General features: G+C 39.6%; 14 protein-coding genes and 1 pseudogene across 15 annotated transcripts; 7 read left to right on the top strand and 8 right to left on the bottom strand.

The window, feature by feature from the left end:
• Positions 1-1,395: 1,395 nt before the first annotated feature.
• LOC144651135 (synaptojanin-1-like) lies at positions 1,396-28,189 on the bottom strand. The gene is made up of 23 exons (XM_078511029.1): positions 27,997-28,189; positions 25,764-25,850; positions 23,586-23,856; positions 22,324-22,549; positions 21,917-22,000; positions 21,123-21,184; positions 20,573-20,669; positions 20,198-20,367; positions 19,693-19,774; positions 19,186-19,338; positions 17,957-18,125; positions 16,745-17,033; positions 16,068-16,208; positions 15,764-15,956; positions 13,766-13,924; positions 12,574-12,916; positions 11,282-11,387; positions 10,706-10,912; positions 10,119-10,197; positions 9,473-9,842; positions 7,629-8,011; positions 6,598-6,784; positions 1,396-2,983 (listed from the first exon to the last, which is right to left on the bottom strand). Exons 1-23 carry the CDS (start codon positions 28,118-28,120, stop codon positions 2,373-2,375), a joined length of 4,593 nt encoding a protein of 1,530 aa, XP_078367155.1. The 5' UTR covers positions 28,121-28,189; the 3' UTR covers positions 1,396-2,372.
• Positions 28,190-29,210: 1,021 nt separating this feature from the next.
• On the bottom strand, positions 29,211-33,418 carry LOC144651134 (neuromedin-K receptor-like). 2 transcript variants are annotated; one of them, XM_078511026.1, is made up of 3 exons: positions 33,264-33,418; positions 33,033-33,126; positions 29,211-31,023 (listed from the first exon to the last, which is right to left on the bottom strand). In XM_078511026.1, the coding sequence occupies exon 3, from the start codon at positions 31,005-31,007 to the stop codon at positions 30,030-30,032; it is 978 nt and encodes a 325-aa protein (XP_078367152.1). In that variant the 5' UTR covers positions 31,008-31,023; positions 33,033-33,126; positions 33,264-33,418; the 3' UTR covers positions 29,211-30,029. The 2 variants fall into 2 exon arrangements, with proteins under 2 accessions (XP_078367152.1, XP_078367154.1); XM_078511028.1 differs by having other exon boundaries at positions 29,211-31,020.
• Positions 33,419-35,871: 2,453 nt separating this feature from the next.
• On the top strand, positions 35,872-35,990 carry LOC144652760 (5S ribosomal RNA; annotated as a pseudogene).
• A 7,310-nt stretch (positions 35,991-43,300) lies between these two features.
• Positions 43,301-44,227, bottom strand: LOC144651133 (uncharacterized). The gene has a single exon (XM_078511025.1). The coding sequence runs from the start codon at positions 44,220-44,222 to the stop codon at positions 43,557-43,559; it is 666 nt and encodes a 221-aa protein (XP_078367151.1). The 5' UTR covers positions 44,223-44,227; the 3' UTR covers positions 43,301-43,556.
• Positions 44,228-44,927: 700 nt separating this feature from the next.
• On the bottom strand, positions 44,928-46,331 carry LOC144648661 (uncharacterized protein F54H12.2-like). The gene has a single exon (XM_078508165.1). The coding sequence runs from the start codon at positions 46,329-46,331 to the stop codon at positions 44,928-44,930; it is 1,404 nt and encodes a 467-aa protein (XP_078364291.1).
• A 7,196-nt stretch (positions 46,332-53,527) lies between these two features.
• Positions 53,528-57,245, top strand: LOC144648659 (uncharacterized). Its single transcript, XM_078508164.1, has 4 exons — positions 53,528-53,734; positions 53,811-53,876; positions 54,260-57,153; positions 57,242-57,245. Exons 1-4 carry the CDS (start codon positions 53,639-53,641, stop codon positions 57,243-57,245), a joined length of 3,060 nt encoding a protein of 1,019 aa, XP_078364290.1. The 5' UTR covers positions 53,528-53,638.
• Positions 57,246-57,281: 36 nt separating this feature from the next.
• Positions 57,282-58,126, top strand: LOC144648658 (uncharacterized). The gene has a single exon (XM_078508163.1). It carries the CDS (start codon positions 57,395-57,397, stop codon positions 58,124-58,126), a length of 732 nt encoding a protein of 243 aa, XP_078364289.1. The 5' UTR covers positions 57,282-57,394.
• Positions 58,127-59,614: 1,488 nt separating this feature from the next.
• LOC144651130 (bile acid-CoA:amino acid N-acyltransferase-like) lies at positions 59,615-65,571 on the top strand. The gene is made up of 2 exons (XM_078511023.1): positions 59,615-60,424; positions 63,436-65,571. The coding sequence occupies exons 1-2, from the start codon at positions 59,944-59,946 to the stop codon at positions 64,245-64,247; spliced, it is 1,293 nt and encodes a 430-aa protein (XP_078367149.1). The 5' UTR covers positions 59,615-59,943; the 3' UTR covers positions 64,248-65,571.
• Positions 65,572-69,584: 4,013 nt separating this feature from the next.
• LOC144651132 (histamine H2 receptor-like) lies at positions 69,585-75,117 on the top strand. The gene is made up of 2 exons (XM_078511024.1): positions 69,585-69,815; positions 72,903-75,117. Exon 2 carries the CDS (start codon positions 72,941-72,943, stop codon positions 73,916-73,918), a length of 978 nt encoding a protein of 325 aa, XP_078367150.1. The 5' UTR covers positions 69,585-69,815; positions 72,903-72,940; the 3' UTR covers positions 73,919-75,117.
• Positions 75,118-77,216: 2,099 nt separating this feature from the next.
• On the top strand, positions 77,217-84,830 carry LOC144651128 (adenosine receptor A3-like). The gene is made up of 4 exons (XM_078511021.1): positions 77,217-77,406; positions 79,163-79,200; positions 81,681-81,727; positions 83,098-84,830. The coding sequence occupies exon 4, from the start codon at positions 83,123-83,125 to the stop codon at positions 84,170-84,172; it is 1,050 nt and encodes a 349-aa protein (XP_078367147.1). The 5' UTR covers positions 77,217-77,406; positions 79,163-79,200; positions 81,681-81,727; positions 83,098-83,122; the 3' UTR covers positions 84,173-84,830.
• A 1,679-nt stretch (positions 84,831-86,509) lies between these two features.
• LOC144651129 (uncharacterized) lies at positions 86,510-90,460 on the bottom strand. The gene is made up of 3 exons (XM_078511022.1): positions 90,008-90,460; positions 89,253-89,318; positions 86,510-87,890 (listed from the first exon to the last, which is right to left on the bottom strand). Exons 1-3 carry the CDS (start codon positions 90,278-90,280, stop codon positions 87,270-87,272), a joined length of 960 nt encoding a protein of 319 aa, XP_078367148.1. The 5' UTR covers positions 90,281-90,460; the 3' UTR covers positions 86,510-87,269.
• Positions 90,461-91,689: 1,229 nt separating this feature from the next.
• LOC144648993 (somatostatin receptor type 1-like) lies at positions 91,690-94,460 on the bottom strand. Its single transcript, XM_078508446.1, has 2 exons — positions 94,443-94,460; positions 91,690-93,602 (listed from the first exon to the last, which is right to left on the bottom strand). The coding sequence occupies exon 2, from the start codon at positions 93,595-93,597 to the stop codon at positions 92,632-92,634; it is 966 nt and encodes a 321-aa protein (XP_078364572.1). The 5' UTR covers positions 93,598-93,602; positions 94,443-94,460; the 3' UTR covers positions 91,690-92,631.
• Positions 94,461-96,135: 1,675 nt separating this feature from the next.
• LOC144651127 (calcium uniporter protein, mitochondrial-like) lies at positions 96,136-105,413 on the bottom strand. The gene is made up of 6 exons (XM_078511020.1): positions 105,308-105,413; positions 105,021-105,096; positions 99,003-99,281; positions 98,598-98,689; positions 97,625-97,897; positions 96,136-96,807 (listed from the first exon to the last, which is right to left on the bottom strand). Exons 1-6 carry the CDS (start codon positions 105,389-105,391, stop codon positions 96,574-96,576), a joined length of 1,038 nt encoding a protein of 345 aa, XP_078367146.1. The 5' UTR covers positions 105,392-105,413; the 3' UTR covers positions 96,136-96,573.
• Positions 105,414-105,794: 381 nt separating this feature from the next.
• On the top strand, positions 105,795-116,080 carry LOC144651125 (calcium uptake protein 1, mitochondrial-like). The gene is made up of 11 exons (XM_078511018.1): positions 105,795-106,353; positions 108,022-108,184; positions 109,305-109,342; positions 109,770-109,890; positions 110,204-110,286; positions 110,700-110,897; positions 111,054-111,194; positions 111,679-111,787; positions 112,682-112,771; positions 113,038-113,108; positions 115,462-116,080. The coding sequence occupies exons 1-11, from the start codon at positions 105,937-105,939 to the stop codon at positions 115,564-115,566; spliced, it is 1,536 nt and encodes a 511-aa protein (XP_078367144.1). The 5' UTR covers positions 105,795-105,936; the 3' UTR covers positions 115,567-116,080.
• Positions 116,081-116,913: 833 nt separating this feature from the next.
• On the bottom strand, positions 116,914-128,219 carry LOC144651126 (pre-mRNA-splicing factor RBM22-like). Its single transcript, XM_078511019.1, has 9 exons — positions 128,147-128,219; positions 126,251-126,304; positions 125,542-125,571; positions 124,537-124,669; positions 122,144-122,244; positions 121,225-121,397; positions 119,873-120,073; positions 117,589-117,827; positions 116,914-117,465 (listed from the first exon to the last, which is right to left on the bottom strand). The coding sequence occupies exons 1-9, from the start codon at positions 128,198-128,200 to the stop codon at positions 117,053-117,055; spliced, it is 1,398 nt and encodes a 465-aa protein (XP_078367145.1). The 5' UTR covers positions 128,201-128,219; the 3' UTR covers positions 116,914-117,052.
• Positions 128,220-128,910: the final 691 nt, after the last annotated feature.

Here is a 128,910-nt window from a genome sequence, read left to right as displayed (position 1 = left end):
CGCCTTTTTTACAACCAAAAGCGGTCCAATATTTTCCTTACATCTTAGAAGATAACGAAGGAGCATTATTAGAATTGAAACTTTTGCTCATTTTCCCAAAAAACGTGAAAAAAGACAAGCACATTGCCGAATCCTCACTGTAATGAATCAGTCAATTCCAAAACCGCCCATACCCCCCCCCCCCGGGTATACCCCGCGTATTTGACTTTAGGTTAACCCGGTATAGTGGGGCATTTGACGCAAAACTTCGCCCACCAGGTCGGGCATTTGGCCATCGAAAAATGTTATTCAGTGGTCACATGCTAAAGAGTTTCGTCTTGGTTTCATAATCCATTCACTCACTACAACAGGAATGTTCACAGAACACCTGTCATTTCACGATTCCACCTCTGTTTTGCTTTGATAGCCTTTTGCCTTCATTGTTGTGTTGATTCATTGTCAGAAGAAATTTTTTATTCTCATGTTTGTTTAATATAGCTAAGCTAGAAAACATGTTTTCAAGCTGCATGGAGCAAAAGTAACATCACCATTTTCTTTCTTTCCTCTTTAAAATCTGGAAAGTGTAAGGGGATTTGACCCTCTTTGAAGCGCTAACCGGTGGGGCATTTGACCATGTAAGCTGTCAGCATAGTGGGGAATTTGACCAAAATTATTCAAATAGGGTGTTTGCCCGGAGGGGCCATGGGCAGTTTTGGAATTGACTGATACATAACCTCACTTTACGCTCAAACACGGGTCAACTTTAGCCTAACTCTCATGTCTGCGCGGTTTCTATTCCAATATGACGTCGAGAACTGTAATCAAAAGCCCTCTTGGCTTAGTTTCTCGTGTCACTTTTCAGAGTTTAATTTATTTGAAAATAGCCTGCTTTTCACGTTAATATATTGCTTGCAAAGATATCGAAAATTAAAAAGCGTGCATCTAACATAAAGAAATATTTAGACTTCTCACCCCTTTAAATTTGAACTAAAACTAAAGCTACTTTTGTTGCTCGATAAAAGTTGTGACATTCACAACACGAAACTCTTGATTCAGGTCAATTCAGAAACCCTATCAAAAGCGATTTTCCTAAGCAGTCGAAAAAATTCAAAGTGCACTGCAGCATGTAGCCGTTGAATAGTTATAGGACTCCGGTAACAGCAGAAAAAAATGCAGACAGATACTTGGCTGTGGGAAAACGATGTATTGCACTTTGATTCACTAAGCATTCATCTGTCACACATAGTTCTTAAATATCTAAAAAAGGTCAACCAAGTTAATCTCGTTCGTCTAACCCGCGAGATGTGGGAACGAGATTACAACCAAGTCACAGATTCTCCTTTGTTGTTTTGTGGTTGAGACTGATAAGAACGATTTCAGCCTCACGTTTCGATAAACTCACGCACACTACCAAGCAAAGTTTCCACATTTTTTATTTCACTTTCATGTATTTTTGCAAGCAATGGCCTAATTGCTCTGCACTTTGACTCAATCTCGTTGAATGTAGGTCTCAAAGTGCTTCAAATTCGTCCGATAATTCATAAAATACGTGTATAGTGTTCTCTCTTTCCAGCGAGGGTCGTGACATTCACTTTGGGTGGCATAACTCTTTCTTACGGCGACGAGTTGACCTTTGGCGTGTCTTCGTGACTGGGGAAATTTTGAACTGTTTTCCAACATGGTTTCGTGTAATACTCGAATTGAAGACACGCAAGGGAAATGATGTCCACGGGATCTACCAGTTGTTTTGAACTAGTTAAATCCGCGCAAATTCCAATTTGCTCAAGCTAGCTAGTCAACCAAAAGTAACGGCACACATGTGGTTCGACTATGACAGTCTATTACATCTTTGAAATCGGATCTAATTACAAATTAAAATGACAAAAAAATCTTTTCACGAAATTTGAATTTTCTGGATTTTTAACCTTGTATGGAAAGCATTATTGATAGCATATATTGGCTGCGGTCAGTTAGGGCGAACAGAGAAGCGGTCACATTACCGAAATAGCTAACTATAGTTAACGCCGTCTAAACTATAGTAAGCAGTCCTGATGTGACCGCAACCATTGTATTTGAGGTTGTTAATTTCACATAAATGAACAGGGTTCGCATTTAAAAAGCAAAATTTCCGGATCGTTTCTGTTCATGACAGCTACTCTGTCAAGACTTTTTAAAATGAAAGCCAAAAAGTGCTAGACGGGGCCTTTTTATAGGCTCGCTCAATGTAAACTAAACTATGACGCTGACTCAATGAATCCGTGAAATGCGTAAGGAGAGTCTTTAATACACGCCGTCCTGATGACAATACATAGCGACAACTGTTAACCCTTAGATAAAAAGGAAACAATACGATTTTATCCACAAATGGCGTTGTAATGGGGCGTGAAAACTAATTAATCCAGGTCAACTCTCCGGGGTATGGGCGGTGGCCTGGGCTTTTTGTTTTCTCCTTTTGAAGGCTCTACTTCGGAAGAGCCTTTGATTTCTTCTTGGCCAGTTTCAATGTCCTGCACCTTTGAAGTGGTATCTTCAACAGACGCATTAATCGTTGTCACCGTAATTGATTCATTATCACACACCGAGGAGGAAGGTCGTCGATCTGTTGGAGGTTCATTACGAACTGATCCAGGCTTCGGTTTGACGGGCGGAGGAGGATTTAAGTCTTGTCTATGAGGGGGTTCTGGATTAGGGCCTTTATTGGAAAGGTTTTTATGAGACCCTGCCTCACTGTCCTCTTTCGACAGTTTAGATTTTGACCGTGGTGGTGCTATTGGTTTTTCTGCTGTCTCTTCAACCTTAGCGTGTTTGATGGGGTCCTTTTCGACCACTAATGACCGAGGTCTAGGTTTAGGAGTTGGTTTGGAGGTAGATTCAGCTCTTGGAATCGGTTTCGCCTGGAAATCGGAATTGGTAGCGTCCTTGTTAGAGTCACACACTGGAGCCGAACTTTCATCTGAATCACGTGACGTCTCCTTTAACTCTTTAAACGACATTACTTTGTCGCCTTTTTAATCAAAAGAAAGAAAATGAAGTACAATTAGCACTTTTGAACATAAAAATAAAAACAAACTACAGTTGAATCCCGATAACTCGAACCTTGAAGGGAAATGAAAATGGATCGAGTTATCAGCGGGGTTCGAGATATTGAGGGTAAAATGTGTAACAAAATGACTTAGAGGGGAATGAAAAAAGGTTGAGTTAGCGGGAGGTTCGAGATATTGAGGGTAAAATGTGTAACAAAATGACTTAGAGGGGAATGAAAAAAGGTTTGAGTTAGCGGGAGGTTCGAGATATTGAGGGTAAAATGTGTAACAAAATGACTTAGAGGGGAATGAAAAAAGGTTTGAGTTAGCGGGAGGTTCGAGATATTGAGGGTAAAATGTGTAACAAAATGACTTAGAGGGGAATGAAAAAAGGTTGAGTTAGCGGGAGGTTCGAGATATTGAGGGTAAAATGTGTAACAAAATGACTTAGAGGGGAATGAAAAAAGGTTTGAGTTAGCGGGAGGTTCGAGATATTGAGGGTAAAATGTGTAACAAAATGACTTAGAGGGGAATGAAAAAAAGGTTTGAGTTAGCGGGAGGTTCGAGATATTGAGGGTAAAATGTGTAACAAAATGACTTAGAGGGGAATGAAAAAAGGTTTGAGTTAGCGGGAGGTTCGAGATATTGAGGGTAAAATGTGTAACAAAATGACTTAGAGGGGAATGAAAAAAGGTTGAGTTAGCGGGAGGTTCGAGATATTGAGGGTTGGAGTTAGCAGGATTCAACTGTACCACTGTTATAGCTACAAAGGTTATAGAGCCTAGCTGGCGTTTCTTCCACAATATTCAGTACTGTACGTGAAAACATAGGAGCTCAAAAAAGTATACTTGTCATAGCAGAGTCAAGACTTAATTATCTTGAATATGCCTCATATATCCAAGTCAAGGTTAATTAGTCCGACCGTATATGGCAAGCTCAACCTTCATATGCCACTGGTTTGTGTGGCGACAGGTCCAAAGGTCTTATGAGTTCAGACAAGAATCACCCAGAATGCCTTGCATAAAATTTCAACAAAAGTGTTCAATCCAGCATTTCTTAGCCTGCGAATACAGCCGTCTCTCATTCGCGTCCCGCAACGAAGAGCGAAACGCGAAGAAAGACGTCTGCGATTCACGGCCAGAAATTCCATACTGATGACGTAAATCTGTCCAGAATCCGGACAGGAGCGCTGATTGGTCAGCTAGTCAATTTACATAATATATGCGAAATATAACACTTCATTACACGAACGGTAAAAAACCGGATGTTATTGCGGACTAAAAGTTGACCGGGGGAAGGATCGTGAAACTGCACCGAAGCTATACCTTAGAATTTCTATAATATCTATAATTCATATGTAATTGGGAAACAAAAATAAACTGCTTTATAACAAGATGAACGACCTCAAAGATGTACAGAAAGGACGCTCCACAGCGGCCGTTAAAAATAGATCAATTTTGTCACCTAACTTTTATTGTTGACATAAAGGCATTCGGCAAAACAAACAAGCAACTTAAATGTGAAATACAGATAACCTGAACGACCTGAACCATCCACAACCAAAGAATAAATGCTACAGAAAAACAGAATTTTAATTTGACAAACAGCGGGGAAAGAAGAAACTAACTCAGAAGAATTGTTATGATCGTTGCGGTATCGGTATTTACGGCCCAACACCTCCGAGAGTTGCGCTCAAGTTCCAAAACAATGTCATCTAGTGATTTCGTAGCCTGAGTATCAGGCTTTTCTAAGGGGTAGGGGGAAAAGGAAGGAGCGCGGACGGAAAGAAAAGCCTGACACAGACGCTTTAATTCCAGTCTTCCACCCCTCACGGCGTGATAAGCGTCAACCAATCAAATTCATTTCCGGTTGTCACTTGCGAAGCCGGACCAAGATATAACTGATAAGACACAATACATCTTGCAACAATATTTATAATGCCGATCCCGGCATCCATGAAATGCAAGTAATCAACGTTTTCACGGAACATATATCTTGTCCTTACACGGCGAAAATTTCGAGAGTTTAAAGTATATCTTACAAATAGAATTGAGCAAAAACAAGCTAGCAAAACATGTGGCAAAGAAGTGTGAAACAAACAGGAAACCACGCAGCGCAGACAATTATGCAATGACCTCTAGACATTTCCTTGGCCACAATCTTACGGCTCTATTTAATACATAATGCCTCTAAATAAAACAGTGCCCCTCAGAAGGAAGTGAGAAGCAAATTACGTCGAAAAACCGAATTTAACACAGAACGGCAAGGGTACAAATGTCACAAACGTAGGCCCGTCACCTTTATTTTGCTAAAACTCCGAGGACGTCGACTTTCCGTTTCACAAGCAGCTTTCGAGGCATAATTTCTGTCCTCTATTACGTCTAATTCCAGGAAAAACTGTAGAGCGCCTTTACGAGCCGTTTTGAAGTCGTCGCCTTCCATAAATACACTGAAATAACGCTGAATAACGTCGAGCGAAGTTTTCGCTCACTGTTCGTTCGCGTGGACATCAGTTCATTGAAGACGCCGTTATGAAATTTTTATTTCCGGTGGTGTGACGTCAGGGCCCATTGTGAATTACCCAATCAGCGCCACATCCAGAATCTGGATGTTTGACATGACCCAATCCTGGACCCAATCAAAGCGTTTGTGTCAGGCCTTCCTCTCCTGTTTCCTTCCCTACCCTCCCCCCTCCCCTTAGGAAGGCCTGATACTCAGGTTAGTGATTTCGCAGCTCATTTTTCCAAATTTTACTAATGTGCAACTCGTTTAGGGATTTCTAATTTTCGCGATGAAGTTGTCCGGTGTAAATGACCCCTAAATGTGTCCTTGACTGCCTTGAAAGTGTTTGTGATCAAGCAAGTAATGTGCGGCTGAAAACAAAAAATATAATTATGCAAGACCAACTGCGTGTGGTGTGGGAAATCTAATTAGTGGTTAACGTCATCAGTATGGAATTTCTGGCCGTGAATCGCAGACGTCTCTCTTCGTGTTTCGCTCTTCGTTGCGGGACGCGAATGAGAGGCGGCTGTATTCGCAGGCTAAGCATTTCTCCTTAAGAAGGTTATCGTCTCCCCCATTTACTTCGAAATAGTCTATAAATAGCATCATATTTGAAACAGATATTGCACAGTCAGTGACACAATTCTGAGTTCTCCCAACAGGAGTCAAATCAATCATTATTTTTATTAATGACCTTCCACACAACGGTGGGACATTTTACCACGGTCGGACAGTTCGTACTGAAATACGAGTGACTAGCAAGAGTGAAGCTAACTACGAAAAACCTCCCGCATGAACTGCCAGGTCAGCGAGAATGGAAAATGAAACGAAAATCTGCTCGTTGATATTTTTCCTTATTATCGTGGACTGCATCTTTCACAATGCTTTAATATAGCGGAAAGACTTTTTAAAAGGTTTAAATTCACTTGATTATATCGTAAATTTTACTTATTACTTTTAATGTACATTTTTAATTTTTAAGATTTATTCAGCTAATTTTAACGAATTTTTATAGATTTGTAAAGCGCCTAGAGCAGGCCTGGATAGGCGCTATAAAAATGTTTATTATTATTATTATTTTTTATCAACACACCTTCTTTCCTATCGTCTTTTTCCACTGGCTTTTTACCGCTCTCTTTTTCATTGACAAGGCCCTCGGGAAGCAAAAACGATGGTAACAATTTAGGATCATCCTTTGCGGCGAGCAGTAGAGCCTCGACGTTATCAGCTCCAATGTGGGCTACATGTTGCACATTAAATGGAATACCAATTCCAGGACCCTGCAAGAAAGAAATTACTGCATTTAGTTTTTACTTAAACAGAGTTGTGGCAGGAATTTGTTTTGTGCAATATAAATGTGTCGCATTAGAATCTGTCAGAAACCCATAAGGGTTGAAACGTGTAACTCCTTATGATTCGTCTTGTACAAAGCGTTTGCATATTCGTTTCCATTAAGTACCATATTTGAAAAATCAAGAGAAAAAAAAACAACCAATCAAAATTGCAATATTTGGATTAAATTCACAGCGCGCGCTAGCTCGCGCTCGATGGAGTAATCTTGCCTTTGAACAAGCTTGGTTGAATAAAGTTAAATTTGGGCAAGGCCGAATATTCGAACGCTGTGAACGTGCGTTACACGTTTCAACATGAGTTTTTGATTATGTTCAATGGCAGAATAACTCGTACCTTCCGTTAGTTAATCACTGATTGTACAGTAGACATGTGCACAAGGTGCTTATCTCAGGAAATAACTTTTCGTTCGCCTGTGCTTTGTTAACACACCAAAACTGGTTGGTTTTTTAATCCTTCAATTTATTATAGTTTCCTTCAGAGACCTATGATTCTCACTTGTGCCATACATGGTTGTGTTAAGAGTTTTACCAAAAACATGTCACGCAAAGTCTTTTCCAAATAAAAACAGAACCGTTTCTGAAATGCAAAATTCATCTAAATTCGAAGCTCCCTTCCCAACAGGCCTTATTTGCGGAGTTTAACGGTTTACTCTACAAAATGCGCTCTGGTTTTCAAAAAATCTAATACTAGCACTGAGGATGGAGGAGGACAACGTGGAAAAGGATAAACATATTAGCAGCAGCAAAATAGAAAACACGTGTTTAGCCATACCTGCTTTCCTTTCTTGGTTGGAACATGAATTACCTCTACTTTAGGTTTGGCTTTAAGACCTTCCTGAGGGGGAACCACAGAGGAACGTGCCTCAGGTCCATCGACAGGCCTCTTTGGAGGGGCTGGTCGTTTAGGTGGAGTGGGTCTACGGGGTTTTGGAGAATGCTTCGAAGTTTCCTTAACCAATGGGTCAAAATCTTTAAGCGCGCCGGGAACAATGGATGGGCCATCCTCTACCGGCGCGGAAGCAATAAGAATCTCTTCGACTTTTTTGACTTGTGGAGGAGCCTTATTGGCATCTTTAGGCCTCGCAGGCGCTGGTCTAGGCGGTGGTGGCCGTTTAGGTAGAGGCTTTTTGTTGTTATCGTTTTTAGGACCTCCATCTGATTATGAAGAAAAGGGAGATAGAAGACTTAAGCAGTTGTGAAAATACGGCAAACAACATGAGTGGTTTAACAAGAAGCAGTAGCAAAATTGGACGAGAAAACTGTTCTGTTTCTGTTCTCACAGTCTAGAATGTTACTTTTTTATTTAAGGATTATCAATCAAATGTGATCCTCGAAAGTTATTAGTGTTCCAAGAAACTGTTATGTTGCGTCGGCGGGCAGGTGGGAAACTTAGTTGATTATCAACTTTGAGTTGAATGGTCAAACTGAACTTGGTGGCCAAGGAGTTGAATGGGAAAGAAGCAAGCCGGCATGTTCCTTTGTCCGCATAGCGGTGACTGTATACAGTGACGAAATGCTGCCAATCAACTTGTTGCTAAGATTGAAATCATCGCCATATAATTTGGCGCACTTATGTTGAAGCCCGAAAAACGCCTAGGACAAAAACTTTTTCTTTTTAGAATTCTCAAAATATGTTTGCTTCTTTCAGCTAAATATCTGGAAAGGCAGCATCAAAGGTCTTCAAAGAATTGTGGAAAAAATTTTTGTTCTACATGAAACCTAAATATTATTTTTGTCTCAAGTTGTTGTAAATATAAACAAACAACAAATAAAAATGTCAATCAGATTTGTCATATTTGACAATGAGTCCATGAATCGCGGACTTCCGGTGTTGGAGCCGGCCAGAGGTCTCGACCCCTGGCGCAGATCAGAGGGATCGTGGGCCATGGGCGCGAGAATGTTTCACGGGGTGTTTCAAAAAATCGTACCCTTTCTCTGCACGGTATATCCCACTTTATACCATGCCATAGAAAATACAGCCAATCAGAATACAGGAAAGCCGTTGTATTCTCGACGAAATTTAGTAAGCGTATTTTCTATGGCATGGTATAAAATAGTTACACAACACTTTCTCGTGGTATGCTATGGAATATCCCACTTGTCACTTGTATTTTCTTGGCATACACACTCGCCTAAAGGCTCGTGTGTATACCGAGAAAATACAAGTGACTCGTGGGATATTCCACAGTATACCACTCGAAAGCGTTGCATAACTAGTATTTCTTTTCCGGATTTTTTTTTTTTGCCAATTTTAACTAACTTTAAGTTTCAGAGCTATTCAAAAGTTAAAAACAGCAACAACAAAACTATTATTACAAAGAGTTGGCATGGGTTTTTGAAGACAAATCGAGATTGGGAATATTGAACAACTGCCCCAAAGAAGTAACTCCCCTTCATGAAAGACTGCCAAATTGCTATTCAGCAAAGGCCCAGCAGCAGGGACACAGTCCCCATGGCGATATATGCGGGGAAATGGAATATTCAGCTGAAAGGGCAGGAGGGACACAGTCCCCATGGCGATATATGCGGGGAAATGGAATATTCAGCTGAAAGGGCAGGAGGGACACGAAATTTTCAAACATCCTGTATAGTTACATTTTTATATTACTCACTTACCATCACCTTCGCCCTCCATTTTGTTTATCTGGCGGTCTGCCTCGGGTTCGCTATCATCATCGCTATCATAAGCTGCCTCATATTTCACTTCGTCTTCTGGTTCGCTCTCTGAACTTTCACCTTCTGCAATTTCAGTTGACTGAATCTTGATTGGTTCCAGGACGGGCAAATTGGAGGAATGACTGTCCGTCGAAGAAGACAACAAATCTGAAAGCGCCCGACCCCTTACGGGGGTTAACGACCTGTTTTTACATTCTTCAGAATCTCCAATGAATGAAGACTCGTGCGAGACAAGACTTTGAACTGTGAGGTCAGTTTTGGACAGAAGAGATTCAGATTTCAAGCGAACTTGAACGGTTTTACCCGATACCTATAAAAAGTAAAAAAAAAAAACGCGTAGTTGTTTCTATACAATTTTCTGATTGGCTACAAGACGTCGCAAGAGATTTATGCACTGAGCGCATCAACCAATAACTTGTAACCGCTGGTCTGGTATTAAGGTATTAAATTGGAGTTTTGACGTGAGCTATTTGCATTTGCGTCCCATCAAATCAGAGCTATTGTTTCCATAATGTTTATTGGGTTGGGTGTGAAGCATGTAACGGTCGGGCTAAGGAATTAACTGTGGCGGTTCTACATTAATTACCTCTTTTCCGTCCAGCTCCAGGACTTTTAAAGCGCTACGACCATCATCCATGGTCAAAAGAACTTCATCATCAACCACCCTACAAGAAAACAATTCAGTACGTTGCACAATTATTTAAATTTAACAAGATAAATTTACCCTGCATAAGAATTTATACAGTCGAATTCATATAGTCTCTTGACTAATTTTCTATTTATTTTAAGTTATATATATGTATATTGTATTTATTCATTTAGTTATGTAATCTAAGTATAGCAGATCAACCTTGATAGCCTTGATTTGAAGCGAGCCGCATTAACTAGCCATGCTGCATATTTTGGTAATTTAATGCATAAACTAATATACATGTTTTGATTCCGCAACGAAAGTTTCCAGGAATCATGTGAGTGGATTCTCTGTCCACAAACATACTCCTTAAAAAGTAGATTTACAAGGGCGCGTCCGTGATAATTAATGTTACAGTATTTTTTTTATGATTAAAGGAACAGACATCAGACAAGACATCCAAAAGATACTTTTAGAAACGAATGTTTAAAGAAGTTGCAATGCACGTCTGTACTTTGTTTAAATCAGACTATTTGACTTACCTCACTAACACAACAGTCCCATAAGGCTCCACTACATCAAGGAGCTCTGACACATCAATCCCAGCATCCCCACTGCTCCCTTCATCACTTTTGACTACAACGGTAGGGTCAGCGGGTCCCATGGCTTTCATAACAGTGTCGTGTACGCTACTCTGTTTTGTCCAGTCTACCTTTTGTATTTCTATTTCTATCAGCGCTACAACTGGCCTATGAAGAAGTAAGAATCAAGATAGCACATGGAATGGATTTGAAGAATTTAAATTGAAAACCAACACCAAACTGCATTTGTTAGACATCCATCATTGCCATAGAATGAATAGTCGATTTTGGAACTAAAATCAGTGAAATGGTTAAACACAATTGTACTGTGTCTTTTGTGGCTGGCGATGCGTGATGACCTAACTCTCTCGATGGTTGAGAAAAGACCATTGCGACAAAGAATCATTTGTTATTCTGTCAAGTGTTTGGCTAAGTTTACTACCCAAACTCCTCTCACAATCCATCCCCCAGCAGAGATTGCTGAATGTTTGGTGCAGCACTTTGTAAGTAATCATGGTTCAGTTCCTGTAGCAATACCTGTGATCTGATGTCTTCAGTTCTGCTCGGCCATAATACAAAACTTTTCCAGGAGTGAAATGGATTCCTCCAGCTTGTGAATTTGAAGCCTTACTGCTTTTGTCACCTAAATTAACAAACCATTAGTACAGTATTAATTATCTTAACTACTTTTCAAATTATAAGCATGCTATTGCAGCTTGGCCGAAGGTTTAGCTGATAACGAAACGATTACGATAAACCAGCAAAATTTTTATCAGGAACAGTCCGATCAAAATGACGCCAAAATATTTTGCCATGATAACTTCAAAAAGTATCAAAATACCGTATTTTTTATCGTTTAGGCTAATAACTTAAAAATTACTCGGTGGAAGTTTTTATTTTTGATATAGTTTTTTGTTTAATCGAAAAAAGAAACATTTAAAAAAATCATTTACATTTATGTAAAAACATTGAATTTATGAAAAAATAACAAAACTCTAAACCCTACCCTCAGTTTTTTTCTCCACTTGGTTAATGTTTTTAATGCTGATTGGACAAAAATATATCAATACAAAACCTTTTTACGAGTAGTTTTTAGTTAATAGCCTCAAAAGGTTAAAAATAGGGTACCTTCTACGTTGTCATGGCTACAAAACAACCTCTATTTGTTTATAGGTAAAACCTTGAAACATTTGTACTAAAAGTTATTTCTCAACATTATCGCTGTAGCTTCAACAATATGACGTGACGGAAATGTTTAAACCATTACCATCGAGCGAGCCAACATTATTTGGGTAAAACTTAAACCATTTGTGTACATACTCCTTAGGAACTAAAAAAGCGGTCGTACTGTACTCACTTATACATGAGCGTGTTCATCCCGGGATAAGTCGTCCCGCCCGAGTTAAATTCATCTCGCCCGTGCTTACATAACATTACATTTCATCCCGGGAAGGACTGTTTACATGAGATTTTTCGTCACATTTCATCCCGGGATGACATTTCATCCCGGTGTTTCATCCCGGGATGAAATCGTCCCGGGATGAACTCATCCTGGGACGAAATCATGTATCATCATGTAAACAGCAACAAGAAAATGACCAGACACCGAGATTAATTCATCCCGGGACGAAAACTCTCATGTAAAGAGGCCCTTAAAAGTGAATGGTTAACTCCATAGCCGCACAGCTAAACATATTAAATATTGTATTAACTAGTGCTTTCAAATTATTTCAGCTCCTTTAGGAAGCCCAATATTATAATTTCATTCAGCTTGCCTTGCTGATTAGGAAACTGACTTTAACTAATAAGCGTTTTCCTTTTATACCTACCTTCGTTTTCAACTTGATCGTTCATTTCGTCTTCTTCATCATCATCGTCATCATTAGCATCATCATCATCATCATCATCGTCCTCGTCGTCATCATCATCATTTTCCTCTGCCGCTTCCATTAGTAAAGGCTTGTCTCCTTGTTGCGCTTGGTTATGCTGTACAGTTACATGCTTGCGAACGAGGGTGGTTGACTTGTAGCGAGGCTTCCTCCGTCTCCAGAGGATGCGGTCAGTCCAGGCTGGGTTACGCATCTTCTCACTTGTATCATAATCGTCAGAGAATAAGTCGTATTTGTAGGTTGGGGCAAAGGCGACTTTACCCTCAATAAAGCCGCGGAAAACCTTGGTGAAAGTAACAAACGCCTTTCTTACTAACAAAAAAAGGTATACTCGTTCTGGGGAATATTCGACCTACAACAAGGATGTTTACTATTCTACAAACTGTCCAGGGAGAAGGACGGAACCCTCTTCTACAGAATTCAATACAATTTATGGTGTAATGGTTGTAGGTACATGTAACAATCAACTCATGTTTCCTATTGATGTAAGTGTCGCAAAGGGTTTTATCAAGAATTTTAGGGAAACACAGACAGAGCTTGGCAAGTTTAAGAGAGTCTGTTGGGCTGCGTAATTTAAAATGCTTATCGAAGTGGCGCTGGCGGCGACATTGTCAAAAGTAGCTGTGGATTCACAAGCCGACGCCAAGTGGATCCACCGACTACTTTGACAATGTTGACGCAATTTATCATCAGTATGAAAATAGACGCATAAAAAGACGGCGTCAGTTCCAAAGTGATTAAGCATTGACTTTATAACAAAAAAACCTTGCCGCGAAGGTGCGAGGGAACCTGGATATCTTTTAGATAAATCAATCCGATATTCACGGCCTCACTTATTGTTTTTGCTAATAATTGAATGAATAGGTGCAAATAAAATGTTGTTGTTGTTGTTGTTGTTGTTGTTGTCACAAACTTCACATTGCGTTCTATAACCCAAAAACCCTTTCAAAGCCGACAACAGTCAACTCTCTCTAAGACGGACACCGTTGGGACCGACTTCATTTGCCTATCTTAGAGAGGTGTCGGTCTAATAAAGAGTTTAATTACAGTAAAATGACTGAAAAACAGCAAGGATGGGACCAACACCAGGAGATATACAAGGACCATGCTACAAATGACGTGATCACTGTACCTTGTGTTCGTTTCTCTGTTTCACCAACTGATCTTCTTTCAGGAGTTCGTCCCATTGATTGTTCTTTATCAGTTCTTTTACTTCTTCTATGGGAAGATCAATACGGTAATTGAAATCTCCACACCAGAACACATAGTCGTGTGAAGTTAATCTGCGACCCTACAAAAAAGAGTAATAAGAAATTAAATCAAAAATACTTTAGAAACGCTGTTAAATGATAATCTACAAAGTTGCAGCCACAAGAACAGACGCGGTTAGGATAACCAACCAGACAATTATTATTATTAATTATTATTAACGAATGAACGGACTATGGTCTAAGCCGCATAAGGCAGAAAAACGGAGGAATACAGATCAGTTAGTTGACAATTATTAACGAATGAACGGACTATGGTCTAAGCCGCATAAGGCAGAAAAACGGAGGAATACAGATCAGTTAGTTGACAATTATTAACGAATGAACGGACTATGGTCTAAGCCGCATAAGGCAGAAAAACGGAGGAATACAGATCAGTTAGTTGACAATTATTAATGAATGAACGGACTATGGTCTAAGCCGCATAAGGCAGAAAAACGGAGGAATACAGATCAGTTAGTTGACAATTATTAACGAATGAACGGACTATGGTCTAAGCCGCATAAGGCAGAAAAACGGAGGAATACAGATCAGTTAGTTGACAATTATTAACGAATGAACGGACTATGGTCTAAGCCGCATAAGGCAGAAAAACGGAGGAATACAGATCAGTTAGTTGACAATTATTAATGAATGAACGGACTATGGTCTAAGCCGCATAAGGCAGAAAAACGGAGGAATACAGATCAGTTAGTTGACAATTATTAACGAATGAACGGACTATGGTCTAAGCCGCATAAGGCAGAAAAACGGAGGAATACAGATCAGTTAGTTGACAATTATTAATGAATGAACGGACTATGGTCTAAGCCGCATAAGGCAGAAAAACGGAGGAATACAGATCAGTTAGTTGACAATTATTAACGAATGAACGGACTATGGTCTAAGCCGCATAAGGCAGAAAAACGGAGGAATACAGATCAGTTAGTTGACAATTATTAACGAATGAACGGACTATGGTCTAAGCCGCATAAGGCAGAAAAACGGAGGAATACAGATCAGTTAGTTGACAATTATTAACGAATGAACGGACTATGGTCTAAGCCGCATAAGGCAGAAAAACGGAGGAATACAGATCAGTTAGTTGACAATTATTAACGAATGAACGGACTATGGTCTAAGCCGCATAAGGCAGAAAAACGGAGGAATACAGATCAGTTAGTTGACAATTATTAACGAATGAACGGACTATGGTCTAAGCCGCATAAGGCAGAAAAACGGAGGAATACAGATCAGTTAGTTGACAATTGCAACCAGGGGAGATTGTTACGATACTAGTAGTTTTGTCCTGCGCCTGCGAGTTTAGCTTATTACTAACTATTTCATAAACCGACTTGCATAATGAAGGTACATATTGACAGCAGGCCATACTGTGAGTTCATACTCTTCCCAGACATGACGTGTTCTTGCCTGAAATTAGTCTCGCCACAAGAAAACTTTTGCGGAAAGTTTTGTTTTAGAACAAATAGGAGATGGAAAGCATTACCAAGCATTGCTTCTGACCATGTGAGATTTCTTGTTTTTTCATACATGAAGTAAACATCACACTTAACCTTTTTTTTTAAGTTAAAAAAAAGTTGACACCAAGAAGAATCGAACCCGGGTCGTCGGTTTACCAAGCGGGATTCATCCCCACTATGCCACCGACGACCAGCTGCCAGGACCGTGATTTTTTTGGATAGAAATCCCAACCCAATTATAAGAGCTAACCGCAAGCAATCTAACGTGGTGTAATATGTCATCAGCTGTCTCCACATGGTCTGAAGCAATGCTTCGAAGTGATTTCCATAGGAGATACTTACTAGGCTTAACCTACTAACAATAAATTCCCACAACCATGCATAAAATACTTGACACTTTACCATAGGAAAGGCTATCCTTGACGCGATATCATGATAATCACTGTTTCTGTCCGCTACACCGGACTGGCCAGCAGCTAGATGCGAGCAAACAAAGCAGATGGACGTGGCGTGCAGAAGCAAACGAATGGCCACGCCTCCCTTGTTCCCAGCACTGCCACCAAGACCTGTCTTCACAGACTGGACAGCCACGTCCCTGAAACAAAACAGTTAACAAGTGTCTTTATTCTCGACAACTGTCTGCTTGAGAAGGTGTTTACATTGTTAGGAGAATTCCAATGTTGACCATTGCAGGGAGTTTAGTTACCTTAGGAATGGTACAAGATGCGGACGAATAAACACAAACAGGCATACACCAACAAGCTGCTCACACGTCACCAGGACATATGCATGGTCACGTGATATGATGCGTCGCAGCTCCTCGCCCCATTCCTTCCGTTGATTTGAACTGGAAATGTTAAAATAAAATAAAAATATAAGCGGATATAATTGACCGTCAGAGTTGTGGAATCTGTTGTGAAGTGAAGTGAATACTTTATTTACCCTCGGATTGTAGAGTAGCTTTTAACATAGCTGTTAACTAGCAAAGATCTCAGTACAGGGGTTGGTGTGGTGTTTTGGGATGCTCAAGTTATTTTCCCAAAAAAAATATGAGGGCCTCATTTGAACCCCTGGATGAGGTGAGAGTGGACTGCCTTACTTAAAAGCTGAACATGACCGGAATAGCTAACCTCCAAACGCATTAGGTCAGTATAACCAAGGGTTATCATGTAAGTCTACAGAACAACGTTTTGTTATTGTACTATCCTTGGATAAAAACAGGCTATAATTAAAAACGACTACGAATTTAAATGCATTTTTCTAAGTACAAAGTATAAAAGGCGTCTTAGTTGTCATAGTACCATGTTATGAACGTTTGAAAGGTCAACGCATTTAAAAATTCAAGGATTCACACATAAGGGTAGTAAACAGATCAGTACTAACCTTGTTGACATAATGTTTGATGCATTCAAATCTACTAACTCCTCAAAGCCAATAGCAAAAACGTCTGTTGGTAACCGGAAGTCCACGTCATTAGTTTCTGAATAACCGCTGTCCGGAAGTGTCTTGTGGAAATCTAGAAGCCAGTCGTGCATTGTTTGATGTTTGTGAGCGATACTGCGAAAGTGTTTGCCGCCATTTACATTCCACGTGCCAACACAGATGCGTATGTTGGACCACGTGGTGTATTCAAGATGGCGGTCACACAGCTCCCTTAGAATCACGGGGGAGGCTAAGGAAAATGAAAACATATTAAAACAAGTTTACAATGGCAAAAGACTCCAGCTATGTGTTAAATTTTATATGTTTTAGAACTTAATACCCTCCCCCATTAAGTTTAAAAAGTTTCAAAACATCAGATCACTTGCTGTCAATACATTGTCAAGCAGTGAGAGGATGAGAGAAAAGAAAATCAAAGTTGCTGTGAACCACTGACCTCGGAAAATGAATTATAAAACAAGAACATAAAACTGCAAACTTTGACAAACAAAGTTTTGCCCAGAAAAAATCATGTCTTTAACCGAGAAGTTCTATCCCCTGTCCGTCAAATTATCTTCATTGTACAAATGCAAATGTAGCACCTTTGCCTTAGGGTTAGGGTTACCATTATACCACCGGATACTCCAGCTAAACTTTCCACACTTTGTCATTTGTGGTAACTTCGTCTCACTATTTTCCAGTCTTTTTTGGCGCTCAAGTAAGGTGTAACTCAAAAAAGGTGTATTTTTTTTATTGAAGGAGGAAATAAATAATGAAATGAATAAACCCCTTTCTGGCTTCCTGGTATACCGTATTGCACGATAATTCCCATGAGTAAAAGATTGTCCTTAATATTTGACAGATGCCCTTGAAGTTTCGCTTCTTTGCAAGTTGTTCAGTTTTAGGACAACCTAAAGTTCAGCCTCGGGCATACCCTCCCATAATATACCAGCGCCTAGCACACGTCCCTTGCTTAAAAATTTGCGGCAGGAAAAATGGGTTTAGGGTTATTCAGGACAGAAAAAGCTGCAATCTATCGACTGGTGTTTAAAATGTACAATGGCTTCGGTTTTATGTGTGATAACAAAATTATCAAAGTTCGTTTTGTGTCATCACCAAATGGTAATCTACAAGGAACTGTTTTATCACTTGATACAGAGTTACAGCACGACTTACAGTGTAGAAACGAAGCATACAGCAACGCACGTGCTCTTTCGCCAAGCTCACCAACAAATGTGTTGCCTAGCAACAGCATATCAATGGCTTCTTGTTTACTTCCATCCAGAAAATTATTGACGATGGTTCTGTGTACTGAGCGTGCGCCATCACGAAGCTTGTTCATCACCTGAGAAAATCAATAACAGGAGAGTGGAAAATCATTTGCTAACAATGTAAGTTACATAACATTTGCGATAGCCGCTACCCAAAGTCAGAATAATGAAAGTTGAAATCTAATCTAATTTCATTGTTAAGGCTAACTAGTTCTGGCACTGAGGATAAAAGCGTGTGGTACTCCCCCCCCCCCCCCCCCTTTTTGATATATACCTATGTATAGCGCTAATGAGTTTTCGAGTTATACATTTTGGTATATTATTTGGTATTTTGGTAAAGATTTTGACCATTCAAGTCTAAAATAGGGTATGGTTTGTACACTCTGGTCAGCAAAGACGTCTCATTTTTGAAAAAAAAAAACGTTTTCTTTCGTTGTAAAACCTCTTTGGAAGAGCAGCTTAATAACATCGAAAAATTGAAGCCCTTCTCAAATTCTTATGCAAACTGAAACAACCCCTAGGTAGAGTCCGGTAGGGTGAAATAGGTTATCAACTTTGAGGTCAGTTCTAAAAAAGGGTAGGTAAAGGGTTTCAGGAAGCGCGCCATACACACCGAGATGTTCGAGGGGTACCTCCCTACTCTCCCTCTTACCTTCCGACAAATACATTACTTTTCAGTACAATTAGTCAATACATTGTATTCCATTGCAGCTAACTTACATTCTGCGTATGGTTTACCAGAAATGCCACAAAATTTAATTTAAATTGAAAAAAACATATCACTTTGCCCAAACCAACAATCTGGAGAGATCCGAGTCACGCGAAAGTGAAATTGCCTAATCATGACATTAATGACATTTTAATGACTTTGAACAGTAAAGTAACAATTTTGTTAGCATGCACCACTGTCCCTTGACCTTAAAAAAATAATACCGAGCTGTACTCCAGCTGTACAACAAATGTTTATTACTTCTACAATCAGCAGAGAAATTTTCAAATCTTATTGTTCAATCAGATATAACACTCCAGACGTCTGCTTGTCAGCCAAACTCATTTATTTTCTCAACAGAAACAGATGTGCTTTTCTCTAAGACAAATATCAATTGTTGAAAAAAAAATAGGCTGAAACTGTACCTTGGCTTTTCCATCTAAGGCCCCTGTACCAAGGTACATACGGCTTATGTGGTCGCCATTTTGTGTCCACATGGTCCGAAAAGCTTCCTGAAATCTAGAAAGTAATCCTTGTTTGCCAGATAAACCAAGACACTCCACTTGCTGTGACAACATCTGTAGAGATACATATTAACGTTAACACTTCCATGCAGGTAATTAGCTCAAATTAACATGAAATAAGCTGCAGCCTGTAAGTGAGGGAAACATACAACACCAACTAGAAGAGAGTACAGTAAAGATTGTTGTTGTTGTTGTTGTTGTAAGGATTGATTGCTTGCTGCTGTCACCACAACGTAAGTAGTCCCCTCAACTAACTATGCTGTCACCCAGCTGTTACACATGCTGATGAATAACTCTCCGTTTTGAAAAAACATCAGTCGAACGTATCTGGTAATTTCCATTTTCAGAGAATCGGTTTCACTACTCTTATGACGTAAATTTGTCTGGCTAGAGTGCAAGTCAACATACCTCAAGTCCTAAGTAACTTTGCACGCTGTTGGTACGATCTATACAATCAATGCAATTTGTACGAACTGCTCCTTTTTGCTTCCTGTAAATATTGATCATCAACAGGCACATGTTAAAAGGTGGCTTTCGCATTAGATCATTCACTTTTCCACAACACACTACTTACAATGAACTTCATACAGTACATTTCTTACAATAGAATTTCATTGCATCGATAATAGTAAATTAACCCGGGGGGGACTCGCATATGATGACGGGGATGCTCGTCGTCTCCTGGGTGTTCCTTTTGGTCTCGCTTGGGTGTTCCGGGGCCCAACGCCAATATTTTGCCATATGTCTCTGGGTCCACGGTCATTCTCCATTCTTGTTTTGGTTCTTTTGGGGTCGGGCGGCCCCCAGATTGGTCTCTTTTGGGGTTCTCTCCCGCTCCCCGTCCGTTTCTTGTCCCCCCCCCCCCGGGTAAATAACTGTATAAATTTTTCACAGAAGAATGATGACAACTTACTTGATAATCTGATCACCTCTGGCAAAGAAAAATTCAAATTTCCTGAGAGACGGCCTAGCCTTTTCCTTCAGCACTGATAGCTTGTCTAACTTCCCTCCTCGGCAGTTTTGGTGATAATCAAAGCAAATCATGCGGGTCTCACTGCCATGAATTGAGTCTTTCAACTGATCCTAAGAACATAAAAAAATTCTTAACTTACCATGGTTGTGTGAAATAGGGCAAAAAATTGTAACTGATAAATATGACCAAAGTTAAGGTTCACATTTATACCCACAACCACCACTTACTTTGCACAATGCCGATTTTACAGTTACGTCATAAACCATTAATTGAGCCAGCACGTATCAATAAGGTAACATATTAATTAGATCTTACCTGAAATGCAATACTAAGAGTGTTCTCGCCTTCCTTTGTGCCAAGTAAGTTAATAAGTAACTGTTGGCCGTATAGATTTCTAAGGCTGGTCAAATGTCTGAAAACATAAAAAGCAAAGGAACAACAACCTGTTATCTCAAAGCAAGAAGTAGATACCAATCGACTGGTATTGCATTTGGAGCTTTCTGATAAGTTTTTTAACTCACATATCAGCTCCAAACACCGTCCCATAACAACATTTTCAGTCAACAGCATAACATAGGGATGTCATCTGTTTACAACTTATGTTTATTAGAACTAATTCTTCACAATCCTCACTAGTAATGGTTAATTAACGTACATGAATAATTATCTTATTATCCAATGAAAAGAAATGCTTGTAACTTTGCAAAAGTTGCACTCTTTCTTACCATATGAGACAAAGAAATTACATAAAATTGAAACTTAAGAATGCCACGATTCAAGTGACTAGCTACGCTCAGCATATGAAGATGCCTGTAAAGAACACATCCATTTGAGGTAACAGCTCTTGAGTGATGACATTCTGTACCTGTCAAATGCTGGCGATGATGCTTCAAACCCTCTGGAGAGTTTAACCTTGTGAGATCCAACCTGTTAAATATAATCACACATACATGTAATTTATATTAAATAGATTTAGCCAAGCCTAAAAGTGGAGCTCCCAATTTACTGACCAATAATAGCACTTGAGCCCGCGATCAAATGTAAACCATTATTTGGTCAGCGGTAGACTTCAAAAACATTCGACCTCTATATGAGTTCTATAAGTGAGCCCGCGATATGGTCATGTGATACTGGTCAGCGGATACCTTGTTTTGACAGCTGTCAATTTACCATGACATGGATGTTCAATATCAAAGACGTAAGCTGGCGTTAACCATAATCTTAAAACGATTTCTGGAGTATGGCCGCCATGTCAAGGGGCAACTTCGTTGTCATCGTGGTTGTCGCACACGCCCGCGAGCCATGCCGCTAGCCATGATGACCATGAAAAACCAAAAGCATGGGTCTGTTAATTTTCTATGGGTATGGGGCTCTGCTCTGCGGCCCTTTGGGCCGCTGGGAGCTCCGCTAAAAATGCTCCCTTTACAGCATGTTCAGTCATTTTAAGTCAATAAGATTCTCAACAAAGATAAATCTTTAAAAAAAAGTGCCAGTAACACACTTAACTAAAAAATTTTAAAAGAACCATTGTTAATATTATTGAGCTTGGCATTTAATTAAAATGGATCGCACCATTGTGGAATCAGTAAGGAAGCCTTGCTTATAGCCCAGATTATACAAAAACTTATTAGCCAGGCTTTCATGGACATTTTAATGTACCTGTACTCCTGGCTGCTCCCAAAATACTGGCACTGATCCACGAGTTTGGACGTAGGATGTTGTCATATCATCAAGCACAATGAACTGAAAACAGTAAAGAAAACTTTAAGATTAACATGAGTTTGAATACACAGTCTGTGTTAATTAACTAAAACCTTCCTGTCTTTCAAGCTTTCTAAGCCACCTGATTGACAACATTACTGAAAATTGTCAAGTAGTGTTAAAATCCTCTGAAGATGACCAGTTAGGATTGTCCAACCCTTGACTCCACTCTGTTTCCAGTGTGCTTTACAAAGAGAGAAATCTTGGCATTTATTTTATACAGGAAAAAATCAGGAACTGAAACTTAAATAAATATCAATAAAAGCGAGTTTAACAGTGACAAGTTAACAGTAAATATATTGCACCTGTTCTGTTTCCACAAAATTTGCAACATGCCCATCATCATTCGTGCCTCGGACATAAAACCTTGTTCCTGCCCTCTCAGAACTCAATCTTGAAACAAGACAGGCTTTGGCTTGAGTTTTTCCAGCATATACAGTTCTAATTTCCACTGCTCCACACATCATTCTCAGCAGCCATTGTGAACAGTCAATACCAAACCTCTGCAGATGAATATGCAAGCTGCGATTCCTGTTCATTAACAGTTAAAGTACTGTTAGTAATACAATGACTTAAACTTACAAGGAAGTTTTCACTGCAACATATGAAAAAATGCTGTTTTAAAAAAAATACACCTATTTCATTACTAGTGACAATTGAGAAAGATTCCTTAGAAACAATAATAGTCCCTTGTGATGTGGATTGCACTGTTTTGACTGAATACTGCTAGTCTTCATCAGGCGATTAGGTCAACTGGTTATGCGTAACCTTATAAAGCACAATGCTCTGCTGTAATTGGTTGTTTTTCAACAGCTGTGATTGGTGCATTTTGATCCTTGCTGTTCTGGAGGGTTGTTCCCTCAGTGGTTTGCTGTCTCACAGTTCTCCAGTTGTTGTGTTTCTTGATGATGTGGGCATCCACACTTCTGCGGTTTCAATTCCATTCCCCTGTTGATGTTGTTAGGGTGATCAAATTCTTACATGAATTGCCTCTTTGACCCTACATGTGTACCACTGAGGTACCATTCATGGCCAATAAACTTTTTCAAAGTGGGTGGTGACTGGTGTTGTGGGCATGCTCAGAAACAGCAGAGTCTGGGTATGAGTAAGTTGGATGTCTTGAGACAAGGAGACAGGGAACTGCTTAAGTAACAACCCAACGGAACAGTGAGGATCAAAATGTACCAATCAGTAACAGCACCCAAAAGATGTAGAGGTCCTGGGTTTAGGGTTACCATTGTTAGTAACAATGATTATTTTAAAACTGTGACTATTAGCACTTTTACCAAAAAGTCAACAAATTTTAACTTTCCATATTCCGAGTTACCAGTGCTATTTGCCTTTAAGTTCAGTTGGTAATCATTGCAAAATTTACCAACTTAGGTCTAAAAAAGTTACTTTTAAAAACAGAAAATAGTGGGTTATTTGAAGGCTCTTAACTTGCTAATTAAATCACATGACTGAACCTTCTCCTTTCCTGCCGAGTGCTCCTCCTGCAGGCTGGTAATACCCTCGCTTTAAAACTTTTGAATTTATTTGGAAATATATATATAAATTATTTGCTTACCAGAAAAACCTGTTATCAGGTTCACAGCCCTCATATCTACGCTGTGAACACAGGGTCAAGTCTAATGGCTGTTGATCTCCAGGACAAACAGAAAAATAAAATGTTCCAGAGTTTAATAGTTTGCGAACTTCAGCAATAATTTCTTCATCCTGGCCATCTTGTAAAGGGACTAACTGAGTAGCATTGATACGAAATATTTCACTGTCATTGATTTTTCCAACTGACGAGCAACCAGTGACAAGAACAAGAAAGAAACTAATCTCTGTTTCACCTGCAAAAACAAGAAAATCATTGAAATTAATTTTTTAATTACACTGTATGATCAAAATGCCGTTTTCCGTTTTCAAATATATTTTTTTTTAGTTCCGGAGATATTAAAGATAAAAAAAAATTGAAAAATATGCAAATTAGGGGACTGATGACATCATCTACTCAACCCAATTTTATGTCAGGTACAAAAATTGAGTTATCTCGGTCATTTTTGTGCAGAGACCAATGAAACTTGGCAGAATAATAGTTCTACAGGTGACACACGTGCAGTTATAATTAAATTATGTTACCATGGTAACTCACTCTTTTCCAGTCCCCACCAATTAATTTTTAATGTTCTAGAATTTTCAAACTGTCCCATGGGGACTGAATCAAGTGCTCATAAATCTGTGATGGTGACAATTTGTAATATGGAGGGAGTTATTTTCATCAAACAGTTTGTTACTTTTGCCGTTCTAGAATTTTTCAGTTCGGAAAAATGAAATCCGGGCAAGACGTCTGCCAGAATTGGCCAAAAAAGCCTTTAATAGCATCCGGGGGACCTGAAACCTAGTGTGTTGCCATGGTAACCAAATTGTTGAGTTCACATAGTAAAACACAACTAGCAGAGTTTTACTGTAAAAAATAGAGACTTCCGATGCAAATTGGCTGAGATATCACTTTCTTCATAAATTATTTGATCAAAATTTGGTTGAGTCTATGACATCATTGCTTTGCCATCTTGCATATTTTAAAAACTTGAATATCTCTGGAAAGAAAAGAGATATTGGAAAACAGTTTTCCGGATTTTTTTTTCTCGTAAAAAGAACTTCAGTTGTTAATTTTAATATTTTTAAATGGCTACGAAAGGAAAGATGCGAATTTAATCATAGTAGCACTTTAAAAGTTAATTGTCTTTACAATGATGCTTTTTAAAATATTATCGCAGATCATTAAATTATGGCCAACTGAAATAAATGCCCGGCATACTTTAAATTAAAGATCAAATGGCTAATGTGGATGTTTCAGTTAAATTGTTAAACTAAGCAACTGACTTACTGTAAGAAAATGTGTCAAAATTAGCATTAGTAAGAGTGTTCACTGTGTACAGCCAACCCTTGCCTTACAGGTTCCTTGTTATTAAAAACACTCTGCTTAATTAAGACTGTGATAGAACTTTAGGACCAGCAAAAGTAACAAACACTTTAATGAAAATAACTCCCTCCAAATTACAAATTGTCACCATCACAGATTTATGAGCACTTGATTCAGTCCCCATGGGACAGTTTGATTGTTTCATTATAGCAGACACTGAGAGGCTATTTAAGACATTTTATGCCTTTCAGATGTTTATTTTCAGAAATTTCTTTCAATGCCTTTGTCTTACTGAGCCGAGGTATGAGATGTGAGCTCGCAGTTGGAGTAATTTTATTGATCAACTTCGTAATTCATTTTGGCATTAGTAGTGGAAACTGCTATTGCCAGAGTGGTATGTTATTATTTTAATTGTCAAGACCTTTTGGAAACATTATTTGATAAGAATCAAGGGTTATTGCTATTTATAATTAATTACCCTTTTTACCCTAGGGTTTCATCTTTTTTTCGGCGAAAATACTCAGCTATAAACCTAACCCCCAGTTTCGTTGAGTTTTTAACAATAATAATTTTATTACACTGCACTGATATATGTAATGAAAACTTAGTGCTATGCTCAAAATTATAACAGTTAAATATACATGTTGTGGTTGAATTTAATCCTTTGTTCAAATTTTATTTTCTTTTGTTTTTGGAAATGGTAAATCCGTATTGTATGATTAAGTTTAAAACAAAGGAAATATAATTTGAAGCAAGGATAAAATTGAACCAAAACATACACAGTTACACTGTACTCGTGAATACAATTCTTTTTAAATTTTGAAATTACTTTACCAAGATTGATTTTGAGAACTCCAAGGCAACCATAAGCATCTGCAACTTTAGAATATCCTTTCTTGATACTTTCTGTTTCCCATTGTGCTGTGAACCAATCAAAATTTCATAAATTAATCAAACTATAACTATATAAACTATAAACACACTGATTCAAACACAATTAAAATGCCATCTCCATCTAGAGGATTTTTTCAATACAAAAAGTGAAATTACAGCGAATTCCCGATTGTATTTGCAATTGGAAGAAAATGGCCGACAGAAATTTGTCATTGACTTTAGTCGTTGGATTGCTCAAAGGTATTAAGGTTCCTCAGAGGAAAGAAAAGAAAGAAAGAAAGTTTAAAAAGCTTCAAAACAGACCAAAATCAATAAAAATTCTCATCTTTTAATTAATCTTCACTTATTGTCACGCGCCTCTTTGTCCCGCCAGTTCGTCAAGGCTCACCGTCACTAATATTTTTTTTTTCGACATTTTAAATCAAACTGGTTTAACTACTTCAATCATTAGTACTTTTAGTTTATTTCATCAATACACTCTATAACTTGCGTTCCCACCACAGCATAATTTGTAAGAATCTCAAAGCATCGACTTTCTCCCAGTAAGACTTGAACTGCGTGAGAAGTGAGTTCTCGCCGGGAACACTACCGAGATTTATTCACGCTGTGAAAAATTTGCCTGGAATTTTTTGGACTTGGCAGGATCTTGGCGAGAATATAATTCCCGGCAAATATCTTGCTGTGATCCATGGCGGGAAATTCTACCCAGGCAGGCTACCAACGGAAAGTTTGCTATCTTGCCGGGACCGGGGATCCTGGCAAGATTCTTGGCGGGATCCCAACGTGCCAGGAATTTTTTCCTGGTCGGAATCCCAGCAGGATATTGCCATCTTGGTGGAATCTTGGTGGGATCTTGATGGGATCCCAGTCTGTGGCAGGATCCCCGGTTATTTTTTTTTACATGGGTACAACCTGAACTAAAGTCATCTTCAGAGTCAAGTGAAAAGATGCTGTCTGTAGTCGATCTGGTCTGTTAAAGCTGATTGGTCAGTCTAGCAATGATGCTAGTTTTGTTTATGTCACAAATAAGTCTTTCATAACGTGCCAGTAGTTGTTGATATCTGTTGAGAGGCATTTTTTTTAGTTTGTGTACCAGCTTCTTAGAGTCTGCAGTTATTGAAAATAGTTTGTACTGTAGGTTAAGCATTCAACAGAGTCCTAGTTGATTCTATTTGCAAAAAAGACCTATTCGCTCCATCATTGTCCATTTTAAGCGTGAGATAGCAGTTGTGTTCATTTCATGAAAAATATATGAGGTTGTGCTGACTCAGGGCTCAAACTCATAATTTTCGGACAGTTGCCGGTCATGTTGTCCGGCCAAACAGATTTTAGCTCGGTCACGTGTCGTTTCTAACCGGTCAAAATATTGAAAATAGCAGTTTTAAACTGGTCTTTCTGCTGTTCGTTAGATAGTCTTTGTTTGTGGCATAAAAACCTCGGCTATTTCTTCACTGTTTTAGCTGCAATTTTTATGAATAGTTCTGGTCATCAGTTATCATTTTAAAAGCCATGTACGTGACCGGTCAAAATGACCGGCAAACTGAAACTTTGTCCGGACAAATTGTCATCTTGACCGGACATTGTCCGTTGACCGGCCGTTATTTTGAGCCCTGGCTGAGTTGTGGTGCAAGTTCTAAAAAATATGCATAATTTGTCTTTGTTTTGCAGAGAATTAGCGAAGTTAATAAAATAATGTATCGGAATATCACAAGAAACAAAGGATGATAAACCTGTTATGTCTGCAGAAAAGTTGTCTCTTAGATAAATCTCATAAAAAGATCAATCTATATTTTTACGCATCAACGCGTACCTAAACTAATTGACTTTCGTTTCCTCTCAAAGAGCAATAAGCTTAAATGATATTACCTTGCTACTCGTTCAGTGCTATATCATTAACAATTTTAGCCAAAGTTCTTTAAGATCCCTTGTTGGTTATATGTGGCTGAACAGTTGTTAGTTATGGGAGCTATGTAAATATTGTCATTCGAAACAATAAAGTTTTAAAAATTAATTATGAGAACGGGCGCAAGGATTCCCAAAGCAATCCTGCTTTAAAAAGGAAATATTTTAAGCAGATCCTGTTGGAAACAAAATACTGATAAAATTAAATCGCATGGTAAAAGAAAACACGGTATAAATAAGCTTTCATCACGTAACTTATTTTTATACTTACACAACTCAGCGATCGCTCCACTCTCGAAAAGCAGGGTATCAGGTCTTCCTTTGATTTCCAGTAATACGGAGACAGGATCTCTGTCTATTTTACTATAGCAAACAAAAGACTTTCCAATAAGCATGGCTGTTCAGCGTCTGGGATCAGTGTTAGAAGCCGGAAAACCGTTCAATTCAACACCCCCGCCTGTTTGTCCGCCATCTTGTTTACAAATACCGCAAGCCATCATGATTGCTGTAAAAGACATTCTCGTCCCAGGGATACTCATTCAAAATCATTGTCCGTCAGTGTGATCTCAATCAGCTGCAGTCAATCCTCTCCTTTGACTGTCCAGTTAGCGTAAATTGCTTTCCCACCAGGTTTACCAGCATTTATAATCCATCAAATATTTTTTTCGCGTGCGTGATTGGTTTAACGGCAATTGTTTGCCCGCAGTGGGGACTTTTGCCTGTTGTAATGGACTTTCTTACACGGAGGGTCGTGGGTTCAAATCCCATCTGGAACTCGGATTTTTTTCCGAGTTCGATGCAATTTAAATCTTATTTACAATATTTAATTAAAGTTTAGTGACTCTTTTGAACATCCACAAATGCCCTGGGGTTGGGCATTTGATCAGAAAGTCTCAGCTAAGTTCAAATGCCCGGCCTCCCCCCCCCCCCCCCCCTCCCAGCAGCTTAACATTGATACGTGCATTAAACACCGACAAAATTACCTCGACGTGTAAGAACTTTTGAAAAAGAACATTCCCAACATGAGCGGCCTTGTGTGTAAAAAATATTTGAAGAATAATAAACATAATCTTCATTTGGCATCAAAAATGATATGATATTTGTCCTTGAATATTATTTGTTCCTCGAAGTTCAATTTTTTCCTCCAACTGTTCGCTTTTCGGAACAGATAATGTCCGTGGACCGTGATTTATCAGTGCATATTTTCGCGCCAAGTGGAGGTTATTGTTTATATAGTGGTTTATCCAGTGGAAAGGGTTAACCATCCATTGGACATCTGGGACCTGGATTCGAAGTTTAAAACTTGTACTGTTTTTCAAGTTTATTCCTTTTATTAGTCAGAGAGCATAAAGCAAATGCCATCATTATTTCACCACCATTCTTTCCATATAAAAATTGATTAAGAAGGTTTATTGGGCAACTTTATTCATCAGCATAGTTGTTGAAAAAATAAACTGAATAATCAGTGAAGTCAAGAAAACAGAATTAAAACGAATTGTACACGTGTTTTATTCATGACAAGTCATCAAAATATCTACAATTAAAAAAAGTAACTAGTTTACATTACAAGTGAGTTTTAACGATTAAAATCTATTTACAGCCCATGGTTACAATTGCTCATACAGAGAGTTGATAAAATATTTAAAAAATGCTTTTATATTGTTTTACGTTCGCTACAATTACAACAGCAAGAAAGCAATATCATGCAAAAAGGAGTATTTGACGCAATTTCTTCATGTTTATAAAAACCAACTACTATATGAATATTTTTCGCCCACACTCTACTAAATAAGTAAATGTGAATAGCATTTGCCCTGAGATATATTCTTGCGCATTTGGGCCTAAAGCACGTTTGAATTGTTGTTTAATAGTATTTCAATGAAAAACAAAAAATCCATAAGATTCTAAGTTACTACTAACTGATAAAAATTATTTACTTCCAGCGTACATTCTGACTAATGTTACTCGGTCGATTATTTCAATTTCCCTAAAATGGCATTTCAAATTTCTATGCAGCTTGAATGACAATGATAACTATGGTAGAACGATTTTCAAATGACTTTCCAACAAGTGCAATCATTGTTCTTTGTATTTTACAATTTGTTATGAAGCCCAATGTTATCTAACAGATCAGATGAAAGATTTACTTTTTTACATTTGACTCGCATGGTTTTCACAACATTCATCGGAAAACCGCTCCATTCTTTACAAAAACTCATCTTGATTGTTGTTACCTTCAGTGTTCTCTCCCATCCCTACAATCTTCCTTGCCTCCCCTTCCCTGCTCCATTTAAAGGTGACTATTTACAAAAACATGGAGGGAACAACAGTATCAATGGACTGCATGGACACCATGTTATCGATTCCTTTTTCTTGCCCCAGGGGAGGGTTGTGAGGAGGTTCCGCCTCGAGACACCCACAAAAAATGCGTCGCACTCCCTTTCTAAAATCTTTCACACGCAGAGCGTACACGATGGGATTTACTACCGAGTTGAAGTAATGAAGGAACTTCGTAGCGTATACTGCATGGTAGAGGCAGGCAAAATCATTTTCTGTACACGAGAGGGTTGTAGTCTTATCAAAATGGAAAATGTAATTGATTACTTTGAATGGCAGCCAAGTAACCCAGAAAATTACGGTCAAGATCAAAAGAGTGACTGCCATTCTTTTCTCAAAATCATCGCTCTTATCACGAGAACGAAGCAAAATGACTGCGATTATAGTATACGAGACCACTACAATAAGCATGGAAAGAGCAAGCATAACCATAATAAAGATAAATACATCCTCGTTTTCGGCGGCGCCAACATGTGCTTCACGCAAAAAGGACAAAATACCAAGAAGAAGAGCGAGGACCCAAACTGATGCGATAACGATGTAATAAACCCATGGTTTCAGATTATCATGAGTAAATGGTGACAACGTAGCAAAAAGCCTCTCTAAAGCGATTGCCACTAAAAAGAAAATGGAGGCGTACGAGGTGAAGATCTCTATCGCCGTCTGCGTGTGTGTCACGTGATCATCCAAAGTCCACCACTGGGTAACCTGGCCACCGATCACATGAATATACATCGGAAGAGACACGGCACCCACCAGGAGATCAGCTACAGCTAAGCTGATAAGAAGCAGGTAGGTTTTCTTGTGGAGGGACTTGGTAATGGCAAATGCAGCTATGATGATGATGTTGCCGATGATGATTGCCGCTGACTCTAAGCCATAGACGGCGCACCATGCTTGGTTCTCTCTCTCTGATATGAGTTTTACTGGCGGCGGCTGGGACATCGTCTTAATTTTTCTGCTATGAAGTGTTTGTAAAATAAAAAATGAATTAATAACTTGTAACCTAAAAAGAGATATGAAAATTATTTGACTGACTGACTGACTGACTGACTGACTGACTGACTGACTGACTGACTGACTGTCTGACTGACTGGTCGGCTGGCTGGCTTACTGATAGAGTTGAATTACATCTAGAGAAGATCTCATACATCTAGAGAAGATCTTAGGAAACCCGATCCAACAATGATGCTTTAATGTTACATGTAGTTGAAAAAATGACAAATAAGTGAACAGAACAGTTACGCCGTTTTACGAGTTTTTTCACCTAAAATGACATAATATGATATCGGTTCATACTGGGACTGAAAAAAAAAAACAATTTAATAGCTCCACTACGAATGGTCCGTTACCCAAATTGATTAGCATCATAGTTTTTAATTAAATCACATAAAGGTTTGGTTAATGACGTGCTAAGATGTCGTTTTGGAAAATGTTCCAATCTGTTCACAGGAATGCTTTACAAAAATGTTTATTATAATGTTTGGAAAAACGCTGGTCATAACGTGTTTATATTTCTTTCTTTTTTGACAAGACCAGTGAATTTTGAGTAGACATCAACTTTTAGATTAGTGAAAATAACAGCTTGGCCTGAGGGCTTGGATTCAAACTGTTTCTATTTCAGTACTCCTATCACACAAAATGTCTATTTAACGGTTTAAATTTAAAGTGGAAGGCAAAAACACCAGAATTATTCAAAATGCTCTTGCCTGCTAACATGATAAAGCCATAACGTACAGAAGCTTATTTGGCAATAATACCTCACGGTTCATGCGCTAGCTCATCGCCTATTTTTCGCAATTTGCATATACAATATTAAACAATCTAATAAATACTCAGTAAGTTACTCGTCTCTAGTCATGATAATTCTGCGAACCCAAATTTTTAAGCTACTCCATCTTTCAAGCGCAATCTAAACAGATTTTTTTTTATTTCTCATTACAGCTGCTATGTAGATGATGGTAAATAGTTATTAGTGAATCTGACGCTGTTTTATTCAAATAGCGATAAAGAGAGAATTGTCTCGCTAATACGTACGATGTACGTGTTTGGGAACAGTATTGTTTTTTTCTTATTCAATGTTAAACAGTGGGTTTCGTACTGAGCTAGTTCGTCAAGTAATGACAGCCAACAGTTTCTATTGAAAGAATACTTTACATTCCTCTGTAATTATGCAAATGGTTGATATCTTCTTGGACAGGGCTAAAAACGCCCGAATGCTAACAGCGTCTTTTCTAAGATTTGTGCTGATCAAGTTTTCGAGGTTGTCGCCTTAGCAATTTCAAACTGTGTCATTTCTCAAGCAAATTCATCACAACTGGCATTGTTTTGGGTCATGTGAACTCAGTTGTTTACACAGGACAGAAGGGCCTGCAATACTCTGCATTAGGTTACTGAGAGACTTTCCTCGCACGCCTGCAAATGAGCCAGTTGCTCGTTACCTTTAAACAACATGAAGTCCATATAAAAGGAATGCGACTGAAGCTTACGTCAAAAATAACTTCTTAATGTTTTAATAGGGTAATGAAGCAGTAGTTTTGCACCGAGAAATTTTCATTCCATGTTGAAAAACTGAAACTATATTATTCCTATTATTAAGTATAACTATATTAAGTGCGTTGGAATTTCGGTTCGTAAATAAAGAGAAAAGTTTGATTTGTACAGTTTAAACATGCCTTGATGCTTTAATCTGTCGGCTTTCGCTTAATCGACATCTTTCATGAATATATTGGTCACGGTAGGCAAGAAAAAGAAAAGTTGACGATCAAGTCGGCAAGCTATTTATTCTTTTCAACACCAAGATGCTAAATATCTATGTTGTCAACATTACTGAGTACTAGATTGTACAACAGACTGCACCGCACATCGCTTTTGTTAGGAAACGTTCGGCAAACTCCCTGTCAATTACTGTATTTTGCAACATGAATCAGTTCAATGCTCCACAGTTATGTTAGCGAAAAGTAAACTTACAAAGTCTTGAAGGTTTTCCTTGATAGTTAACAACGTACGGCTGTTCACAGCGTAGAACCTGTTAATTTCCCTTTGTTGGACCCTCTAATAGATGCTGTAAAGGATAAAATAAAAGGTTTGTGATTACAAGCGTTTGCGTGTAAATTACGAAGAAACTGCGTAGGCCCGGTAGACTCTAATTTGTGCAAGGACAACAGCAATCGTAAGCCTAGTTACACCAAAAGCATTTACCTATGTCTCAAATCTTCCAACTTTCTTTTCCACCAAGCTTTTCGGGAAAACTTCAGCGAAACTCTTGTCACGATAAAGAGTTATGCTGAGACAGTTCATATAGCGCTAATTTAACTTGCAGATTTTTCTCTCACAAATATTTGACTCTCAGTTCACGACTCACTGCACAAGCGACGCTCATCGCATCATAGGAATAATAAACCATTTACTTTAATAATAAACATGTTAATAACGCGCGGCAGACAACTTGCTTTTTATATCACTGCATCTTGCTTTTGTTGGGGACACTGGGGTGGGGCTTCTTATCGGATTCGAAAGAAGTCTACGTTTTAAAAATTGGAAAGATTGATATTGGAAAAGAATAAGGGGCGAATTAGACGGTAAAAAATATAAATTAGACGGTAAAATTCCTCCGCATGCGAGGAAAATGGGAACAAGCCGGGTTGTGGCTTGAGTTTGTAAAGGCTTAGGTGACCCAGTTTCTCAGTATTTGTTTACGAACGATTACGGATCTATATAGTAAAGTACAAAACAATACAGGGCTTATATCTAGCTTGTTCCAGGCTCCGCATTTATTTCGGAAGAAAATACATTTTCTTCAAGATTCAGTATGTCTATGGCTTATTTTCGGCTGGGAGAGGTGGGAACTTTTTAACGGCATAATTTTTGTGTCTAAGATTGGGCGACTTGTTTTCAGGGGGAAGTTCGTAATTTTTCTGTATTCATAGTTTGAAAACTGGTGACACTCCTGACCAAATAACTACTTGATTAAAACTGACGAATGAACAAACTGTCGGAAAGCACGCAGACGAATTTTCCGGTTTCCAGACATTTTCTTTAATGGAACCCATTCTTCGTAATAGAAGACTTACATAACGACGTCTAATAATCGTTACAACGTAGCTTTATATAATATGGGTCTCTGTAAAAAGAGGACCGGATGGCGGATGGCGGATGATAAAAGGCGTATAAGGAAAGGCGGATGACAAAATGCGGATACCAAAAAAAAATTAAAAAATAAAGATAGAACGTTTTTAATAATTATAAATAATTTAATCAATTAAATAATTTAATTGATAAATTTATAAATAAATTGAGAAGTAAATACTAGCACATTCAGTCCAGGAGATGTCTGACAAGACGAAAGAAACAGCCGATAAAAACATTTTTCGAAAAAAAACCTCGACTTTCCTTTATCATCGGACTCCGGGGTGTTACAGTATTGTTTGGTGGTTGCTCGACGTTATCACATAAAACTGGACAGACAAACAAACAAACAAACAAACAGTAAATATATCCCAGACAATAAAGGGTTCCTATATATCTCTTCTTAAGGAGGCTCCATGTAGTTTTTTTTAGCCAAAGGGTGGTTGTTTTGAAAATTTAAATTATCGAGGAAGCCAATGTTCGATTTTTGCCAAAATACACCATAATGATCAAATATGACCAAATGTTAATTTTTTACCCGTCACTTTGTCACAAAGGTTACCATAGCAACGATTGACGTTTTCTTTTGTTCTCAAACAAGCTTGATTTTCTCGAAATCTAGATTGACTCTTGGTATTCATTTTTTTATATGTTCAAGTATAGTAGATTGACTACCTGTACACAAAATTTTAGGAAAATTTGTAAGAGCGTTTTAGAGTAAATCAAGAATGAAGTTTTTGGTATTTTCTTATAATTTCCTACAATCGGCAGTCGATATATTTTAACAAATTAGAGCAAAAAGTCTTTCGCTTTTAGTTATTGGTCTTTTGTGGTGTAAGTATTTATATTTCAGTGAAAGTAACTGTGTTCAAATAATACGAAACAATTTTAAAGCGCCTATTTTATATTAAAATGGTGTTTTTCTGAAAATTTCATTCTTGATTTACTTGAAAACGCTCTTACAGATTTTTCTAAAATTTCGTCAACGGTTAGTCGATCTACTAAACTTTAACATATCAAGAAATAAACACCAAGAGTCAATCTAGATTTCGAGAAAATCAAGCTTGTTTGAGAACAAAAGAAAACGTCAATCGTTGCTATGGTAACCCTTGTGACAAAGTGACGGGTAAAAAATTAAAATTTGGTCATTTTAGATCATTATGATGTATTTTGGCAAAAATCGAATACTGGCTTCCTAGATAATTTTAATTTTCAAAACAACCACCCTTTGGCTAAAAAAAACTACATCGAGCCTCCTTAATCCTTTGAGGTCGATCTCGAGCCGGGATTTCAAGATAGGATATCGAGTGAAGACTTTCTCGCCCCGCTCGAGACAATGAAACGTACAAAGCCGAAGTCAACGAAGCCGTAAGAATGAATATGGAAGACCTGAAAGTTACTAAGTTCGTACTGGAATTTTTTTTTGAAAAAAGGAAACCCACAACAAAGGGTTTTCCAGTTGGTCACCCATCCAAGTACTAACCCCGCCCAACAGGGCTTAACTTCATCGATCGGACGAGAACCTGTGCCTTCTATGTGGTATCAGAAAGGGCGGGTAAATCAGACAAATCAGCTTATCTACAGTTAACTCGCAGTTATAGCACGAGAAATGCCCAAACATCACTTTAAAGATCGGGTATTTCTTTTATTTATTTGCAAGACTTTTGTAACGCTTTGTCTCGTCTGGGACTGATACCACAAGAAAAGTACCGGTTCTCGTCCGATCGCCGAAGTTAAGCCCTGTTGGGCGGGGCTAGTACTTGGATGGGTGACCAACTGGAAAACCCTTTGTTGTGGGTTTCCTTTTTTTTTTTAATTTCCCAGTACGAACTTAGTAACTTTCAGGTCTTCCATATTCATTCTTGCGGCTTCGTTGACTTCGGCTTTGTACGTTTCATTGTCTCGATCGGGGCGAGAAAGTCTTCTGTAAATTAACGAAATCCTCACTCGATATCCTATCTTGAAATTCCGGCTCGAGATAAATAGATAGATAGAAACTTTATTAAAATGTCATAAACCACCTAGCTGGGGAAAACTCCCCCACTAATACGGGGACATAACAAAAAAAAGGGTTGAAATGAAAGAAAATGCTAAAAAACTATGGCTATTTACAATAATAAAATTTAAATCTAAGTTAAAATATGTTATATAATACAATAATACATAATTAAAAATTCTTTAGGAGGAGCAGAGCGGACAGCCTCTGCACCCATCATCTAATAATGCATCAAGATTGTTAAGATTTCTGATGTTCGTCTTAAAAATACTGAGAGATGTGGCCTCTCTTATGCTCTTTGGTAATTTTGACCACAATTTGGGTCCTAGATATCTGATCGATTGCTTGCCGTATTTCACCGAGTTAAACCTAGGCATTGTAAAGTCAGATTGTCTTAAGTTATACGTACTGGAGTTATTTCTGAAAAAGATAGAGATAATAGGAGCATAACTTATGTTTAACTTTATACATTAGAATAGAGAGGTCTTGAAGTCGTCTATTAAGTAATGTGGGCAGTCCGGCCCTCTCGAGCAGTTGATTATAACTTGAGTTGTTATCCTTAAAGACTGCTCTGAGGCCTCTTTCTTGTATTCTCTCCAGTTTTCTTGTATCACTAGCTTTGCAAAAGTGCCACACTAAGTGACAATAGGTAACATAAGGTAAGATGGCGCATTTGAACAATGTTAATTTTGACTGTGTTGGAATTAGGTTTCTTAATCTCATTAAAACGCAAATTCTTTGACTAGCTTTTTTACAGATAAGATTTATGTGGTCAGAGAAATTAAGATCGGAGTCTAGTGTCACGCCTAAAAGCTGAAGATTATCCGTGGGCTTGATTTCCTCTCCGTTTACATGGATGTTACCATTGCTCTGACTAAAGCCGATGCTCATGGCTTGGTACTTCTTGATATTCCCGGCTAAGAGATTTGAGCCGTACCAGTTCGTAGCAAAAGGAACCCTTTATTGTCTGGGATATATTTACTGTTTGTTTGTTTGTTTTTTTTTTTTGTCCAGTTTTATGTGATAACGTCGAGCAACCATCCACAAACAATACTGCGATGATCCTCAGTTTAGTAACACCCCGGAGTCCGATGATCAAGGAAAGTCGAGGTTTTTTTTCGAAAAAAGTTTTTATCGGCTGTTTCTTTCGTCTTGTCAGACATCTCCTGGACTGAGTGTGCTAATATTTACTTCTCAATTTTTTTATTAATTTATCAATTAAATTATTTAATTGATTAAGTTATTGATATATTAAAAAAGTTCTTTCTTTATTTTTTAATTTTTTTTTGGTATCCGCATTTTGTCATCCGCCTTTTCTTATCCGCCTTTTATCATCCGCCATCCGCCGCCATCCGGTCCGCTTCTTACAGAGACCCATATAATATTTACAATAAACGGTTCTATGATACGGTCGTTAAAATGAAAAGCAAAATATGTTGTATAGAAAATGAATAAAAGCTGAGAAGCGTTTAAAATTGGAATGAGCGATTTAAAATGCAAAGGAAACATAATGGTTACATTGTGCGTTTGATGTGATCTGGCGTACGCGAGTAGCAATCAAAAACAAAAGAAAAACTATTTAAACTATTTACAATACACACTTTCTGCAATTTCAACGTCAATGTCAGTGTTCTTACTGACTCGTTGAGATCTTCGTGTTCGTGCCCTAGAGCCTCTTAGATAAATGAGTGCAGATCTTAATAAGGCAAATAAAATTCGGTTTCTAATCAATGACATGGTTTTTGCAATAATAATAATAATAATAATAATAATAATAATAATAATAATAAGATTACATTTGAAAATACAATTAATAACAAAAATAAGCGAAAAAATCGACCGACGTTTCGGTGTCATCTTGGCACCATTATGGAGTAAATAAATGTGCGAAAAGAAACTAATTTATACTAAAATGCAGGTGCGAAAATGAATAAATTAATTAAGATTAAAATAATAACTGTTCAGTTTTCACGTTCATTCCACTGCACTCATAACTAGTGGAATGAACATGAACACTGAACAGTTATTATTTTAATCTTAATTAATTTATGCCAAGATGACACCGAAACGTCGAGCGATTTTTTCGCTTATTTTTTTTATTAATGATAATAATAATAATAATAATAATAATAATAATAATAATGTAAATAGTTTTGCGTCACAGAGAATTATCTTAGATGTTGTTAATTAAGGTTTTTTAAATAATAATAATAATAATTATAATAATAATAATAATAATAATAATAATAATTTTTTAAAAAAAAAATAAAAACTTTATTAACCAATTTCTAAAAGAATTACAATGATTTGACTATTCGAATAAGAACTTTATATATAAACATATTATTTACATAATAATAAAAACAGTGTCTTTAAAAATGTAGAAAAATAGTAAAAGCGACTTCGAGAGCAATAATAAAAGAAGAACTATATATTAAAAAAAAAATATTCGATCTAAATTGCAGTACGAGAATTCTCTACTTGAAAGTCCATATCATAAATGTCAAAGTTCCTGTTTCTCTTTACAGTTCTTGATCCCCTTAGGCAGATTAAGGCGGATCGGAGGATCGCAAATGAGACTTTTGATCTGATCCAAGACACCGTTGTTGCGTAATCCTCCCCTTTCTTTGCGGCGATTAATTCTGCAAGCCTACTGTGATACCTCTTGCACTCCTCGCCCATTCCTCCGGTGGATGTAAACACCAATGGAGTGAAAGTTCCCTGTTCTACTTGAAGAACCCTGTCTGCATAAGCCCTCTTCTTCTCATTCTCATGGTTACGGTATATCTGCTTGGGGGTTTGGTCAGTAGTAAAGGGCGCTTAAATTCGGAAGCAGCCAATCACAGAGCAGCATTTCTGCGCATGCGTAGAAGAGAAAATCACGTGACTAGGATGTGGATGACGTCATAAGAGTTGGGTAGTAGTAAAGGGCGCTTAAATTCGGAAGCAGCCAATCACAGAGCAGCATTTCTGCGCATGCGTAAAGGGAAAACCACGTGACTTAGAGGGGTGATGACGTCATAGGAGTCGGTCCCAGGGTCCTCGGAGTGTCGGTCCCAGTCCCCGGACGGTAGAAAAAAGCTCGGCCCAGTCCCCGCGCGGAAAAAAATCCGAAAATAGGTGTAAAAATGCGTAAAAGGGAAAACCACGTGACTTAGGGGTGTGATGACGTCATAGGAGTCGGCCCCAGGGTGTTTGGAGTGTCGGTCCCAGGCCCCGGACGGTGGAAATGAACTCGGTCCCAGTCCTTGCGCGAAAAAAACGACAAGACAAGAAAATAGGCGTAAAAGGGAAAACCACGTGACTTAGGGGTGTGATGACGTCATAGGAGTCGGCCCCAGGGTGTTTGGAGTGTCGGTCCCAGGCCCCGGACGGTTAGAATGAACTCGGTTCCAGTCCTCGCGCGGAAAAAAACGACAAGACAAGAAAATAGGTGTAAAAACAGGTTTTTTTTAATAACAGGTTTTTTATGTTAAGGTACAAGACACTAAAAAACGGTAACAAGTGGTCCTAAAGCCCCGGTAGTGTAACGGGTATCACTCCTGCCGCTGAGGTAGGCAATCGAGGTTCGAGTCCTCGCTGGGGATATTTTTTTTTCCTTGTGTCAATGTTCCCTAAGCCCTAGTGGCCGCGCACCCTGGGAATGAACGTGTACAAAGTTAGCAAGACCACCATCCTATAGATATGGTTCACAAAGTGCCATACTGTCCTTGTTGTATCTGGAACTTAATACTTTGCACTAAACGCATGCGCAGATGAGTCTACATTGCTTTTTCTAGGTCGGCGATTCTGAGAAAACACACGCTTGTGAAGCTATTTTTTAAAAAATCACGTGAGAGAGGGGGGATGGGGGTATCCCCCTTTCTCGGGTGTACTGGGAACGAGTACGAGAGTTTTGTTTGTTTGCTCAAGTCGGTGATCGAATGCACATACGACAACATGTAAACGTTTAACCACGTCTTTATTGTGTTCAACAACATTAAAGTTTCAACTTTTTCTTGGCTTGCATGATTCGTTTGACAATGCGTTCCGTCATGGTTTTACTTCCAGGTAATTTGTTGATGGCTTTAATCATTTTCTCGTCGGCTTTCCACTTGTCCCTTAGATTCTTGGCGTGACTGTAATCGATGTCGTGCTGTTTGGCGATCTTGTCTAATCGATTGATGCCCGGGTCCCCGCGTTTCAATCGCTTGGCCAATTTGGTTCCGGGACCCATGTACTGATAACCGGGCCAGTGAAATTCGATTCCAGTCTTCCCGAGCCACTTCTGAATGTCGATCCCACGTCCGCGTTGTCGTCGCCGTGTCGTCTTTTTTTCAGTCCTCTTCTTCTTGGTCTTCGTCATACTCCAATTTTCGTCTCAACTTTTTGCCTTTGGCCCAATCTTCCCAACCGGGTAATGGTTTCAGTTTCTCGGCTTCCGTTTTTCGCACAGCTGGCTTTTTCCTCGTCTTTAGTTTCTCTTCTAAACTCTTGAATCTCTCTGCCAATGTCGGTTTGCCCGCAGGTGCCGTTTTTGCTTTCTTTGTCGCCTTCGGAGTGACTGTGGGAGGTGATTTCTTGGCACTCCCTTTTATGAGTTGTTTCAACATGGTCTCCACGGGTCCCGTCACCAAACCCACATTCTCCAACTCCTCCTCCTCCTCCTCCCCGCTTCTTCGCCCGGCCGTCTGGCTGTTACTCCTCCCATGGGAAATTGACGTATCCGTTTGGTCAAACGAGCCCGTTCGCGAGCGAGAGGTTTCACTCGTGCCACGGCGATACCATCGGGAACGGATTTATCTTTTAACAGCAAGTGACTTTCGGCTGCTATGCGAGCCGCTTTGTTCAACAATGCATTGTCCGTGATTTCGCCTTTGTAATATTGCACCAAACGATTCAAGTCTTTAGCGGGAACCATCACGACTTCCTCGGTCATCTTTGAAGTATTCTTCCAACAAGCTTTCGTAACACCCTTGCCAGTAACGAACTTCCTCTTCTAACTTGTCTATGCGCCTTTTCAAGTCGCTTCTCGATGTACACTTGTCGCTACACTCCTTGCACAGTACTAGGGTCTTTCCTTCCGGAGTCTCTTGCCTCTCTCGAATGCAATCTTCGCACTCTGCGTCGTATTTTAAAGCCAAATAGTCATGATTGACGCGGGCGTAGGCTTTGTGCCAATGGTCTGCTCTTTTTTCCCACTCTGCTTCTCTGTCCGCCGATTCGCGTAACATTTTCATCATTGTCTGGAGGGTGTTTTGCAGAGACATGCTTGGTAGATCTGTTGCAGTCCTTTCCAAAACCCGCTACCCTTCTGTGACAGGAGACCTTCTCGCCTTCTCTTCAACGAGTTTCTGCGCTTACCCAGTTCGCGTAAGACCTTCTTATATCGTCGCAGCTTGGCGGTGATCGGTGGACTGAGCGGAATGCGGTTCTTGAGCAAATTCAATACCATCTCACTCACGGCGTTGATCTGATCGGCGTTGGCGTGCTGTAACATCTCTTCTCGCTTGAACCGATTGGCTTCTCTCAGAATGCTCTCCAAGAACGGACGCTGTCGACGTAATCGATTCATACTTCCCACGGGGCTGGACGTCGGTTGTAACTACCGGTGACGCCCTTTGCCCCCATCCTCTTATAGCGTTTGTCCTTTCCCAATTTATAACCCAACTTGCCGGCAAACTTGAGTATGTCCAATAAACCGTCTCCTCGCCACACGGGTCCTCTTTTAGGTTGTTTTCGTCTTCTCCTTACTATCTTTCTTCCTCGCACCATCTTGTCACAGAATGCAGTCTGTTGTAACTACCGGTGACGCCCAATGCCCCCATCCTCTTATAGTGTTTTTATCTCTTTTTCTTTCGAGTGGCTGCATCCAAGGCTTTCTTTGCACCCCAACCTGCAGCACCCGATGCAGCACCCAAAGCGATTGCTTTTCCACCCGCGATCAAAGCTGGTATCAAGGCTGCTAAGGGTAAAATACCACCCTTCTGTTCTATTCTTCTCCTGCCAGCACGTCTCCGCCTTTGCGTCACACGTTTCTTTCTCCTCATGGTCCTATCGTCGTCGCGGTCTACGTCTATAATGATTTACATTATCCATTATCCCTTTAAATCCTTGACTGGCCAATTTACCACCCAACGTGAAGAATGTGGGTGAAGGACCCGAGAGAAACATGCTGGCCCCCTCGGCTATCTTGTCCACCAAACGATGTTTACGTCTCGCGAGAGCCCCACCTCGCTGCCTCTTTCTTCTGGCCTTACGTTTCGTTCTTCCCATCCTACCATAACTGTCACTTCAGACGGGGGTACCTTCGGATTTATCGTGTTGTCGTTCGTACGCTTGCACGTACTTGTCGGCCACGGGCGGCGTGAAATCGGTGATCGTGTCATCTAGAGTTTGCATCTTGATCAAGAATCCTTCTAGTTCGTCCATCGGAAGACCGCGCGCGTACGTTCTCAATTCGATCAACGTCTTGTCGTAGCTGGTGTAGGCAAAACGACATACGTCCACTTTGAACGAATATTTCTTGAAATCGTTCCAGCCCTTGACGACAGTCCCAGCTGAAGTTAGGCATGCCACAATAACACTATTTTCTGTAAGGGAACCCGCAATGATACCCGCTGCCACGATGAACAAAGCCAAAGCGTTCAATGAAGCATGACACCACTTAAAATGGTAAAACATTTGACGATGACACCACCACTTTTTGTGGTAAAAGGTATACAATCCGTCCAATCTGTGTAACAGGTCTGGATCCAAGTTCGTCTTCGACCCGTTTAGTAGGGACATCTTTAATGGCTCACTCTCGTCGAGGTACGACGAACGGTTGGTCGTCCCCCGTCTTTATAGGTCGTAGTGATGGTGTTTGTCGTGGTGATGCCTGCGATGCGACGTCCAGCCGCCACTTGACGTTGATCGTTGAACAGCATTTGCAATTGACGTTGCATGTCGTCTTGATTCAATTGGTGTGGACCACCCGTTAGCGTTCCTTGACCTGCAGGTACGTTGGGTCTCGAGGAAGAAGGTCTCAAAGTCCCCGTACCCACTGCAGGAGACGGTAATTGATCCAAGTACCGTCTTAGGACTATAGGGTCGATTCGATCCAATGTCTGTTCTAATCCCCCTCGGTTGACGTTGACGATCGGAATGGCACTAGGACTGGTTCCTACTCCTGCTGGCGAATGTCTTGACATGTTTTTCTAGCTCTCTCTTCTAATGTCTGGATCAATTCGCTGAAGTAAGTCTCGTTATATTCTCTCACGAATTTCCACATCTGTCGCTTTTCGGCCAAATGTAGCACGGTTTGCATGGCGTCGTAGTCCATGTCCTCTTCTCTCATACGCTCGAAATGACGACTGCACAGGTCCAAGAACGCGAGCCACACGTGATCGTTACGTACGAACATCTCGAACGAATCTGTAACATCTCATGCATCCCTCGCCTTTTAAGAGGTGGCTAAAAATCCGTCTGTCGTCGCCACTGGCAGGGTGTAGATCCAATACCATGTAACCAAAGGGTCTTTCCGTCGTCTTGGTGTAGACGTCCATCACATCTTGCCATCGGGAGGGAAACGCTTGTAACAGTAAATTCCTCATGCCCAATTGATCGCGAGGGTTCTTGAAAGCCACGATGTAATGCGCATTTCGAGAAATGCTCTTGGCGTATTTTCCCGGCGGAAACATGTCTTGACACAAGTACAGGACGGTGATGTTCCTGTGGTGGGAAAGTTTGGTAAACAGATCCAATACTCTCTTGTCGTTTCCTCCTTCTTCCATCAGATCGTCCAATACCATCACCCCTCCACGGGGAAACCATTTGGTCAAATCTACTTCTTCGGGAATCCCTTCGTGAAATTTCACGCCTCGCTTTTTCATGTTCGCGAAACCGTCTTGCCAAGCCCCAAAACAGTAATGAATGGTCTCAGGGGGTGTACTAAACAACTCTTTTGAGTGATTCAAAAGTACCGACTCGGTAAAACAAGTCTTTCCGCAGCTAGAGGGGCCCACGATCAAAATGCTAGAGGGCATCCGAAAGCTAAAGGCTTCACCGCGCTCCATGGCGAAATGACATTCGTCAAAAAAACGAGCAATGATATAAGCATGTTGCAGAAAAAAAGTCTGCAACGAATCCCGATCTCCCGAGCGACAGACGACACACACCTTATTCATTTCAACGTTTTTATTTGTCATCTCACAACAACAAGTGTCTTACACCGCAGAGAGACGGTTCACAATCCTGATGGTATTCCATCTGACAAATTTTGTGCCACGACCTTTCCTTCGAGATCAATTGCTTCAACATTTGCCCAACTTTATGATCATTGTACACGTAATCGTGTTTCTTGAATCTCGCTTCGAATTGACTCATGCTACGTCCTTCGGCCCTATCGATGAGATACATCAACGCGTAATCGCCGCAGCTCTGACTGTACAACGATTGTAGACTCTGTCCGTTGCGCTCCACGTACGTCCAATGATCGTCCAACCAATTTTGCAACGGTTGCGCCGTCTGGTACACTTCTAGGGGTAAGGCGTAACTGTCCAATACTTCGCACACGTTTCCATTCGTCCACAGCGCGATCCAATGCCGACCGCGCATGTAGTGGGGATCGGTGTTGACGATGTACCCGCGGGCTTCCGTCTTGAATGGTTTTCGAGGTAATCGATCGCAGGCCACTGTCCCGTAAAAATAAGGCTTCAACGACGGGTGATGTCTGGCCAACTGATCCAATTGCACGTTATTCAAAGTCACTTTCTCCATCACTAACGCTGGTACACGTCGTACAACACGGCTTTGTTCTTGTCTATCTCCAAGAGATTCTCAAACTCTCCGTACACGATGATGGTCAAGTTCACAGCTGGGTTGGCTCCAAAGTTCAGCTCTATTAGTAGATTTCCGGCTTGCTTGGGGTTCATCCTGTAACTGTCCACGCATCCGTTGGCCACGTTGTCGAACACGAACAACGTGCAATTCTTTCCTTGTCCCCAATCGTCCCCTCTCACCATGTTTCCTTGCTGCTTGCACAGACATCCGGTGGCTTGCAAGAAACGGTGGTACCCTCTGAGATCTTTGGTGGCATCGTTGTGAACCAGTTCTAGCGTTTCGTAAGGATACTCTTCTCCTCCCACGAGTTGTTTTATGCTGCTCATTCCAAACTTCTGAAAACAGAAGGGATCGTTGACCACGTTCCCGGTGAAGGCTGTGGACAGTACCATACCCACGATCACGCGGTTGGGAATTCTTCCTTGGAACAAGTTGGTGCATTCGTACCGTCGTTGATCTCCCTGCATGTTGAAGGTCCGAATCTCGCTTCTCACGGTCGGGTAACTCACCACTTGACTCTTGGTGGTCATCTCATCCATCAGTCTCCTGTACGTCGTGGGATTGAGACGCACTTGACACAGGTACATTCGAATTTTGACTTCCTCGGCCGTCAACTTTCCTGCCAGACCCACTCCGTTCAAGAACACGTCGGGAGAATTGAAGTACATCTGTATTCCTATCTGCACTCTGGGTACCAACAACTTGCTCAGATGAAACACTTCGATGAGGGGTTTGAAACGCAACACGTGTCGCTTGCCTTCCGTGTAATTGGCTTGTTCTGCTTTAGAGTTCTTGAGAGCCTCCTTGTGATTGGCGGTCAGGGCTACATAGTCTGCGTGTCCAGCTCCAGCGTTGGCTGCAGTGTTTGTGTTATTGTCCGTCCACGTGGCTGGGAAATCGATATGATTGTACCATCCTTGAGGTTTCAAGATGGTTTCTCCATCACGTCTGTCGTAATTCAGCAACGTTTCCAAGAAGGCTCTGTAATGGTACGTGTCCGTCTGGGGACTGATGAGAGTACCGTTGAGACGCACGCTGATTTGCTTGAACAGAGAATGGGCTAGATTGTTGACAGGCCACAGCTTGTCGGCAGCTGCCACGTTTTCATCGTTGTCTTTCTTCAGTTGCAATTCTACCTCGAAGAAGCTACGGCTGAGATCGATGTAATCTTCTTGGGGGTCGATCTGAAACTCCACCGGATTGATGCCTGTGGTGTAGGTCTGAATGGGGACCATCCGATACGACGAGACGCTGACGTCTGTCGGTGGTACGGCGAATAGATCCAATCGAGGATTGGCCTCGCGTCTCGACTGCGGGTAGGCGCTCGAGATGGTTTCGGTCATCGTCTTCTCTTCCTTCTTCCACGGCGCTTCCGTAAGGTCTGTATCCAATCGTAGCCAGGAGGCTTTCTGACCTCGGGACCTATCCACCCGCCCTTTTGTACTTTTCGTCGTCGCCTCTTTTGTCCCAACAAGGCCTGGTTCAAAAGTGCCAGTGAGAATCCTTCTCCCCGCTGTCTGACGGGGGCGCGTTTGGATCGGACCAGTCTGGACGATCGCGAGTAAACGGGATTCATTTTTCGCCAAAGATGTCGTTCAGTTTTCTCTTGACGTTTCGTTCTATGACGTTTTTCAGTTTGCGTTTCACGACTCGTTTAGGACCACTCTTGGCTCCTTGACCCGCTTTACGAATGCGGTCCGCGACGTCGCGCCCACTCTTAAATCCTCTCACGGCTCCACCCAGAGACTCTCTCACGATGTCGGCCAAAAATCCGTTCCCCTCTTGAGGTGGAGGATCCGGTGTGAAACGCGTCAGGGCACCGCCTCTCATGTTCGCTTGATATGTAAGGTCACGATCGTGTTGCCTTCGCCAAAATCCACCAGTTTACCTGTAGTCTCGCTCACTTGCGTTTCAATAATGTCCACGATCTGGTTGCGGAGTGGAATATATTGTATGTGGAGAGGTTCAAAGTACTTGATACCTTTTCCTTCACGTTGAAAGTGAATTTCCCGCAACAGATCCGTGACTTGATTTCCCACAACGGAACTACCACCCACATCTGAGTAAACGAAAAGCGTACGCGATGCGTCTCCAATCACTTTTTGGAAGGCTCTGTTGAGTTTCACAAAGCGCCAGTTACAATAGCAACTCAAGAAAAGCTGTCCATTCTCAACAACCCAGAAATTTTTCTTGCCCTCTCCAAAATCATCCACGTCTATGGGATCGGGTATCGTAGCGTGGTGGCATTCCGGCTTCAGGTTCGGCCCGAGAAACACGTTTTCTTTCTCGTCCTTTTTTACCCATCCCATGTCAAAGGCCAAATCCTCGTTGAAAGACATGTAGTATGGGACGCCTTCAGTTTTCACTTCCGAGACGTCCAAGTTCAAGTTGTCGAGGACTAGTTCTTCACCTTCCCACTTGAACGTATATTCCCACTGCTTTCCATTATCGGGCGACTTGGTCAAGTCTCCCACGATACGCTTGTATTCTTTGACTTGATCGAACTTGAAGACCAGGGCTTTCATGAAACTGAGGCCATCCACGATGTTGTCGTCATATAGAATGTCTTGGAACGTCAGATCGGTGGTCACCGACTTGCTTTGCACGCGACCCTCATTGTCTTTGCGCTTGAGCATCCACTGAGCACTCAAGAGAGGAAACTTGAACGACTTAAAGCGAGTTAAGTCGATGCTGGCATCTGGCACGGAAATGCTACTCAATCCCACTTTCCAACCGGTTCCTTCCAATCGTAGCGGGTGAGGTAATCGCACCTTGAAAGAGTTTGCTCTATTCTCTGGAAACTCGGTTCCGCTGCTGTGACTGGGTAACGTGACGTAAAATCCTTCCTCGTGGCTCATGATTTTTTTAGAGCCGTCTTCTCGATCCAGCTGTCGTACTTGTCTGGCCAGCCTTTCCAGTGCACCAAGACTTTATTTCCTTTTCGTTTGACGATCTTGTCCACCCTGAAGACATCGTCGTCGGACACTGCCACTTTTTGTAGATCTTCCTTGTAAAACGTACCGCGAAGGGGGGTATCGTCCAACTCTTGGATCTTGTAAGTCGTGACGGGTGGTCCCCGACGCACCTCTCGTATCACAAACACTTCTTCGGTCCAGCCGGGTAAATACCCTTTCTCGAACGTGCGAAATTTCTTGTTCAATCTCACGCGTTCTCCTACTTTTAGCGGGGTTTTTCGTTCTCTTTTACCCGACGACAATCTCTTCGCGTACAGACGTTCCCACACTTTTCCTTCGTTGCTCGCATTCACTGTCTCGGGGCTGGTGCCGATGCTACGATGGTGGGATCCGTTGTAACCTTTCACCAAGGCCTGGAGTACGGGTAGGTAGCTCAGCGTGTTCTTGGCGGTAAAGTATCGGTACATGCGTTCCTTGAGAGTGCGGTTGAAGCGTTCCACGATGCTGGCTTTGGTATCTCCGGCCGTGGAAAAGTGGTGGATACCTTCCCGTTTCATCAACGCGGCAAACGTGTTGTTGTAAAATTCTTTCCCGTCGTCGGTCTGTAGGTTCTGAGGTTTGCGTCCATCGGCTCGTTTCAAAATCTTGGCAAAGGCGTCCGACACCGTTTTTCCCGTCTTGTCTTTTAGGGGTTCCACCCAGGCATATTTAGACAAGACGTCGATCACGTTGAGTAGATATCTGTGACCCTTGTTGTATTTGGACAACGGTTGCGTTTCCACTAAATCGGCTACCCACTGTTGGTCGACGTTAAACACCAGGACCGGTAACGTGGCGAAACGACGTCTGCGCGGTTTGTGAAGGGTATAACCCAAATCGCGCTCCAATACTTTTTTGGCTGTGTCGACGGATATCTTGTGCGATTTGGCGAATCTTGCTATCCCACCCAAGCTACCCGGTTGACTGGGATCGTGGTAGTCCGAAAGTATCTTCTCATCCTTTTTCTTTTTCTTCAGCTTCTTTGGCATGTCGACGATGCTCTGACCACCCTCATGTAAGTGTCGTGTAATTTATGAGCTGCCTCTTTGATCGCGGTCGGATGAAGTTTGTAAATGGAGGCAAACAGCTCGTCGGGATCTTTGAAATGTCTCAACCATAATATAAACGGTATCAATCTGAAATAGTTTTGTTCTATGTGGGTGGCTTCGAACACTCTCAAGGGGGAGTCATTCGTATCTTCCGGTATATCTATACCCCTCCCAAATTCAGCATACGCTTTCTCGCACAATCTTTTCAACCACTCCCACTTTCCATACAGATCCATGACAAATGAACTTTTATTTATACAACGTCAATTTAAATAGCCTGCATCAATAAATATGTTATCAAAAGATTTTGTACATGTTTCGCAACTTCTAGGTCTCCACAGTTTGGCTTTTTGGTAGTCGTCGCCCAGGTAAGCTTCGTCTTTATCCATGGCGCAACGGTTGCAGAGATCTCTGTCTAACAGTCTATCCGCTATTTCTTGCCAGCGATTGCTTTCTAGGCGTTGCAATTTTACTTGAGTTGCCAGTTGGTTGCACAGTTCTTCGTACGTGTTTGCGTCGACCGTGATGGGTTGTTTCAAGTAAGCAGACAATGTCTGGCTTAGGGCTACACTCGCTCTCAACGGGGCGATGAGATCTTCTAAACCACTCCGTTCGTCAAAGTCGCAGACGTTCGCGTTCAGCCAGAACGAGACGCCGTTGCCAATGGGCGGCGGTTTGCGAGACGTCACGAAGAAAAAGGCTCGCTGCAAGGGCACGTAGACAAATTCATTCCAATGTCTATCCCAGAGATAACCGTGCCCAATGTCTTTGAGGGTCGTTAGGACGGCTCCCTTCCAGTGAGGGTTCTCTTTGAGCCATTCACTTTCGGTGACGCGGTTTTTGGCACACCCTCGCTCTTTCACCATGTCCTCGAAGACATAGACTCTCCTTGGAATGTTTTCGGGTATGGTGGTGGGATAGTCTAACGACAACGTACTCATTCCCGTGTCGGTCTGGATCTTTTTTTCTAGCTTTGTACAATTGGTGTAGAAGAGTCGTTGTTCCAGGTCCATCCAGTTTTTTCTCGTACCCATGTCACTGCTCTTGGCTTGCTTCGGCCGAACCTTTGTGTAATGCACTCTCCAGATCACAAAACCAATGCTCTTGACACTGCATAAACGTGTAGCCGGCTTCCATGCCACGTTTCGCGCGCTCCAATAGGTAATCTTCGTCCGATTGATAATCGCCCCTTTTTAGATCCCTATAGTAAGGCAATGGTTCCCAGTCCTTGGGATCTCCTTGTACAAAGATACCGTTGACTTGTGGGGTTTGAGGTTGAGTTTGGCTGAAATCGCTCTCTGTGCTTTCCATCGCTACAACTGAGTCGACAAATGGACGCGCAGCTCTTTTTATACGTTGGATGACGTCACCTGGGTCATTGCCGGTTGGTCGGAAGAGGTCACGTGTTACCTCTCTGGTTGGTTCGTGCGTATTGACGTCATCCGAGAGTAAAGTATAAAAGCACCGTGTTGTCTCCTGTTAGTCCTCAGTTGGAGCATCGAGAGCACCATGGACGTAGCAGAACCCCAAAGAAAGCGACAGAGGAGAGGGACTGGAAACCCCAAGAAACCCAAAGTCCCCCGTAAAAAGAGACATCCTACAAAGAAGAAGATGGAGTTGAAAGAGGAAGTGTTGGAGGAGGGTGAAATTTTCGATCCCGACCAGTTCCTACAACAGACCTTTGACGACACGGAGCGCGACCCGGTTTGCCCCGTCCACAAAGAACCGCTGACCAAGAGAATGACGGACGGGGGATGGGAGTTCTACTTTTGCCCCCACACGAGCGAAGGCACCATCTGTTTCATTTGCACCGGTAGCGCCCACATTGACGAGTACGTGGTGGCGGTCAATCAACAGTTACCGGCTTACTATTATTGGAACATGGATAAGATGAAATGTTACTGCAACGAGAGTCTCATTCTGAGCATGTCGAAATCAGAGAGCAACCCGAACAGGATCTACCTCAAGTGCAGAAAAGGGAAATGTCGGTTCTTCCAATGGGCAGACAGTGTTCCGTTTGGCAAGATCAAAGCCTGGCTGGAAGGAAAGGAATATGTGGGAAACGAGGATCCCCTCTACTCGAGAAGGTCTGGACTGGACTCTAGGGACGAATTTGGATACCCCAGAAGAGGACAAGACGTGGTGGATAGACCGCAACGAATTCTGGATGGGAGACCCGCCTTCAAAGTACAACACTACCCACCCCCGGTCAAGGATTGGATTGGTGATCTTCCCTTGGACGAGTCATTGGTCAAACAGTGTCAAGAGCAAAAGTTTTGGGTGGATGGAGAAGGGAAAATTATTCTTCCCCCGGAATTGGCTGGCGTGAAGTACGACTCGGATGAAGAGAAAATGCTGAGAAATCAACTGTATCTGAGATGCATTTCCCAGAAACAATATCCTAATTTGGATCATTGAGATTTACAGGTTAAACATTTTCATATATTTTCTACGTCAAGCATCAGAGTGCAGTTGGCTCTGGCATGACTCCGGAAAACGTGTGCATGATCTTGGACTTGGAAGGTTACTTTGTGGAGAAGACGTTTCGAGTACGCGAGTTGGGTTATTACACTTGGCAAGAAAAGTTCGGACGCCATGCTTTCTACATGAGAATGTCGTGGTGCAACTTATCTTCCAGAGACAGAAAAACCGTGTCTTACGTCAAATACAACGTGCACGGACTGACGTATCAACCCAGAAAGGAAGAAAAGGCCTACGAGTATGACAGGGTGGAGGAGGTGATGTGGGATTTGTACGAGGAGACCAAAACCCCCGAGAGAACCGTGGTGGCTTACAAGGGAGGACACGTCGAAAGAGACTTGTTGAACAAACTGAACATTCCTAGCGTGAATTTAGAACTGTACGGATGTCCGAAATACGACGTGTTGAAAGAGACAATTGTAGAACCTTTACCTAGTTGCGGTTTTCATCTATACGAAGGACATTGTCCAATGACCGAATGTCATGCTTTCTGGTTATGGTACCAGACTTTTGTTGTTAAATAAATGTAAGAATTGCTCCATGCCGAAACTGAATTACGAGAGGATGGGATTCAATCGCTTAAACAACAACAACAACAAATACCGCACGCTAAATTATATTTTTTTTCGCGAACGGTGAAAATCACAACAAAGTCGATGACACTTGTGTTTAGAGTCCAAAAATATGAAATTTTCGGCTCAATAACATTCATCGAAATAATATCTTTCATGGTTGGACGTCCTTTTTGATATAAGGGCCGCAAAAACATTTTTTCTTCGAGAAAAAACATTTGAACACGGCCGAATGAAAAATTATATTTTTTAGCGACCGAAGAAAAATCACAACAAACTCGATGACACACTTGTTTAGAGTCTAAAAATGCGAAAGAGTCGGCTCAATGACTTGCTTTGCGTTTTACTAAATTAATACCATTCATGGTTGGACATCTCTTTGATTTAAGGGCCGCAAAAACATTTTTTCCTCGAGAAAAATGCATTTGAACAACGGCCAAATGAACTGCACGCTAAAATTATATTTTTTTGCGACCGGTGAAAAATCACAACAAAGTCGTTGACACACTTGTTAGAGTCTAAAAATGTGAAAGATTCGGCTCAATGGCTTGCTTTGAGTTTCACTGAACTGATATCGTTCATGGTTGGACGTCCCTTTTGATTTAAGGGCTGCGAAAAAATTCTTCTTCGAGACAAATGCATTTGAACAACGGCCAAATGAACCGCTCGCTAAAATTACATTTTTCTCCAAACGGTAAAATCACAACGGAGGCGGTGACACATTTGTTTAGGTTTTTTAAAAAAAGTTAACGTTAAAGCTTCACTTCTAGGTGGCTAGATTTTTAATTTTATTCTGAATCATAGTGGGGTGTTCCTTCGATTTTGGGACCGCGAAAAGATGAAGGCGTTTGCATGAAGTTGTTGTTTACGAAAGACATGCAACGACAACTGCGCGAGCAATTTTGCTTAAAAGAATAATTCAGTCCACCAAAAACGACTTGTTTATTCGTAAAGTTCGGTTTCTTTTTTTTTTTTGACCATAAACACAACTAGACCAAGTAACCTTGAACGAAATGAACGGGTCTAAAACCTTTTTCTTCTTTACTATGCACGGTTCATGATGGCCGCACGAACAAAAACAAACCACTCGTCAAAATTTACAACGTAACCAAATTTATTTTTCGCAGTAAATACATTTTATCAAACGCTCTTCGTCTTGTACAGTAGAGTATGGAGACATTAGCTCACCTTAAAGCTTATATCCTTCTTGAAAAGAGCTGTAATCCGACAAGAAAACTTTGTCCGTTTTACTGTACTTTTCCGAGAATGAACACACGCGGGTTCCTAGAATTCCGAGAATTCCGAGAAAGATTCTCCACGCGCGTGCGTCGGGATTTTTCCCTTGGGGGGAAATCCCGGGATTTTACCCTTGTGGGGAAAATCCCGTCAGCTTGGGATTTTACCCTTGTGGGGAAAATCCCGTCACCTTGGGTGACATTGATCATGAGATCTCATTGGTTCATTCTGTATCAGGTCACCTCGATTGACCAATGGGAATACTAGAGCCCAGTTCTTCTGGGATGGAAAAGTTGTATAAAAGGAGCTACTTTACTCATTTATTCACTCGCAAACTTTGTTTGGTCTGAGCGCTACAATGGAAGAAGAAGATGAGACTACTATGGTTGGAGATGAGACTACTACTGGAGAAGATATAGAGGCTGAGAGCCCGGAGAGAACTAGATTGGAAGAGGTACGTTGATGAGATGCGTTGGGTTATATTTGATTCGCCAATGTTTTTTATTTATACGATGTTCTTTTCATCGTAGAGTGCAAGTACAAGTGGTGGTGGCGAACCGAGTGCAAGCACAAGTGAAGGAGAGTCCAATGAAGAGGTAACTAGTTATTAGAGTAGAGTGAATTCGTGTAACCCGTTTTTCATGTGCTTTTATGCTGTGTAATATTCTAATGAGCTGTACAGGAAAACAGAAAATTACGGACAAATGTTCTTGTAGTCACTTTAAAGGCCACTGTACTTTCCACGAGTACTGATGACTCCGATCATTGCCATCATATAGATAAAAAAACGTACATTCATTGCCTTATTGCCTTTGACTTTCAATTGAGAGGCCACGTTGACCGGAGAGTACGCAGATTTGTTCGAGACCACTGTACTTTGGAAGAGTGCTGATGACTCCGAACATGGCAGTCATATAGATAAAAAAACGTACATTTGTTTTTTTCCATCCATTCATTGCCTTATTTCCTTTGTTTCAAGATGGAAGCTCCTTTTGAATTTGAACTGAGAGGTCACGTGGACCGCAGAGTGCGCAGATTTGGGCTCCACATCAGAAACTTTACCGGACGCTTAATACAGACAGGTGGTGGCGCCGCAGTAGAATCCGCACCCCTAGGACCGCGCCCCGTACTCGTACAACAGATTGCCAGAGCCCTGCAGAGAGCCGTGCAGCGCCATATCTTGGATGATGGAGCCGTTGGAGATGACGACCACTTGTTGATCAACATCAACAGTAACAGGATTCAAAATGCTTTTCATTCCAGACGTCTGAGAGTGGGAGAGTGGCGAGAAAACACCGTCGCTGCCCAACAGCTGTTAAAACAAATCAGTGACATGCTGAACAGTAATCAGACTTTTCAAGTGGACGACACGTTCAACCTAAACGTGTCTCACGTGCAAGATCCAGGCCGAGGGGGAGACAACCAGAAACACAAACCCGGTTTGGACCCCATTGAGCAGATCCTGGACCGCAAAAAATGTGTCTTCAAGATAAAAAACACCGACCAGTTATGCTGTGCCCGCGCCTTGGTGATGATGAAGGCCCGTGCCGATTTCGGGACCGACCATTGGTACTACTCCAACTTAAGGAAGTGCGATACAGTACAGGAAAGGGCTGCCAGGGAACTACACCGTTTGTCCGACGTGCCAGAAGGTCCTTGCGGGTTGGACGAATTGGCCAAATTTCAAACCCACTTGAACGCTTACCAGATTGTGGTAGTGTCTGTCCAACATGGTTACCAGATCATCTTCAAAGGAGCACAACGCCCCGAGGACAAACGTTTGATCTTGATCAAACACCATGACCATTACCACGGCTGTACCACCCTAGGGGGATTTTTTGGAAAGAGTTACTATTGTACCCAATGCGAAAAGGGCTTCAGCCACAATGACCGGAGGCAACACCGCTGCCCGGGTGCCAGGTGCGCCGCCTGCCATCAGACCGATTGCCACGAATGGAAGAGAGCCCACGCTGTACCCAGGGTGAACTGTACAGACTGTCAACGGGACTTTTTTGGAACCCGCTGTCTTCAATTGCACAAGAGTCGCACCGACACCGGTAAAGACATGACCCGAGACAAGAAGAACAGTGTGTGTGACAAGCACAAACGGTGTGCGGGGTGTTTCAAGACCTACGGTGACTATGAACTGAGAAACAGTCACAAGTGCGGCCATGCTTCCTGTCCGTCCTGCAAGGAATACCAAGATCTTCGTTACCACCAGTGCTACATACAAAATCCTCTCAAGGTGGAACAAAAACAGAACCGCAAGAGAACCAGCGCCGGTCAACGCAAAGAAGACCAACCACCCGTGTTCGTCAGTTGGGACGCCGAAGCCAGGCAGGAAGAAGGCGAGCACGTGGCCAACTTGATTTGCGCCCTGAGAGGAGACACCGACGAGAGGAGAACCTTTGAGGGAGAGACTTGCGTGAAAGACTTTCTCGCTTGGCTGAGGGAGATCGCCGAACAACACCGCGTCATAGCTGTCGCTCATAACTTCCAAGGCTACGACTCGTATTTCATACTAAACGAGTTGTACGACCAAGCCATCTGCCCTGAACAAGTCGTCAATGGTGCCAAAATAATCAGCATGAACATCCCAAACATCACCTTTAAGGACTCCATGTGTTTTCTACAGATGAGCCTTGCTACCTTTCCCAAAGCCTTTGGCCTCACCGAACAAAAGAAGGGGTTTTTCCCCCACTTTTTCAACACGAAGGAACACCAAAACTATGTGGGCAGCATGCCTGCCAGAGACTATTACGATCCAGAGGGAATGTCCACTGCCAGGAAAGCCGAATTCGACAAGTGGTACGAGGAACGCGTGGCGGAGAATTACGAGTTCCACTTTCGGAACGAACTTGTCGACTACTGTCGCTCAGACGTGGAACTGTTGCACGAAGGTTGCAAGGTCTTCCGGGCAGAGTTTCAAGCCATTGCCGGCTTCGATCCCATGGAGCAATGCCTCACCATTGCCTCCGCCTGTAATCGCTTCTACCGCACCAAGTGCATGCAAGAAGAGACCTTGGCTTCTGAACCGGTACGAGGCTGGGAAGGCAAGGGCAAACCTCACTCCCTGGTGTCGCTGGAATGGTTGCTGTATCAAGACAGCCAGACGCAGGGCACCATCCGCCACGCTAGGAACGGTGGAGAACGAGCCTTGTGGATTGGAGGCCGTCTGATGAACGTCGACGGGTACGAGGATCACACGGTTTACGAGTTCCACGGCTGTTACTTTCACGGCTGTCCTGACTGTTTTCCCAATCGCGATCAGAAGCACCGGAAGATGGGCGACAGAAGTCTGAGGGACGTGTACGCGGAAACGCAACAAAAGACGCAGCGGATCCGGGATGCGGGGTACCGCGTGGTAGAAATGTGGGAATGCCAGTGGAAAGCGCTCAAGGACAACGATCCCGAGGTGAAATCGTTCGTGGACTCGTTGTCGATCAACTCCCGCTTGGAGCCCCGAGACGCGTTCTTTGGCGGTAGAACCAACGCCGTCCGCCTCTATGACCTTGCCGAGCCAGAAGAGGAGATCCGGTACGTGGACTTTACTTCATTGTACCCCTGGGTCAACAAAAATGCTGACTACCCTCAAGGGCATCCCGAAGTGATCCTAGAACCGGGACACACGAACATTTCACAATTCTTTGGTCTGGCAAAGTGTACGGTGACGCCACCTTACGGGTTGTACAGCCCCGTGTTGCCCTATCGCCAAGGGGGTAAACTGACATTCCCCCTCTGCCGTACCTGCGTGGAAGTGGAGCAGCCCAAGCCATTGACCCAACGATCCTCCAAATGCGCTCACACCCCCCAAGAACGCCAACTGACCGGTACGTGGTGCACGCCCGAGTTGGAAGAGGCCGTCAAGCAAGGGTACGTGGTGGAACACATTCACGAGGTGTGGCACTTTGACCGCAAATCCAACACCATGTTTAAAGAGTATGTCAACACCTTCCTAAAGATGAAGCAGGAAGCGAGCGGGTGGCCCTCGTGGGTGGGTGACGATCCAGACAAGCGTCAGGAATACCTGAGACAGTTCTTTCTCAAAGAAGGCATCCAGTTGGATCCGGACAAGATTGAAAAGAATCCCGGACGCAGATCCCTGGCCAAGATCATGCTCAATAGTTTTTGGGGGAAATATGGACAGAGAGGTAACAAGACCCAAGTCGAAGCCTTCACCTCTGCAGCTGAGTTTCACGACTTGTTAAGAGACGAGACCCGAGACATCCACGACATCCGGGTCGTCAATCCAGAGATGTTGGAGGTGGTCCATAAGTGCAAGGAGGACTGTGCCAACGTTCAACCGGACATCAACATCTTTGTGGCCTGTTTTACGACCACCTGGGCCCGTTTGAAGCTGTACCAGGAAGGTCTTTCCATCCTACAACCCGAACAGATCTTGTATTTTGACACAGATTCCCTCATCTACAAGCATCGAGAAGGGCAACCCTCCTTACCGTTGGGTGATTACCTGGGAGACTTTACTAACGAGCTAGATGATGATGACTTCATTGTGGAATTTGCCGCCGCCGGACCTAAAAACTATGCCTACAAGACGAAACTGGGAAAAACCTGTTGTAAAGTAAGGGGTTTTTCCTTGAACGTGAGAGGATCCACCCATCTCAACTTTGAGACATTGAAAGACAACGTCCAATCCGAAGTGAAAGAACCCTTGGCCGAAACGAGGAGCATTGCCGTGTTCAACCCTCACAAGATCACCCGAGACAAAACGACCAAAACCCTGAACACTGTGACGGAGATCAAGCGCTATCAAGTGGTTTTCGACAAGAGAGTGGTAGATGCCAACACGTTTATGTCATACCCCTATGGTTACTTCGGTACGTAATACCGCCACTGGCTCGTATGGGGCATGCTGTTGTGTCCAACAGCATGCCCCAGATGGGAAACCTACCGCAACACGTTGATATAGTTTCAATCGTACCCACGTTGATCGTTCTCCATAAATGAATATTTAATAACTTAATGGTCGACATCTTTTGAGATATAAACACTCTCACCGCTCGATTCGTACTCGTTCCCAGTACACCCGAGAAAGGGGGATACCCCCTCATCCCCCCTCTCTGACGTGTTTTTTTTTTTAATACTTCACAAGCGTGCGTTTTTTCAGAATCGCCGAAGCAATGTAGACTCATCTGCGCATGCGTTTAGTGCCAGGAAGAACCATACCATAAGGAAGGCATGGCGCTTTCTGAGACAACCTTTGTGGTCTTCACAAGAGAGGTAACTAATTATCAATCGTGAGTGTATCGCGTAGACTAATCTGCGCATGCGTTTAGTGCAAAGTATTAAGTTCCAGATACAACAAGGACAGTATGGCACTTTGTGAACCATATCTATAGGATGGTGGTCTTGCTAACTTTGTACACGTTCATTCCCAGGGTGCGCGGCCACTAGGGCTTAGGGAACATTGACACAAGGAAAAAAAAATATCCCCAGCGAGGACTCGAACCTCGATTGCCTACCTCAGCGGCAGGAGTGATACCCGTTACACTACCGGGGCTTTAGGACCACTTGTTACCGTTTTTTAGTGTCTTGTACCTTAACATAAAAAACCTGTTATTAAAAAAAACCTGTTTTTACACCTATTTTCTTGTCTTGTCGTTTTTTTCCGCGCGAGGACTGGAACCGAGTTCATTCTAACCGTCCGGGGCCTGGGACCGACACTCCAAACACCCTGGGGCCGACTCCTATGACGTCATCACACCCCTAAGTCACGTGGTTTTCCCTTTTACGCCTATTTTCTTGTCTTGTCGTTTTTTTCGCGCAAGGACTGGGACCGAGTTCATTTCCACCGTCCGGGGCCTGGGACCGACACTCCAAACACCCTGGGGCCGACTCCTATGACGTCATCACACCCCTAAGTCACGTGGTTTTCCCTTTTACGCATTTTTACACCTATTTTCGGATTTTTCCGCGCGGGGACTGGGCCGAGCTTTTTTCTACCGTCCGGGGACTGGGACCGACACTCCGAGGACCCTGGGACCGACTCCTATGACGTCATCACCCCTCTAAGTCACGTGGTTTTCCCTTTACGCATGCGCAGAAATGCTGCTCTGTGATTGGCTGCTTCCGAATTTAAGCGCCCTTTACTACTTTGGTCCTTGTAGGAATCCGCGTTGGGGTGACACACCCTCACATCAAAGAACGCGGATCTCTGCTTCTCCCAAAACCCCCGGGCATGTATATCTAGGCGAGCATCTGGCGTTGTGTTAGCGCCGCTTGGTAGCCTCTCTCCAGTCAGTTCTTGAAGGATGGGCTCTATTTCGACATAATAATAATAATAATAATCAGTTATTATAGTTGGTACATCACGTCAAGTGTGTTGATCTGGGTTGTCCATCTGCTGTTTATTCATCCGGTCCCAGACTCTTTGCATTTCAGTGAGGAATGTTTCATTCGCATATTTATGTATTTTATAGTTATCATATGTATGAACGACATGGATTTCGTGTGGTATGTATTCTTTAGTGTCGGTTGTTTCTTATGATAAGTACTACCTTTTTAGTACAATAAAAAAGGGTCTGGGTTACCTGTGGTAATCTTGTGGTTTTCTGTCGCTTCACGCATGTCTTTAAAACATTTAAAGTTCCCTGTGCGCTATCAATTTGGTGCTGAAAGTTTTCTCCAAAGAAAACATTTACCATGTTAACTTTGCAGCCTAAGTCTTCTCTTATAGACAAAATAACTAAAATTCATGTCGCACGACTTAAACCACTGCAGAGAATCACGCTTAGGGCAAAGATTGTTGGCGATCAAAATGAAGTGTATGCGTCACACGCTCACTACATCGCTGATAAAGATGGCGAAGTTGATGTTTGCCGTGACTCGTCTTTGGGAGGATCTTACAGCGGAGTTTCACCCATGGGATTGTTATGGAGTATGAAACCAGCACCGGGACAGAGAAAAGGAATTCGACTGATGAAATCAGATGTCACTAAACCTTATAATGTCGAGTTAAAATGTTTTGATGATCACATATCTCCGAACGAAACACCATCGCAGCTTTTGTCAAACGTGACATTTCAGAAGTGGTACATGGCGGATGGAGTGAAGAGAATTCCTGTGAGAGAAGGAAGAATCCGAGGGACACTTTTCATTCCTGCAGGAGACGGACCATTCCCTGGTACGTAGTGATATGATATCTCGATAGCAAACAGGAAAACCATTTCAGTTGATCTAAATATATTAGCGAATCGTCTTGTATGCAAATTTGGACTGCATTGTCTCCACAGGCTGCTGTCTATATATACCAAGTCCAATCAAGACACATTTATTCCTCATTCAAAAGACGTTTTCTTTTTGTACTTACACCTCAAACTTTTTTATTTAACTCTGAAACATCCCAAGCCATCTGGTTAATCGTAGGAGTGTTCTTAAGTCTGTCGTATAGCATTATCGGTTCGCTCACATTGTCTGTGACCTCTAGCGTGACGTAACCTGGGCGGCCTCGGGCGAACCCGCTTCTAAAAGGCTCTTTTGAAGTGTCATAAGAGTCCAGTATTTGCCAGTATTTCACTTACCCACTGACTCACCTACCAACTAACTAACTAGCTAATAAACTGACTAGATAACTAACCACCTAGCTAATTAATTAATTAATTAACTAACTAACTAAAAAACTAACTAGCTAACTAACTGACTAACTAACTAGCTAACTAACTAACTAACTAACTAACTATGTGCTTACTTTATAATTCATAGAACCAACCTCCCTATCTACCTACCAACTCACCCACCCACCTACCTACCTATCTTCCCACCTACCTACCTACCTTCCTACCTAGCTACCTACCTACCAACCTACCTACCTACCTGCCCACCTACCTACTACCTACCTACCTACCTGCCTATCTACCTCCTACCTTTCCATCCACTCACCAACTTACTTACCTACCTGCCTGCCTCCCTACCTACCTACCTACCTACCTATCTAACTACTTACCTACCTATCTACCTACCCACCTACCTACCTTTCCACCTACCTACCTACCTACCTACCTACCTACCTACTCACCTACCTACTTATCTACCGGCCTACCTACCCACCTTCCTACCTTTCCACCTACCTACCTATCTACCTACCTACTCACCTACCTACTTATCTGCCTGCCTACCTACTTGCCTACCTACCCACCTACCTACCTTTCCACCTACCTACCTACCTACCTACCTACCTACTCACCTACCTACTTATCTGCCTGCCTACCTACCTGCCTACCTACCTTTCCACCTACCTACCTACCTACCTACCTACCTGCCTGCCTGCCTACCTACCTACCTACCTACCTACCTACTCACCTACCTACTTACCTGCCTGCCTACCTACCTACCTACCTTCCTACCTAGTTACCTAGTTATCACACATTCGTTACATATTTTAACAGGACGCCGTTGGACATTTGCATTTTTATCTTGCTGAAGAAGGCAACAGTAGTGGCCAAAACGTCCAAAAACAATATTTTTAGCCAGTGTCAACTTATTAATTCGAATTTTCAATTTACACGAGTTTGGATAGATCTTTCTACAGGAGTGTCCATCTTGAATATTGACTGCATTCCGACAGAGCTAATGGAAAAAAACGTGATCAGTAAAATTGGTGCTAAAACCATTAAATTTTGGCTTATGCGCATGCGCCAAAGTATAATGTTGTACAGTTTTACATGGAAATTTCATCAAAAACTTAATGCAGAGTCAGAAAGTGCATTTCTAGCAAATTTTAGAGAAATTTAGGACCGTAGAGCCAAGAAAATCGATTAACGGTTAAAAAACGTGTTTTTTGGCGTAATTTCAGCATATTAAGGGTTAAGGTTACTATTATTAGTGACTACTTATTTTAGCGATTTTTTCTGAGCAAGATTTAGCGACTATTTAATTTAGCGATTTTCCGAAAATTTTTACAAAATCAGTGATATCGTGTAAACCAGTTTTTGTTAAGCCTGCGAATGCACACGTATTTCCGGCTGTCGCTTATCGTTCAGAGGATAGTTTTCTATCCGCCATTTTCTCTGTCATCTAAATTTGGACATTGTGCATGCTGAAAAATAATCCTCGTCCATCCTTGTGCATTTGCTTTACTGAGGTCTTAAACTGCCACGAATGCTTTTTAAAATTATCCGTGCTTATTTTTGACTAGTTATTCTATCATTCTTTTGTTTGTTTGGAGTGAAAATTTATCAGTTGAACTTAGAGTATCCTAGTCAGCCTCCGCCATTTTCGATGCCGTCGAAGTTATGAAAACTGTATGGCGAAGCGAAATCTTATTGCACTTGAAGTCTGTTTAATTACTTTTAGCAGTTTCAAATTGATCTTTTTCCTTTAGACTCGCTTCGCGAAAAATGTAATACCGAAATTCTCGTGTGTAAACAAAAACAAAGGTGTGGCTGACTAGCACTTTATAAACTTGTTGCAAAGATGGGAATAAATGTTCAGTAAAGCCTGGTTCTCAAATGATCGCCCCGATCGTTTCTATCGCATCGATCGCTCGCAAAAATTGAGACGATCGTAGGCGATCGAAGCGATTGGAAGCGAACGGGGGTTCTCATATGATCGTCCCAATCGCCTGGTATGTGCGAAGACCTAAGAAAAACAATCATTTTAGTCCAAGATCCAACACAATGGCAGCCTTCAATGAAAGAGAAAAACCCGTGGCCTCCTATCTTCTCAGTTATTGCTGTTTTACGGCGAATAAGTGAAAGAGAAGCTAGTAGTATAGAACACGGGCGATCCAAGCGATCGCCGCAGACGTTAGCGATCATCTGTGTAATGTTCTCATATAATCGCCCCGATCGCAAGAAAACTTTTTGAAGTGACAGAGGCGATAGAAACGATCGGAGCGATTATATGAGAACCAGCCTTAAAAGAACAAACTCACTTAAAATTGAACGAACATTTGCATTTTTTCATTGCCAGAAATAACAAAGTTACCGACATCCATTTCTTGAGGGTTTTTCAAGTCGACTTTGTTTATTGTTGTTTTTTCTTTGCGGTGGAGGGGGGAGTATATAAATTTAACAAGTATTAAATTTGACCAAGACAAATTTTAGCGAGAACTAAATTTAGCAATTTTCACCCAACTCGCTAAAATAAGTAGCTGCAAGCAATAGTAACCTTAAGTACTACTAAATTCATTGACAGGTGTAATTGATTTGTTTGGTGGAACTGGTGGACTTTATGAATACAGAGCTTCGCTTCTGGCATCTCACGGATTTGCTACTCTTGCATTGGCTTACATGGGCTATGACGATCTACCAGAGTTTCCACCAACCATCGACATGGAGTACTTTGAGGAGGCAGCTAACTGGCTCAGCAATCATCCTAAAGTCTTGCCACATGGTATTGGTGTTCATGCTGCATGCTATGGTGCATGGATTGCTTTGTTAATGGCAAGCCTAAAAATGGATCCAGTCAAAGCCATTGTGGCCATTTCGCCTTACATAGTTGCTTTTCCTGCGCCTTTTACATACAAGGGGAAGGTATCAGAGATAATTCATCTCGAAAATAGCAAGAAACTATCGACAGAGGAGGGTCAAATCTGGCGTCACGCTATTCCAACAGACACCAGTTACAGTCCTAAGGTTTCCGATAAGTACTCAGCTGTAACCCCAGTTGAGAACATTTCTTGTCCTGTTCTGTTAATTTATGGAACTGGCGACCTTGTTTGCAATGCCGACTTCCAAGTGAAACAAACAGCTGATCGTTTGAAGAACCATGGTAAAGAACATTTGTGTTCTACTTTATGTTACCCTGAAGCGGGACATTTTATTGAACCCCCGTACACACCTCACTGTTACGCCTCTTCCAGCGGCCCAATTGGCAAATGGTCCGGTGATCCTTTCTTGGTGTGGGGAGGGGAGAAGAGATCTCACGCTAAAGCTCAGGAAGATTCCTGGCCAAGAATCTTAAGTTTTCTGCAAAGAAATATTCCACGTGTTAAGTGTAACCTGTAAAATAGCAATCATTTTGAGTGGAGCTTCCTGCTTAAATGGCCTTCATAACCGTGGAACGCTGGGGAAAACTTTTCGGAAATTGTCGAAAACACCGACCTCTTTCCCTGCAAGGTCGCGGAAACACCAATTATGACGTCACAGTTGTTTTGCTCTAAGATCTTAAATTACGATGGAAGAAAGGGTTTTGTACCTTTTAAAAACGGTCTTGAACTAGCTCAAATATTTGTTATGATCATTCATTAGCACTTTTTAGTTTGTTGAAATAGCTTGTCAAGCATAATGAGAATTTTAATTCGTTGGTTCAATATCCTCGCCAATATTAAAAAGCCTTCACGCGTGCACGAGGTTTTTTTTATGAAATTAAGCCTCTGAGCATAGTTAGTAAGGAAGTCCCCTCCACTAACTATGCTCTGAGGTGGTATTTATGTTGAGTTGACAACCGTAAATTTCCAACACTAAATGATATGCACAGGCTAAATATCACTTACGTGTTTGTGGCCAAGATATGAACCGAAAACGGGTAATAAAAGTCACAACTCTCTCTGTCCGTGGGAAAGGTTGATAAACACCTTGTATTTATGCAGATTTTTTCATCGGCTGAAAACGACAATTTATTCATCATGATTTTTACACTTCGTGATACCTTGTGCTTTCGAGTTTGAATTGAGAAATATCCTTCTTCTTTAAGCCAAACTATCTTTTTACAAATAGCTTTTGTGTTTTTATTGCATACTCCCGAGTACGAACAAATCAATGAACAAAAGCTTAGCTCTTAGCCCAAGCACTTCGTGTTCTTTCCTAGATTTCAATGTAGTAGCGATATTACTACTATTTTATAAAATTTCCAGACGTCTCAATTATGACCAATTATGACGTCACAAAACTCAGAGCTCGTTCTATTCCTTCCATTCCGGCGCGCGGTCATTTTGGAAACTATTTCGTGGAGCCTTCGAAAATCTTCGTCGTTTTTGCTGTAGTCCGCGGTTTAAGGCTCAGAAGGTAAAATTTTTCCTTAAGTTAACTTAATAATGGATTGTTTTAGTGTTTGGTTACTTAAAATGGTAAAACAAAGAAAGTCGAGTGGTTCATTTGACCTTTAAGGTCGCGGGGACAGGTTCCGCTCATCGGTATACATTTATGAAAAGTGTATGCACGAAGTGTGACGACTGTTACCGAAAATGCGCGAAATATTTATGAACAGGCTTAGCAATGTTCCTGCATCGATAATTACACGAGCAAAGCGCTGTCTGCATTGTCTGCAATTCGATCGGGAATCCGAGGGCCACAGGTTTGTCAGTCGAAAGACTGTTATGTGCAACCCTCGTAAAACTAGTAATACGTGACTCGCAGGGCCTCGCGAAGCTCTGGGTTGGGGGGGGGGGTGTTATAAATAAGGAGTGGATTATTTGAAGTTGAACATTTATTTAATTGTACATATTCAATTTTCCACAGTAGGCAGAAAGATATATTTGTTAGAAATTTCAACGGGCATGACCGCGACACCCTCGTTCCCAGGGTCTTCTCCGCTTTGAAGATGGTGGATTTTCCTGGTTCGTAAAGAGGTATAAAGCGTTGGGAAGCGCAGGCTATTTTCAAAATCATCGACAAATTATTGGATAGTCGCATTTTGGACATTTATTTGATGGCATTAAAAAAAAGAAGAAGAACGAACGGCAGGAGGATTCGAAGCCTCCGCCCGCGCGCCCCTGATGGCGATGAAAGATTTATAGCCTGAATAGGCGTTGAGGGAGTATTATGTGGAGATCAATGTTATTTTAATCCGAAAAGAAAAACGATAAAAGTGAAAGGCTCAGAATTCGAACCCACAAAAAAAAAAGAAAAAAAAAAGAAAAAAAAAAAAAAAACCCTAGCCGGATTCGAACCCCCGACCTCAGTTCCGAAGATCTGATTTCAAGTTCGACGCCTTACCATTAGGCCACCAGCGCGCGGCGGCCGTGTGACGTCATCTCCGCCACACACCAAGCTCACAAATATATATATATAAATATATATGACCGTAAACTCCACACGAGATTTCATCCCGCCTGATCCCTTTGAGGGACAAAATTATACACCCCGCCACGCTCTGCCTTCGGCCTCGCTTCGCGAGGAACAAAGTTGATTTATTTATTTTATTTATTTATTTTATTGTTCTTTCTACAGAAGCCCGTGGAATAAAATTAGCAAAATTTCCAGAATCTATCTTTGCATTTGTGATTGCTCGGGAAGGCTTTGGAAGCGTAAAAAGAAGCAATTTTGTGTCCAAGAATTCAGCGCGGATAGAAAATTCATGCATACGTGACACCAAATTTTTAAATAAACTTTAGTGGAAAAGAATGAAGGCTTCGAATTCTAAAATAAATTTTTCGCCTTTAACTATCAATGAAACTTGAAATTAAAAAATCCGAGTCAGATATGACACAAAAAACTGTTGTTGACTTATCACTGAGTGGAAAATAGCTTTTTTTTTGTTCTTCTCCAGCAGAAAACTCGGACACAAAGCTACGTTTTTAAAAAGTTAACTTCAATGGCTTAAAGCATTGCCACAGAGCGCGATTCATTCAATAAAAAAACGATCCTTTTGCGCTTCCATCATTTCCCAATATCTCTGTAAATTTTTAACGGAATTGGCTTTCAAACGTTTATGATATAACGCTTTTTTTCTGCTGGAGAAGAAGAAGGAGAGACTACGAGTGACATGTCGGGCTTGGGCCAAACAGGATACAGTTGTGGGGGAGGTATTATAGGGGTCTGAAAAATGCGAAAGGACAACTAAAAAAATTGGCAATTAGCAAATGGAAAATCGTGTCTGTTATAATAATCATGCATCATTGTTACAGTATAAAAATTGCCGGTTACTGACTTGGTGATGACCGAATAAAAGCTTCACCGTATGTGAAGCAATCGAAGATGCAGACAATTAAATAAATTATTTTTCTTTGTCCCATGCTCGTGTCATGTAGAACATCTTATCTTTATTATTTATTACCGAGCTTAAAATTTACCATCTTTATTATTTACTACAAAAACTTGATGAATCCGACATTGCTGATCCTAGCAGTATGCAGGACGCGTGTCACATATCAACCTAGTAAAATGGCCCAGCTCACAACGAGTCTCTCGTAGCTCAGTTGGTTAGAGCGCCAAACCGGTATCTGGGAGGCCATGGGTTCGATTCCCGTCGTGGACTCAGAATTTTTTCTTTGTCCCATGCTCGTGTCATGTAGAACATCTTATCTTTATTATTTATTACCGAGCTTAAAATTTACCATCTTTATTATTTACCCCAATTAAATAAATTAATTAAAAATTGAACTTTCATTGCCGAAACAAGACTTTAGCATAGACGGAACAAGATCTTGCTAAGGTGGTCTGGGGTATGACCCCAGAACATTTTAAATCTTGAAGCTCTGAAACACTTTTTTGGCATTTTCATAAGATTTCTTGAGAAAAATCAATGTTGTTCTTAACTGGGAGTTATTTTTCCAACTAAACGTACTTGGTTTTTTAATTTTGGGTTAAAATCTAGATGAAGCAAGTGTTTTGTCTTGCCTCTTGCTAGCTACGACCCTGACTTTATTTACGCCCCACATTGCCTCAAGGAGCAGCGTGGCCTAGTGGGTAGGGCGCTGGATTTGTAATCCGCAGGTCCCGGGTTCAAATCCTCCTCCCTGCCGCTAGTTGGATTTGTCTTCGGTGGCCCCAAATTGAACTCCTCGACGCTTTGTTAATAGCCAACTGGTCAGCCTCCTGCCAGTTGGAATTTTTAACAAGTTTGCATTACGGACCGCGAACTCGATTTATAAGTGAAATTTACTTTGATTTAATTTATTTTAATTTACATTTATCCACGTACGTCATAAAACGAGTGAATGAGTCTTCGAACGACTTAGTTTATAATGCATAGTCTACTAAAGGTTGAATTAAACTCATGCGGGCACTTTTTATAGTGGATTTCGTAACATAGTGAAGGTTCTGAGATATTCAAAACAGCAAAAGTCCGCGTTTTGCATATTGTAATTGCGGGTTTTTTGTTTGTTTGTTTGTTTGTTTAGTTACATTCAGCGTCAGCGATCTTGGTACGTACAATCTTACATTATTGTCAGCGTGTAAATCGTTATTTTGAAATTTCCTTTTCATTTATATTCGCACCATTAGTGCGTTAATCCCAGTATCTATATATCTATAAAATAAAAAAAATAGCCGACTGGTTATAGTGAAAGATGCAATTTTTGTACGAAGCTAATGGACCTTTCCTCTTTTCAATTATTCCTGTCCTTGTTCCCCTTAATTGCAGTGAAAAATATAATCCTCTGAACACATTATTTTTGGTTTTCTCTTTAGTTGTCAAAGCTTCCTTTCTCCTTTTTTTCACGTTTGGATTTGAAAAGGATAAATAAATATTTTTTTTTGTCAAGCAAGGCTAGACGTTGATATCGTTCTATGGTCGCCTCCTTGTTACAGAGTGTGCTTTCAATTTCAAGGAGCAAATCCACACTCAGTGGCAAAAGAGATTTTTAAAATAAGTCAATGCTGAAATGTTAAAAAAGCAGTTCTGAATGAGTCATTAATGACGTCATTAGCGAGGCGTTTGAAATGAAACTCGGTGATGAAATCGATTTAAGACAAAATGAACAATTGATTGTCAAAAGGATTTCGGAAATAAGTTTGGGATTCTCAGTGGCGTCTTTTGTCATTGCTCTTTCGCTTTAAACAAACAGAACCACTAATAGCCAATCAGAATGTAGACATTCAACATAATCTGAAATTGCTTTTTACGTCTCTATTCTTAAACAAATTGTAATATTCTTAATGTATACCAGAGAAGCAGATGGCTAAAATAGTTCGATCGATTGTTTTATGTTATATTGCCTTGTTGCGTATTCGAAATCTGTTGACCAAAAATCGACCACCAAATTTCATAAAGAGTAAACAAATTTATCTACACTTTTTTTTCTACAGATTCCACTTTGTGCATTTTATTGCTTCTGTGACTACAACGTTATCAGAACGAAATTCAAATTGACGCCTTTTCAAATTGAAACTTGTGAATTGATGAATTGTAGAGAGTTGACATTGTCATCTTTTCTTTCTTATCAATCTATTTATCTTTCATTTCACTCAGAGAATGTATTTAATAATCTTCGCGCTATTGGTTATTCAGGACTCGAAATTGGAGAAGCTCTCTCCGACGATTTTTAATTATTTTCGTTTGCTTCCGAGCTTGTTAAATTACATTGGGCTCCTGTGGCTTCTAACAGTAATTTACATTTTTGAATACCACACGTATATGTTTATATCTCCCCGTGTATGGTCATACTTTGCAGTTGCCGACCCATATTCCAACTAACTGGATCAAGGCAAATCTTGGTAAGCAAAACTGAGAAACCTTTTTTTATGTCAGATGTCTGGATAAAAACTCATAATATTTTTCTCGTTATAATACGTAACGTCGAGATACAAAAAGGAAAAGCACCTTCTCGCATTCACAACTGGTACTTGATTTTTGTTGCCAAAAAGCATTTCTGTGTACGGTGTACAAATGAAATCATATCAAAAGTGAAAACGGTAAGGATTGAAGTATTTAGATGTTTGTTTGGAGAATTCTTTAATTCAGGTTTCAGCACAACTTAAGTTCATGAATTTAACCCAAAATTGATATTAATATTGTATTAATATTTTACCGCTCCCGATATATATATATACCCTAAACAACCCAAAATTTTCAAAGTATTCCAAACCAGTTAGTAAATTTCATATTATGTGGTTATTGAGTAAGAAGACCATAATTTTTACTTCAAGGTCTGCATATGCACAAGTTTTAGAGACAAAGTTTCTTTCCCCAGGGACAGAAGCATCTTTCATTCCAAGAATACCCCGCAGTTTTTAAATTAAAATCTCTTTCCTTTGATTTTGATAAAATTTTAATTGTTTGTTTTGTTAGCAAGAGACAAAAATGTTCACTGCACGAGTAAAATATCAATATAAGTTTGTTTTCAACCTCGTTCGTTTGTTTTGATCACGCAACAACATTGCTTAAGCCTTCAAGCTGGGATATACAAGACTAACCTTTGAGCTGTAATCAACTTTCAACAAAAACCCTTCCAGACGAGAGATACTTGCTTCTGAGAGATATGTAAAATACCTCCAATACAGTTTCTTTTTGACAAAATCCAGCCTGCGCCGGTGCACGTGGGCAACGTCTTTTCCGCGAAAGGAAACTCTTTAGCCATTCTCAGTCGCCACCTCTTTGGCATCATGGGAAGTATTTGTTTGACCCAGTGGGGAGAGAAAGACTGTGTCGAATGACAGTAAAATGACAGTGCTGCCGGATTACCGAGTATGCGCAGTAACTCTCAAATGGTTCCTTAGAGGAAATCATAAGAGCAGCTATGAATTATGAGTGTTCATGGACTCAGAACGACTCCAGATCAAGCGCTCCAAGTTCAAGCTTCGCCGGGTCTTTTTCGGGGGGTGGGGGGAGAGAATACACTTTATCCTCACAGTGCCTCTCTCCACCCAGGGCCAGATTGTTCAAAGGGTGAATAACGCTATCCACTGGATAAATCACTATCTAGTGGATAACCAGGGGCGGATACAGGGGGGGTGGATAGGGTGGATATCCACCCCCCATTTTTCAGTAAAAAAAAATTCGAAATGTCACTTTATTTAAAATAGAAAATAAATAAAGAAAGAAAAATTAGCTCTCGCTCATGTCTGGTTGTTGTTACGCCACGTTTCGCCGTCTGCCGCTACTTAGGGTTAGGGTTAGGGTTAGGGTTAAGGTGAGGGTTAGGCACCTAATGGTCTGCCATCCAGCCCCCCCCCCCCCCCCTCCCTTTTGAAATCCTGGGGATCCGCGGATCCGCCCCTGATAACTGTCATACAAAACCCACCTCGCTTTCCACCGGATAGTGATTTATCCGGTGGATAACGTTATCCACCCATTGAACAACTGGGGCCAGGCGTATAAATAATCCTGCGATGGACCAGCATCCCATGCGAGGCAGGGGGATAAAACGTAGGCCAGTGTGTTGCTTTGTTCTCATAACGGTGTCTATTGGGCGATTGCTTTGATTGACCAAAGAGCTGGATTTTTGCATAATGAAGTATGGAATATGGACATCTTGCCAACTGAAAAAAAAAAAAAGGAAAAAAAAATTTTAGGGAGCCCAAGGAGAAGAAGAGGGAAATGGATTAGATGACGTAATGATAGTATATGACATATAAATCAGACACGTCTTTCATATATTTACTAATATTCTTCTGGCCCAAACCATTTACTATGGGAAGAAATACAACATTTCGTTTCAGAACGCTTCGAAAGCAGACATCGTTTGGTGGATATTTATATTAGAGTTTTGTCTAATTTGAAATTGAAAAAAAAATTAACCCATGAATTCGAGTTTCTATGGGAACATTGTTACTGTACCATGTGTGTTTAGTCACTTAGGACCTTGATGAAGGGTTTCTTTCTCCCCAAGCCATCTTTTACCAGCCGTTTGTATCGGGAAGTGTTCCTGCTAACCGAGCCAAGAATGGACCCTCTCGGTTTATGGGCATGGTTTTTATTTCCCGACATTTCCCTCGTAGGCGAGTAAAATATACAGCTTTTTCAATTAACGTTGACGGATCAAAGCTTTAGGATAACGCGCGCGGTAAATTAATAAATTATTAAATTATAATTGACCGAAATGAAGAAGGGGGAGAAGCACACAATGTACAGGGCTACTGCACGCGCAAACGTGATTTTGTCCGTTTCTTTTTCTCTTCAAACTTGCGGAAACAAGGTACTTTTAAAATTCGAATAAGACTAAATTTTGATAAACATTTGACAATAAAAATAAGCGGCAGTAAGACACAACGTTTCGATGTCATCCTAACATCATTTTCAAATGACAAATAAAGTAATGGTTCAACAGTGTTATATATGCGGTTAGAGGTGTGATGTTTCACCCCCCCACAAAAAAAAAAAAAAAAAAAAAAAAAAAAAAAAAAAAAAAAAAAAAAAAAAAAAAAAAAAAAAAAAAAAAAAAAAAAAAAAAAAAAAAAAAAAAAAAAAAAAAAAAAAAAAAAAAAAAAAAAAAAAAAAAATAAAAAAAAAAACAAAAAAAAATTTTACATTTTACAATTTTACACAATTAACATATTTGTTTTAAACAAATAGTTTCTGGACTGCTTGATTTACGAAATGTTGTTTATTAGAAAGAAGAAACCTAGCCTGAACACGCAATCGGATTCTATCCGCGCGAAACTATTTGTTTAAAACAAATATGTTAAAACCCTCCTACTAGAACTACATTTTTTTCCCGTAAATTATCGGAGCAAAAGGTATCGCTTATGTTCGAATGACCATAGAAACATCCATAAACCATTATATTATTTTGTTTGCTTTACCCAAAAAACCAAATAGTTTATGAGTCAAAAGAAAATAAAAGTTTCTCGATTCTGTTCCTCGTTAATACTCTAAACCCCTAAGTAAGTAAACAAGTAGGCAGGCAGGCAGGCAGGCAGAAAAGTAGGTAGGTAGGTAGGTAGGTAGGTCCAGGTAGGTAGAGTAGGTAGGTAGGTCGCCGAGCGTAATGCAATTTACAAGAGATTTTCCTTCACTAGTAAAAGGGGTCACTAATTTTTTTAATATTTTTTTTTCAATAGAGGAAGACGAGCGTTGCTGTCTTGTTAAAGTAGGGACTATGCTACCAAAAAGTGAAGCAATTGTCTGGTCCGTGCTCTTCTTAACTGAGGCTCTTGGGATCGTTGCTGGTAACATATTCTCCATCGTAAAATTTGCTGACACTGGGAAACTACACAGACGTAGTTCGTATCTTCTGATAAACCTGGCAGCAGCGGATATCCTAGTAGGCGCATGCGCCATCCCGATGTTCGTGTACCTCATTGGTGGGTTGGGTCAACTGTGGTATGCAAATTTAGGAACTCCCTCGTCCGTTTACAAGGCATTAGATGTTATGTCGGGGCTTGCATCAATTTTATCACTTACCTTAGTATCCTTAGAAAGATTGTGCGCCACTCTGTGGCCTTTGCGCCACAGAGTGATGAAAACACGATTCTACGTGTTGGGAATTGTGTTAGTATGGTTTATAGCTTGCATTATTACAACTGCTGGACTTATTACGAGTCACACTTTACCATCACTGAGATTTCTCTTCTATAGTTCCGTAATTATTCTCTCTCTGTGTTGCATTACAATTGTACTCGCAAATTTAGTCATCTGGATTCAAGTGAACAATCGCCAGGTATCATCTCACTTCCGTAACGCAGCTTTACAAGAGCGACGTCTGACTGTCACACTACTGATTGTCACGGTAATTTCTCTTTCTGCATGGCTTCCGTTTACGATTTTAAATATCGTCAACCAACTGCATCCGTTCTCAGTTAGCTTGACGCTTATTTATTTCACGAAGTTGCTACACTACGGAAACTCGTGCGCAAATGTTTTTGTGTATTCCTTGAGGATCACAGAGTTCAGAAAAGCTTTTGAAAGAATCTTCTGCTGTCCTCAATTGGTTAACAGTGATAAAGCCGTGCTGCTTCAGGCTCAAATAGCACGTTTATCAAAAGATACCACAGCAATAGAAATGGGGATTTTGACGTCAAATTTTTTAAACAACTACAGAGGCAAGCATTCGAAAGGCAGACTTTTGACAGGATAATGGCTTTTGGGGTCATATGGTCGGTTGGTTAGACTGCTGATTCAGAGGTCCCTGATATCAAGTCTCATCAAGACACTGGTGATATTTTAATCCTTGCATTACCTTCTTTGATCTGATCCCGAGTGTAGTGAAATAGCCAGCACTCTGGACTGCCAGTTGATCCAAGGCGTGATCCACGGATGGTATTTCTTGATCTTACCATGATTATGGAAATATTATTCTAGCTAGTTATATGGTCTGTTTGTACATGTTTTAGTCCAATTGCAAGATTGTTTAAACTTTAACTTCAGGGAAGTTTTTTAATTGAAAATTTAATTGTTTCTTTTGTAAATTCCCTATTTCTCGTTACTATTCTCGTCCTGTTACTACTTTTTTAATTTCTATTTATCTATTTCAAGAGAGAGAATGTAAAGTACATATTATGATACGTTGTTTGTTTTCGGTCATTTTGATTGTGATATTTTTAATTTTCGGGTCCGACATGTCGTCGCATGGTTTCGAACATTAAAAAAAGAAACGCATGTGTCATATGTATTTTAGAACATAAACCGATGTAACATTTGTAAGTATTAAATGACTTTACAATTTAAAATTACAACGTTAACATAGGTATTTCATAGTTAACCTGTATACATGTCAAAAATGTTTGTAACAGTTTATACGGTGATAAATACTACCTACCTTACTGCAGTGGCGTGAAAGGATTGCGAAATGCACAGAACAACCACAAACTACGAAACTAGAACTCGATTTTGTCGATAAAGAAATGAATACTCTCCTTTAGAAGAACTTTGAGGCCTTTAATTCCACTTTTATTTTGTCCTTTCACAAATACAAGGGTTGGTGGGCAGTCATTTCGATTTTGCAGAGCAAATCTTTCATCTGTTCTTTCGTACAACACTGCAAAATGATCAGTTTCGCGCGGAAAATTCACTCGCAACGGATACCGCCCGCTGTGAGCGGGCCGGATGGGAGAATACCGCCCGCTCCGGGAACAAGTCAGATCGCAGGATTTGTAGAAATACCGCCCGCCAACAACCAAAAAAAAAATAAATGAAAAATATTAGCAGGATAAGTTGAAAATATAAAAGTCACAATGACTTAAACGATTTTCGCAAAAGGTTGAACACTTTTAATTTTGATAATTTTAAGACAAGCTGTAAATGTAGCTATTGTTTATCTTAGATCTACTTATATTTTAACCCTTTGATGTATTTTTATCTTTTCATCCTTTTGCGTTTTTATATATATATATTATATATATATATATATATATATATATATATATATATATATATATATTTTATCACTTGATCCATTGATTTAAACTAATTATACATATGGGGTAAGGAGATGGGGGTGGTATTAGTTTTGTTCTTGTTTTTCATTCTATTTTTAATAGGTGGGATAAATTTTTTAGATTTTTAATAGCATATACTTAAGTGTATTTTAGTTTTAGTCCTACGTTTTATACATGAGCCTCTGGCTCGGACATTGAGGGAGACCTCGTCCCACGTATGGACAATAAAATTGTATTGTATTTTATTGTATTGTAAATACGCAATTGCGTACCAGAATTTCCCAGATTTCGATTCTTTTTACATCATAAACAAAATGCAAAAGGAAAATTCGTGCAATTTCTACCCGTTGTGATGTTTTTCTGTAACCGTTTTTTTGAACCGATGGTTTGGGACGATCTTTATGGGCGTGCAATGGGAATGGCAGCCGACTGATGTGCTATAGAAACGTAGAATGCTGCGAAAAGCTGTACATGTAGCCAGGAACACTGCGTCAATGTACCAGCAGACACGCCCAAGCAGTACTGGCGCAGAGCAGTTTGCTTACCACAAGTGGATCATATAAATTGATAACTGAGGTGGCCTTCCCTATAAGCCTGGTGGTTTATAGGAGGTCTCCTCGCCTTAATAACTAGTTCTACTGTTATATTATTGTTATATGGCTAATAAATGACGATGATGATGATGATGATGCATGGTACAAGACTCGAACGACAGGCTGCTGGCCACCAAATATCTCCACTGCTAGCAGAAAAGTGCTTAATAAGTTCTACGAAATTTCCAGGGGTGATCTATCTGAGCAGGCAGCCAATGATAATGAAGTTCTAAGATAGAAGGCAATTTAAAGTGCACATACTAATTTATCTCCTGTGTGGTCTTTGAACCGATGATGACCATTCTATATAGAGAGAACCAGTTCTATTAAAACTCGCAGAATGGACATAAATTGGCTCGAGGACCACACAGGAGAGAAAAAAAAACACTCAACTAAAGTAAGGTAAGCCGATTAGTATTTTAAAACGCTTCATTTTCGTAGGTTACAGAAACAATCGATATATTGGCCTATTAAAAGTGTCCTTTATCGAAGTACGCGCCGTGCATTTTAATTGTTTTTTCTACATAAAAAAATAATACGTATGTACATATAACACTGGTTCTCTCAATGGCTGTCGTTGGAAATTTAATTGTTATAATTAAAAACAAAATTTACTAGTCATCGATCCTTATTCTGCCCATTGTTTGCGTCTAAAACACCTGTAGGAATATTGAGGAAAACATGAAAACTATTGTGTTTATTTACCAGTTTTAAACAATGCTGACGAAAACCATACTAAACAGAACGCATACTAAAAAACAAACGATTACCCCAGGTATGCAAGTATAGAGGCGCATATTGGCAACTTCCACAATCCCCTCTAACTGTTGTTCTCTTTTGATATTTTGTAAGCAGGGTAAGCTAGTTTTTTTTTACTAATTAAATGTTGAACATAGATATAGTAAAAGTGTAAGAAATATGAAAAGAGAAGAAGAAATAAGTTAAAATACATTTAAAAAGAATTTTACAAAGAAGGTGTTAAAAACAATAAAAAGCATCAAAACTAATTATATAAAAACCTTGGCCGTATTGAGTCGGTGTGAGACAGTTAAACTTGTTTATGCATTTATTTAAAATTGGAAAATTCCTTTTAAGATCGTTAAGGAACACCCAAAAAACACACACCCGTCAGAGAATGTTCCGCGCGAAAATGCTTTCCAATAGATGACGATACGTTCTTGTGCCCATCGACGTATTGATGCAAGTGCGTAAAACCAACATAGCCTGCATTGCACAGGTCACATGCATTTAAAATAATAAATGAGGCACTGTTGGTTTACCATCGACGTTATTATTTAAATTAATAAAAAATGAAAGTAATTGCTAATTGCTGTTTTGATTTGCTATACATAAAATATGCATAAGCAGCGTGAAATGCCCACACTTAAAACAGGTAGCTGTGATATTTGTGGCTCTAGATTGATACGGTTTGCCAACATTGGAATCTACCAACAGTTTTAAACAGAGTATTTTGAGAAATTAAACAACAGTTCTGCCGTCCAATAACGTCACTAAGGTAAATCATTTTTATTCGGAACTGCAAGCGGCCTGCGTTAGAAGGAGTAGTGAATCATTGAAGCTTTTGTCTCCACAAGGTATGGCTCATATTATGGAATCTTTCATTATTCATTCCCAAATTAGCGCTCGCCAAAACTGGTGGTAAGTTTTTAATCGTGTTTTCTCAATTTTTCATTCCAATTTGAAGTAAGTAATATTTGAAATTCGAGTACGAGTGCCTCATCGAAATATCAGGGTTCCCACACAAGGTAGGATAAACAGGTGAACCCAAATTTAGATAACAAATGATTAAGATAGTTAAGAAAGACCTTTCTGATTTATAAATAAAGTATCACCAACTGAATATGGTCTGGTATAGGGTAACAACGTATCGTAACAACCTGATCTGTTTAAAATTACTGGACACATAGTCCTTATTCATACAAACAAACTTACTTTATAATATATACACGCTGAATTACATTGCCGATGATCATCGGCGAGAAACCGGTTCTGTATAAGAATAAAAAATAATTATCACATGTTGTGAAATTGGCGGTTTTTTATCGTTCTGTGTGGTGCGACAGTCACATCATTTGTTTGTCTGAGTAAAATTTCAGATGATATTTCTTTCAAACTCGTCGCCTTGGCACTGTTTGAACAACCAATCAAGAGCGACATAAAACACTCAAAACTTTGCTTTCGCTTTGGAATGGTCTATTTTACTTATTGGCTGATCGGATTATTTACATTCGTGTGATTGGTCAGTATGCTTAATTGTATCAAACAAAAATAGCCTATTTCCTAATTGCCTTTTGTCTTCGTTTCAAAACGGGACCTGGTGCAAAACTTTTTAAATGAAAATGAGTTTTACTAGCTGCCATTCATTTTCATGCAAATCAAATACTTCTTAATTTTAACTGTTTCACACCAGGACTCGATGTGAAGAAGACGCAAAACTCCAATTTGGAAATAGCGTACACGCCATATTCGGGTTTGCTTTGTACGTGTGACGGTGCAATCGATATAGTAAAGTGGTCTGTTACAAAGCCTGCTCGTTACATCTGATTCCTAACTGTTTTGAGCCAAAACGTCGCTTACTAAGTGAAGAAATATCCATCAAGCTACCTTTACCTGTACTGCGCCGTATGTAGCTATATCTAGCCGCTGGAATAGTTTTATTTACATTTACAAAGGCATTTATTGATATATCATGGCCTGACCGCCAACACCAGGAAACATTCTCCGGCTATCATGGTTAGCTTTCCAGCAGGCATTCTTAGCAGGGAATGCACAGATCGACCTTAGTTTGATGTCCAAAACTAAAAAAAAAATACGAAAATTACTTCGTTAACAGAGATACCAAGATTATAGCAAAATCGTAGGGCTGACACGGAACATTTTGATGGGGAAATAGGTAAATAATTAGCGTTCATAAAGAGTACTTACAGTCCCTGACAATACTAAGCGATATCATTGCTTCATTAATCGCAGTCGATTTTTTATATTACCAAAGCCTCTACTCGATCTCTCAGCACCATTTTAAGTTCAAGGCCGAAGCAATTTAAAACCTTAAGGATTTTCAATACAAGGCATTTATCTCACTTGGGGCTGATTAATTTTAAACGATTGTCAACTTTGAAAGTATCTTGCTGAGTTTCGATATTTTCAATCAAATGTTCTACAGAATAATTAGTTAAGAAAGGAGCAAATAACAAAACCATTGCTAAATATTGAAACACCTGGCTTTTTCTGCCGTGTTGAACAGCGAGAAAAGGAGTGCGAGAAATAAGTGTGTTCAGTTAAATGCTAACTTTATTCTGTCTTTTTTTGCTCTTTTTAAAATTCCAACAGGTCCCCGAGAAAAGTCCGAACTCAATCACCAGTTCAAGGTATGGGATATAATGTATAGTACTTTGAAGAAACGTGATATTCTTTAAAAGATAACGATTGTTTTGCATCAGAGTGCGGTCTTTGATTCAAAACTTATCCGGAAAGATCGTCTCGTACTAAAGGTTTATTTCAATATGAAACAAAACTCACAGTCCAGTCGACACGATAGAACCGATTTCAAGGCATGGCATATGAAGCCATTGAAAGCAATCCTTCGATATAGGTTCAGTTGCTTTAAGAGAACAGTTTTATTGCAGTTTAAAGTTTAAGGTAAAACTTCCGTCTATTTAAAGTAGAAAAACTGAGTTAAAAATTACAGTGAAAAGTTAACATTAAATCTTTTCCATTAGCTTAAACAATGATTGCAATAATTACGGAAGAGAAATACCTTTCATATACTTGTTTACCTTTCAATTCCATTTAAAGTTGGACAAGGTGTATCATATGATCACGACAATATAATGCTTCCGTACTAGATATGCCCGTATTATTCTTATTTTTATCTATATCTAAAATTTGCGAAATATTTTTTTCTTATGAAAATTAAGAGGTAGAAGGTTTTTTTAATGACTGTTCATCACTGGCAAATTTAGATGTTATGAATATTTCACAAGGTTAGATTGACCTCTGGAAACTCAAAAGATATTGATATTTACTCAGACTTTGAATTGGTTGATGTTGACTAATGTACTTGTGTTTTTATCTTTGGTAAGACGGCATCGAGTTTTGAGGTTTTCTGCGCTAATTTAGTATTCCAGGAAAGAAATCAAGTAAATAGCTCATCAGTAGAGACAACATATGCACTTGTACGTTCTTAACATTTACTGGTAGTTTTATCAAAGTCGATAGGAGCTGATAACAAGTAGGTTAATATTTTTAGCTCAACCTAGATCTATTAACCTAGACCGATGATGCATGAAACCTCGCGGCGAGCGATCCGTGGGCCATCTGTCCTCGCCAATCAGGTCGACTTTACACCAACAATCAGTCAGTGGCGGGCTAAGTTTTGATGTAGATAAAGATTTTTTGTAATTAGATTTTAGCTTTTTGGCAACTGCTGCGTTGAATGAACGACAATAATTAATATATTGCGCGTCTTCTCACAACCAGAGAATTCCAGAATAAGAGCAGAAACTTATCACGACTCAAAGAAGGTAAACACTATATTCGACTGTTTTGGAGAAAACCTAAGGACATATTTTTACTGTTTTTCACTACACACAGATTAGAAAAATTAGGTTAAAATCTCTTTGTGGGAGGACATGGTGAGTAGTCATCAGCACGAATTCACGCTACAGAAAGGCTGATCAGTTTAAATTTACAGGTTTTATGACTTAGCTAGCTGAACTGTGAATCGTCTAAAAAGATCAGATCCTAGGTAAAAGTCAACGAAAAGTTGTTAGCGAAGACCAATGCTCGATATGCTGCCCTCAGTAGGAAATACTACTATCAGCTTTGAGCTGGTCGATTTTCATTTCTAACGCAAATTTGTTCTAGATCTCAAACACAACAAAAAGGAATCAATACTCGCGGCCTTTTAGACATGTGAATCTGTGGTATTCATCGAAGAACAAAGATACGGACAAAGTGGAATTGAATGCATTATTAGCAAAATTAATGATGGTGGAAATATTCAGTTAAAAGCTGATCGGAATTATCTGGCTCACTTTAAGACATGTCAGTAAATTGGTTTGTTAAACCCTATCAACGGAATGCTAAAGGTTGCTGTAAAGTCTTAAAAAAAATTTCACAAAATAGAGCAAATGAGAAACATTCCCGGATATTCATTAACACATTCCTTAGAAAATCAACGAATTGTTCATAATTAACTTCATCCTCTCCGGAAAAATAAGCAAGGCGGATTTTCGTTTTCTGAGAAGATGGAAACTTTACAACGAGCCGTTCTTATCCTTCTTGGTAAAACTTGGTCGCTTTCATTAGTGGCGTATATAAGCATATTCATAAAGCGCGAGAAACCAGCAAAGAGTGGCGCACAATATAAGTCCGTGTACTTTTATCAGTGTTTGGATTAACTTTTGTGCATGTGATTACAAAAGCTGTTTAGTTGCGCGTTCGTGGTATACACTGATTTGATCGTTCACTGATAATTAAAAACTAAATTTCTACAAACGCGATTAAACTTCCCATTAACAATGAACAATTACCACATCTTTAATGAAAAATACGCCGTTGTTTTGAGTTTTCCTTGGGGAAAATAATGGATTAAACAACGAAGCCAAAAGTTAATTATAGGTTCACTTGCTAAAGCGATTACACTATGTTTGCATGGTAAGGTTGAGTGAGATTGTTCCGAATTACATTGCAAACAGAATAAGTTCTTTATTTTATCTATTTACAAATATGTAATCACTGGTTTAGTCAACTGAAAATTGGTTTGAAAGCTAAGTAATGTAAATTATAGGAGTGTGTTTTCTGCAGTTCTACTTTTTGTTGTTTGAATTCCATTTAATTTACGCAGGTCTGGTGGTGACCCGGTCTCTCCACAATTCAAGCTCCCTTGTGAAGGTAAGATTTTAATCTTTCCGCAGCCAACACTTCTTAAAGTGTTCATGTTGTGAGGTAGCACCCCAGGTGGCGGGTTTTCTATCCTAAGTAGGTCAGGGCTTTAGAATCTTTGTGGCACACGCACTATCCCAAATTTACGGGTTTGTAATACCCCCCCCCCCCCGTTCCGAATATCTCTCCTCCCCCCCTCCCCCCCGGCATAGCACTTTACCAGAAGATTCGCGCACTGTAAATAAGATTCATAGAATTCGTCGAATAATATTCTAATTTCGAGATACATTGTTGGACGCGCAATGTAATGAAAGAAATAAAATAGATTACAGGTCTCCGCAGACTGAAATAGAACAGGTATGCTAATTGTATAATTTTGTCTCAGTCTCACCAAACGACTATCAGCAAACTGAGCCATACACAAAAGTGCAAATACAGGGTAGTTTTACAGGAAGTGAACAATATTGAGTTTGGAGTCATCTTGAAATTTCCAGATGCCATAAGAATAAAAACGGTTAAAGAAAACAACATTTGAAAGCTGCTAAATCGTTTCGATGAAATAATATATTGTCGAGTACACTGTGAATACAGCTGTAAAATAATTAAAGATACTTCCTTTCTATCTAGGTAGGTATTTCCCATGCCTTTCTTTGCACTAAACTTTTCCTGTCGGCTTTAAAACGAAAATCTTTATTATGGAAAAAGGATGTCACTTATAATGCTTCAGGCTTTTATTGCAATAAACCCGGGTAGCACTGTAACAGTATAGCCGCCTACTCTAAAAAATATTATAATTCTCGTTGACTATTATTTTAAACACAAGACCGCGTGTTCAGTGATCTACAACAAATAGTGACAACATTCAGAGATTGGCCAAACAAGAATTAAAAATTCTTTAATGCCAATCAATTTGTTCGTTTTTTACCTTTCCTTTTTTTAATATTCTGCTAAAAGTCCGCTCTCTTTGAATCGAAAGAAATTAAATAAGGCCAAATGCATCCGTAATTTTAATTTTGTTCACACTTTGTGCTTCACAGCTAATAGCCTCTATTGCTGTACAAAGGGAGGCTCATATCTTTCGTGGCTGTATTTTGTGTAATTAAATCACTAATTTGAAAGAGTAATTGGCAATAGAAGTCAGATATTGTCCCCATTCAAAGTAAGAAATTTATAATTTTTTAATATTCGTTTCGCCCTGATATTGGTAAATTCGCATATTGAATACATGGAAATAAACTAGAGAATGACCAACGAGAAAGTCGTTTATTTTTGGCGGATGTAACTAATTTATTTATTTTTTCTCAGCACTTATCATACTACAGCGCTGTGTTTGAAAGGCAACAAAAAATATCGCTAACTATCCGTCACTGTCATTATAGGGGATCTTTTACAAATTCAAGGAAAATGAATTCTAGCAACAGTTCGACTTCTTTGCCTGGAACAGCAAGTGTGTCTCTAGGCCCATGGTTCGTGGCTTTCGGTGTTGAAGCCCTTATCATCATCGCTGGTAATCTTATCACAATTTTAGCATTCGCTACAAGGAAGACCTCTAAAAAAGGAAGATATCTACTCCTCATTAACTTATCCATTGCGGATCTGTTGGTCGGTGCCATACCTCTTCCTTTATACTTGTCTTATCTTGGAAGCTTCTTGTCATTTTGGCAGCTCCATTGGGGAAAAGCTTTGGAAATAACATTGTTTGGGGTGGACGTTCTTCTCGGATTTGCATCAGTGATGACATTGACGGTTATCTCTCTGGAGCGTGTTTACGCCACAGTTGTCCCTGTGGCTTATCGTGGTCTTAAGCGCCGAAATTATTGGTTTTCCGTCGCCTTGATATGGGTTGTGGCTTTCAGCACAGCTGGTGTTTGCCTTGTCAGCAATTATGTGCTAAATTCCTTAGAAATCACCACATACGTGTCTATGTCTCTGCTGAGTGCGCTCTGTTGTGTGATCAGTGTTTCATACATCACCATATGGTACAGAATCAAGTCCAAAAGAAGGAACATTCGACAAAAGACAAACGAGTATGAAAACAAGTTAGCTCTGACCTTGTTTATCGTCACAGTCACGTCCCTGGCCGCCTGGCTTCCTTTCGTTATTGTCAACGTGCTCTTCGTGTTTTCATCAATTCATTTCAGTTTCAACTTTGTCTATTTTTCCAAAATTCTTCACTATGGGAACTCTTTTGTTAATCCTATTGTGTACAGTCTAAGAATGCCGGAGTTTCGAAAGTCTGTGGTGAGAATGTTCAGCCTGCGCTCGAGCCAGAGACGGCTAGCAGGACATCAGCCTTCGAATCTTTGCAGTGTTACTGAACTTGGTCAAGATACTTTCCGATCAAATCGAGGAACACAACTGAGCACCAACACGAAGAAAACTAGTGTAACGTGGAGGAAAAGTCAAAATCAGGAGGTTTCAGTACTTCTCACAGACGTAGGAGAAGTGCATTGAAGAATTTCAAAGGTTTGGTATACTTTGAACCAGATTAATCATCAGATTAACTTCTGTTCCCTTAATAAAGAACTCGTGTTACAAAACTCCAGTCAAAACTACCACAAGCGGTGAATGATGCGATAATAATAATTTTATTTGTCCAGGTAGCTTAAATCACCAAAGGTGTTATTCAGTGAGGCACTGCACAATAATAGCTTCAATTCAAATTAAGAAATACCGACTCATAGCACTTTTGACGTGTGCTTTTTAGGATATTGCTGTTTCCATGTGGTGTGGTGTTCCTCGTTTTTTTCTCCTTATTCTCCGTTCCTTGTTCAAGTGACTTTTGAAGTCAACTGTCGTCTGATAATACAATCTGGGGGGGGGGGAGGTATTTGTTTGTAAAATTAAGTGTATCAAGAGAGGACTGTATATACAGGTCGTCTTTACATTTATTCATTAATAAGATAGGAACAACAACCATTAAGGTTCGAATTTGCTTGTAAATATAGTGCTGTATCTATAGATTATTTACTTTCTATTTCCAGTTCACGTATTATCTATTGTGTTTGATTAGAGATATTGATATCGCGCAAGAACAAAAGCAAGAACAAACTTCTTCGTCTCTGTTTATGTTTATTTAATTATTTATTTATTTATTTCTTATTTAGCTATAAGCCCAGGAGGGAGGGGGGTGGGCGTTTCTCCTATATCTACGCTATTCAGAACAACCACACTGCGAATTTGATCATTTTTTACAAGTATAATTTGCGCACTATAAATATTAAATTATTATTATTATTACTGTCTACACTAGTCGGCCGTGTTTACAGTGTTGTGGCGGGAATCTGCGTATCTGATTGGCTTACCCGTTGTTTTCTATTCGCTGTTAGCATAACCCAGCTGCCGTCTATTGGCAAACGCGCAATCTGATTGGCTACACAGGTGCCGTCTATTGATCGATAGACTGCTCTCGGAGCACGGAGTCAGTTTTTCGCTTTGTTTTATCAATCAAAAACGTCAACATAACCACGTTAGCATAACCACACTGACCTACTATTGGTAATCGCGCAATCTGATTGGCTAAACAGGTGCCTACTATCGATCCGTAGAAGGCTCTCGGAGCGCGCACTTAGTCTTCGCTGAATTTTATCATTCAAAATCTTCAATAAATCAACTCTAGCTATATTCTGTGTTTAATAGATTGGTCAGTGGGTTATGCTATCACAATTAGACGGCTCGCTCTCGGTTTCTACCGGCTTTTGATAGTTGACTCGGGGCTTTGCCCCTCGCCAACTATCAGCCGTTAGCATAACCACACTGACCTACTATTGGTAATCGCGCGATCTGATTGGCTACACAGGTGCCTACTATCGATCCGTAGAAGGCTCTCGGAGCGCGCGCGTAGTCTTCGCTGAATTTTATCAATCAAAACCTTCAATAAATCAATTCTAGCGATATTCTGACTTTAATAGATCGGTCAGTGGGTTATGCTAACACAATTAGACGGCTCGCTCTCGGGTGTCTACCGGCTTTTGATAGTTGGCTCGGGCCTTCGCCCCTCGCCAACTATCAGCCGGTAGAAACCTCGAGCTTGCCGTCTAATTGTAAATTAGTAGAAACTCAGCTGTGTTCTATTGGAAATCCGCGAATCTGATTGGTTCTCCCACTGATTTCTATTCGCCGATAGAAAACAGTTGCGCGCGCGAGTAGCTCTTTAAGCGGTAAATTTTCTTGATTTTTGTCTTCCAAGTGCACAATATTGTAGGTTTTGGACTGCAATCCTTTAGAGTTTCTACTAAAACAATTAGACTACTCGCCCTCGTTTTCCATGAGCGATAGTCAACTCGGCTGCGCCTCGTTGACTATTCGCTCATAGACAACTCGGGCTCGTAGTCTAATTGTTAAATAGAAACCTCGAGCTCGCCGTCTAATTGTTAAATAGAAACCTCGATCTTGCCGTCTAATTGTTAAATACGGAACGCTATCTCGAGCACGTTGCTCGGATCTTTGATCTTGAATAACGTATTATTATATATAAAAATTTTAACGTCGAGTTAAAAAAAATCAATGAAAAATGTTATGTGTGAAAGAGAGCTCACAAGATCTCTTTTTCTCCGCTTAAAGGTGACAAGCTCGTAGGGAACTTCTCCCCTTATGTTCTAAATGGCATTTCAGAACTTCCCGGTTTCCTTCTATTGGAAAAGTTGTGACAGTTTCTAAAGATTTATTAAAATGTTTGCGTTGCGTTACGTCATTTTCTTGATCCATACTGTCATTGACCATACCTCTCGACATTGAGCAGAATTCTCTCGGTAATTGGTAGAACATGTATGTGCCACAGGAAGGGGTGTGGTCCTCAAATAGGGTGTCTCCTTTGCCTTTGTGGCATTATGATCCCGGTGTAATTCTCAGATAGGGTGTCTCCTTTGCCTTTTTGGCATTATAATCCCGGTGTAATTCTCAGATAGGGTGTCTCCTTTGCCTTTTGGCATTATGATCCCGGTGTAATTCTCAGATAGGGTGTCTCCTTTGCCTTTGTGGCATTATGATCCCGGTGTAATTCTCAAATAGGGTGTCTCCTTTGCCTTTTTGGCATTATGATCCCGGTGTAATTCTCAGATAGAGTGTCTCCTTTGCCTTTTTGACATTATAATCCCGGTGTAATTCTCAGATAGGGTGTCTCCTTTGCCTTTTTGGCATTATGATCCCGGTGTAATTCTCAGATAGGGGTCCTTCGCTAAAATTGTAGTGCGTAAATCTCCACTGAACACAATGAAAGCATCCATAAAACTAAACCACCAGTTGACACATGGTTGAACTATTAACAAAGCGTTTTATAAAGTTATTGATTTGGCTTTGTTTCTTTTCATCTTTGTCTGTATATACAGTTTTTTATTTTTTATCATTAAATAAAGGGTTTTAGAACCTTTGTGGCACACACCTTCCGTATTCTAAATTGACAGGTGTGCCCCCCCCCCCCCACCCCCAGGGACACTAGGGAAAACAGTTACAAAGCAACACCAAGAAAGACTGCAATTTTTGGATAATAGCTTTTACTACAGTATGGTTTTCAAAACATCTCTGTGTGTATGAATGGAAGCGGATTTACGTTCTAAAAGCTTGAGGTTTCCATGACAACTGCCTTAATGTACTTGATTCCGACCTTCTCTCCGCTGTCTCCTTTATACACCTCTAGACAAAGTCCCTTGCTGAACATAAGTCGGTGACTATACCCAGTCACCTTGGTAAAGCCTCCGTCATGCGCGGTGTGGCATGAGCCCCAGCGCTCATCCAACTTGAGAGTGAAAACAAACTGACCAGGGTAGTGTAAGTCCTTTGTCCTGGGAGATTCGTACTCAATGTGTCTTATGGACGACAGAGAAGATACTCCTGGGATACCCTCCACTCCATAACAAGGAGCGTGGTCGGGATAATTTTCCTTATCGCACGCTTCAAAGCCCAGGAATCGACTTCCATCCGAGATACCATATCTTATGTCGCTGTCAAATGTGTTTCCAATATGAACATCGTGGACAGCAGTTATCTCCACTGTCAAACGAATTGAGTCTTGCAGGACTCCAGCAGCGACCAAAGGAATTTTAAGGAGAGCCGCTTCATTTACTGAACCCTCATTGAATGTCATTTGAGCAGGGGATACTGTATGTTGACAATTAATGAAAGACGCATGCGTCTGAAGCCATAAGGGAGTCATGTGTAAGATCTTGAAAAACCCCTGAAATGGATATGTTCAGAAAAATCTTAACTTGGTTGTAAGAGAGACATGTTATAGGTGCTAAAGATCGCCATAAATTTAGCGCTCAATTTAATTTTTAAAAGATTTCGGCCTAATGTCTACCTATCACTTAACTTTGCAGGTGACTTGTCTTCATAGTTGTTGTAACGTTAGTTACCAAATGAGTTCACATGATAAAACATTTGTCGACTTTATATCCAAGTTATTTTAGAATATAGCCGCTGTATACGCGCGATGGAATTCTAGCGGGCATTATTTTTTATAGAACATAGCTGAAAACTATAGAAGCCCGGTACCCCGGATGTGCGAATTGTTTGTCGAATTTCGCTGAATTCGCGACTTCGTCGACTTCGCCTCTATTCTCTTCTTTTGTTGTTTGAATGATGCTTTAAAGCAGCAAGTTTTTATCAGAAACGTTTTACATGCTTAAATGGAAGTAAGACAGTGCCAAAGGAAGCGACAGATGAAGAAAGAATCGTTGAAATTTGTTGTTTTTCTTTGGAGTTGTGTACGCCACTATTTTGCCGTGAACTGCCGAAATTGATTGGAAATTATTTAGCAAAACAAGCCGGACTCTAGAAACGCTTTGAGGTAAGAAACCTTTTTTAGCCACAATCTGAAGACAGAACTCTCCACTTTTGTTCTTTTTAAATCGAAATTAGAGGCGAATTTGAAAAACTTGCTGCGAAACGAACGCATGGAAATTTTTCATTTGAATGAAATTGAAGTAGGCTTGAATGCGTAAATATTTCAACTAGATTTGTCGGCTTTGTGAGAATCTTTTGGTAGCCGGAGAAAGGACTATAAATAGGAAATATGAATGAAATGGTATCTTGGTTTATTTATAAAGAAGCCGCCAAAGAAAAGAATAAACTAAACTTTCACTTTTACCGATGTTGCGTGCGTTTGTAAATGCCGTGAGCGGCCGCAAGTCTTGTAGGTTCTGTGCTCTTTTTAATGCTATATTCTAAACCCACTAGAAGATGGTTTTCCCATGTCCTATAAGAAAATAATGCACTTTTGAGGTCTATAAAAGCAGCTGAATGCCCTCGCCTTACGGCTCGGGCATCCACTAGCAGCTTTTATAGACCTCAAGCGTGCATTATTTTCTTATAGAACATGGAAAACCATCTTCTAGTAGGTAAATAATGTGCCAGGGTGACCGGGCGAAGAGAGACAACTTAGAGTCGATAAAGTGCGCGTTTGATTGTTGTTGTTGTTTTTTTTTCATTGGCTGAGGAGTTTGGAAATATCAAAAACTTAGTTGAGTGCAAGGGTGCTTCTTACAATTCTGAGTGAGCTCTCCTTTAAAGTAAGCAAAACCCTCGTAAAATACGTTACCTCGCTACCAAAACGTTCCGGTTGGAAAATTGGAACACAGAATGATTCATTTAGGAGTTGCTGCGCCTGCAAAAGTATCGGAAAAATAAATTGTTTACAGCAAAATTGACAATAATAGCCTCTATAGAGGTTGCTTATGTCACAAATCAAAGTTATTTACAGAGGGTCCTCAATACTGAGATCTAATTTAATACATTATGCAAAACAATTAAGTAAACTACAAAATGTATCCAAATACAAAAATGTCTAAAATCCCTTTTTAAGTCCTGACTTTAAAAGCTAACAACAATTGCATTGTTCAAATGACGCATATGTCGGTAGTGGGCTGTAACCAACTGTGATAATATAAAGATTAAACATTTCTGAACATTTTACAAAAGAGTTAAAAGGACCTAAAAGCTGACCTCATTTACGCCCTCTAAACTGTAGAAAGCCGTCTTAAAACTCCTCCTTTTTTATCCACCGCCGGTCAAGCAGAAATGTTTTCTATTCGGCTAAGCGAAGCGAAAAAATATAAAATGGCATTTCACCTTTAACTGTATGTCATTTGTTGAATATGATTAACTAGCTATTAATCGGTCGTAAGGTCTACCTGCGATCCTTAAAAAAATGAAGCCCAAAACAATTACTAGATTTACTTCCAAAATTTTGTCGTCTAATAAATATCCAAAACAGCAAAAACTTGAAGTTATTTAGGATTTAACACTACATAACGCAGATAATTTTTGAAAATTATATCAATTAAAAGTACTTACTGAATTTATTGCTGTAATTTGAAGAAGTAGAGTTACTCCCATGACGCAGGGAATGACAGAATAAGGCAAAAACATGGTTCGCTTTAACTGATTACTTGCAAGTTTTACAAATGAATCTATCACGGACTTGGTTAAACTCTCGTGACTGACATGGACCGGAGACAAGGACAATGCAGCGGTAATTATTATACTCTTTTTTTCTGACATCAAAATACAAAATCTATTAAAGGTCCCAAAGCTTTCTTGTAGCATCTGTTGGGAGAATTTGATCATACGTCAAGACAAGTTTAGGTTGGTGATCAGTTTGTTAATACTCATGACCTGAAAGCTTGTCTCTGTATTGACACTATGAGGAGAAGTGAGATGCTGATCATACAAAAAGCTTTAACAAATTCTAATATTGAGCAGTTTACGTCTAGTGTTTGTATTTAAATTGGAATTTATTTCAACTATTGACTCAGCTGCCCGACATCCGATAGTGCAAGCTGTTCTATTCACACGGTTCACGGCCGTTCAAAGTCGGTCCCTGGTTTTGATTCTGTCATAGGAATACTAGATAGCATCCACCTTAACCGAGGGTGGTAAAGGGTTTTTTCGTGATCGATGAATTGGAAAACTAGTAGACAATTAAGTCACGAGACTTTGTTTATAAGAATTAACAGAATATGCATCCAGTACCTCGAATAAATGCCGGGGGGGGGGGGGGTGTATTCAAACTGAACCTTGTAGATCCGTCGTTTGTTTAAACCTGGCGTCTATTCGGGCTCCGGCGTTTAATCGAGAAAATACAGTATCTAAATTGATTAATTCAACTCAGTAAAGTTTTTCACGGGATTTCTTTAATTAGTACTATTAAAATGCACAAATCACAAACTTCGTCATTTTCTGCAGAAGTGCGAGCCAGTCAGAACTGAACATGCTGAACGGAAACCATTCAACTCCTCGCATTGCTTTCTTGCTGGCTGACAGCATTTCATGCGCCTTTTGACTCGAAACACTTTCATCTGTAACTGCAAACTGTTCTTGAGGGCTTAAAAATTACGACAGCATGCCTGAAAAATCTAACGAAGAAGCAAATCCTCAGCCTTCTCGCAGAATCCAAAAGAATGCGGCAATTAGTGATTCTGAATGCAACTGTTGTCTTCGTGAAACTCGTCAGCTCAGGCAACTAATGTCAAAATCCCAGTTCAGATCATTGAACAATTAATTCCGTAAAAGCTTTATTAAGTCCCCCTCCTTCTGTGTGGGCCCCGTCGCTGGGACCTCCGTGCGGAAGTTTATTTTTTTTTATTAGCGGCCCCCTCCCCGCTCCCACCATCTCTAGATAGTATGGTGCGTTAGCAAACAGCACTAAAATGTTCAAACGTACACTTTATTTATTTCATATGTACACTAACTGATATATGGTTTGAAATAAGCCTTCGTCTCTGATGAGTCCGGGTGATGAGTCCCCTTTGTCAGTTAAAAAAGAAATAAACCTCCGGGTACTTTATATAGAGCTATTACGGGTGATTTAACTCTTCTAAATACTATTTCTTTCCTGCCTTGAAAATCCTTTGATTATTCCTTTCAAGAGAACTTTCGGGAAAAAATTGTTTTGACAAATTTTGTATGATAAGTATTAATACAATAGTGCAGTTTTCAGGCTATGGAACAGTCTAGACAACTACCATAAGTTAATGATCGAACTAGGCAGATATAACAATACGCCCAGACATAATAGGCTCTGCCCGGTCTGTGATTGTAATAAAACCGAAGGTGAAATTCATTTTCTCTTTTATTGTTCCAAATATACAACAATAAGAGATAACTTTTACAGGAAAATACAGCCTATCATCTTAAATGTCAGCCGGCTACCAGTGCCTGACTTGATTTTAGAATTAATGAATTCTTCCGATTATTTTGTGACCATGCAATTGATTAAATTTATATCATCTTGTTTTGATTTACGTAATAAAATACTATCAATGTAATTAATTTTATTTGTAATCATTTTTTTTTACTATGTTATTATTTTATTATTTTTATTATTATAATTACTTAATAAGTTTACGCTTTTGCAATATTGTAACCAATTTACAGTCATGCAAATAAAGCTTGTTGTTGTGTTGTGTGCCACAACAATAATATTCATCTCGTAAGTTTTATTGTTACTTTTAACTAAAATTCTTATTTAAGTTTATTTTTTCTTGTTACAAAACGTTATTGGTTTAATTTATTTAATAAGTTAAGTGTAACATGTATAGTTATCACTAAAAAGCGCTTCTCTGAAGTAAGTGTCACTAAAGCTGGTATTTTTTTATAGGTCATCAAACCGAACCCGCTTTTTCGCGGGACGGTGACCTATATATCTTTTCCTTTTTGTATTTTGACACATAATATCGTTGTTGTCAACCAAAAATATACAAAACTTTATTTATACTCGAATTTGAGTGTAGGTGTTAAAAACAAAGCTGATGTCTTCAAGCAAAGAGCTCGGCTACAGTTACTTTGGTACATATATTGTTACTTTCTTTAAATTAAAGCTTGCTGGATTCTTTAGGAGCTTTACTTCGCGTTTTACTACAAACGCAGTCAGTGAGAAGGCTCACCGCATATAAAAGCCAACTTTTTAAGTGACGTCATTAGAGTGACGTCGACAGTCCTTCCCCGTGCACGTTTGAATGGACGTTAGATTCTGAGGATCTCGCGCCCAGTACTCCTCGCTCTGGTTGTTGTCGCTTTCTGCGGAACACTAACGTGCACGCCGCATCCTTGAAATGAGGAATCCGAAACCAGTAGATCAGAATACTGCACATGGAATTAAAAAAGTGCAACACCTTCACAGGATTTACGAGGTGCAGATCTTGGTTGATGGGGACGAACAGGTTAATGGCGCTCATGATCATGAATGGAAGCCAAGCGATCAAGGACACAACAGTGACGATACACGCAGTGACGGTGAACCGGTGGTTACGATGACATTCGGTTTCTTGCTGAAGATCTCGAGTCACCATTTTCACTCTACACAGTAGAATGGAATACGATACAGCAATAACTAGTAACAGCACCGATAGGAAAGGCATCCAGACAAAGAAAGCAAACATCTTGGATCTGAGAACATAGAAGCCCACAATCGTTAAAGCGGGAATGACGAGCGCGCATAGCCACACCACTGCTATCAGCTGCGTGATTATTTTGTTTTTGCGGCGTCGGTATTTGAAGGGTAATAGCGTGGCTATGAGTCGTTCCACAGCAATGCAGCCATGATTTGTCACTGAAGCGAATGCCGCGGCGATGTCTAAGGTCGAGTAGAGGATATCTAGCGCCAATGTAGGCGTGTGATTCCACAGATGAGCCTGGGCGCCAAGGAAGTACACCCAGCCCGGGATAGCCACTATACCCACTAGTAGGTCAGCCACAGCTAGGTTTACCAGCAGGATGGAAGTCTGTTTACGGAGACGGGTGTTTTTGAGAAATACAGCGATGACGACTGCGTTGGTTGTTTGTGCAACTAAAGCTTCTAAACTGAAGATAACGCACCATGTTATGGCTTCGCCGGGGGCTATCAGAGATGCTTTGTCGTCTGTAGCGTTATCTGGTGTTTCCATATTCACTAAAAGAAAAATGGAGTAAACATGGTTAACGAATTCATGACAGAAAAAAATAAGCGCTTAGAATTATCACTGTCCATAACTTTTCTTTTCTTTCTTAATAGATTTGTATTTTTAGGGGAGTTTTATTGACAGGGCTGACCTTTTAACTCCCTTTTCGAATTCGCGGATTTTTTTGGAATTTGAATTTGAATAAACATGTATGTATTTTGGGATTTACGCTTGCCGTTCCTACATAAACCAAAACAACGAGATAAGAAAGCGAGAGTCAAAAATGCTTTAGAAACAATTAATAGATCAAGTTGCAAAAATAGTGGAGAGTGTTAGTTGAACAAATATGCCTTTTAAAATACGCCATTAAGGTAAATAAAGCGCGGTGTCCTATGAACAAGGGGTAGTTTAGCAAACAATCTTCCACATTAGAAATAGTACCCTCTGCGTGCCGAGTCTAGACTGCACTAGGCAAGTTCCCTTTCTCGCTAAGCGAGAAGAAAGAAAACAAGAGCCGCACAACTAATTCTACTTTCGGCTAATGTGCGCTATCTGTGGAGTGAAATCATGAGATTTACTGGCTAAATGAAGACGGCTCCAAGCATGCCAACAGTGAATGGTTTTTCGATAACACAAAACAAACCCACAAGAAGTAGAAGATTCGATATTCAACAAAATCGGTGCTGACAGCGATTAGCAGAAATATTTCGGGCGCACCTAATAAGCGAAAGGAAAAGGGCTTCAGAAATACGAAACAGCCGAATACATCTGTGTTCGCGCCTTGTTTCAAATGAGTAGCTGCCAAACTGGAAAGCATAGGCCGTTTTAACTGAATAACTGAAATGACTTACCTCGTATGATTGCAAGAGTTCTTTACTCAGTTTGCTTGCAACAGTGATTTCTGATACGTGATCAGAGAGAAACGTAAAAAACAGGAAGAATAATCTGACTGCTGCAAGGTACAGCTGTTACACTAGGCACAGCTGAACAGAACGGACAACAATTCTTTAGAATTTTTATATTTCCAAACAATATGATATTTGTTGGCCCTGTTGTCTATGAGATAAGGATAAGAGTGAAATGGCGTTCAGCGAACTAAGAAGCCGACAGGAAATCCTAGCTTCTGCTATTCTTTTTTTTCTAAAAAAAAATTAACGATACATTACAAGTCAAGAAGTTTCGACCTCTCAAAGGTTATTTTCAAGTAGGAATTAAAGTACAAAATTAGAATGAATATAGTACAATCAGTTAAAATAGGTTATAGTTTTCCAGTCTCAGGTGGGGAGGAGGAGAAGCAGCCTTGCCTTTTGGAGGCCTGGGGCGAACTACATAGGGCAGTGCCTATATACGGAGCGTGCGCAAAGCCACAGAAATGGCAGCTACATCCTCGTACCCAAGGTCTTCGTTTCGCTGCTAAGGTAAACTTTTCCTGCGCTGTCAGGGCTCCCGAATCGAACACCTTCGTCCTTTACCGTGCACGACTAAATACTCTGAAAAACTGCGACAGCAGGACTGTCTGAGCAAGTCTGTATCAATATTATGTATGCAGTTCTTTGTTGAATGAAAGCAATAGCTCAATTTAACAATAGAGGTATTGTTAAACTATTTTTGGACAATTTTAAAATTGCTGTTTAAAAATTTAGTTATCGAAAAAAATTTATAAAACTTTGCCCAAACTTTTCCGAATTTTTGAATTAGAATTTTGAAACCTTGGTTTTACTGTGTTTGATAGTCGTTTTTGATTTATGGAGAAAAACAATTTTTCATGTTTTGTGTGACAAACACTCTTGCTACAATTTTGAATTCGCCTTTAATACTTGCGTAAACTTTGCGATTCACCTGGATTAAATATAAACAAAAGAAAGACGTAGAATTAATGAACTAGAACTTGAAACTAAACTCAACGGGTATAACTATTGAACAAGAATCGAAAAAATACAAGAAAAAATGATAACGAAAACTAATTTACAAACTAAAGCATACGAAACTTTATACGGATTTAAAAACAATAGTGCTAATGATGTTACGAAATTAACAATAAACGATTACATAAAACGACACCGAGAAACTAACTTGCACAAAAAATACATAACAATGAACTACGCTAAACAAAGAAACTAAAAACCGAACAAAAAACTGACGAGAATTAAAACTAATAACAGCGCAAAACTGCTTCTTTTCTGGATATTTAGCTAAAAGCACAGACTATATTAGGATTGCAATATAATTTTTATGGCTACAACATTAGCCCGCGAGATGAAAAGCGATGATGTCATTCTTAGCAACAGGGTGATTGGCAGCATTTCCTCACTGTATCCAAGCACCGCTATGAGGACAATAAAACGTGACGACTTGCTTTCTCTCCCCCCCTCCCCCCCCCCCACCCCCCTCTGCATCTGCCATCGCCTCACCGACTTTGGCAGCATGATACGAGTGACATCTTTATACTTTATCAAGAAATGTCACATCGGTGTTAACGGAACTAAAACCCTGGCTCTGCATTAATTTCTAAATACACCGTGAACGTAATTTAAACATCGCAGATTTTCTATTTGGCACTAATAACTTTTATTGAAAGCCTTTTTTGTGAAGGGGCCGGGGGTTATACCTCTGTTAATAAGACCATCCACAAGCGATAAAAATGTGGCCATATTAACTGGGATCTTTTGTACAATGCGTATGTCAGGCAAAAATGTCTTCACTCTTGTTTTCATAAGAATTAACGTTTCCCATGACTTACATTGTCAAAAGGTCGGTTACAAGTAGTAGTCTTAAGAATAATCTCACTCTGATGATAACCCTAAATTGAATATATAGAAAACGATGACAAGCGAGTTCTTGAGAAGACAAGACAGACAATTTAGGTTCATAACAGTACCAACTGCCAAGGAGATACAGGTATACCTATATACAAACTTGTATTATTTTAATATCAATTCACTCTAAATTACTTCAACACCCCCGTGGTTGATCAGGTCCATTTCACTGAGTGTCTTTTTCATCGTCTTTGTTCGCGATATTGCTTAACAATTCCATTCGCGCATTTTCTGGAAGGTGTAGAAACAGCGGGCTTCGTAGAACTTGCAAATCTTCTTCAATTTTATTCATGGCATCTTTAATAGCGTTGTATCTTTTGACATCAAAAATTTTCCTCTTCGACAGTTTGTGGAAAAACAGAAGAAACTGCCTGTCTCGGGCATCAGGGTACAAGAATTCCTAAAAAATAAAATACATTTTAGCACACACTAAACATGGACCATGTACAATACATAAAACTGTCCAAACAGTACCCCTGACCATAATTTGCATTATAACTTAAGGAATTTGTTAAACAAGACGACACCAGCGGACCACTAGCCGAACGTGGTTGAAATTTCTATTTTTTAAAACCGAACACTTGTCCACTGAACGCGCCTGATACTAGAAAAAAATCTGACGAGGCTATTGCTGGAATATTCTCGTAATCACGGAAAGAAGGCCCTCCGCTTGGACATCATTAAAGTTAATCTCAATGACTTGATTCAGATGTGAAAAGCTCCAAGAAAAGAAGCAGTTGAGCATCGACGAAATTTTCACACTGTGACATGTTTTACAGTGTAACTATTGTCCATTATGATTAATCACCTCCGTGTAATTCTTGAACTGTCTCTGGTAACAGTTTTGTTTGTGCGTGTGAAACGTTATGTACAGTATTATCGGGAACAAACTAATTAACTTGAATTGTAATTTTGCTACTTTTTGGGAATAAGTTAAAAGCTCTTTAAAGCCCTCCGGGCTTATTTCATTTCACGACCTTGTAAATTGCGCCTGGAGGTGGGGGGAAGGGAGGGGATGGGAGTATTAAATAGAGTAAGGTTTTAAAGAGAGGGGAGTTAAAAAAAATAGTAATTAAACGAAAAATACCAAAATTACAGTCAATATCAGCGAAATTTCAGCTGAAAATTGACTATAAATTATAGTCAATCTATAAATTATAGTCAGAGTTAATAGTAGTTGTATTCATTCCTGTCATATGATTAGCTTTGACACTGACCTGTCTAGTCAAAACAAAGTAAGCATAGCAAGCCATGGCTGTTCCATATCCCACAAAATACGTCACAGGTTCCATGATATCCCATGAGTACTCCCACCACGTCAGACGAGCCAGCAGACCAAACTGGAATGCCATATAACCCAGCCCTCCCCACACTACTAAATTGGTTCTCTGCGCTGATTTCCGATCAATTTCTGCTTTAAGATCCTCTAGTGGTTTGAGTTCCAGTTGTAGCTTTTCCAACTCTTGCATGAGATGACGTTCTTTTTCCAGCTTAAAGTAAAAACACAATATTAATCGGTGATGTGGTCAGGGAAGTGAACCGTGTTTTTCCAAGATAAGAGAAATCCAGAATGTAGAAAAAAAATCACGAGGGGAGCGATACAGGTGTGAGCCGGAGAATCTACGGTGCGGGGAATGTGCAAAAAACGTCTTACTCTCCAGTCAATGCCGTTCATTTGTACCATTGATTTGCATAATAAATAAATAAATAAATAATAAATAATAAATTTCTGCGCGCACGTGACCTTAAACATTCAGTGAATGCATGACTTTGCTGCCAGTAGTTACATGGGAACTAAAAATTCAATGACTTAAGTCTTTTTGATCAACCTTGCAGTTAGGGGTTTGGCTTCAAAGGCCACATAGCAATGAAATGACAGTAACAAGGTAGCAGGATTTGCTTGTGCCAAAAAAAAAACATGTCTGGCCTACAAAGGGACAATTCCAAGGCAAGGATCCATTACTGTTTATATCCTTACTTCCACAAGTCTCAAAGAATTACCACAGTGGAGTCAGCTTTAAACACATAAGATATACTTCTTTTCTCTATGTTTAAAGGGATAACCCTAAAATTTAAAATTTTCTTTGCCTCATCATCAGCCCCAAAAATGTTAATGTTACAGGTTTTTGGTACCCAAAAGTAGTGACCCTTCAAAAATAATGATAGAAGAAGACTGGGTCATTACATTACCTGATGTTGTTCTATGTTCATGGCACTGTATAATTGATGAACCAAGGTTTTAATATGTGCAACTGACCTAAAGTCATCAATGGGAGGCTTGCCTGTAAACATCAAAATTATCAACAAAGTTAACATAAATCCAACATATCCAGCTGAAGCATACAAGGGGGGGGGGGGGGACTGGAGAGGGCTGAGGGAGGGGCCAGGGATCACCAGGGAGGGAGTGGACATTGAATGAGCCACACTTCCAACTGAGAATAAGGGAATGTATGTTATACAACAGACAAAGGATGTTTGATTTCAACTACATCATAGCCAAACAAATTGCTACATTGGAGGATATGCGTATTCATGAACAGTTTTAAGTTGTGTTGGTTGGTTGAAAAAATTCCAATAATTTCTAATAACACTTACTCTCATCAGGCACTGATACAAGATATGAATCTTCATTTAAGACCAGCTTAAAGTTTGACTGCAGTAACACATCCACACCAGTGCTGCCAGAAATCCTGGTGCCATCTTCATTGTAAACCATGGCTCTTTCAACGCCCTTATCTTCTTGTTGTATGTCCTGAAGGAAATCTTTCACCGTGTGACTGAGTGGGCGCAGAGTAAACTCACATCTTTCTCTCCTTGATGGTAATGGTACAGAAATAACAGGGAAACCACTTTTAAATGCCACAGCAACATCATCTATCGAAATGATAAAAAAGTTGAAGGTTATGTTACTGTAATATGAAAACAAACCATTTAAAACAGCACTTGTCTCAAATCGCTTATTAGCAAGTTATTTACAATTTTTCTAAAGAGGCTATGTCAAGCAATTTTAGGTAATTTCAGCACTGCGCAACTGGTCATAGAATTAACTGATATATCACAATAGTGGCTTTAAACTGTAGAAGAACTCAAAAGAAACACAGAAAGGCCAAAAAGGGGCATGCCATAGATAGGCAAAATTTGGGAAGATTTATGGATTGCATTCAGGAAAACTCGAAAAATGTTGGCTGGCGCAACTTTTTCAAGTTTATCTCTGTCAATTTCTATGTGCCATTTACGATGCTCGTAAATTGTCCTTGTTTGTTATGTGGCCATGATTTTGCCAATAAAAGACTTTTGCTCTGCCAATATGAAGTTTAGAGCTCTTAATTAACAAAATAAATTATAGAATTACCTAACAAACCGTGACCTAGCCCCATATATAAACCCATTTGGTCCTGGAGATTTTTTCTGGTCAGTTATGAGCTAAATCAGCTCTAAGCTACTCAAAGCAGCATTTGCAAGAGGTTTGTGAACAATAAACTATAGAAATACATCATAACCCATGGTCACATGAACCAACCTGACAAGGGTTGGCCTTCATTTTGCTTCTGGACCAAAATAAACATCACTTATACTTTCCAATTATGATACCCAAGGCAGAGAAATTGCCAAAATATTTACAAAAATGCTTAGAAAAATGAATGAAAACTCAGAGGAGAATTTCCCTCTTCTACCCCTGGCTACTCCATCACAAGAATTTCATGTCCCACTTTAATGCTTTCTTGGAAATTTTTTAACTCAAAACAAGCCTGGTACATGACCAACAGGGTTAGGGTGCCCAATAGGGTTGGGCACCGGAGGGAAGAAGGAGCAGGGGGCGTCCTAGGGAAACATGGAGGAGAACAGTGGAGGGTGAGAGGCGGAAGATGGGTTTTGCCACCTGGGCAGAGACAGTCAATGGTGCGGAAGACAGAGTGGAGTGGAGGAAAGTAATCAATCAATCGCCCTATTTCTCCCAGAGGAGACTTAGGAATCAGATGACATGACCAACAACTACAAACAGCAAAAAAAGATAAGAAAAGAGAGGATTAGGTAACAACAGAAAACAAAATGGAAATGAGAAAGAGGTAGGTTGATTTTTGTGCTGTCTTAGCTAAAATGTCATGAAATGTGACGTTAGTGACAAGCTAGTGTTTAAAATTATGTTGCAAATAAAAATGACTGTTTGAGTGGTTTTTAGACCTAATCATACCTTTTTGGTATGCTTCGGTAGCATATCAGGCGAGTTTGTCAGAGCCATGGTTCGTAAAATACCCATAGCGAGACCAAACGAGCCTGATATGCAGCCAAAGGGTACCAAAAAGGTACGATTAGGTATTTACCGTACCCAAATTCAGCCAAAAATCCTGTTATATTTCTCGCTCTGTTAAAGCCATGCTTGCAAAGTACGTACTGCAAATTGTGTTGACTTGGCCTTCAACACTTTTACTAAGTTCCTCTCAGGGGGGAGGAAGAAACGAGGTCTGGGACCGAGTAGCGATGCTCTCACAACTTGCAAAGCGATCAATTCACGATGTAGTCAGCGGTTTTTGGACGATGATGCAACAGGCAATCTTTTCCCGCGAAATGGAAGCTGCTATGCCGTGGAATCACTTATTATAAAGGGGTTCAATTCTCTTAACTAAAAATCTAAAAGCAGCGTGTTTATCCGAAAATTTCGATATCGTCGTGTAGTTTAAAGAACGCAGAATTTTGTGATGCCGTGCTACTTTTCAGTGCTGAAATGCAAATGTTTGTACCATGATTTTCAACTGGCCCACATGGGGATTGTAAATGAAGTAAAACAAAGAAAGACCAAGTCAACAAACAACCTCGAAACAATAGAGCAAGAACAATAGCTCCGAACAGCGCGGGAATATATCTTTTTTATTACTACATATATAAAAAAATCGAACTCTCTCACTGGTCCCATGTTGTTATTGTTTTGGCAAGTTCACAAAGAAAGGAGCTGCTCATGCGCCTTAGAGACATCCGCTGACTACCGCCCCGATGATTGCTTTGCAAGTTGTGAGAGCATCGCTCAGATTTCATATTAGAGAATGTATGGGAAGTTGCTTCCCCCCCCCCCCCGGTTCCTCTTCTGCCTTTTTTTCCACTCGTTTGTTTAGAGTTTCATTCTCTAAATTTTCAAAATCAAAATTAATCGAAAAATTGGAAATTCCGACTCCATTGTTTCAGTCTAAATGTTTAGTACTCGTCGGCAAACATCGCGCAATTGGCGAGCGCGCTCAAGTTTAGTTTTGGCGGGAAAGTTTTTCTCTTTTTACGACCGCTAAACACCGCTAAATTTAAATTACTAAGTTCTGTTTTATTGTTAAAACCTTTTTTCAATTCATCATACAGTAGCACTACTTTACTTTAAAGTGATATCGTGGCATAACAGGCCAGTGACTTAATATCATTGGATATCAGGACAGTAGATCCCGCTTCTGATTGGCTACTTGCGAATTTGGGTACGGTAAGGATCAAAATTACGTAAAGCAAGAAGGATAATAGAATAATGTATCAGTCAATTCCAAGCGAGATCATCCCCCCCCCCCCCCCCGGACAACCCCCGGACATTTGACCGCTACTGAGGCCCAGATAGTGGGGAATTTGATCGAACAGAAGCCCGGATGGTCGGGCATTTGTCCGTTGACAAAATGTGTCATAAACTATAAAACGCTAGCGAGCTCAAGCGCGTGAAGTTAGTATTTGGTTTCGTTAATATTAAGTATCTAGTTTCCACGTATCTATCTTTTCCTATTAAAATTGGCTAATAAATAGGGCATGAGTGTCCGTTTAGACCAAGTGTTAACGAGAAGGTAACTTGTCGTTAGCAAATCCGGTCCGTGTGTCATTCGTCCATTCCATTTTTAATTGAAATCAAAAATAAAATTTTGCTTTTACATTTTGTATTTATCAATTTGTCTCGATTAATTTGGAAACAAAATTAAAACCTGTAGAAATCAAAATTATATTTTAAGGATTCAGATTTGGAAAACTGATTTAGTCAATGCTATTTTTCAGTTTTAAAACTTTTAAATAAATGAATAATAGTTCGTCGTTAACAGAACTTAAATTCGCCTTTACAAACCAAAATTGAAACTTGATTTTAATTTTTCATTTTGGTTTATGATGAAAATCGAAAATTGATTGACCGAAATCAAAAATCAAAAATTGATTTCAATTTTCAATTTTGGTTTATGATCGAGAGTTGAAAATCAATCGCGCGGAACGAGAGCAAAATTTGACGCAGTAGGGGTAGGTTGAGTCACTCTCTGAGTTGCTCTTCGCCTGTGCAGGGTTATACCTTCCTCTACCTGAAATGTGACCATATCTCCCGGGGTATCTTAGTCACGTGCCATGAAATTCCCCCCCCCCACCCGTGCGTGGGACTCCATACGAGGGCCTGTCGGGGGGGGGGGATGCTTACTTGCGTAGCAGGCGCTCGAGAAGTAATACAGCCCGAGCCTGAGCGCACCTCTTCGCTCCATTACAAACTCGCGCAGCACTATTTTCCTACTCGACTAGGCTACAGGATGCTCATACCATGTAGGGACTCGCCATTGTGTAAATAAATGTGTATCGCCTTCAAAATATTCTCTCAAATAAGTCTTACTTTAACACAAGTGCTTAAGTGATCTGTAGACGAAGTTTAATTTTCACAAAAAGCTCACACATGCCTTTACTGGAAAACTATTTCGTCTTGTGCAATTGTTGAATTATCGTGACACGAAAAAAAGCGAGATACTTTTTTTATTCGTTAGATACGTTACAAATATTTAACGTGTAAACGACTCGAAGTTTCGAAAATTCTCTGATGGGATAACTCGAAACGTGAACACCCCAAGTGCTGCTACGAGCATCCTCTAGTCAGAGCTTGACTCGTGGCGAGTCCCTACATGGTATGAGCATCCTGTAGCCTAGTTGAGTAGGAAAATAGTGCTGCGCGAGTTTGTAATGGAGCGAAGAGGTGCGCTCAGGCTCGGGCTGTATTACTTCTCGAGCGCCTGCTACGCAAGTAAGCATCCCCCCCCCCGACAGGCCCTCGTATGGAGTCCCACGCACGGGGGGGGAGGGGGAATTGCATGGCACGTGACTAAGATACCCCGGGAGATATGGTCACATTTCAGGTAGAGGAAGGTATAACCCTGCACAGGCGAAGAGCAACTCAGAGAGTGACTCAACCTACCCCTACTGCGTCAAATTTTGCTCTCGTTCCGCGCGATTGATTTTCAACTCTCGATCATAAACCAAAATTGAAAATTGAAATCAATTTTTGATTTTTGATTTCGGTCAATCAATTTTCGATTTTCATCATAAACCAAAATGAAAAATTAAAATCAAGTTTCAATTTTGGTTTGTAAAGGCGAATTTAAGTTCTGTTAACGACGAACTATTATTCATTTATTTAAAAGTTTTAAAACTGAAAAATAGCATTGACTAAATCAATTTTCCAAATCTGAATCCTTAAAATATCATTTTGATTTCTACAGGTTTTAATTTTGTTTCCAAATTAATCGAGACAAATTGATAAATACAAAATGTAAAAGCAAAATTTTATTTTTGATTTCAATTAAAAATGGAATGGACGAATGACACACGGACCGAATCCGCTAGTACTCGTCGGCAAAACGACCGCAATTCAACAAGAAAACCTACTCACAATGACATTTCAGCCCCGACTGGTTGGGCATTTGACTGTGCAACTGGCCCACATAGTGCAGGGTGGCAAAGGGTTTTCGCGTGACGCGTGATGTCCCCAAAATTAGCAGCGTGATGCGTGATGGAGCCAAAAAAAGCCGCGTGATGCGGGACTGGACATCACAACGTGATCCTTGATTTGACTATTTTACAAGAGCGTGACACGTGATTTACTTCAAGGTTATCCATGATATTTAAAGCTCTTCAAAGTAAAATACATTTAAATGAACGTCGATAAAGAGGCTCGCTGGTTTCAATTCTGGAACTAAGATTTATTCTAAATAACCTCGCCAGTCTTCAAAGTTTGAAAAATTTCACCGAAATTTGGCATTGGGATTATTACAAATTTGTCCAAAAAACATTTTAGTAATTTTTTGTTCAAAAATAAACAATAACAGGCAACCAATCCAAGAAAATTTGCCTACAATGTAATTTTCAATAATACATCATCAAAAAGTTGAAATCCTCCAAAATAAGCTCAGCACACTTTCTTATTTTTACGTGATACGTGATTGTTTAAAAATGTTCTTCGTGATACGTGATTTAACTCAAAAATTCAACGTGAACCATTGGTACCCCCCCCCCTTTATAGTGGGGAATTTGATCAGATATTTTGAAAAAAAGTCAAATGCCCGGGGGTTTGCCCGGGGGGGGGGGATGATCTCGCTTGGAATTGACTGATACATAATCCCAGAGTGGGCACTCCCGTATGGGTATGCTGCTGTGAAAGCTAGGTGATTCAATAGATCTACAATAAATGTTATCTTCCCTTCCAGAAAAGAAACTATTTAGCATTTAGACGTATAACTTAAACGCTAAAGATATTAAAGCTTATGTTCCAGCAGATACCAGATACAAATTAAGCTTCTAAATGTCCGTTGTCCTCAGACGGCAGCGAAATGTAAACAAAAGTGATCTCTTCCTTACCGTTTCTGCATCGCGAGGAAACACAAATCCAGTGCTTTGATATCTTATTCAAAATTCTATTATCTTGACGTGTACCCTAAAATAAATTAAACAGGTGAACAAATATGACAATAAAAACTAAAGAAGAGTATTGCCTAAATATTGTCAGAGATGATATTAATTTGCATTTACAACACCGTATACACTTTTCACCAAGTCCTTTCGTTAAAAATAAATTGCAGCTCGAATAAATGGAAACGAAATAAAATTCTACAAAAGTCAAATCGTAATGCCAGCTCTTAATTTACCTTAAAACCAAAGAAAGCGATCGAAGATCGACAAAGCCTCGGAATGCCCGCCATGTCAAGTGCTCGCCCAAACAACAAGCGCATAGTGATGGGAGGGGTAGGTAGGACCTTTTTACCCAAGGGAAAAAGACCTAAGATATTGTTCCTTTCTTCTTCTCAAAAGTCTGTTGTTACGTTATGATCATCCTTTGTTTCTCCACTTTTACATATTTATTTCCTAAAGCAAAGAGAAGTTGTGTGTTACTACTGTATAATGCAAATTGAAATGTCGAGATTTGTGTTCTTCTACACCTCTCCCATGGGGATTAAACAGGCATTTTGTGTTTTATAATATTTCTATATGTGTTTTGTCAGTGGGAAACCTTTAGATGAAGCAAAAATACTCTAAAATATTATGAGAATATATCTCTAAAACGGCATTGCAGAAAATTAGAATTTCGAATTTCAAATCCTTTAAAATCTATTTTCTTATTTTCTGTTGAGGTTTAGGTATTCCGGCCAGCGGTTTGATCTACAAGCCGCCATTTTGTAGAGCGCTGAGGCTCTTCGGTTGTTGTTTTGGTAATGTTCTTCCAGAATCAAGAAGGACGCAAGCGAATTCACCTTATTTATCGCTACAATTAACGACAATGGCAAGGCTTGTTGTTTTACGGGGTTTCCTTAACGAACTGACAATAGCGCACAAACACAAGCTTCATTTCACTTTCAATAATTCAAATGGCAGCGCCCGCTTGCTTCGGAATGTCAAATGTTCTGCAAGATTTTCAAGCTCAACTGCAGGAAGTGAAAGGACTGAACAGGAACATAATAGAGAAGAAAAAATTCGTAGAGAAAAGCGCTACGTAGGTTTAATCATCGGATCATCTGTGGGCCTAATTGGATCACTTTATTTCTTGTTCAGAAGACTCACTAACGCTAAGGCAGAGAGCAAAACTTCTTCCATTGATACAAACAGTGAAAATAGCATGCATAAAAATCAGGAAGAAGGCCACGAAGAAACAGACGCAAAAAGAAAGAAGGAAAAACAGGGATTCAGAGAAAGAAGGGTGAGAAATTATTTTTACAAAGGCTACAAGTGGAATGTTATTTTCTGTTCCACAAGACCTTGAGTAGTTGGTGTATTATTTATTTATTTATTTACTTATTTATTTATTTATGTATTTTTTGAGAAAATAGAAATGATTGAACACAGCAAGGGAAAGATTTTTCCAGAGCACCATACATTAGTTTTGCATATAAATATTCCATGTAATCCTTCGCACACAAAGGGTAGTCATGATACAAAACAAGAGTTACAAAATTGCATGCATAAATTGATGTGTGTTGCTCTGTGGAAATCTTGCCCATGCAAGTCTCATTTGTTAAAAATTTAATCTGGAATGTGGAAGCAAAATCTTGTTAATTATTTTAGTCTGGATTTGAAGATGCTGATCATCATATCAATACAGCACCACCCTACCCTCCCAGGGTTGTGCCACTGGCCAGGTCATTGTCTATCAAATTGCAACAGCAGCATCCCCACACTAGGCATCTAAATTTTTTATTGCACCTTTCAGTAACATGCGAACTCATGATCTGCTCAATCAACTGGTGTTTCAAGGTTTGTTGGTTGTCCCCTATATGTGTAGCTTATGATATTACGTCAGAGTAAAACGCAATCGTTAGTTACACCTGTAGTTTGGAACTTTAGAGTGTGTGTGTTACTGAAAGGCCCAAAAACCGTGTTACCAAGTTGATGCAAGCAAAGTTTGTCTTTTGCCCTTTTTTAGTAGTCATTACCTTTTGCCTCCTACTAAGCCAATCTACTTTATCTGCTATTGACAACACATTCTGAACATTTCAAAATACCGGTATGTCAAAGGCAGTCAGATGTTTACTTTTAGGTGATAGTTTAGAATGTTACAAAGGATACGGATTCCTGATGCCTGATTGTGCAATGCGAGACCATTTCTTATGACCCAAATACAGTCAAACCTCTCTGTACAGACAAAATTCATAATTTTCTTTAGAAAAAAACCTCTATAATATGGACCCTCTCTAATACGGACAATGGAGACTAAATCTTGGCGCCAGGGAACAAATTCATCGGGAGTTGAAATTTTGTGCTCATAAAGCATTCCTGTTTGTGGTTACAAAACGAAGTAATGCTTTATTCATCTTAGACATTTTCGAATTTGTGCTTAAGTAGTGTTATTCTTTGACCTGCAGCATTGCATCGCAGCAAATTTCGAGTTACTAATTAATTTTTAGCTGTCAATGAAGTCAATGGCATCATAGTGGTGACCTCTATAATACAGACACTTTGCTCTGTCCCTTCGGTGTCCGTGTTAGAGAGGTTCAACTGTAAGTAAATGGCTGAAATAAAGTGAAAACAAGAAGCAATCCTCATGGTGACACATAAAAATCATTCCTGATCTTTTTCTTGTCATAATCATTGATCAATCATATATTTTACACATTATTATTTCTCTGAGTTAAAAATTATTTTATTAAATTCTTTTGAGTTATTTTCTAGCACAAAATTTAAGTATTTGCCTTCATCAATTACATATAATACTGAGCCATGATAAGGATATATCAACATATTGATTGTAAAAAAAAAACATTCATCAATCCACAGATGTCTGTGTGACTCAGGTAACTGCTCTCCCAAGGATGCTCCCTGTGCTTAGTATGGTTAAAATACTTACACTTGACACTGTCTTGTTCTTCAGATTATTGAATATGAGAATCGTATCAGACAGTACAGCACTCCAGACAAGGTGTTCAGATACTTTGCAACACTGAAAGTTGTGCATCTTGGAGAAGACAATGATGTGTTTATGACACCTGAAGATTTTGTGCGATCATTAACTCCAGGAAAAATACAACCAGCTGGTAAAGAAAATCATCTGTGCCTGAATTTAGAACATTGACTTATTCAGTAATATTAATCCTCTTGGTCTTAGTCATAGATGAAGTGGCTTGATCACTTTCTTATAATGAGTAAAATGCTCATTAAATCTTTGTTAATTGATTGTCATACTAGTAGACCTGTTATCATTAGCAAACTGTCAATTTTTAAGTCATTTGATTGGAGCAAGCCAAACAGTAAACTATACAAATTTATTGTTTTGTACAAATCATTCTACTGCACCTTTCAAAACATGATTGCAAACTCCGAATTTCAAAACCTATCTACCTATTTTGCTTTCCTTCAGTCTTGCCGCCATTATATTATGATGATAATCAACCAAAATCAACCAATCACTGATGTGTCCTTTTAGACCTAATGAAATGAACGTCTGTTTCCTGAGAGGCCCCCTGTAAAAAAAACTAAAAACAACCTACCTGTTTGCTGGCTGCAAAAAACACAACTGTTCATGATTGTTATATTGAAAGGGCTAGAATTTTAAGTACTGGTAATGTTGATGAGCTGTTATAAAAAGTCTTCAGGCACTAACTTTTAATCAATGTTGTTTAATAATTAAATATTATTAATATCATTATCATTCTTTATCTTTATTACGATTTACTCTATATACAATACAAATACATTATGAATAATTAAGATACCTAACTAAAAACAAACAAACAAACAAAAAGCTGTGGAGAAGGAGACAACCACAAGTGCAATGACACCATACTAGGGATGTCCCACTTGAAAATATATATTCAAATATACAAATACAAATATACAAATGTTCTAATTATCCATAAGAAAACTTATTTAACATTCCTTTTAAAAGTTGCAATACAGTTTGCTTCTCTAATGTGATTAGGTAAACCTATTCCATTCATTAACAATACAGTTAAAAAAACTATATTTAAAACCATTAGTCCTACTTAGATTTGGGACAAGATCCTGTGTTTAATTTTTCCTCAAGTTGTGGCCTGTGCTTCTGTCCTTACAAAATATGAGCTTGTCTGAGATATCTATCTATCATTGTTATTTTTATTGTTATTGGTACTGTTATTATTATTGTTATCATATTTGTTTCATTACTTTTCTTTTTAGGGTTAGGACTTGATGAGCATGAGAGATTTAACCCAGAGGTAAAATGTGACTGTTAAGCCTAAACAATTAGCTTGGTAAATTTTGAATGTATTATGCAAGACACATGTTATATACTGTACTAATCTTTCCTTGAGAATGACCTTTATAGTCTGTGGGCTGGTCAATCAATTAATAAGTCTGTATATCTGTCTCTGTCTCTCTGGCAGGCTGGCTGTATGATAGTCCATCATCTGTTGTCTATTTTATTACTAATAGGGATGTAAATTTATATGCTCAATCACATGATCAATCAATCAGTCAGTCAATCAATCATCCGACCAACTGACCTACCATCAATGAATCATCCATCCAACCAGCTAATCAATCACTCACTCAATCAATCGTATTCATTCATTCTCCATCATCAAATTTCAGCTCATTTTTCCACAAATTTTTATAAAGACCTGATCTTCTGTAATATTTCAGAAACACAAGTATAAAGGTCATCTATCTGATCACTTGGGACAGGACAGTGTTTTCTTAAAGATGGGAGAATTTGGACTCATTTCCTTCTCGGATTATATCTTTCTGCTCACAGTGTTATCACGTAAGTTGCATTTAATGTTTGGTTCCAGAAATTAAAATATCCATACCCACCACCAGGAAGGTCATTGGGAATTCTGAAGATGGGAAGGAGGGTAAGCCAGATTTTTAAGGGGCAGGGGGAGGGGGATAGGGGGGGGGGGGTTAAACCCCCAAAAAATTCTATGCAAGGAGTATCTAGATATTTTTATGTTACACATTCACATCTTACAACTGTTGCTTAGAACTTGTTTTCATGTAGTGTTTTGTTTGTCAGTACTGCCATTTTAATAGTGAGTAACAGTGAGTGCTCTTTGTGATTTTTGTCTGTCATTCAGTCCCTCCTAGAATGTTTGAAATTGCATTTCAAATGTTTGACTTGAATGGAGATGGTGAAGTATCACCAGATGAATTTGAAAAGGTCAGTGACAGATAAAATACATTATTTAAACCGTTTTAACGTCTTAGTAATCATAATATTGGTCATGTCCCTTTGGTTAGCCAATATTTGGAAATTGGGAATTCTCAGATACCGTAATGAATTTCATCACTTGTATAGTTCAGAAGCCCAATAAGAACTATTAAGTCAGTCCATCATTAGCCCAGTTGTGATAGTAAGTGTACTGTGAATCCCAGATTTGTCGTAACCATCAAAATAACAAAGAATTTTCACATTTTAGTACCAGCCACTTGGCATTCAGAAAGCTGTTTTCTTTACTATCCTTGTCGTTTACTGACATGAAAGAGAATGTTAACCTTGTTGGTCTACAGTTTCCTGTGTACAGAATGTGTGAATTAATCAGGTCTGAATCTTTGATCTTTCACAATTTTCAGGTACAGAATATCCTTTTTAGCATGACACCAACTGGCCTGCGTCATCGTGATCATGCAGTGACGGGCAGTGTCCTTTCTGCTCATGTGAACAGTGGAATCAAGGAATACTTCTTTGGAAAAAACTTAGAAAAAAGGCTCACTGTGAAGAGGTTCATTGAATTCCAAAAGAATCTGCAACAAGAAGTCATGTACCTGGAGGTAGGAATACTTGTTCCCTTAGGGTTATGTTCTTCTATCTGGTGCATTGTTCACTATTTAAAATTAGCATTTAAAATCAGAAGACTTAATTTAGCTACCAGTAAGTACTTTTTATAATGGCTTGTGGTTTAACAGTTGGTTGTTGTTCATTTTCAGTTCAACTCTTATGACCCTAAAGATGGACAGATCACAGAATGGGAATTTGCAGACATGCTCCTTACTTACTCTAGCTTTCATGAGAAGAAGAAACAAAAAATTCTGAGAAAAGTAAAGAAACATTTTAAAGAAGATCCCCAGGTAGGGCTTGTCAAGAAAGAAAATACAAAGCTAAGTAGTAAACAAATTCATTTTACATGATTTTTCAAAATTGTTTTACTTTAATTTGTGAACTATTCAGCACTAATAAGTGCAATGGTGTTTGCTCATTGATGCTAAAGCACAAAAAATGAGTTTATCCTTTGGTCCACATTCATTAAGGATAATCCTGTTCAAAAAATACATTATGTTAATAATTATTAATAGTAATTTCAATCTATAGAGCACTGTTTTCACACGTGACCAACGGCCATATTGATTTACTAAAAAAAGATCATTTTTGCATTAAAATAAGAGTTTAATTCCCAGAGGAATGGCTTGGTACACCAACATGGTTGCCATTCCTTTGTTTTGGAACACCAATATGGCTGTCATGACATTCATGAAAACGCTCTAGATCTTAGTAACTGACAGGACAAGTTATGAGCATTATACCTTGTTTAATTATTTTTTTATTGTTCACTAGGGAATAACCTTCAAAGATTATTTAGATTTCTTCTGTTTTATGAGGAACATATCTGAAGCTGAAATGGCTTTGAGTTTTCACAATGCTGCGGGAAAACCCATCGATCCAGGTACATATTAACTTATTTTTCTTGCTGGTTCTTGGTTGTTAAACTTGATAAAGGCCTAGTGTACACTGATTCCAGAGATAATTGGCAGCTCTCTTTGATTACAATCTCCAACCTTTAATAAATGTCTATTGTGAAAACAGAGCTGCATTAAAAATATTTAAAAATAAATGATTTTTGAGCATATAGCTATAGATATGAAGTGACAGACCAATCCATTCTTGTCAGCTTGATAGAATTCAAGGTTTACCTTTTTACAACCCATGTGAATCAGCATATAGCAGCTTGGCTGCAAGAGAAATCTCTCAACCCCACAGTGAATGCTTCCTTATGATTTTCAACTACATCATTTAGTTTATTTTGAGACCTAGAAAGAGCAGAACCAGTCCTTCAGTGTACCCCCTTCAATGTAATCTGCAATGTCTTCATAAGGGTACCTACCACTTTGAGATTAATAAGTAAACATAAATAGTGATAGCTTAGCAAATGAACAGGGCACTCTGTAGGTTGATTCTCAGGCGGTTAGAAAGTGATCGGCCTTCAGGAACCATCTGAGAATCAGGCTTGGCCCTCTGTGATGTAGAGAATTTTCAATCTAATTCGAGATGTATTGTTGATATTCTACAATTTCCCATGCTCTGCCGACTACAATTATCATTGTTGAACATTAGAGGTGGGGAAGCTGTGTCAAGTGTACAAGGATCTGTCTTATTGACATGTTATGGTGTTTACCGTTTATAATAACTGTTTAGTATGATTGAAGCAGTGATTCAAATGTTGTTTGTGGTGTTATTGCAGAGACTGGGGACTGTTATTGCAGAGTTTCAGCAAGTGCTGACTGCATGTTACCTTTAATCTAAAGCTAAGGCTCAATGATTTTTGTTTTCTTTCTTACAGCCACATTCAAACAAGTTGCAAAGACTGTTACTGATGTAAACTTAAGAGATAATGTGGTCAATGTTGTGTACAAGATGTTTGATGAAAATGGTAAGCATGAAGAATTCTTATAACTCTCATCAGTAGTGGTTACAACTGACAGGAACCCATTTGCAACAGTCACTCTGAAAAGTTATAAAATAATATCTTTGACTGAATATAAAAAAGTCCATGGGCTAACATTCAGGAGATGGATTTTGTGTTTAAAATTTGGGGACATATTTTCAGAACATTACAGTACTTGACTGTCAGTTTGTGTTTGTTACAATCTTCTGTTGAGTAATGAAAGACATTTTCCACTTTTCTTTCCATTTCAGATGATGGGGTGCTAAGCCACAGGGAATTTATTGTTGTGATGAAGAATCAACTTGTGAGAGGATTAGAAAATGTAATGCATGAAGCTTCCTAAAGACCATAATGATCTAAATAGCCTGCGAGCAGGCTCTCTATTCGGGGACAACGTGAATATTGAACTGCTCGAGCGCCGAAGGCGCAAACCTGCGAGTGCCGAAGGCGCGAGTGCGTGGGCGAAGCGGGCACGCCGAGGGAGAGCTTGCACGCGCGCCATTGAATTTCAAATCTGGCCCCTCGAAATGTGACAACTTGTTGACAACTCTCTACGCTTCCGGTGTCAATATATCGATCGAACGCTCGCGCGTTTATTTAGAAAAAAGTTGTAAACAAAGAGAGTGAATGTTACTGTATCTGCAAGTGTACATTTTTGGTAAAATATGGAACTGGTAAATCGGTTCGCATGTAAACGGAAAATTTATTTGAAGCGTCAAATCGCGATGGGAGCCGCGGACAAGTGATGACAGATGTACGAACAAATTGAAAAACAATTCGCAATATTGTCTAGTTTGTCCAGCCATGTGTGCGATTCCTGTCCCCCAAAAAATCAGAAAATCGAACTTAACTAGTGAGCATCACCCTGCGAACGGCATTTGTAAAGCTGCTTTATTCTCCTGCGCGTTTCGTCCGACTGTTGCGGACTTCTCAGCCGATGCAAATATTAACTGCGAACTGACGCTCGTAACGCCGGTTAAATCTCGCAAAGCAACACAGTTCAACCCATCGATTGTCCCTCCTTCACCTGGTCCCGGGTACCTGGTCTTCAATTATGCTGGAAAGTGAGCATATTACTAAAACGATAGTGTCTGAGAGTCGCTCGTAAACTTTCTTCTCCACCATTGCCACTGCAAAGAGTTGAAATACATGTATGAAACAATTGCCGTAACCGGTTTGCATAACCGCAAAAACATCTCGTCCTTCTAGAAGATAAATTACCGCATCTTCCTGTTCTTGTTTTAAGTTAAGGAGAACGTTAGAATCAAGCGAAAGTTTCCAAAATGCTTCATGAACGCTGCTGAACGAACTCGCGTGCCTATTCACGGACGCCGGCCGTAGTTGATTTGTTGATATGGACGCTGGTTTTTCTCACATTAATTGAGCCTGTCATTTTTTACCAATCAGAGTGCTGCGTTCGTGGACGAACGCGCCGGATTTGAAATTCAATGGCGTGCGTGCAGGCTCTCAATTTTAATCGCGGGCTCGCACCTTCGGCACTTGCGGGATCGTGCCTTCGGCGCTCGAACAGTTCAACATTCACGTTGACCCCACACATTCACGTTGACCCCAAATAGAGAGCCTGCTCGCAGGCTATGATCTAATAAGCTTTTGATGATTAAATGGACCAATTTAGACTGAGTTTACAATCCTTTCCCTCCTGCACTGACAATGGCTGTCGAAATATCTTCTTGCCTCAATTTTTCGACGTTTTTAACTCTGCATAATAATAATAATAATCATAATAATAATAATAATAATAATAGTAATAATAAATAATAACAATAATTATAATAGAATAATAATTTAAAATTAATAATAAAAATAATAATAAATCTATATTGAGGATGCCAATTGCTTGAAAGTGCTTTCCAGAACTGTCCTCCTACACACCAATGATGATGTTATTAATGTATTATATAAACCAGAAAACCTAAAACAAAAAAATGCAATATATACTAGTTATGCAACACTTTCGAGTGGTATACTATGGAGTATCCCACGAGTCACTTGTATTTTCTCGGTATACACACGAGCCTTTAGGCGAGTGTGTAGACGAAGAAAATACAAGTGACAAGTGGGATATTCCATAGTATACCACGAGAAAGTGTTGTGTAACTATTTTATACCATGCCATAGAAAATACGCTTACTAAATTTCGTCGAGAATACCATCGCAGCGCACGATGGGAAGGTTGGGTTGAATACCGTCGAATATACAACGGCTTTCCTGTATTCTGATTGGCTGCATTTTCTATGGCATGGTATTATGTACTGCTTGTCTCCAGTTGTTCGCGATCGTTGGGGGGAAATGCTAGTTAATTATTGAGGAAAGCGAGGGTGAAGGTAGGCACAGGAAGGAAAAGGAAAGCCCTTTCTGTTTTTTCCCTTCCCATCACCCACTCGCTCCTAATCCCCCCACTCACGACTCTCTATCAGAATCCGCGCTCAATCGGCCTTGGAAAAGCCAGTGGAGGAGGCAGTATTAAGTAAATAACAAATATATAACTAAAATAGCCTAATTTACAGCATCTTACATCAAGTTCCATTATGTTGTTCTATTTGTTGTTATTGTTGTTGCTCAGTACTTGTCCAGGAGGTGTGGTGCTTGCAGTCATGTATTCAAAATAATTGACAATAATTTGTCAAGTAACAGAAATTGTTATTAATTTCCAGCCCAAGGACACAGGATTCAGCCGACTCCTGCAGGCTCTTTGGCACTGTGGAAAACACTTCACTTACACAACTCTGCATCCTAAAGGAACTGCAGCTGACGAGTGAAAACTAAACCAGATAGCAAATTCTTCATAGATGACAAGTTTTCCTCAAAATGTTCAACATATATTAAATTAAATAAATTATGAAAGAAACAAAATTGTCAGTTGAAAATGCAAACGCTCTTCCATCAACCTGCAAGTAGTTGTGTTAACTGCTGAAATCTGATTGAAGACAGGTTTCGTTTGTAACAAGTGCTTTAATGCATTGGCACAAGTGCTCATTAGTTAGCTTAGCTTTTAGATTTGTACTGATCTGACCAAAGTCTAATCTTTCTAGAGGCTTGATTTCCACTGCTCTCTCAAGTCTGGTCTTCGTTCTTCGCTGACTTTTTCCCAAAGAGTGTCTGGTTATCAAGCCTAGCCTACTGTTGCCTTACTCTAGGAAGTGCTTTTTTGTCATGTAGAAGTAAAAATGATAATCTTTTGAGGTTAGATGGATTTCTTGTTCTATGTTGGAATATATATTACATCACAGAATTGTCAATCTGTTAAAGAATAAAATAAACAACACAAGAAATAATCTTGGTTAAAAATATTTATTTAGTCAATGGAATGGTTGGTCTGTGGATTACATCTAAGTTTAATATGCACAAAACTTCAGAAAAAAATCCTCACAATTTTTTTTATTACTCCTTTGAAAAAACTAAAACGTGTTAAAGTGAGACCCTGTACTAACTATGATACATACTGATCATCCACCAGAGATTTAACTGGAATTTGAAACTCCCTGTAGGGTTTAGTAAGGAAAGGGAAAACCAGTTAAAAAGCTTCTTATCAGTATATTGCAGAAATGCTTAATTGCAGTAGACGATATGCTTTGTGTACAAATAAATAAAATCATTGTAAGAGGTTATCTTGTGATGGCAAGCAAAAAATCTGGGCAGAGTGCAAACCTACTCGAGGCATGATGGGTATAGTCTGGTTATACCAGATGCCAGATTGTATCAGCGTAGAATTAATTTACTGCAACATTGATAAACAAAGTAAAAAAAACTTTCTTCAAAGTCATTGCAAAGCTGCTTTTATCAGCAAGTTAAAGTTTTTTTTTTTTTAATTTTTAAAAAAAAAGAAAAAAAAAAAAAAAAAAAAAAAAAAAAAAAAAAAAAAAAAAAAAAAAAAAAAAAAAAAAATAAACGTAATAAACTTTAAAGAACAATGTTCTGAAACAAAAACCACAGTAGACTGCTTAAGCTGCTCAATGGTATGTGCATTATTTCTCATATTCTTAATATAAAACTCAAAGTTAAAAAGGCAAAGTGACGTTACAAATTATGTACAGTGTAAATCACACTTTTTAAACACTCTTTGTAGCCACAACTGAAAAAATTAAATTGTTCTTAACATACAAATACATATTTAATAACTTTATGTTTATTACTACTGAGAGTACACATCATTTCCAGTAAATTGAACCAAACAGGTTTGTGTATTGCTGAAAGATTAAAATCTGTTCACAGTAGTTACTCCATCTGAAAACATTGTATGATGGCCTAAGAACTAGCAGCTGCAGGGGCTGGTGGACGAGGACCTCCTTCTCCACCCTTTCCTGCACCTAATCTATGAGGGTCCTGAGATGGATAATGTATTGGTGGGGGCCCAGGTGGTGGGCGTGGCATGCCGTGTCTTGGAGGCGGAGGCATGTGGGGAGGTGGAGGTGCACCATAAAAAGGGATTGGAGGTGGTCTGAATGGCGGATGTCCAAATGGAGGTGGGGGAGGGAATCTTCCTGGTGGTGGGGGCATAGGGTGTCCCATGGGAGGAAGGGGCATGCCTGGAATCTGCCCAGGGGGAGGTGGTAAGGTGAGTGGAATGGGAGGTGGTCCTGAGTTAGGTGCAGAGGAAGGAGGAGCAAGGTTGAAGAAGTTTGTTTGGCTTTTTTCATCTGTGGGAGGCGGTGGAAGGGCTGAAAAAGAAACACAGAAAAGAGAATTAATGGCTGAGGTACAGGTCTACAGAAAAGGCAAGTATTAGTTCATAGAGTACATAGGTTGGAAAAACTGTGTTAAAAGTACAACACAATACTTACCTCCTGGCAATCCTGGTACTGGAGCCAGTGAGGTGCCTCCCTGTTTTCCTGGAGCAGGTTGCTGCCCTTGAGACTTGCCCCACATAATTTTCAGTCTGCGTCCTTTAAGAATCAGTTTGTTAAAGGAGCGCTCTGCTGCTGTTTCTGCCGCAGCTCGTGATGTGAAGCAGACAAATGCACAGTTCTGTCTTGGAACCATTGTTATGGATCGTAGTTCGCCAAACTGATAGAAATAATCCCTGGCATGAAAAATAATATATAAAATAAAAAATAAAAAAATAGGAATTTAATACATTGGCACATCCACAATATGGCTATTGATCCACTTCTCGAGATGAAATTGGAATTTAGAAGTGTTGGATTTTGTGGAGGGAGGAAAACCAGGCGCCCATAGAAAAAACCCTTGGAGTAAGGACGAGAACCAACAACAAACTCAACCCAAATATGATGCCGAGTCCAGAATTTCAACCCAGGCCACATTGGTGGGAGGGGAGCACTATGCGCCATCCCTAAAAAGGACATACAAGCAAACATACTGGTAAACTGCTTAAAAAAATTCCAAAAGGGGGTCCCCCCCAAAATCTCGGGGGGAAAAAAATTTTTATTTTTTTATTTTTTTTTGTTTGTTTGTGGGGGGAACCTCAAAAATTTAAAATAAAAAAAAAAAATATATTATTAAAAAAAAAAAAAAAAAAAACCTAAATTTAAAAAAATTTTCCTAAAAAAAAAAAAATTTCAAAAGGGGGAAAAAATGTTTCCATGTTTACGCTTTGATGATGACTGAAACGGGGGGGAGAATGGCCAGGCCAGGCCCCTTTTATACCGGAACTTCTTGTTTAATTTGGTTCCAAACCCTATAAGCTGTGTTAGTCATGCAATAATCCTTTATAATAATCCAATCCTTTAGCCATCAGATCTGTGAACACTGTTGCCGATTTTAAAGGCAAACTTAAAACATATTTGTTTTCTAAAGCGTTTTTATTAAAATCCGAATAGAATTGTAATTTCTTAGAATTTTAGATTGTAGTTAGGTATAAATTGTACTTTAAGGTCGCGGGGGATACCAACAGCATGAATAAATTCATGAAGGGAAATTTTGCTTGACCTGCATCTTTTAAAACACTTATTTCTCGGCTGTTATGGGTGCGATTAAGCTCAAAATTTACAGAGACATAACGAAATGATGAAAGATTGTGAATGTCATCTTTTATTTGGTAGATTGCATTTTACGGCGATGTTATAGCCTCGTTAGTGCTAAATTGGGAAAAACATGATTTTGTGGCAGAGTTTGCGAAACGAGTAGAAGACAGCACACTGCGATTTTTACAAAAACTAATCAGTCAATACCTCTAGAGTGTCATAACAGAAGCGGATTTTTTAGTTTAAAGTTTGCCAGCAAGTTATGGCGGTTTAAGTGTGCAAATTTGAATTTAATGTCTTCTACCTCTTTCTAAAAGCGCTCTTTTAAAATTCCGCTTCTGTTATGACACACTACAGTATTCATAGTTTACCTATCTGCAGTGGCAAGTCATGAAGTTCTGTATCCGCGCTGTATTCTCTGCCACAAAATTGTCGGAAAAGTCCAAACTTTGAGATTTCCGAAGGTGTCCCGACCTAAATACGATCATTTTGCCACGGAGAGATGTAATGATGGTAATTATATTCCACGCTTTTATGGTGAGAACAATGCGTTTTCAAAAAGGACACGATTGTTTATGCCGAATATTTTTGTGATTACTCTGAGTACACTAGTTGCAGAAATAGTCAAATTTAAATAAAAATAAGCTCAAAGACTTCCTACAATCTATATGAACGTATATCGCAAAGTGTTGTTTTAAATTGGTTAAAATATCAAAGAAACAGGGATTTTTTACAAATCACGCGCACGCGCCAATATTTTTCTCCAGTCATAAATATCTCGTAAAGTTGTCGAGGTGAGTCGTTGTACTTCGTGCATACGCTTTAAATAAATGCATAATGATGAGCCTAAGGTGTCCCCCGCGACCTTAACGCTTGTAATTTTTAACCTATAACTTAGTTTTTAAGAATTTTAGTTTTTAAGTTGTAATTTTAACTTTTGGCGTGTAACGTTCATTTTTTTTTTCTTTTTCTTTGTAATGCGCATTTGAACATTTATGTATGGAATTTGCGCACAACAAATTTGTAATTATTATTATTATTATTATTATTATTATTATTATAAAAAAATATATTATTATTATTATTATTAACTTCAACACCAACTATTTGTGTAGCTAACAAGTTAAGTAACAAATTTGCTCACCTTAGATCACTTTCTTCCACCTTCCCCTCTAGTCCTCCAACATACAGTGTAGTTATAGACTTGTCAGAGGGAGGCTCCAGGGACGGCATTGTGGATGCTTGTTTAAGTAGTCGTGATGCTACAGGATCACTCATTCCATAATATCTATCTTTTATGTTCTGGTCTGCCAGAGGATCATTTGGGTCTGTGGGCATGTCATGTCTAGAAATGAATTTCACAATGAACAAGAGTTTGGCAGCTGAGTTACCTAAATTTAAACTCACATTCTTGTGATTTTATTTCAAAAATAAAATACTTCCATGTTTCCATTCTTGAAGTGATGCCTGAAAACATGATTTCCCCGAGACTTTCAGGAATAATTTATTTAGAGAAATGTTTTCTTCTGTGGTTAAAGAAAATATTCCAAAAAAAAAATGAAAAGTGAATTGCTTTTTTTATCGGGATCAAAAAGCACACAACCCTACAAGTTTATTTTTTTTCCCTAAGTGGCCATTTGGCCACCCTTTGCTCAAGTTTGGTCACCAGTGAAAAGTTTTAGTTGCTAAATTAAGCTCAGGCTTTCAATCCTTCTTTTCAATTTTAGTCATCAGGTTAGCCAACTCAGTTCCAATTCAGTCGCCAGCTCCTCTAATAGGCCATTTTACAGTTGTCTGCTCAGTGACCTGGCCTTTGAATGGAAGTGAGGCTGAAGGTGACCTTGTTTTGATACAGACCTCACTGCTTTTGTTGTGTTAATCGTGTTGTTCTGATGCTAACTAGTTTGCATTTACATGATAAAGCAGACAGGTTTGTATCAATGCAAGGTCACCTCCAGCCTCACTACCATTCAAAGGCCAGGCCACTTGGCAGTCAACTGTAAAATGGACTATTTATTAACTTAAACAATTTAGTTACAAATTTTTTTTTTTTTTTTTCCCCCTTTTTTTTTTAATTTTTCCTAAAAAAAAAAAAAAAAAAAAATTAAATTAAAAACCCCCCCAAAAGCCCCCCCAAACGCGCCAAGGAAAAAAAAAAATAATAAAGCCGCGGCGCTTATTCGAGTAAATACGGTAATATAATTTTACTAAAAACAATTCACTCTAGACTACAATGAGGGGTTGGTTGATTCAGCTTTCAGCCTCTTCAACTAATACCTCAGAAATCTTGAGCTCGTAAACAAACAGTTTATGTGTGCTTTCTAACCCTTACAATAATTCAATTTAGCAGTCACATTTTTTTTTACTGAAGTCATTATTACAGTATGTGTGACCCTCCAATAGTGTAATATTATGTGTGACCCTCCAATAGTGTAATATTATGTGTGACCCTTCAATAATGTAATAAATTCAATTGACAGTAAGATTTAAACAGACCTGTAAGGGCATTCATCTCCTCGCTTGCACTCGCCCTTAACCCAGAATGAGCAGATATGAGGCCTGTTCCTCTTGTAGTAGGGTGTGGTCCTGGCTAGTTTGAGCAACAAATCACTGGGTGCATTGGCTTTACCAAGTGTGCCGCCAGGTGTGGTTCCATCTGAATTAGCCAACTATGAGCAAATACAACAACGTGCACAAATCAAATAAACAAACAAGTGTGCTGCTAGGTGTGGTACCATCTGAATTAGCCAACTATGAGCAAATACAACAACGTGCACAAATCAAATAAACAAACAAGTGTGCTGCTAGGTGTGGTACCATCTGAATTAGCCAACTATGAGCAAATACATCAAATAAACAAACAAATACAAAGGGCAACTGAGCTTGGATTACACAGTAACTATTACCTCATACAGTTTACTATTTATTAGACTACTGGGCAGAGTTTTCTATGAAGCCCACGTCTTCAAAAAGCAAGAAAAATAAATCCTTTTTTCGGCTTAAAAGTACAGAAAATTGAAGGTTTTGGACTGCAATCCTTTAGAGTTTCTACTATGGCAATAAAACTAATCACCCTTGTTTTCTATGAGCACAACACACACACAATCATGTTCTATCAGCAAATGGGAGAACCAATCAGATTTCCAATAGTACACAGCTGAGTAAGTACTAATACTTATTAGTATGTTGGAATTAAATGTTTGCTTCTAATTGGCACAAGCATGAGTTTTTTCTCCCTGGAATTTAACATGTGATATAAACACTGATAAAGGGGTTTCACCAAAACATCTGACTGTTTTCTCAGCCCTCGGAGCTCCATTGACAATAGTTATGATAAGCATCATTTTCTTTCATTGCCACACAGCAAAATCATCTTTAGTGTGCTAATGCTAAAACTGCGGCCTTGTGAACAAACCTCTTTTTCCACATTCTGAGTGTAATATTCTTTGTTAACATCAGATTTTGGTACGTCATCCTTCAACCGAAGGGCGTGGTCTCTGACCTGTACTGGTAAACCTGAAAATAATGTAAACTGGAATGTGACTTCACTGTTCTCTCTTTCCTTCCTCTTCTTACACCCTTGTACTCAGCACTGTGAGCATACTTTCTATTACATTGTATATTTAATTAATGATAATGCCGTTTTGTGAGTGTTTTTACCAATGACGATTCTTTGCAAAAGAGACTGGGTAACCACTCTTGCTTTAACTGACATTTAATAATCTAATTAAATACATTTGCTAAGTTAATATTGCATATTATTTTGTTTCACAGGTGGTTTCTTGTCTTACTCAAGGAGATACTGCTAACTGCTACAAGGAGATAAACCTGCATATTAATACCTTATTATAGGAAATTTACGATACATGTAATTAACGCGAATTTCAAATATTCGCGTTAATTTAATGTACCTTAATTTAAGTCATTGTTAATTAAAAACACTCTATTTTACAGCATTGTTATTTTAAGACACCTTTATTTCCGGGTAAGTTATATTAACACGTCATCTACTTCTCCGTCAAAGCTGCAGGGATAGCAGAGGCAGTGGAAACATGCGCCAGGACGGGATGTATTCCATCCCTGGACCCATGCATTGAATATTAGTCACTTTTTGGTCTGTTTAAATATCTTTGTTGTGTATGGTTTATCGGAATTAACCTCAAGTTCTGATGTTGGACGTTCTTGTTTTGTCTTTGGAATAGCGCAGCTTGCTATAAAGATTACTACGCAACAAATTCGCGTTAATTAACTGCATGTAAGCACACACCACACGAGAATTCGCGTTAACTATATGCATGTAAAAATAAATTTTCCACAATTCGCGTTAATTTTATTACGCGTACATTTTGTTCGCGTTGTTAAAATGCTTCATTATATTCAGGACTATAATAAGGTAATTGAAGATTGGCGGGAAAGAATGGCCGCTGGACTTTCTGGCTAAATCAAACATTATCAAAACAACTCCAAATTGCGCATGCAGGTTTGTTTATGTGTGCTTAACACTGCCCTTTGTTTCATTTGGGTGGTCTTTCGTTCGTTTTTGAAAAATTACACATGCAAAAAGACAAGGTTTTTGCTGGCGCGGTGTCTTTTTGACTTTTCTTTTCCAAACGATAAACAAAGGAAACCTTTTGTTCCGCAAAACAAAGAAACCAGCTAAAGTTTTGGGATTACAGGCCTAGCCCTAACCTCTAAGCTTAACCCTAGCGAAAAAAGCTTAACCCTAAACCCCAAGGGTTAGGGTTAGGGTCTGACAACGCTAGGGTTTCATTTCAAATTTAGGGTTAAAAAGCTAAACCCAAGTTTAAGGGTTAGGGTTAGCGTTTCAAGCGGCTAGCTTTCACTGCAGTCTGCTTGTGGTTAGCTGCTTTTTGTTGTTTCGGGCAAGACTATTGTAATCTGTTACCGTTAGCTGTAATTTGAGGTGAAAGTGAAATAAAGACTGATTGTTGATTGAATATGTTTGCTCGTGTTGTCACAATATTAATACTAGTTTTGCTTTCAGTTAAGTGCCGCCGGCTTGCTCTCACTTCTATCTCCACTCCTTACATCATCGCACATCTACAAAATCCCGCAAAAACAAGATAAACTAAGGCATGAATCGATTGAATTTGATTGATTTATTGATTGATGAATATTTAATGAGGCACAGAAAAAGTTTTGGCAAGGGAAGGTCCCCTGCCAAACCTATAAAGAATTTTTTAAAGTCTAAAACCAGGTCACTTCTCGGCAACTTTGTCGCAAATTTGTGGCAGCACCCAAGTGGGCCCTTCTTTGAGCGATGCTGTAAACTTACGGGTATTCAGACTTAATGATGTCCTTCAACCACCTGGCAGCCGCACTTGAGCTAAAACTATAAACTTCTTTGTTTTACTTTCAAAAGTGCCATTTCGCTCAATAATTTCAAACTCTTCCGCCTCTAACATGTGACCTTACGTCACAATGCAGTATCCAGTCCTACTCTACTCAAATCAACAAGAAACACAGCAGCGAGTCGAGCACATACTTGTAAAATGGTTTCTCGCCTTCCGTAGACGCTTAGAAAACCCTGCAGGGAAAGATGTACATGCGATGCGTTTGAAAACTCAGACTGCTAGCTGACTGGGAGAATGTAAGCTTGCAAAATGCCTTTTTTTGCATGTGTAATTTTTCAAAAACGAATGAAAGACTTGTGAAATGAAACAAAGGACAGTGTTAAGCACACGTAAACAAACCTGCATGCGCAATTTGGAGCTGTTTTGATAATGTTTGATTTAGCCAGAAAGTCCAGCGGCTGTTCTTTACCGCCCGTCTTCAATTAAAACTTACCATAATCAAGATCAAGTAAGCATGTTTGGCAAACATTCTTTAACTTTGAACAAGTTTGGCAGACTTCTGTCTTTTTGAACCTCATACGTGCACCAGGACACCAGCGAAACACTGTGAATGGGCGTGCACAGATCTATAACAGTTTATAAAAACAAAAAAATTATTATCAACAGAAAAAGTCACTATTAAGGTCTGACACTGATATGAACATTTTGATGATTATCAATTGGAGGTTAAATAAATCTCTAGTAAGTAAATAAACCACCTTTGATAGTGAATTTGAAAAGCTGATGTTTCGAGCATGTGGCCTGATTACTTCGATGACAGGCTTATGCTTGAAATGTCAGCTTTCAAAAATCTACTACTAACAGTGATTTATTTACCTTTGTCAACTTTCAGTTGATAATCAACAAAGTGTTTCACTTGCCTGCCGACGCAGCACAAGTTTTGTTAGACACAATTACCTTTGTTACATAAAACATATACTGCTTTCAACTATCTAGGGTGAATTTCTAGCATTGCTAGCTCCATTTTTATTCCCAGATGCTGCAATTTTTTTGGGTAATAATAATAATAATAATAATAATAATAATAATAATAATTTAATACTTATTCGGCGCAAATTAGCATGTGAATATGATCAAATGCGCCTACATCAAGTTAATTTAAAACTTAAAAAGAAGAAAAACAAACAAATTTACAAATATAGGAAGAAACCATGAATAACAATCTCTAGCTAGTTCAGATTTTTTGAGTATGTGTAGTTGACAATCAGATTTGAGTAAAGTTATGTGAATCCCAGACTTTCAAATAAGAATGGCTATCACTCATTATTCTTGGAGCCCATGTCAGCTCAATTTGGTACTAGTATGTTTGTAAAATGAAATAGTTGCAGATTTTATGACATTAGCTCCCACGGAAGCTAAATTGGTAATAGCTTGATGCACTGTTATGATTCAAGCTGTTAAAACATGATAGACAAGACAGGAGTATGAAACAACCCACCTTACATTCTCTGCCATACGTTTCTCTTGTCTGTAAGAGACAAACAGAAAATAGAAAAACAAATAATAAGGGTTAAACTATTCAGAAGATTGTCAAATAAACAGTGGACATTCTATGTCAGAAATCGCAAATGCATTTCTGAAAGTACTTGAAATAGCTGTGAAATTCCTGAGGTTACACAATTTGTAAACATTTTGTAATTTTGAAACAGCCTCAACTGTGTCTTATCTATAGCTTGGTTTGAAGCGAGACACCACTTAGCGTTCGCCAGGTTGATTTGCCTTCGCTGCTAGAACGTCTATTTGGGTAGTGACGATTTCCCGAATTCCCAACAGACAGCCAAAAAATCCCACATCCCGTGTCCAAATTTTGGTGAATCCCACTTCCAGGAGAGCAGTTTTAAAAGGAACCCGGGGGGGTTTTCTGTTTCTCCCCCCCCCCCCGGCGGGCGCGCCTCGTTGTCGCGGCTTCGCCGCTTACTGTTAGGCACTTAAAAACCCAAAAATACCCCACTACGCAGGCTAGGAGAGCAGTCAAATTCGAATCCCGTCAAAATATTTTGCGTTTTCACGAATCCCACACCGTATTTTGGTCAAATCCAGGATCCCGTAAATACCCTTCCAGACCCTGGTTCTTGTGTCATTACTAAATACAAATATCACAAAGAAACAGTTATCAAGGAGCAAACAGCTGGGACATGATACGTTACCATTCTAACATAAGGGTTATCTCCAAGGCATGTTTGACACAGAATGGGAAATTCCTGAAAATTAATGGTAAAGCATGGATCAGTATGGATCCAGTCTAGTGTTTAATAGTTTGAATTATTATTTAACAGAAAGTAACAAATTTTGCTTAAGGTAGTAGAACTGCTCAAAGGTAAAAAATAAACCATACCTAAAAACTCGCTCTTTTTAAAGATATTAATGAAGTTAACAGAAATGCAAGAGATGGGGGCTTCTTTTAGCTTAGAAGCGGAGAAAAAGGCTAAAGTTGGTTGCTACAAGCCAAGCGCCATTTTGCAATGTTAACGATTAGCGCTAGACGCAATCCGAGTTGATATGACCTCGCGTTGACTGCTATGTTACATTATTGGCTTTCCGACATAGGTAGTCATATCTAAGCAGTTCGAGAGAAATTTTAGTCTTAGACAACGTAATTCTTTCATACTTCATCTTCAAATATAATTTAAAAGTATTGACTAAATCTATGGCTTTTGTTAAGCCCTCTAAAGCCCACGAAGAAGCTGTCTTGATATTCAACCCTCACAAATACCAGAGAAAACGCAGCATGAGATCCGTAAAGCAATTGTAAAGTCTGGCAGTCTACATGTATCATATTTGTTTTGCCCAAAGTTTTCTCCAACAGTTATCGAAAAATCCGTATCTCTTTTTCTCATTTATAAAGCTTTTAGCCTAAGGTACGTTCCGGTTTAACTGGCACTCTTCAATAAGATCAGAGAATGCGTTGGGATCTGTCCCTCGCCCCGGGGCTCGCCACTCCACTCGCCACCGCAGACGCCTCGCCACCAACAACGATTTCGATACTAAAAGAACTATTGGTCGAGTATTGATCATGGAGAATTAGCTGTTATAGTAACTATTATCTCAATAGCTCGAGGTATAGGAGGAAAATTGGTTGTTTAGTTAAAACTTGCACAATGATAAATCCCGTTCTAGCGACTTCAAAACAATTCAAGGTTTCCGTTGACTCGAAGTTCTTGTCACTAGAAAACTGAAGTCAACTGTCCTACCTCTTTACTTATGAGTCGTTTAATTAGAGGACGGCTAGTCCTAGAAGAGTCAACTATCTACGACTAATTCACGTTTTCGAATTACGAAAGTAAGTTTCTCGTAGATAGCTATTCCCTCGACTATTTTGAAATTGCGTTCGTTCGAAGTTTCAACTCTCCTCGATCGGCCATCAGATGCTTAACTTATATAATCGTCACTAAAACAGCTAGTTCACTTCGACTTCTTTACTTAATTTATTTCTTAGTCAATCTTTGTGGCGAGGCGTCTTCGGCTTGGTGGCGAGGCGTCTTTGCTTGGTGGCGAGATGGTTAGTGGCGGTCTCCCTGGTGGCGAGGTGGCCGTAATTCATGCGTTGCGTTTATCTTTCAAAGCCCATCGCAGAAACACACGAAAATATTATAGTGATAAAAGGAAGATTAATTTCACTCTGCAAAAGAGCATACGGGCTTAGAAACAGCGAACGATGAGTTAGCTTATCTATAGTAAGTCTAAAACCTCGATCGTGATAAGCTTCTAAATTCTGATTTATCATAACGCATAACGCAGGAACAGACAAATTTATGATACGGGCCAATGACACAGCACGTGAACGAGGGATCAGCAAACATTTAGGCCATCAAAGACACAAAAAGAGTATTTAAGTATCAAGAGTGATAACAGCAGTTATTAAGAAGCTTTAACTTAAGTTAATAAAGTATAGTAAACTAAAGCTAAACTTAATACCCGGCCACTTATTTACATGTCATTGAATAAGAATAGAATCTATTGTGTTATGCCTCGTTCTACAAAGGTCCCACACATGTACATGAAGTGGCCGGGTTTCTGAGTTGCTCCTAAACTAATTTGCTTACCGAATTTTCCCAATTTTGTCGATTATAAGTGTTCGCACTCTTTGAGGTCGCCATTTTGAAAGTCGAAATGCTTCAGCCTCGCTTTGAATCTGTTCTCCGATATTGCGGGCTCAAGATACCGAGGGGCTCCTAGCGCGGCAAACCTGGAATCTAGGGAGGGGACGGAAGGGGTACCTATCGGTATGAAGGTGCTTTTGGAAAGGGTGTCAGTCTTTCGAATGCTCAGCCAATCTCACATGCACAGCGTGCAGTCCAAACCATCACAAAAGCAAAATGTTGTTACCGATTCTCAGTGCCGACCCAGGACTTGCAAAAGGATTTTTTATAGAAATTATTCTCGTGCGCGAATTTTGTGGCGTACACGTATCAGTTTTCGCTTGAAATAACTATGCCGACTGTTGACTCTTGACCTCAGATCGTGACTTTGTCATGCTTCGATAAACAGAAATCTAAAACTGTTCTCTTCTGAAACACTAAATTTGGAACGGACAAAAGAATTCCAAAAGTATTTGTGAAACCAAATCAAGGTCATCACTGTATTGATTTTATATGCAACAATGCACATGACCTGTATTACTGGTAATTCTCAAACTCATTGATAATTCATCAATTTAAAACAAAGAAAATCACAACCATGAAGGAGGTTTGGATAACCAATATTTGTACAATTTTATTTCGACCTCGCAGTTTTTGTTCTGACTGAGAAGATATATTGAAAATTATGCAAATTTAGACATATAGGCTAATGCGATTTGGTGCATTTT

The sequence above is a fragment of the Oculina patagonica genome, chromosome 4, assembly GCF_052425735.1.
Source record: "Oculina patagonica isolate OP01 chromosome 4, crgOcupat, whole genome shotgun sequence".
NCBI classification, from domain to species: Eukaryota; Metazoa; Cnidaria; class Anthozoa; order Scleractinia; family Oculinidae; genus Oculina; species Oculina patagonica.
Note: the sequence above shows the minus strand (reverse complement) of the source record. Positions and strands in the feature narration are given on the sequence as shown.

Excerpts from the sequence above, each read along its gene's own strand:
- LOC144651135 (XM_078511029.1), bottom strand. The coding sequence starts at position 28,120 with ATGCTTATTGGAAAGTCTTTTGTTTGCTATAGTAAAATAGACAGAGAT. Across the intron at positions 16,209-16,744 it reads TCAAACATTATGTCAACAAG|TTCAAATCAACGGAAGGAAT; the intron begins GTTAGTACTGAT and ends TAACATTTCCAG. Across the intron at positions 10,913-11,281 it reads CTGAAGACATCAGATCACAG|GCCAGTTGTAGCGCTGATAG; the intron begins GTATTGCTACAG and ends ACTTCTTCATAG.
- LOC144651134 (XM_078511026.1), bottom strand. The coding sequence starts at position 31,007 with ATGTCCCAGCCGCCGCCAGTAAAACTCATATCAGAGAGAGAGAACCAA.
- LOC144651133 (XM_078511025.1), bottom strand. The coding sequence starts at position 44,222 with ATGGAGCGCGGTGAAGCCTTTAGCTTTCGGATGCCCTCTAGCATTTTG.
- LOC144648661 (XM_078508165.1), bottom strand. The coding sequence starts at position 46,331 with ATGACCGAAACCATCTCGAGCGCCTACCCGCAGTCGAGACGCGAGGCC.
- LOC144648659 (XM_078508164.1), top strand. The coding sequence starts at position 53,639 with ATGGAAGAAGAAGATGAGACTACTATGGTTGGAGATGAGACTACTACT. Across the intron at positions 53,735-53,810 it reads AGAGAACTAGATTGGAAGAG|AGTGCAAGTACAAGTGGTGG; the intron begins GTACGTTGATGA and ends TTTTCATCGTAG. Across the intron at positions 53,877-54,259 it reads AAGGAGAGTCCAATGAAGAG|ATGGAAGCTCCTTTTGAATT; the intron begins GTAACTAGTTAT and ends CTTTGTTTCAAG.
- LOC144648658 (XM_078508163.1), top strand. The coding sequence starts at position 57,395 with ATGCTCAATAGTTTTTGGGGGAAATATGGACAGAGAGGTAACAAGACC.
- LOC144651130 (XM_078511023.1), top strand. The coding sequence starts at position 59,944 with ATGTTAACTTTGCAGCCTAAGTCTTCTCTTATAGACAAAATAACTAAA. Across the intron at positions 60,425-63,435 it reads AGGAGACGGACCATTCCCTG|GTGTAATTGATTTGTTTGGT; the intron begins GTACGTAGTGAT and ends ATTCATTGACAG.
- LOC144651132 (XM_078511024.1), top strand. The coding sequence starts at position 72,941 with ATGCTACCAAAAAGTGAAGCAATTGTCTGGTCCGTGCTCTTCTTAACT.
- LOC144651128 (XM_078511021.1), top strand. The coding sequence starts at position 83,123 with ATGAATTCTAGCAACAGTTCGACTTCTTTGCCTGGAACAGCAAGTGTG.
- LOC144651129 (XM_078511022.1), bottom strand. The coding sequence starts at position 90,280 with ATGATCAAATTCTCCCAACAGATGCTACAAGAAAGCTTTGGGACCTTT. Across the intron at positions 89,319-90,007 it reads AAATTACAGCAATAAATTCA|GCGCAGCAACTCCTAAATGA; the intron begins GTAAGTACTTTT and ends ATACTTTTGCAG. Across the intron at positions 87,891-89,252 it reads CGGAACGTTTTGGTAGCGAG|GGGTTTTTCAAGATCTTACA; the intron begins GTAACGTATTTT and ends TATCCATTTCAG.
- LOC144648993 (XM_078508446.1), bottom strand. The coding sequence starts at position 93,597 with ATGGAAACACCAGATAACGCTACAGACGACAAAGCATCTCTGATAGCC.
- LOC144651127 (XM_078511020.1), bottom strand. The coding sequence starts at position 105,391 with ATGCGCTTGTTGTTTGGGCGAGCACTTGACATGGCGGGCATTCCGAGG. Across the intron at positions 105,097-105,307 it reads TCGCTTTCTTTGGTTTTAAG|GGTACACGTCAAGATAATAG; the intron begins GTAAATTAAGAG and ends AATTTATTTTAG. Across the intron at positions 99,282-105,020 it reads TTCCTCGCGATGCAGAAACG|ATGATGTTGCTGTGGCATTT; the intron begins GTAAGGAAGAGA and ends TCATTTCGATAG.
- LOC144651125 (XM_078511018.1), top strand. The coding sequence starts at position 105,937 with ATGGCAAGGCTTGTTGTTTTACGGGGTTTCCTTAACGAACTGACAATA. Across the intron at positions 109,343-109,769 it reads ATGAGAGATTTAACCCAGAG|AAACACAAGTATAAAGGTCA; the intron begins GTAAAATGTGAC and ends GTAATATTTCAG. Across the intron at positions 112,772-113,037 it reads CAAGATGTTTGATGAAAATG|ATGATGGGGTGCTAAGCCAC; the intron begins GTAAGCATGAAG and ends TTTCCATTTCAG.
- LOC144651126 (XM_078511019.1), bottom strand. The coding sequence starts at position 128,200 with ATGGCGACCTCAAAGAGTGCGAACACTTATAATCGACAAAATTGGGAA. Across the intron at positions 124,670-125,541 it reads CGTATGGCAGAGAATGTAAG|ATCTGTGCACGCCCATTCAC; the intron begins GTGGGTTGTTTC and ends AAACTGTTATAG. Across the intron at positions 117,828-119,872 it reads GTGGAAGAAAGTGATCTAAG|GGATTATTTCTATCAGTTTG; the intron begins GTGAGCAAATTT and ends TTTTCATGCCAG.